Here is a 117,926-nt window from a genome sequence, read left to right on the forward strand (position 1 = left end):
TCAAGCACACCGGACTCATGAGAGCAGGCAGGGGGATGAAACTTTTGATGTCTATAACAGTAAATTAATTTACAGAAGTCAATGCACTGCTGGATCTTGGCCACCCCACAGTTGGTTCCCCGGGGTTGTTTACTATACGTTACCGTGCTGGTCACTGTAGGTTGGGGAAAGGTGGGGGCCCAGGTATGACCTGCCACTTACGTGAGGCATAGACGGAAATCGAACTCAGGCCGCTGCATTCACAACAAAACCATGCGAACCACATTGTCACCACTCCTTTACTTGACCAGGTGATATCCTGCTGAGGTTGTGGGTAGACAAAGGGAAACCAACTATATTCTTCCCCAATTGTGGCTTAATAACCCTGGAATATATGGTGGCAAGGCCAGGATTTGGATCAAAGAGCCCTGGACCTGCCTTTGGATGTACTTGCATGATCAGTACTGGAGAAACAAACTGCAGGGCAGTGTTGCCCACCGCACGCGCTGATGAGAATGTATCCACATTAGGTAATTGTCAAGTATATATCGCCCAAGGACCATCAACTGCTGGATAAAGCCCTTCCCCACTTCATTGCCAACTCTAATGGCAATCTCACTGCTCTTTCCTTTTGGGTGTTCCAACTGCCACTTAAGCACCAGTCTGGTCCATACATAATTTGTGAGCAGTCATCTCATCTCACAACTGTTAAGTTTATAATCGTTCAGTACCGCAGTCCCTCCATTAAGTGAGTTTAAGGGGTTTTCGGTAAACGTTTCACCTCCCATAGGACCCTCATGGTTTAAAAATGTTTTATTAACGATATGCATGCTGTTATGCGCGGGGGTGCCAATTTCGGCCAAAACGCTCGTAAATGGGCTGAGCATGCCTCGGCAAATCAGCGATGCCCATTTGAGGATTCAGACCTCGACTGGCTTTATTTTACATATTCTGTTTTGGCAGTGGAAACAGCTCTCTTGCACTCATATAATTCCTATATTCGATAAAGTTATTTCAGTTAACAGTAATTTTAGTCAATGGATTAAAACCCTTAACCGAGGGACAACTGTACACTTTCAAGTTTTTCACATCGTCTGTATTTCTGATAAACGTCATTGCTTGGTAGAAATGGACATTCCACACTGTCAAGTCAAACAAGCACAAAGGAACGCGAGCGTGCAATTTGATAGTTTATTGTCGAAGATTTCACGAGACAACAGGCTGACCCCGCCCCATCCCCTGATCAGTGCATGCCACACCGCCAGGAGAAGTGGCAGGCGGTATCATCTCTTTTAATCCTCCTCCTCCTCATCCGCGCCACCAGAGCCACCCTGGCCCTTCTTCATGTTCTTTCTCTTGACGCGGCCGGGACGGCCGCCACCGTACGGCGAGCGCAGGGAGAAGTCGATGTGCTTCTGCGAGTCCAGGCGCACCATGTATGACGGGATGTTCACAACCTGCTTGCGCACACTGTGGTGGTGGTGGGGCACGGTCAATGGCACAGACAACATGGGGTGAGAAATGCCGGTTGTTGTGCAACACCGAAAATTCAAGCGACAGTCGTGTCAAAAAGAATTAGGGGGGGGGCAATGTTGCTTCGTTGAGGATTGCTGCTGGGTAGAAAGGTAAAAAAATATTTTACCCAACATGTTTTAGGCAAATAGCCACAAGTCTGAGCTGTCCAATAGGTGGTGGTAAATCATAGCAGGTTGCTGACCTAATTTTAATCTTTTTACTTCATATTCTGGCAGTCAGGGCTTTGGAACAATGAGTCTGAATGGTCGTCTATACTGGATGACTCTGACCAAAGACATTTTAATAATGATTATCCTGGACTGATTGTTCAGGGTGAGTTGCATAAACACTTTAAGTTCTTGTTTTCTGTTGCTTTACTTTAAAAATAACAAACTGAAGGGTTTTGCGCAACAGGCAAAATGTTTACGGTGGCTTGTGAAGATAACTTAATAAGGAGTTGCTTGGCCAATATATTTCAATACTGTTTAACACGTAGGCTTTCTCGCGACCCATATCATCCATAATAGGTTTTTTGAGTTAGATCGCGTAGATATATGGGTCATAAAAACCCGCCACCATCCGACACAGCCAACCAGTAAGGGTTGTCACGTAAATTGGCATGTTCTGTTTACGTGACAACCCTTACTAGTTGGCTGTGTCGGGTGGTGGCGGGTTTTAACGACATTTATATATTTACGCGATCTAACCCAAAAACTTCTATTATGGATATTTAAATACTTAAAAACTCAGCTCAAAATCAAGGAGCTTTCACATCAGAAATGCAGCCAGACTGTCTCGGGCTGATCAACAAGGAGTTTGAATCTTGGTAAGTGAAAGACATTAAAATGTCCAGTCAAGTGAATCAATACAATATAACAATTTAGTGATGCCACTCATTTTAAATCGTCAATGACAAATAATAAAACTTGCACCTTGAGACACATCCTCACAAGCTAATTGGCGTTGGGGTGCATTTTTCTTTGAGCATGCATTATCAGATTTGGTAACAAATACTCACTCCACGGCGGTGTCATTGCCCTGCCTCCTTGTCAAAGCGGGCCACGAGGCTTCGCGAAAAACGCGCAAGGTATACGACATGCGTCGAATTGACCTTGCCGAACTTGTCATCGTCACAGGTGGGCCCCGTCCCCTCACCGGATGTGGCGCTGGCGAATGAGCACGCGGGCGTGGTGGATCGACTTGGCCAGGCCCAGCTTGAACACCTGCGTCTGCAGCCGACGCTCGAGGAAGTCCTCGATCTTCAGGCCGAGCACGTAATCGAGCTTCATCTTGGACTCGTCCAGCACTCCGATGCGCACGAGGCGACGCAGCAGGGCGTTACCTGTGATTGTCGCGGGTGCAACACAAGGTGGAATTATATTGAGCCTAAATGCAGCCGTATCTCAAAGATTCTGTACAGAAAGGGTAGGTAGATATTGTATTACGTAGAGGCAGGAGGGCAGACCACACACATTAGGATCAACATTTGGCAAGACAGCAGAGTCCAGAACGTTAAAAGCTCTGAATGCACCACCAATAAGCGGGTGTCTCACGTGAATGGTGGGTGATGTGCATATCCGTTAGTGACCCTGTCAGATGGGGAAATCCTACACTTCTATGGCAGAGATCAGTGTCTCCATAGGACACCTATTGCTCAGCACTCGTAATTAACCAAAATATACAACCATGAGTCCAAGAGACCCAGCATGATGTCTTTGGATCAGAGCACTATAAAAGGACTACTTTAGGACTGCTTACTAGAATTAGACTCCGCTCCAGGGAAATGGGGGTGACTAAATTTGCTCCCATACCACTGCATCTGATGTAAGCAACTTAACCACAAATGGTGTTTTAAACGATAACCAAAGTTGTCAAAATACCATTTTTGTTAGGTCCTCACCAATCAAACATTACACATCCAAATCTTTAATTAAACGGGGGGGGGGGGGGGGGGGAGCTGGAACTTTGAGGAACCCCCAATGTAGAAGGGGACGTCGTTTTAGGGTCCACGGGGAGGGGGGGGGGGCGGGGGGGCTCACCCTCGAACAGGCGCCTCGGGTCCTTCTCGTCGAGCGTGAGCAGGTCGCGGGCGGCCTTGCGGATCTTGGCCAGCGTGAACTTGACACGCCACACCTCGCGCTTGTTCCTCAGCCCATACTCGCCTGTGCACACACGTAGGCAATGCATTAAGGGGATTAAAGCGCCTCTGAAGTCTCTTCTCCACAACCCATCGTGCCCAGTCTTATCAGAATTGAAGATGCTCAGCAGCGCTGAGCCTGAAGATAATGCTTGGATCGGTGACCGCCTCGCACAAACACGTTTATCGCCGACCATCGCGTAGAAGTATGCTGTAGTAATTTGCTGACCGGCCCATACTGGACATCTGTGAAAAAGAGCTTCTTAGCTCATCGGATTCCTACAGCCTAAATAAAGACTATGATGGTCAAATAAAGCCCACAATATGCATGGCAAAGCCCTCATCCAGCAGTGGATGAACAAAACCGCTGTACATCGACTAAAAGGCATGTGTTTTTTTCTCAACATTTTGCACTAACGGTGGTTGATACGAATCGCGAGACACTGGGAGTTGAGGCGAAGAAACGTGAGAAAATGTGCAAGAGACAAGACGATACTCGACATGTATCACGGCGGCCTTGCCGCTTGCTTACCGATGAGCTTAAGCTCCTGGTCCAAGCGAGACTTCTCGAATGGACGGCGAGGAGTGACGTACGTCTTACTGCACACCCACGACTTGGCCACCGGCATTGTGGCTCAAGTTCTGGAAAAGAACAAAATAAACAGCGCGTTGTTGAAGTCGTGAGATACGTAAACATGCATGTGCAGCACTGTATATGCAATCCTGCCCCCTGGAACATTGACACATACGCAAAACGAAAGCGACTGGAAAAACATTAACCCATGCTGTTTTAAGAGACGTTATTACAACATTGCTGCCGTGAAATTGACGGCCCCGGGGTTACACAGTTGAGATTCGCTCAAGGTACGCTAAAGTTGTCGCGTTTAGTGGGGCTACTGGTCACTAGGGGTTAGCATCCCCATAAAGCATGGCTTAACAGCAACCACCTTTAGAACATGCGGTCTTAATGCATCGACTGCAGCCGTGTCGAATGATTTCACAACGCCGAGACAAAAATTGCAGCTCGCGATTAAAAAAACTGTACTAAGTGCCGGTCGAATCAGTTACTCTCCTGTAATAATCTAAATGCGACTAGAATCAAGTCACGAAGTACACGTGGAAGGGCCTTGAGAATATTGTAATAAAACGCGTCCCCCAAAATAAAGTTTTCTTAAACAGTCTACTCATTAATCTCGATATGTAATGTCTACACAATTATTGTTGGTAATATCCCACTCGGCTCAAAGCTCAGCGAGTAACAAAAAACCCTTGCAGCGTTTAAATTACTATTTATATCGCCCGGCAACATAACGTCGTAACACAATAGTTATTTTAGGCATTTTATAACGAATTAAAATAACATTCACACAATCTCGAAAGCCACGTGTCCCGCGCAAGGCCTAAAAAGCCTTAGGCCTACCCGCCTCTACACTCTCAAACAGGCAAACACCAACAAACCCTCTAAAACCCGCAAACCAACACACTCTGGCGGCTCTCTTATTCGGCCGGCGACTTTTGCTCTTACACTAACAAGCGTTCGAACGTGAATTTTGTTTAAAAATTGCGATTATCACGAACGTCCAACGCGAGCCGCAAAAAGCCGCCCGCAGCCTCACCGAGACACCCGCAGAGAAAGGAGTCACTTCCGGCGACGCACCGATTATATCGCTCCGCCACCGCCCCACCCCCCCACCACTCGAAAGGGGCGGGACCGCATCACCGCCTCGTCTAACGTTGCCATGGGTACAAGGGGGGCGGGGTGCGGAATCGTCTACGTCCGCCGCCAAGAAATAATCCGATACAACATTCGCAATGCGGTTATCTAGTATGAGACTATCGTTCTCAAATTGGGGGGGGGAAGTGATACTTAATTGACCCATTTTTCTATTAGCACATAACGCTGTTTGAAATTGTTCTTGCAGTGGTTATTGTCGGGGGCGGGGCTTATCTTGAACCCGTTCCGGTTGAAAGGTCACAGAGGAGGAGTAGAGTACAGTGCGGTGCACTGTAAGTGTGGCAGCGTGCGTCTGTGAGTCGTAAGGAAGTTTGATTTCATAGCTGTCAACCCATTCGTGTTTGACCACGTCTTCTTGTTCAGGGGATCTTAAAGGTGCATTGAAAAATGATGATACTCCGACTGATGCTCCTGCTGTTGTGGAGTGACCCATGCAGCCAGATATGGCTGCAGGGTTTTGGTGTTACATGTTGTTTATGTCGTTTATTGTGAAAATTCCGTCACAGTTCGGTTTGGCGGGGGGTTTAAAGTCATTATGCCCGTGCATTATGCAGGATTAGCAGCATCCTACGCATTTCACAAGTAGTACTAATCGCATATCTGCATTTCCCATAAATATGCTAAATTCCTCTTGATATGCAAATTATTTTGTCAAGGCACCCTTCCCCCCTCGATTCTAACTTAAATAGTCGCTCCAAGCCTGGAGTGTGTCATTCATACTCTGTCTTTTCGACAGACATGTTCTTCACCTGAGGACGGCTGCTTGCGTTGTGGCCGAAACGTGAGAATTATTTTATAATGTTTTATTTTTATTATTTCCATTCTACGTGACTTTACCGAAAGAACCAAGAAGAGGGAAACGCAATGTTTGTCTATTTGTGTTTCTTGTGATGGGGACTTTGTAGGATTAACTTTGAGGTTAATAAGAGATTCATAAGGTCTTAATTGGTCTGTAATAAGGAAGGCATTGATAAGGGGTTGACAGGTTTGTCGTATGGCCAATGTAGATGCAGAACAACGACTACATGCTCACATTCAGGTGGTCAAGCTCAGATACCCGGTTCAGAAACAGTGGTATTTCCTTCGTATTTGTTGTGTGTTGTCCCCACCCCTTCCCCCACTCCCGCATCTCCGATTAGCACAGTTGGTCACGTAGGGTGCGAAAGAAGTTCAACACACAGTACGTTTACTTTTAAGCACCGTGAATTATACCAACGCAAAGCATCTGCTGTGTTCCTGTGAACGTTGTATGCTTCGAGGGTTTGCTGGCTTCTGGCTGGTGGAACTGAGTTCCGTGTCGCATTTTGCACAGGGGGATGAGTGAGGAATCCCGGTGGCATGGATGGCGTCGTGAAGCAGCGGTGAAGTACGGTGCTTGAGGACTGAACATATGAACGCACCTCGTGGGTCAGTGACCACTTAACAACCTCCAACGCCGCTAGTTTCATCTCACTGCCAGCGCTCGTTAACGAACGGTGGTTGGCGCGCTGTGCCATAAACCCAACTCGCCCGAGTTATATTCCTGCTAACGATAACAGTGGCCAGGGATATCGGAAACCAGTCACTTTCGTGGTGCAGAACGAAACGAGTTTTGAATCGAACAGGGAGCACTATTTGTAATATTGAATTATTTCTGGGTGAATTGTCACAATACTTTTTTTTTACTTAATTTCAAGTGTCACTCTTAAAGCCAGGGCATTGTTGCTGAGAGTTTTTCTCATCGAAAATTATCAATTTAGTTTAATATATACGACGTAAAGTTAGCAATATAATACCGTTTGGAAGTAGCCAGAAAAACAGTAATAAAATATTGACAATCATAAGTCAAGGAAAGCTCAGATGTCTAGATTACAACACCTTTAAGGGATGTTGAAGCATGGCATGCAGATGTTTGCGCATTTTAAATGCTCGTGTGATGGCAATGCTGAATTTTTGTGAAACGTTTTCTCCTTCTACTTTATGATATTACAGCAGAGCCTTGAATTTGGAGAAACTTAACAACGATGAAGAAGTTTCACAATCCAAGGGTAATCGTCTACCTTGAACCAAACCCAAGAAATGTTTTTCATTTCTTTTGCTTTCTTGGCTTTTTCTTTTCAAATTTTCAACTTCCTTTTCTTCCCCCACGAACATCCGTAGCTCTCTCCATTGTGACTCCACTAGGCTGCTCTTCTGCTCATTTTTAATGTTCTTTGTTTTCATAAATGTGATTCTGATATTACTCTGTCACCATATCTTGCCCTGTGTCATGCATTTGCCTTTTTTATTTGAAGTTTTTTGTATCAATGTATCCCGGCTACAGCCACATCACACAGAGGTTCAGCAACCCACATTTGTTGAATGATGTCCCTTTGTCCCACTTCCTCTGATTCCTCAATGCATATACTAACAACCTTACATATCCAAAGAAAAAGCCTTAGCAAATGCAATACAAATATACTTAAACAAAATGAAAGTAATCGATGATGTGTTGGCAATAAACTTTAGTCACTTTTACCAAGTTTTAATCACCTGAACAATATTGAATCATTGCAGAAGCTGCACACCTTGACAAAGCTGCTCAAACACTTTGCTTTGGTGATTTGCTGCTCTGTTGGTGATTGAGACATTTCGCCAAAAATCAGTCAAGATGCTGCATTCGAAGATACATTCATCAGATCCTATTGTGATATACCACATGCAATTCTAGCCTTGAAGCGTCCGTCACCTCTAACCGATCTATCTACATTACTGAGCCCACACGCATCTACTGAGCTTAAATTGGCTTGAAAAGTATGGATCACCTTCAAATGCCAGAAGTTGTTTGGTTCGTTTGTGGAATTCTGCTCCGCTGTGGTCATCAATTGACACATTGAAAAACATGACAGCAGGGGGCGCTGTAACTTTTTGAATGACCGTCTCCATACACTGCGGACTACATTTTAATTTGACCATTTCTATTACAACGTGACTGGCCACTCTTTCCATCGGTCCGTTAATTAAGATTTGCTAAAGCTGCCATACCTTTCCAGAATGTACAGTTCTTTTGTCAATCCACTGTTGGATGAGGCCCCACCCCCCTCCACCATACCTGTGCAGGTCGTGGGGGATTCTTTTGCCAACTGCACCACGCTGGTCAGTGTGGGTTGGTAATTTTGGGGACCATAGATCTGGCAATATAGTACAGTACAATAATTTATTTCGCTGAATTGCCCTCCTTTGTGCACATTTCTTTAGAACTGCTTTTTGTGTTTAGTTGTCCTTCCCTGCAGTTCCGATTATCACGGTTGGCTACGTACTGTGTGAAAGAAGTTCAACATGCATACACCCAGCTCTGCATCCTACAGCACTTTTTTTATACTAGCTGGTCTCCAATCCGAGCACAATCCAGACTCAAACCTGCTTAATCTCCGAGATCTGAGGAGATCGAGCACATTCCGTGTGAATTGACCATAAACTATACCCCTTCATCATTACAAATGGACAGATGTACATAGCAAAAACGTTGGAGTTTTTTTACATTAGAACAGAATGCTTGTAAAACACATTGTAAATGTTTATTCCAAGCATCGGCGTGCGAGTGTGAGTGGCCTCGGCGCTTGTGTCTGTGTTGCCCCTAACTCGGCCCCTGTCCCTATCAGATGAGGACGCCTTGCAAGCTTCGACTGACTCCGCCGCCACCACCATGGACACTATCGTCTTCCGCAGTGACCTGGTTCTCTCAGACATCCACCTGTTCATGCCCAGCAGTAGGAGACTCATGGTGCGGCTGAACGCCGTCGGACAGCCTGGTCAGTGTGGCAGCAGTGGCGGTGGTGGTTGTGATGGTGGCGTTGGGATTTTGAGGTGGTGGAGGAGGAGGCTATGGTATGTGTGTTGTTATTAGTGTCGCACACAGCATCGTACAACTTGTGTGACAGAGTACCAATCCAGTAATATTTAACCATCGCTCGTTCTCACATTTGGAAACGAATTGTTGCAGTATTCACTCACATAGCGCGCGTTCGCGTATTCACACATTGAATAATTCGCTTGGCAGTTTATGTGTCCAAGTACAAGATTCTGTGGGACACTGCCCATGAAGATGGCTGCTTCCCACCACCGACATCAAGCATCTGCTCAGAGGACAGCGCCACCATTCCCTCCAAAGCGTGTGAAGAGTGGCGAAGCGAGACGCCCAGTGGTGCCAGCGACGCCAGTGGCCTTCTGGACGAGGACGGAGACCTACTGGTTGCCCGGAAGCCCCGTGACTCGGCCAGTGTTGTTGGCGAAAGGGCTGGCAGTGCCAACGAGCGGCCGCTGAGTCACCCTGTGCTGTTGAGCCAGGCGGAACGCTGGACAGACGAGGAGGCGGATGAGGAGGATGATGAGGAGGGGCAGACTGCCAGTGATACGCTGCTAATAGGTATGGTCCCAAAGATCGTTAGACGTCACAGCCATGGCAAGTGTTACCGTTATTGGCAGCATCCTTAGCTTAATATAAAATTTGAGAATCACCCATGCCTGAAATGTATTATACACCGTCACAACTGATTGTGAATGATACAATAATAGCCAACGGTCTTCTTCCCCATACGAAAATTTAATGAAAATATATCTTCCAAGAATTCGGGACCAATTTTTATAATGTCTCCTTAAATCCTGCTGAAAAACATTGGTTCATAAGGCCCATTGAATTATACATGGTGTACCAGACCCTCGGATATTTATTGTTTTATTTAGCATGACTCGGTTAAAGTACACTTTAATCACTGTTTTCATTGCTCTTGATATGTTTTCATTTTGCTACACAGAACACACGATGGGAACATGTCTGGATGATGTTGGAAAGCAGGTACATACTTCTCACGAAAATTATCCTGCGAACTTTATCTGCTCCCCCATTTTTAGCCACGGGGACATAAATGCCACATTGTGTCTCAAATTAATTTATCAAGTTAACTTTATCTTCAACGGTAAACACAATAACAAAGACACGATGACAAAGAGGGTAACAACGGTGATTCCTCCATTCTCAGTAAATATTCTGATTTCTGACTAAGATTCTGAGTTGGACAATAATGTGCGAGTCGCTCTTGTTCCCCCCCACCCCCTGTCCCCTCACCACCTGCCCGGCCTTTGCCCTGCAGGTATGGCGCGGCGCCTTCCTGCTCGGCGATTACCTCCTCCAGCACCGGCGTGAGTTCTGCGGGGTTACGGCACTCGAGTTGGGCGCGGGCACCGGCGCCACCAGCATTGTGGCCGCCACATTCGCCCGCACCGTCTACTGCACAGGTCCGGGTTTCCCCGCCGCGCCGCACCGCACCGCACGGCCACGCTGGAACCCGCGTGGCGTCTGACCGTCCGTAAGATGACGGATCGTCCAGGGGAGTGCTGGTGGCCATGATGAATGAATGACGGTTATTGGTCGTTTAAAGGTGCACTGATACACACGTGCGAGAATCTGTTCCTTCCAAATGACCTGCGCACGTAATGCTATTGTCATGTTAAGGGTGATCGGATTTACAAATCTGCACGAACAAAACGGAGAAAGTTACAAAAAATACAAACGAGTTGTTACTTGGCTGACAATTACGGTCTTGTGATTTGTGTTTAGAGAGTCTGCATGTGTTCCATATGGCCCATATGCACACTGTGGTCAATGAGGTGGTGCCTGCATAATGTAGTACAGCAAGTAGGTTTATATTAGTTTATCTTCGTCAAATTAGTTCAGAGTGTTTACACTTGTGTGTGTATATATACGAGTGGATTTTCACTCGGCACATTAAATATACTCAGCAGGGAACTGGCCAAATAACCCAATGTATGCCTCCTAAAAAGTATCTTGAAATCTCTATAAAACTTTCCCGGATAAAGATTAAAAATTTTACTGTATATATATGTAAAATGCAATATAAGAATGTTAATTACAATTGTGCATGAGCACATTCGCCCCAACATCAGCATTTATATTTAACTAACTATAATTGTGTGCATATGTGCAGCACACGTATACACTTTCTTGCCAAATGTGCCTGTCAATCTCTGATTGCATACGTTTACAATCAATCTCCGTGTTCATCTAGATGTTGGTGATGATCTCTTGGACAATTGCCAACGGAATGTAAATGCAAACAAGCATTTGTACATGCGCCCTGGTAAGCACATTCAATGTGTGTGTGTATGTACGTATGGGGAGTGGTAGTGTAGCAGTTAGTGCACTGTGCTACGAACTTGGCTACCCGAATTCGAATCCTGCTCACGGCCACCAACACCAGTGAGGATTATCTGAACCGGTCCTGGGCCTTCCCTAGGTCGACTCAGCCTCAAATGCGTTTCTGGTGCGGAGTGTAAACATCGCCACTCAGGAGACAAAGGTGACCGGGAATGGTGCTGGCCACCCACCCCCTTGTGTGCCGTGTGGGCCTTCATAAGTGCTCTCTAACAGTACTTGCCCTAAAACTATTAAGGCTTGACAGGGAATCTTTGTGTGTTTACACACGCATATATACACACGTGTTTACATATGTATATAAATACATACAAAGACAAAGTATATATATATACACACACCTAGTTTAACACGTAGGCTTTCGCGACCAATATTATCCATAAGAGGTTTTTTTTTGGGTGAGATCACGTAAATATAAATGTGTCGTTAAACCCGCCACCACCCGACCACCTGTTAAGTGTGTATATATATATATATACACCTAACCTGGCACATTTATTGTGCAGCATTGGGATCTTTGTTTTGTGTGTGTCTGTCTGTGTGTTTGTGTGTCCATCCTTATTTAAAATCATAGATGGAGAAGAGGGAGGAGAGGTGAAAGTTAGGACACTGGACTGGCTCAAAAATGACTTTTGTACAGGTAAGTGAAGTTTCATATATATTTTTTTATTATTTAAACAGCCGTTTAAAAATAGTTCGTTGTCAAAAAATGTATTTCCCTTGCAAAGGCATAATAAGGCAATTCAGTAATGGTACTTGCAGTTTTGTAGACACACTTCATCAGTTTATCACCGCACCCAAACAAGAGCTGGCCTGTGTGCTGTCTGTTGGTTGTCTGGATCCATAATTGGCATTTCCACATTTCTATGGTGAAGGCAGTTCTCGATCGGTCTTCAACAGTTGTCGAGCTTCCAAAACAGAGTGCTTTAACCTCACCAGGTCATGTTCATTTAATCAACCTTGGATGAATTGCGATGGCGATAAAGATGATGAAGCTGATTTGACTCTTGCTGGGACTTGAACTTGGGTTTGGAGCCCTTCTACTCCACAAACTAATATACATCCAGACATTGAAAAAACATTGCAACAACACAAAATAGCAAAAGGTAAGATTTTGAGAACAAAATGAAAACCTGCAATTCTCAACGTGGCTTGTCTCAAGCGCCATGTACATCTGAAGCTCTGCGTACATCTGTCATCTTGCAGACTCTGAGTGCCGCTTTTCCTGGACAGAGGAAGAGGTGGCACATCTGCACGACAACGCCACCGTGCTTCTCGCGGCCGACGGTAAATACATTTTTATCATCGGGCCACTTTGTAGAATAAAAATTCACGGCGATTACAGCGCAGGCACATTAGGGGAGCCGCAGTTCTATTAAAAAACCTCGGCATTGTGTTCATCACTTGCCTCATTTAGCCAAGCAAGTAAAAAGTCAGGAATATTCCTGTTCAAACGAGTGTTGGGGAGTTATCACTCACTGGTGGTCCTTGAACTAGTGGTGGAAACTCCACATTATTGTAGTGGAGGATGGTTTATCCATTGTTTTCCTTCTACAAATTGGTGATTATTTTATTGACACTGAAGGAAATGATGAACCCATTGGATCCACAAATAGGATATAAACTCGCCACCTTCCAATAAAGAGTGGAGCACTTTGACCATAATGCCACCTCCGAGCAGTGGTCTTCCAAGTTCCACCGCGCGTATTGGAATGTCTTCCCTCAAGCTTTCACCGGCACGCATTACCGCAGGCATCTTCGAGAGATGGTGCGATCTTCAGGAGATGAAGCGATGCCCGCAGCAGTGCGCGACGAAAGCTTGAGAGAAGAAATGCTTAACACGCGGACTAACCTAGAAGACCACACTTGGATTACAAGTGGCTGTGAAAACTTACGTACCATAATGCCACTTCCTCAGACATGTTATATCAGGATACTTGTACTAATACACTGCACAGTATATATATTTTCATCCGTTGATTAATTGCATGATTGTGCCTGTGTGTAGTTTGCTATGACGATGAGCTCACTGATGGGCTGTTTCGAACTGTCTTCCGCATCATGAACAACCTTCGCAGCACCAGCTCCCTCTACATCGCCATAGAGAAACGGTAATGACAATTTTGATTTAAAGCTTTTGTGACTGCAGGGATTCATATTCTTGGTTCTTTCGGTAAAGTCACGTAGAAGGGAAATAATAAAATTACATAAATATAAAACAATACAAATTATCACGACGTTTTGACTGCAACACAAGCAATCATCAGGTGTGAAATCCACAGCAAGAAAATTTGAAAAAAGTGTCGGAAAAAAAAAGCCTCTTTTTTCAAATTTTCTACTATAAAGCAGCGTTAATGATGATGGTCGTGTGGTGTTTTCAGTCGATGCTTGTACTTGATTGCCAAAAGAGTTCTTAAAGTTATATTGGAATTGTCAAGTAAGAGGCAACTGTTAATATGTATGTATCTTGAAATTATGTTACACCATACGTAGCCAACCGTGCTAATCGAAGGTGCGGGGGAAGGACAACAAACTAAACACAAAAAGCAGTTCTTAAGAAATTAGTTTTCAATCTTGCTTAAAAGTGCATAGCTCCAGTGGCTTCCTAATACTGGAAAGAAGAGCATTCCAGACGGCCACAGCGCACGATGCGGTGACTGTCTTTGTCCGATGTTTAGCCAAAAGCCGCTGCTGCGAGGATGATTAAGAGTTTGCGTGATGGCTCATGCTCCTTGTTATCACACTCCAAATGACAAACACATGGACACTAAAGTAATGGGAGTTTTATTGTGGACCTGACGTCAAGAATCGTTTTCGCGCCACACAGCTACAATTTCACATTGCGTGCGCTGGCTGTGACCTGCGACGCGTACGACCACTTCCGCACGTGCCTCGCTGGGCTTGCCGACATGGAGGGCGAGCGCAGGGTGTTCACCGTGGAGTCGGTGTCTACGGACTTCGCGCAGTCCATCCTGTACGACCGCGTGGAGCAGCTGGTGAGGGCGCATCCCTTGGCAATTCATACACCAAGGAGGGCGTGGCTTCTCCATGTGCCCGCAGTGGCACAAGGCATAAGCGTACTAAGGAGAAGCTGAGGCACTCATGTAGTCCAAGGGGCACTGGATATGTGAAGAAAATATGGGTGCATGAAATATCAACTAAAATGAAAATACTTTCAGAAAAAGCTAATTTACATCAACGTCCAATGAATCTCTCTCATCTACATCTCTTTTGTCTCATCTCACTGCACTTTTTGCCAACAATTCTCTTATCTCACTACATCCACTGTATATCAGTTCCACTTATACGGCAACCTCAGTGAACATTTCTAAATGATACTAAGACATCTGGTGTCAATTTGAAGAGTGATTGTCTGTAATCCTGTAATACATGTCCTCTTTACGGAATAAATATCTTTGTCACGCATGAAACCGAATGCACCATTACCATATTATCGCAGATGGAAAAGTTTGAGTACGTCTGTCACCGCGGTATATTATGATAATTTCTCCCTTATTAAGATAGGTGGAAAATAATTCATATCTGAATCCCATTCCTAATTGTTTGATACACCTGTATTCAATTGAAAAGCCACTTCTTGATTCCGTTATTGATTGTCCGCATCTTTTAAATTGTCTGAAATGTATGGCCAACATCTTGGAATTGCCCAGCGTTGGTTTCCATTATGAATGCAGAGATTCAAACAAGCCACGTTGGCAGATGGTATGTTGTTGGTAATCATTTGCTGCAAGGTCTACCTAGTCAAATGGATTTGTATGATTAACTAAAAATAGCACAACTTTACAGATGCTTTTGTGTTTATAGCTATGCGTATTATTTTTATTAAGCTCTTAAAATGTAAATAAACATAAAAATCTGTCACTTTCACACAACTTATGAATTATCCAAACAATCCCAAAGCAAGACTTGAGTCTCAGTGATGCTTTCCTAAATAATTAAAGTTCTCTTGTAAATGTACTGCTTTCATTATTTTTTATTTTGTTAACTAGTACATATGCTTTGTTTTAACAAACATTTCCTACCTATTATTCCCACATGCCCCAAGCCTCTTACATTTTTGCTAGCTTAGGTCTTACTAAGCACGCATATTGTCTCAATGGGCCCTCACCCATCCTATCGAACACCAGTAATGCTTTATCTTTGTGCTGTTTCTACAGGAGCTTTGGAAGGTCACAGCCACTGATCTTGCCCAGTCTTCTCAGCACTGACGGGCAGAGAGCAGAATTCGTCTTCGAAAATACCTCTCGCCTTACGTACATGTGCACACATCCGGAAGACTGAAAGCCTTGTGTTGTAATAACATCTGATTTTACTCTAAGTTAACAAACACAGGCATCTACAGATACTCAACATAGACAGGGATGTGAGGAATAAACATACATCCAAAAATTAAGTCCAGTATATATTGGAAATGTGAAACTTCTATCACTAGCTCAGGCCTGCCAAAGGAGATTGGCACGACCCACAGCTTATTTGAGTATGGGAACACTTTGACTTCTTTAGAGAAAGATACATGTCTTCAGCCTATGTGGACGTTAACCTTTGGATTTATTTTATTCGTCTTGCTGTGATTTTAGGAAGTAAAGAAATGGGGGAAAACTGGATCATTAATAATGTTGATAATGTGTGGTGTGTTTAAGAAATTAGTATTTAAACTTTTTAAATGAGGTTTTATTTTGGAAGCATGAATATTTTAGGTTTTTGTTTTTGGAATCTTCCAGTTGAGTGTTTGCATCTTTTTTTTTCAAATCATATGGAGGATTTATGCACGACTGAATATACCTATCGTATGCTTCAACACGTTTTGTACAATGAAAAGCATTTATGCAAGACATTGTTATAAATATTAAAAGATAAATTGTCTGATTGAGTGATATGTTACACGACATTAAAGAGACAGGCTTCTGTTCATGATCACAAAAAAATGGGAAATGTAACGGTACATTTCTGTCAACCAAAAATGTATACTCGCGAATTATCTCACAATATCATTCATCTTGGTTCTTTCGGTAAAGTCACGTAGAAGGGAGATAATAAAATAATAAAAATAGAACAATAAAATAATACAATAAAATAATGTTTTATTTTTATTATTTTATTATCTCCCTTCTACGTGACTTTACCGAAAGAACCAAGAAGATGAATCCCTGCAGTCACGAAAGCTTTAAATCGAAAAATAGCATTAATGTATATTGAATCGTGAAAGCTGTGATTTTGCAATAATACAGCTTAATGGCTCTTCGTAATGCCTAACATTTGTTTAGAGTTTGTTTAACATTTACTATCATATCTCCTAACGTGCGAGTGAGTGCGTTGATTGGGGCCCACGGCTAACAGCGCTCGCCACCGACGTTTTTGCCGTGAGTTCGTTTGCCTACGACCCACGGCTCACATCAGCGCCCGCCACCCACGTTTGCCGTGATAAGAGTTCGTTTGCCTGCGACGCACGGCTAACAATCATCGGCGCTCTCTCCGCCGATGAAATTCGCCGTGGCCCGCAATCCCACCTGGCACCCGACGACCCATGCCACCACCACCACGTGCACCACCAGCACGTACACCAGCAAAACCACCACGTGCACCAGCTGCACCAGCACCACCACCACGTGCACCAGCTGCACCACCACCACGTGCACCAGCTGCACCACCACCACGTGCACCAGCTGCACCAGCACCACGTGCACCAGCACCACCACCACGTGCACCAGCTGCACCACCACCACGTGCACCAGCTGCACCAGCACCACCACCACGTGCACCAGCTGCACCACCACCACGTGCACCAGCTGCACCACCACCACGTGCACCAGCTGCACCAGCACCACCACCACGTGCACCAGCTGCACCAGCTGCACCACCACCACGTGCACCAGCTGCACCACCACCACGTGCACCAGCTGCACCAGCACCACCACCACGTGCACCAGCTGCACCAGCACCACCACCACGTGCACCAGCTGCACCACCACCACGTGCACCAGCTGCACCAGCACCACCACCACGTGTACCAGCTGCACCAGCACCACCACCACGTGCACCAGCTGCACCAGCACCACCACCACGTGCACCAGCACCAGCACCACGTGCACCAGCTGCACCAGCACCACAAACACGCGCGCCACCACCACGTGCGCCAGCACCACCAGCACCACCACCACGTGCACCAGCTGCACCAGCACCACGTGCGCCACCACCACCACGTGCCCGCCAGCGCCTCTAGTGGGCCGCCCTTCTTGCCCGCCCGCTCGCCCGCCCGCTCGCCACCGGCAAACCCGAGCCCTTGAACGGCGGCAATCTGGCGAAACGAGAATATTCTCAACCGCGATGTCGCCACAGTCGCACTCTTCTTGAATTGTTCTTCAGCCTCCGCCGTATATATTTAAAACATTTTTCTTTACCAACAAATCTTTGAAGCCACCGCCGTGGTGGGACAAGCGGCTGACGGCTGCCGCCGCCGCCGCCGCCGCCTGCCGGGATAGGCGCGCCCCAGGGCGGCCGAGCTTCTAGGCGAGGGGCGGTGTGCCCGACGCCTGGGCCTAGCGGCTCGACCTTGGGTCCGTGAAGTTGGCGTTCTTGAAGCACATCGCAGTCTGATTTCTGTTGAAAGGGTTGGCTGTGGGGCTGAGGAGGTCGGGGCTGAGGAGGAGGGGGTTGGTTTTGGGAGAATTCCACGGAATCTACGTTGAACATGGGCGTGAGGAAAGACGTGAGGATCCTGCTGCTGGGAGAACGTGAGTTCGTGAAATGTTGGCCAGAGTGGTCGATGGGGCCTTTTTGTGTTTGTTATGTCAGTGTCGTCTGATCTCTGCGTTTGGTTGAGTGTTTTAAAACGAACATATTTACTGCGTCTATCAAGGTAATTTTTTACATGTCCTCGTCCTTAATCCCCCACTCGTTTGTTGAGTTATGAGGTTAGAACGCCGAGAGCGGCGTTTTTTGTGATGATGGAGAGTTGTATGGACGGAGCGGCGGTGTGACATTGATGCATTGAGGAGGTCGAAGGTGGCTTCCTAAATGACGCAAGTCCTCACAGAGTGATGGGTGAAGATGTTGACGGGTTTGAATGTGGAATCATTGTTGTTTGTCCTTCCAACGATCAGTACGGTGCGAAAAAAGGTCAACGTGCCTACATCGTTACCCCCACCACCACCACTGTTGAGCGATTATTGACGAGGTTAAATTGGGGATTTCGTAATCATCACCGTTTCTTGTTGGGGAGTGGTAAAGATGTGTGATGAGATGATTCACAGTTACATACGTGTCAACCCATACAGTTTACCCCGTATTCTTGTACTGGTAAATTTAGTTTTCAGGTCCATACGGCGTACATCCGTTTCAATAGGGCAATGTTTAGTTTTCGTCTATTTGTGTTTCCCCCTTGTGATGGGACTTTTTAGGATGAACGTTGATATTTATAAGGGCAATAATGTCTGAATTGGTCTGTAATTAGTTGAGGGCACTGATAATGAGGTTTTGACATGTTTGTGGTTATCCCATTGTGAGGAGAGGCTATTGGTGGATTTCTTGTTGATGAGTTGTCAAGATGTTTGACGGTGATGTTGAAGATGAATTCCTAGATAATCTCGTACTTTCGTTCATTTGGTTGGTAGCGGTGGTGTGTAAATTAGTTCAAGTTGTGAGTTATGACAAGAAGTTCAAGTTGAGTCAGAAGCTGACGAATGCTATACGTTGTGTTGCTTTAGTTGTCTAATCTGCATTTTGAAGAGTGATGCAAATGTATTTATTTTCGCCAGAATGTGGATTCCTAATGTCTCGTTACATGGTGATGTTGGGTGACCGTTCAGGTTGGAGGTGATGGTTTAATCCAGATTCTTTTTAGTAAAAAAATATCACGTTGGATGATGAATTTGCCAGGCAAATCGTCATTTACTAGTTCAGTAATCCCAGCTTCGTGTTGAATAGTGATATTGAAAAGTGTTTAATTGGATGAGGCTTAAGGTGGCTGTTGATCAGCCTGGCTTTTTGAACCAGCCTATAATATGTACAGAGAGTTATGACAAATCATCCAGGATACACCAGATCCCTTCCGTTCCCAGAAACTAAGTAGAATCGAGACCTTAAACAGTGCTTGGATGGACCGACCAACCCAACGTGTAACACGGGTTGTTGTTTGCTGCGGAGCTGAATGAGGACAGCAGAGAATAGTGCAGCAACATCTTTTGTTTTACCGACCTTCTCTGCTCCCACATCTATCTATCCTCGTCCTTCACCAACCCATATTGACCAGCACGGTGAGGTAGGGCTCAATAACCCCCACAACCTGCAGAGGTGGGGAGGCCCTTGTAGATTAACAAAGAGGGACTTGTGCTTGTTCATGTGCGTGTTTAGAGTGGTGAACCAACAAGGCTGAAAGCCCTGCTTCCCATTGAGGAGCGGCGATGTTGAGTGATGGTTAATTGATTGATAATGCTGGTGCCTTGAATGACTGGAGAGTGTTGTACAGAGCTGGGATCACTCTTGTCGTACCAGGGTCGACACGAACGATGACACACGTGCACTTTGGGCTGTCCATGCCATGTCCGCTGTACTATCTCCGGTCGTGTTCCATTGTATGTACAGTATTTCAAACAAACTTGAGCCGGATAATGTCACACTGGTCGATATGCCGACTTCTCTTTACGGTGATATTGCAGTCGCCCACAGGGAGACAGCTTTGCAGTTAAGATCTAAATTTGGATGGTGATGTTGCCATACAATTACTTGCTCTTTTGAATTACGTGACAGCATCGTGAACCTTCGTGTGATGACAGGTGAAACACGTTATTACAGTATGAAAAATGCCATTTGCTTGACCAGAAAACCCCGAGTCTCAAGACTTTTTTTCAGATGGGACCTGCATTTGGACGGTTGAACAATTTCACAACACGTGTGTTTGGCATGTGGGAGGAATCGGATTATGTCAAAGCTTCACCAAAAATTTAAGTTCAAGAATTGTTTTCTCTTACGCCAGATCTTGCCGCCTCCAAGCCTTTAGTTAGACTTTAGCCTCTGAACTTCTGCATTCATCTAAATGAGGACCACCCCCCTCTCTTCTAGCCAAAGGCCATTGCAGTATACAGTATTCCAGGCGTCAATGTGGGTTTGAATCACCATTATCTTATGTTCTGGTGGTACTGTTACAAAGTTATTGTTGTCGCCTCCGTGGTTTTTATTTCTGTTTTCTGTCACCTTTCCGATTCCCTATGAACGCCTCGTCAAAACCGACCCCTGTGCACCGATGCCCCAGCCAAGGTGGGGAAGACCTCCTTGATTATGACTCTTGTCAGCGAGGAGTTCCCAGAAGAGGTGAGACCTCAATTGACGGGTGGGGTTTAATTGCCACCGCTTAAGCTCGCACAGTGCTTTGCTCAAGGTCATAAGATAACACTTGTTGTTGTAGTTCACGCGATAAAACTTAAACTATTTATATGTCTCCTGTTACATAACATTACTCATGTTACTGCCGCTAGGGTGAATCAACCTACTTTGAAGTCTTTGTTTAACATGGTTACACATTCTTTGCATGCGGTTGTGTTTAGGAGTTTATGTACTGCACAATGTACAGTGGTTGGTACTTTAATTGGATTTATTGGGTTACGATGCATCTGTGCTGTATTTTGTGGATTTTTTTACGACAATGCTACTCCAAGGAAAATAATGGATGAGCAATTTATGAACGACCTGATCTATGAACGTCCTCTGGTCTAACACTGTTTGTCTCTGGTGTGGACCAATCGGTTTCAAAGACAATGCACATACTGTCAGAACATGTTTTTTTGTTTGCATGTTCACCACAAGTATATGTGGTTAATGCAGACATGATTCCTTGCAAGGGTTTCAGTTTGATGTTTTAACATCTTAACACCTGTTTTTATTGCCAGAAAGGGGAAAACCCTATTATCATGTTTTAACAGTGTGTACTGATATTTAGTGTGAATCATTTGGAGAGGTGAAATAGTTTGTAAATTAGTTATCGGTTAAAATGTTTATTTCAAAAAGAGTATGCAGATTTTCTCTAGTTGTAGAATGCAGTCTTCGGTTAATGAGTTGCAATTTTCCAAGCACACACTGTGTGGCTGAATTGACCCATTCAGTAGAGACCTCTGTCCAGGATCTATTATATTGGCTACTTTAGTGTTGACAAAGTCTACTTTATCTTGTGCAATAAGAATAAGTGAAAACCGTAGAAATTCTAATGTGCTCGTTTATTAATTATGATAAAATTTGTATCTTAGTGACGAGTCATACTTAATCATGACTTTAACTATATTCCTGTAGAGAGACTAATTTAGACCATAGAATGTGGAATTGCCAACACTGGCTCAGGACGGCCAATGGAGATGATTGCCATATAATGCTCTCTTAAGTATTGAGACAGTCCTTTGTGCAGTATATGAATATTGGTTGCCATGAGTACGCATCGAGAGGTGGGCCAGTATCAAGGCTTAATTTCAGTTCGGTCTGTCTGGGTTGGTGAGCCAGAATATATTTCTGCACCCAACACACCATATCCAGTTTCCCTCTTGCTATGGCTGTGGCTACTAGTCCCGTGCCTACTCGACTTTACCAGCGATCCAGAAAATGTTTCACATGCCTACTCAGTTTACCCACGACCCCGAAAATATTCAGCTGGAAATTATGCCCTGGCTGGTGCTGTGTGTCGTACGTGATCACGTGTTGCGCAGGTGCCTCATCGAGCGGAGGAGATCACCATACCAGCAGACGTCACGCCGGAAAAGGTCCCTACGCACATTGTGGACTACTCGGGTATGACGTAGTTAATCGGCGGAACGTTTTGCACACAGCAAAGAGAAAAAGGCTGAGGGACGGAAGATGAGAAGGATGGAAAGGAAAAGTGGAAGATGGTGAAATATGAGGAAAGAATGGAATAGGAAACGGTGGAAAATGTGACAGGCAGAGAGGGAGTATGCGAGTGTGAAAGAGGGAGAGCATGTACTGTAACCTTGAAACAGAATCAATGTTTATTGTGCAGATTGATGATAGCATCAATTAGTAAAATGGTGTTGGCCACAAATTGACACGCGTTTGACGTTTACTCTTTACAGACATCGAACAGACCGATGAAGAACTACAGGAGGAGATTCTCCGGGTGAGTGTATTTTTTTTAACTTGCAAGGGAAACCTGTATAAAGCCAGATTCAATATATACGTGCACATTGGCTGACACACTTGTCTTCTAGACCTGGGAAATAAGCTCACAAATGAAATGTGTCCTCCTGCTGCAAAGTCATTGAGTAGCCATCAAGCTGTTCCCATGTTTCCTGACACATTTCTATTACTTTCTATAAATATTTGTTCAATGTCGCACTCCCACACTTTAACTTGGAAAGGGCGGGCAGTGCATTTATTAAATGGGGTGTGGCCAAAAACTGTACTGAATTACATCGTGCACACCGGGGGGTCACAGAGACCTCGCTAAGTTGTACACCGTAAAGTGCTGACAATTGTACCCATAGGCAGCAGAACAGGATTTTTTTTGTCACAGTTCCTTTTTTTCTATTTCAGCAAATTTTTGGTTAAATATAATCTGGTCAAGGGGGTTTCTTTAGTAAAACACAAAGAAATAACTAACCCCTTGGCTTCTGTGTCATCTAGATTAGCATGTCCTAGTGGGATTTGTAAAAAAAAAAAGTCAATTGTTGCTTTTATCACATACATTTCGAGGGTTAAAACATTTTTTTACGTTTGTGAGTCTGCTGCTAAAAATGTTGTTGCTGTTTAATGAGCAAATCGCATTAAGTACTTTATTTAGGCAGATTAGACTCCAACTTACTGCTGCATTAATCTCACCAAGCTGTGGCCTTTTCCCAAGATTAAATAAAACATTGGCAAAGTGCTTCTTTTTAAACATGATATTGAACCGCTGGGTGAAATAACATTCTAGCAATGCAGACCGTAAATATGGAAGTGCTCGCTCCTCATCTGCCTTCAGCACAGGTTTATTTTTAGCAACTGAATTGAGTTGAATCTTGATTTGAAGCGTTCGTGACTGCAGGAATCCATACTCTTTGGTTCTTTCGGTAAAGTCACGTAGGTATTTTATTTTTCTACCTCCGTGACTTTACCGAAAGAACCAAAGAGTATGAATTGAGTTGATTGCCTCTCTCCGCTTCTAGGCTCACGTGGTGTGCGTGGTCTATGCAGTGGACGACCAGGATTCCATTGAGAAGGTGAATGCCAGCTGTGGAAATTGTGCTAATAATATAGATTTTTTTATTATTATTATTAACTTGGTTAAACTGTGCTTCAACGAGATGTACGCCCGTTACCCTTACCAATTAGCCATGAGCTGCAAAATCCGTGAACATGTTTTTTTGTCTTTCTGGCACAAATCTTCCACTGAAAGCTCCATCATGTGAATACTCAACGTAAAATTTGAAAATTCTAAACAATGAGAAAAATACATGCATATTTGCCTACTATGTATAGTTGTTTAAAATTTTAAAATAAAAGCAAGTTGTGGCTGTGAGTTAGTTGTTGTATGCAAGTGCAAAGAGACGCGTTGTTGAGTTGTAACTTGAATGTAGTGATGGAGTCGAGTGTGCATATTGCTTCAGGGAGGTTCTTCAAGAGATGTGGTGCTGCAAATGAGAAAGATCTGTCCCCCCCGTGGTTTTGTGTTTGGTTTATGGTGGTTGGAGGAACAAAGTGATCTGTTATCAATAAATAACGATGGTTCACTCACAACCAATTTCTTTGTCCCCAACAGAGTAAGGTTATATTTGTCTACGGCAACCGTATAATCATTGCACTGTTATGCATCTAAAATTAGTGTTTGCAATGGTAAAGTTAAAGAAACTTGAGCTGCCTCGAGAGTGGAACGATGCCTGACTCAAGTGACTTCATAAGTAGTTGGGTGATGTGGACGCTTATTTTGAATCGAGGCAACGTTTATTTTTAAACTAAACACTTTATTGTGTTATTTATATTCCATGGATAGGTATGCAGCAATTAGTACTGTTGTGTGTTGTGCGCATCAACTACAAAAATAGTTGCGATTCAGACTCTGTGGGGAATCTGCAGACCTCGGTTTCTTCCACAAGACTACTGAAAAATCTCTGTGTTGCAGATCACGAGCAAGTGGGTGCCGCTGATAATCGAAACCGTCGGCAAAGATGGAAGGTACCCACCACTGCATTAGGGCCACATCTTTATTGACTCTTCGTTGAGCCTTAATTTTATAAAACCATGAACAGATTTAATCACCTTGCTATCCACTTTGAGGGCGCAACGTGAGATCGGGGCGGTTTGCAATCGATAGGTTGCGAGTTCAAATCATCCTAAGCAGGCCGCTAAGATAATTACCAATTTGTAGGGAAGTCAACAGAATTCGTGCTATGGATAAACTGGTCCTTGGAAAAGGAATATGGAATTTCCACCACTGGCTCAGGACTGTAAACTTGTTGATGAGTGCAGCATCATTCTCGGTGAAGTGGATTTTTTTTTACTTTTGTTGATTTCTTTTTTAAACTTGCAATTTTAGTGACTGGCCAATGTTTTGCTTTTTGTAGACTGCTCATGTGAGGTATGTCTCGTGTTGATGGGAGTTTTTCGCATTGCCTGGTCCTGTTAACACAGTCGGAGGTTCGTGCTACAGGTCATGGGTCAGTGGGTGGTTTGTGATGGTGTTTCTGTTTTGGTGGTGCCAAGTGTTGGTAGTGTTTAAATGTTGGTAGGAGGTCAGTGTTGTGGATGTGTGTTGGTGTGCATATGTTGGTTTGTGATGATGTTGATACATTGGTAGAAGGTTTTTATGTGGAGGTATGATGAGGGTGCCACGTGCATGCAGGATACCCATAATCCTCGTGGGAAACAAGACGGACTTGGTGGAGCAGAGCTCAATGGAGGCCATTCTTCCCATCATGAACCAGTACTCCGACATTGAAGCATGTGTGGAGGTACGGACCGCCATCCTTTACCTGGGTTCTTCAGCTGGTGGTCTGCTGTGGGCCAGATGTGAACTGGGAAGGCTTTTAGATACAGATTAGTGAGATGAAAGAAAAGCAAACACGAACTAGAGATGGGCGAGTTGTAGGCGTGATGTTGGTAGTTACATGTTTGAACGTTAAGACGTCACGACACCGTGTGACGCCATAATATTCGTACACGTAACATAAGACGTCATGTGGCTCACTACACGTGCATCAATCGCATGTACACGAATCAATGTTTTCCCATCTGTCAAATTTGCATGTAATCGGTTCACATCTCCTGGCAGGCACTTAAGGCTTGACCGGTCACCACATGGTTGAAAAACAAATTCAATTTAAATAAAATCACGTCTCTAAAGCTCGATTATCCATCGAATTGCAAGAAGAAGTGGTGAAATGTTAAACTAATTTCTTTAAATAACTACTTTTTGTGTTGAGTTTTTTGTCCTTTCCTCACACCTCTGATTAGCACGGTTGGCTATATACGGTGCGAAAGAAGTTCAACATGCATACGTACACATACGTCACACCTCTTAATCGTGACGCCCTAGTCAAGCCGAGCACATGCGTTGACTGACAGCCGACCGACCGCCTGGTGCGTGTTGCAGTGTTCGGCACGGGTGCTGCGCAACATCTCGGAGGTTTTCTACTATGCCCAGAAGGCGGTGCTGCATCCCACGGGGCCCCTCTACTCGCCGGAGGAGAAACAGGTCCAGTGCCGCGCCCACTCAAATATCCGAGCTCCCCACACCCACAGATCCACGCTCTGCAACACTAGATGCACCTTTGCAGTCGAGATATAATAATTCATCATTCACAATCCTTTTCCAATTCACTGCTCCTCACCCCGTGTCAGACATGGGAGCTATTTGACCATAGTTCGTCGCACTGGTCGATGTGGATCGGTGAAAGATTGGTGCCCAGAATCGGTGAAGATATTATGTTAGACATCACCGGGAATCAGTCTCATATTGCCAGGTTCAAAGGAGAGTGCACGAAAACCACTGAACTGCTGCTCAACAGTGCTACCAAATACCCCCACACAAATTGCACACCCCTGTTACTTGCATAATATGTGAACACTGGGTGTTTTTTTGTATTATTTGTCACTTATTTTTATAGCGCAGTTGTGGAAAATTCAATATAGGGGCCTCTTGTTTGATTTTCAATGGAAAGTTTATTACATTTCATTTTTTGTTCGTTTAAATTTGTGGTTTCAGACTTTCGCCAATGATAGTACATTTGTACTATTGGCATTTTGGCTCAGATTGGAGGACATTTCAAGTTCAGATCCACCTACATACTGTCAGGCCAAACATGGCGTTGCTGAGCAAAACTGAAGTGACATCAGCTCTCCTTTAGCAGTCTGTCTTAGTCTCCACACTGCTGCTTCTTCATATGAGCTCAAGAGTGAACAGTTTTCTTTGAGCTTACCCACCTCTTAAAACCAATGCCTGCAATGTGGTCAGTTATTTCTGATTTGGCACGGACCATAAACCCTTGAAAACCAGGTTTAAATATCAACATCTAACCCAGTCTCTCAGCGGTGCTGGTTGAGTGTTATTGGCACTGTCATTACACATCCAGCTATTCATTTGTATGCTCTTATTTTTTAATCTCTTGTAGTCTGTGACCACTGCGACAAATCTGGCTTTTGCTCTTGCTACCTCAATGCTTTGCCATCCCTATGTTGCTATGGTCAATTGTTTGTTAACAAAGTTAAAAGTGTTTTGTTAGTTGCGATGGTTTGTGAATGATGTGTGTGTGCATCTGCAGCTGAGGCCGGGGTGTGTGAAGGCTCTCACCCGAATCTTCAGGATCTCGGATCAGGACAACGATGGGCTGCTCAATGACACGGAGATCAACTACTTCCAGGTCAGAGGGCATTGCTGTGTCCAGCACATAGGTCGGCACATGAAATTAACTCCTTTAAGTAACAGTTAGTAGTTGCACATTTAAAAGGCCGTTTCTTAATTCCTAAAAATGAGGTTAAAGACATTCCTTTGCCGGTTAAGAAAAGTGGGCTGGAGTAGGACGTCACTCGAAGGAACGATGGCATTGGGTGACAGAGTTGCAGCTACGAAGCAACAAAATCAGTTGGTATGTAGGTGCTCGGTGGATTGTTATATCACTCGACCACGGGAGATGGTGTACACTTGTGTAATCCTTCATCTGGCAGTGGATTGATAATGGCTGATGATTATATGAATCAAGCGGTGATTCCTGGCTCACTTGCTGCTGTGCTTCACTTGTGCTACGTTACGCGCTTGCAGAAAACCTGCTACAAGTCGCCCCTGGCTCCCCATACGCTGGAGGACGTCAAGAACGTGGTGAGGAAGAACACGACCAACGGCGTGCTGGCTGGCGCCCTCACCTTGGAAGGTGAGGCGTCCCCCGTTTGTTCTTAGCAATCGCTCACCAGCGCACCCCTCACCATCTTAACAATAACATTCCTTTATTGGTGCTCTCATTCAGCAAATGTTTAAAACGCCGCACCTTGTACCAGTTTGGTTCTTGTGTCTCTGCTTATGTGTTTATGTCTGTGTGTGTAAAGTCTATAAGCACTCCAAAATAACTACCTGAGTTTGATTTTAGGCCACAAATATCATGATTGTAGAATTGTTTCTGCGTATAGTTTTTGGCTTACATGAGGTCAGTTCAGTCATAAATGAGTGATTAATCAGCATTATGATTAAATTCAGCATGGAACCGGTGCTGGTGTGATCTCATTAATGTACCATAATGACTTTAGTAATAGTTCAGAATCGGAATCTTTATTTATCCTGGTGGAATCTGATAAGCTATGAAGCTCTTTTTCACAGATGTCTAGTAGTTGTTTGCTACCAGCATGTTATGACTCATTTGGTCGAGCATCACGGATCCCAGTCGTTCGACCACGAGATCAGATCCCAGCCAGTCTACTGGGCCTCAATGTCATCATCACCATCGTCTTATGCAAACACTACTCCCCACCATAGAAATTATGCCTTTCATCGCTGGTTCAGGATCATCAATGATTAAGAGCACCATCCAGCACTCCTTCAAGCAAGAGACCAATTTTACTTTCGAACAGCACTTGCCCTAACAGTCTTATCGGAGCTACAAATAGAGCGGGGGGACCGTTGTGTTTTTGTGCGGTTATTGCGAACGTGAATGATTCACTGCTCCCTGCCTCTCGTGTCCGGTTCCGTGTCGCATGCCGCTCACCGCCAGGCTTCCTGTTCCTGCACACGCTGTTTGTGCAGCGCGGGCGGCACGAGACGACATGGACGGCGTTGCGCCGCTTCGGCTACGACGAGGGCCTGGATCTCACTGATGAGTACCTCTACCCGTCGTGAGTGGCCTGCTGAGCCCACTGCCGCCGGGGTGCCGGGGTGGGAGGGGGGGGGGTAGGGCGGGTGAGGGTGGCGCTAAAAGTCGCTTTTGCAGAAATCTCGTCGAAAATTGTTTATATTTAAGCCGAGGTCTTCAACCTAGATTTTATGGTGGGCTGCAACAAGAACTGGCATGTGCTGGTGGGCTACGTGACGTCATGTAATGTAATGTTTGCGCATGTGACCATTAATCAGTGCATCTTGTTACCAGCTCTCTTTCCTGTTTATCTCGCTTCCCTCTCACTCATCTTAATTTCTCTATAGTTCGGCGTGCCATAACTCTCAGCAGGCCACTCCAAGTGCCTTCTGGCCTAGGGGCTGCCTGTTGAAAAACCCTCGTTTAAAGACACAATCCAAGAAAAACCCTAACCTACTCACTCCTTAAATATGAACGAAAGCCATGTATCCTGGGATGTCCAACACAAGCGTTGTTAATTATCAAAACAGTTTAAAGGCATGGCCAAGCACCCTGCCCCTGCCATCGCATTATAGTGGCAAGACTGCAGTTATGTTGCGTTAAAATGGACGTCACATTGACGTCACGGTGAATTAATCGTGTATGGTCTGGCGTCCTCTTTGACCTCCCGCAGGCTCAAGGTTCCTTCCGACTGCACGACCGAGCTCAACCACCACGCCTACAACTTTCTGCAGAGGATCTTTGAAAAACATGACCTGGTACGAATGGCACTCCACTGCCTGCCTCCCACGTGGCCTCTGCATATAGTCTGCATACGTGCGTGCCTATTGAATATCCATCGCTTGGGCAGGCTGTGCTGTGAGAGCGTGATTTACTCGCAGTTGCAAGTTCTGTGAGTTTGTCGATTGTGGGGGTCAACTCGGCCAATCTTGCCACTGTAGTTGATCAAATTCATCATGCACACAGTTGAATTAAAGACATTTTTAAAGTGATTACTTTCTGTCGTTCGGTGGTAGACAGGTTGTTAGTGGATTGGAAACTGTCAATATTTTCTCGTTTAACTTCATGGTTTTTTGTTTGTTGTATTTATTTCCTGCCCGGTGTGTACGTTGAAAGGACCGCGACGGGCGCTGAGCCTGGAGGAGCTGAAGGAGCTGTTCGGAGTGTTTCCCTACATGCCCTGGGGGCCCGACGTCAATCACACGGTGCTCACCAACGAGCGAGGATGGATCACCCAGCAGGGATACCTCGCGCAGTGGACGTGAGTGCCCGGCCCTCCTGGGGTGGGCCAATTAATCAATAAATTCGTTGATCGATCATCTCATTAAAAAAAACTACAACAAGGATGGTGAGGGAGTCATTTTGCAGGATCAAGCGCTGTACTATCAACCTGGTTTGCCCAAGTTTGAATGCCGCCTATGACTAACATCAGTGGCAAGTGATATCTGAGCCAGTGCTGCCACCCCTCCCTTTTACACAACCCGCACTGACTATTGCATGGTCTCGCAAACACCCATAACCCAGAACGGTATGGAGAGGTCTTCATTCAGTAGTGGTTTGACCAAGGATTTATTTTCCTGCAAAGAAGTTGAATCCACACCCTAACATGCACAGCTTAACGATGCATGGGCTTGAGGTTACTGAACAAAGACCCTTCAAGTGTGACCTGCAAACACATTTAATGTCCACAACGCGCGTGATAATGCATTTCCCCGTTAGAGATGCATTTAGCATGAATTTTGTACGTCTTAAATGACTATCATACATTACATTACCCTCGGAGAATGTCAGGCAAAGGTTTCCAGCTTGTTTCTTATCAAATACAGATTTCCACAGGGAAATCTAAAGCAGAAGAGAATGCATACTCTTTGGTTATTTTGGTAAAGTCACGTAGCTAGAAAAAAAAATTCAGATTTTACCGAAAGAACCAAAGAGTATGGATTCCTGCAGTCACGAAAGCTTCAAATCAAGACCAGAAGATAATGCTTCATTGTGTACTTTCGACAACAGCAGCCTAATTAGAATACACAACTACATGCATTGAAAAACAGAATTACAAAACGTGGTGATTTTGTCGAGGCTAAGAGGCAGGGCTGGAAAGTGGGATCGGTGTGACATTAGAGTTATCTCGTTCTGTCCTCCCCTCGTCATCGCGTTGTTTCGCGTGCAGGCTCACGGCGTACCTAGACGTGCACCGATGCCTCGAGTACCTGGGACACTTGGGGTACCCGCTCCTCGCCGACCAGCCCTCCCAGGCCTCGGCAATCACAGGTGACACGACTCTTAACCGTCAACCACAATCCATCAACTTTTCTTAACATTTACAGTTAACACCTTATAACCCTTCCTTGACCATTAATCCTCGGAACTTATCGATGAATTGTCACGATTCGGCTAAAGAATTGTTCATTGATTGTCTCGGTTTTATCGTTTATTTTTTACGTTTCTCGATCTTTCTGCCTCGTTTGTACAATTGTGTCGTCTCCCTTAACATTAGCATCTTATTGAGATATACTTTTCACGTGTAAATTATTATTTTTTACGCAAGAAACGATTTTAATCGACGAGCAGATAAATCGTCACATCCCTAACTTACAGGTGACACTTCACCTGCGCAACTCACACTCTTAGCGCTTACAACGTTAAACTCTACACGCCGCACTCTCATCCCTTAAACATGGCCATTAAGTAGGATCTTCGAAGTCAGGTGGTGTGGACTGTGTTGTGCGTGCGTGACCCTGACAAATTAGAGGCAGTGATGTGTTCGAAGTGTTTGGTGGTGGTGGCGGCCTCAGCACAATGTACGCATGTAGGTATGTTGAATTTCTTTCGCACCGTACGTAGCCAACCGTGCTAATCGGAGGTACGCGGTGGGAAGGACAACAAACTAAATACAAACGCAGTTCTAGAGAAATGAGGTTTCAATGTACATTTGAAAGTGGATAGCTCCAGTGGCTTCCTGATATCGGAAGGAAGAGCGTTTTAGTCGGCCGCAGAAGCACGTCTGAGCGCGCGATGCAGAGTATGTATGTTGAAATTTTTTTGCACCGTACTTAGAAAGCCGTGCTTATCGGAGCAGTGGCCGTCTTTGTTTGACGGTTAGCCAAAAGCCGCCACTGCGAGGGTTGATCGGAGGTTGCGTGATGAATTCGCCGAGATGACCCGTCCGCCTCGTCGCGCTCGCACTGCAGTGACGCGAGACAAGAAGCTGGATCTGACGAAGAAGCAAACGCAGCGGAACGCGTTCCTGTGCAACGTTTTCGGCGTGCGAGGAGCTGGAAAGAGTGCGTTCCTGCAAGCCTTCCTGGGGAAGAACCTGTCCGTAAGTATTCGTCGATCTGTAAACGTTTCACGATGATTTAAGTCATAGGAATGTAAAGGAAACATTTAGTTTGGTCGTTTTTTTCACCACGGAATTCTTCGTCTACTAATAGTCCCCCACTTGGCATGCAACGATCCACCAATTTATTGGTGGAATTTTTTTGTTTTATGCTAGCGATACGTGCAATGAAGTGTGCCTGTAAGAATCTGTTATTTGATATGTATGTGAATTATATGTCTATTAAGAATAGCGTAGCGAACAACATTTAACCAGAATGGTAAACACGAGACAAAAAATTATCAAGTCTTAAAATTAATCGTGACCCTAAGTTGTGACATGGTGTAGCTGTTTGTGTGAATCGCTGCAGGGCTTGTATGTATGTGTGTTGAACTTCTTTCACACCACCGTACATAGCCAACCATGCTAATCAGAGGTACGGGAGAAGTACAGCAAAATCGAACACAAAAAGCAGCTTAATCCCCATGCCCAGCTGAGCAGAGCGTTGGGCACCATTCTTCTGCAATGGTAGTGCTGACCCAATGGGCAGAATGTCAATTTTTCTAAGGCGAGCACCACAGTCTCACATCACAGGGCGATCACCGTTGGATGTCCCGCGTTAGCGTGTGCAAAAAACTCAGTCGGCGAATCCTGCCTTTGTCGTTCAGAGGCAGAAGCGCATCCGGGAGGAGCACCGGTCGCTGTACGCCATCAACGCCCTCTCCATCTACGGACACGACAAGTACCTGCTGGTGGGTGTGACTCGCTCAGCCTCGTTTCAATCGTCGTCTGTCCGCTGCCCCTGATTTTTCCGCAATGATGGGGCGTGATGATATCATCGGTTGCTTTTCATCTTCTTTCACGTGGTCGATGTAGATGCAGAGCAGCGGCTACAATTTCACATTCGGGTGGTCAAGCGAGATAACCGCGTTGGGAGCAGCGGAGTGTATCACTGTGATGTCTCCTTCGTATTTTTGGATCGGGCATTGCGATATTGTTTGGTCTGTTCCGGATGACCACAGTCGCAGACGGGAGAGTTTTTTTAAATCTTCCATTTGTGCATCAGGTATTTGCATCTGCCATGGTTTGTGCGGATGCAATTTAGGGTGGACCATGTGCTTTGTGGAAGATCAAATCCAGGGATCTTCTGCTTTTCATAAACTGCCCTGAAACGTTCACAACAAACCCGAACTCAATTTCTATCAAATTTGGCATTTTAATTAAACCGAAGTCGATTTAAAGAAATCCGTAGTAAATGCTATTGATGCCACCATATCTTATCATCACTTGCTTCTGCTCGGTGTCGTAAAAGCGATAGCCAATTGGCAAGGTCAGCAAAACAAGCTAAATATATTTGACTTGGTCCTATATCTTCCTGTCTACTCATACGGTCTGTCTCCTTGTCTGGCTGTGCCCATCTCTCTTTCTACCTCTCTGTTCCTGTTTACCCATTTCCCTATCTGACCAGAGGGGAATGGGTGGCACGGTGGCAAGATGTTAACTACCTCGCCCGGTATACAGGAGGTCGTGGGTTTGTTCCCGACCCTGACGCCTGTATATTTGGATCAATACGTAGGCTTTCATGACCAATATCATCAATAACCGAGGTTTTTTGGGTTAGATCGCTATCTAACCCATTTGTCTCCTTGGTTGCGTGGATTTTTTGCCGAGTCTTCCAGTTTTTCCTTCCACATTTTAGAATCAATGTGCGTTTAGAGTGTTTGGCTGCTATAAATTTATCATTTGTGATCAGGTCGCATTAGTTTTAGTTATCTGCCTGTGCGCCCCGTCTCAATGTCATCCTGTGTTCTGTGCTGTGCTTCCTGCCGCCACCGCTCAGATGCATGAAATCGACACGGACTCGGAGTTCCTGGCATCGGGCGACGTGCGCTGCGATGTCGCCTGCCTCCTCTACAATGTGGACGACCCCCACTCCTTCGAGTACTGTGCTCGCATCTTCAAGGTTGCCCGCACCGCATGAGCCGTGTCAGCCAGCGACGTGGCCGAGCATGTTTTCCTGTTCGCCGCTTGTTGCAGACGTTTCGTGGTTAAGAGGGCCAGCGGGCCTGTGCCCCTGGTTGATGCACTGCGGGTGTGTTTAGTTTACATACACCGCCATCTGCTTCGCGGTGGACGAGAAAAAGATCCCGCGACGTTCATCACGGTGGCGACTAGTGTTCGCGGGCGCCACCATCCACAAATTTAAGCAAATTTGGAAGTTTACTCCCAAATTACTTATCTAGGTAGCAAAAAAAACCGTGTCAGAATCATGAATATTTATTAACACTGGAGGAATACTATGAGCTATAAAACAGTTTTTAACATGTCCAGTCACATTGCCCCCTACTGGCAAACTATACTTGTCTGTGAAACTTGACTGCCTTTATGATATCCTTGCGCTATTGAGAACGGCACAAATACCAGATGTACCAAATTGAAATGAGTAAACCAGAACGCCACTTTCGTCTGACGCTTTTGACGATGCGTTCAGTGAAACTGTGCCCATCTTAAACGTCTCCGTGAAGCTCAATTTGGGAATCTGTTAACATTGTGGTGAATGTAGCGCCTCTCTTGGCTACCGGGATCCCTTTATCCCATAACGTACAGCATACAGACTGCGAAAACACTCCTTTATAACGCTCCCCATTTAATGAATGTCATCGTGAGCATAAAAATGTCATTAAATTCGATGAAGTGATTCACCTTTCTGTTCCTACTGTTTGGCACTTGCCTTCCGACTCGGCTCGCACGCTCACCGCCTTCTTCCTCACCTGCCCGTACGCACACGCACACACACGCACTCGCACACCCACCGTGGTCAGCAACACTTCCTGGACAGCCGCGTGCCGTGCGTGGTGGTGGCTACAAAGTCGGACCTCGGCGCCGTCAAGCAGCTGCACGGGCTGAGCCCCGCCGAGTTCTGCCGCAAGCACCGGCTGCCGCTGCCGGCGCCCTTCACGCCCGGCGTCGGTGACGCCGAAACACCGTGCCGCGACATCTTCCTCAAGCTGCTCACGGTCGCCATCTACCCGTGCGTAGCGTCTGGCTAGCTTGTTGGCATCGTGACTCTGTGGGGGGGAAAGGGGAGGGGGAGTTGGAGGGTGGAGGTGTGGCTTGACAGCACTTTAATTAGCATGTTTAGCCTACGCTCTGTGTGAAAGAAGTTCAACATATGTACATACAGCACTGTGGAGGCAGTGAAGGTTGGTGGGTCATGCAAATGTTGGGAAGTTCTCTTACTGTGGGTGTCATGAGAATGTGGTATGGAAAACGTGCGGACTAATATTATCTGTCCATTCTCTACGGGAGACAGTGTCACTCCCCTCACTTGTGTGGGTTTCCTCCGGGTGCTTTAATTTTTTTGCTGCATGTAAACACTCATTAATTGGCTTGATAACACCTTATATGTAGAGGGTCGCAGAGCTTTGGGGTGGGGAGGTGGGGAGGAAATGGCGCGCCGTCTCACTACCTCTCGGTGGCTCCTCGTGCCTCTGAGTCATTTACTCAATTCGAGAGCGAGCGAATACCGTGCGCATTACAAATTGGTGCAGCGGAGGTCTGTGGTCATGGTGTTTTGGTAGTTATTTTAAAAAATCACGTTTGCTAGGTGAACATTATTCATTGCTATTAACGTTGACCATGAGTGTGTGAACTGTCCACTAGTGGGGAGACATGAGAAGCCTAACGTACTTACGTTTTGATTGTATTAAGTTTTTATTGTAACAAGAACGCAGGCCCGTTTCAACACTCCAACGTACTTATTTTTAATTCACTAACGTGTTGATAAAACCTGTTATAAACTAAACTGCAAAGGTACTTTTTTTTCCTGAGAAGGAATTGAAGATGGTAAATATCGTACTCTATTTACGGTTTTGGTTATGTTGATGCCCCTAGGCCTTTAATGCAAAGGCGGTGACGTGGTGGCGAGATGTTATCTTCCTCACCTGGTATGCAGGAGGTCGTGGGTTCGATCCCGACCCTGACTCCTGTATATTTAGAGTTCGCAAGTTCTCCCCGTGGTCACGTGAATTTTTCTGCAGGTCCTCTTGTTTTTCTCTCCACATTGAGAAATTTGCAATTGGATTATTTGGCTGCGACTATAAATTCCCACATTTGATAAGCTACATCGATGAGCTATCACGTGGGGCCAGGTCTCCTCTGAAAAAGAGCTCATCGCTCAGTGGGCTTCTTGTGTTTATTTAGTTCACTTAGTTGAGTGTGAGAAAACAGTGGGAACTCGAGTAAAGTCAGTAGGTGACAAGTTACTGTGCTGTGTGAGGAGAGAAAATCGCTGTCCTGTAATGTAGAAACTGCACCGTTAAAGTGAGAGCAGACGGCCAAGAGTGAACACAGAGTAATACAATCCGGAGATAGAATCTTGCGAACAGCAACCGTGATCGTAGTTGTAGCAGAGAGAGACGGAGAATATGGATGAACGCTGGGATAGAGGTTTCAGTGAATTAGTAAATAGTTGTCCACTCGATAGACAGCTGTACACAGGATTCCGTCTGACTGACCCGGGAATGTTTGTGGAGCTCTATCAAACATTTAACAAAAGTCCAGATCTGACATCACGATTCCGAATTTCGTCTTCAAACGTGCGTCAATGGGTGGTGTGGTGTTTGGGGAAAGCACTGCGATGTGGTGTTGATGACCCAGGTTTTGAGTTGTGAGCATGCTGCATAAGACAAGTGGCCGTTTGGTATCTGAACATGGTGTGGGTCACCATCACCCCTGGGTGGTGGTGCAGCGGTGCAGCGGTGCGTCAGGATGAACCGAATTTGCCCCGACACACCACAAGGTTAATCAACGGTCTCTTGACTTTTTTAAACTTACTTTCTTACTTCCTGTGATTCCGTAAAGCGGTCGTGCGTTCCTTATCAATGTTTTTACTGTTTTGCTTTGGTTAAAACTGGGTGTTCATGTTTTCATGGTTCTGGATCAGAATGACACTTGGTTTAACACCTTGACAGCTGCCCAAGAATTTCGACATTTCCCCTGAAGCCAACAACTTTTTCCTCCTCTTCTTTGTGTGGGAGCGTGTGCATTTTTGTCTTTTGGTTTTGTCGTTGTGTCTTCCTGCAGCCACTCCCAGTTAGACTGCCTGTGTAACTGCAACAAGTGTACACTCTGCGTGTGTCAAAACCTGCTGGGCTCAGCCCTGCTGCGAGGCCTCCGAAGCCGCCTCCTCGCCTCCCTGCGCTCCAGGTCCTCCCTGCACCTGCCCGCTCTACTCGCCCTTCTCTCGCTCTCCCTCCTCCTCCATGCGCACGCACGGCCGCTGCGTCCGTGACGCTGCTGCCCTCCTCCTTCTCGTGCCCCCCCCCTTCACCCAACCAAATCTTCGCGGTCGCCCCTCACGAAGTAATTAGGCCGTGTGCGCAATTGAGCGATTAAAACTAAACTATTTCAATAAAAACTTTTTATTTTACCAGGAAAGGCCAACTGAGCGATATGGCTCTTTTTCAGAAGTGACCTGGCCACAATTTTATAGCGCAACGAAGTGGCTTATCACGTGGGAATTTAGCGTGGCCAAATATTCTAAACGCATTTACATAAACGAGGAGGGAAAAACTGGAGGGCCCAGAGAAGCATGCAAACTCCATATATACGTGTTGGGGTCGGGATCGAACCCACGATCTGTATACCAGGCGAGGTCGTTATCATCTTGCCACCGTAGTGCCTTAAACTCGAATCTTTGTGTCACGATAGATGTTTTGAACGATAGGTTGTGTAAATCGATTTTTTTAGTGGTTCATGAAATGCATATGAAAGTTACATGCTACTATACCTATTGGCTATTAAAATGAACACGACAGAGAGAGACTAACGGTGTAAGTGAGATTTAAAAATAAATGTTATTGAATAGAATTGTGACCCTCAAAGTTTAACAATTCGTGTATCATCGGCGAGTGAGGCGCTGAATTGTTACGTGCCTTGGAGGGACATAACGTCGCCTTAGTTAAAATAGAATGTTATGCTCGCTTTACGTGTACTGAATTATCCACGTAAAAATCGATGGTTTCCAATTCACATCCTGTATGTTTGTGGTTTTTCCACAACTATAGAATTAGATTGATACTACTATTGCGCTGTAGATTCATACCACTGCACACACAATATTTATACCGCTATATATTCCACATATTTAGCAAGAGAAAACATTTGTTATTTTTGAGAAGGGCATTGTGAATCTGATTTGTGACAATTCGTAGAATTGTGGAGGGGTGCAGTGTTACATCCCTAACTTCTCATCACTGCCTCTTATCTCAATTTCTCATCAGCATCCTTGTCCCATTTTCTTCTTAATCTCACACTCTGTGATTATTAACGAGTTCTGTTTATCTGACGATGTCATTCAGCGCTTCCGTAGTGTGTCCTCTATCAAATTCCTGCTCAAATGTAGTCAAGAAGAATCACGTGACAGTCGATCTCTATAATGCCTCTATAATACTTTTAACACTTTAATTGTTTTTCTGTTAACCCATTCCCCACCCTCCCCCCACCCTAAACCTCTCGGATATTCCACTGAGCCTCATTTATGTCTGCCAAACATTCAATGTCCTGCCCATATTGGTGATGACGTTGCTGGGACGCGGATGTGAAAAAATACTTCTGTGGCGAACGTGGGGTGCGGTGATCACAAGCGAGAGTGCTCTCGCTCAGCCGTGCAAACGGCTGTAAACGTGGAGTGAGTGTATCGACCGCGTTGCTTAGGGGACCGAAGGCCTCATTGGAGCACTGAGACCGAACCTGAAGTCTGGGTTCTTCAAATCCAGCTCTCTCTCAATTATTGCTAATGCAACTTGTTGCGTCGAGCGAGTTTGATGGTTCCAGCGTGGTCACCCAACTCTGCATGTGTTTTTTTAAACGTAAGCCTATTCTGGAGTACACTGGTAGTACACTGGGAGTGGAATAGTGTAAACAGGAAGGCTTCTTCGCAATTCTGGCTGATCGACTGATGAAGCTGGTTGTTGAAATCACCAGCGAAACGTCGTACTCGATATGTAAATGTTCTGGGTTTACTCTCCAACACACCAGTGTGCTGAAGTAGTAACTAATTGGCACATTTTGTTTGTCACAACTTACTAATTAACTGTGTCGGGGGGTGGCGGATTTAACGATACGTTTATATTTACGCGATCTAACCTAAAAAACCTTTATTATCGTTTCATGGTGTATCTGCCGTGTCCATTGAGCAATACGACAAAGTGAGTTCATGTGCATGATTACGTCACTGCACATAGATCTGTGTTCATGTATGAATGCTGAAAGTTTGTGGAAACCAAAATAAGATAAAGGTAGAAAAAAACAGGCAACAGTTACTCTGCAGTTGTGTTAAATTGGTCCCATGTTTTTTAGATTTCTCCACTTGACCACTTTATAAACATGGTTGCGAGTGCTTCGGCTATCACCTATCTGCCACTGTTTATTCTTTTCTTTGCCCTTTGTGTCCCCTCTCCTCCGTGTGTCATCAGGCCACTCGTCTCTGCGCATTTCCTCTGGGTTGCTCTCTGCCTCTTTCTGTTGCACATCGCTTCGCTCTGTCGTTAAGTGCGAACCGCGCAGAAACCCTCAGCGGCTGTTCTTTGCTCCCCATTCCCCGCGCCCTCCATCGTCGCCGACCCGACGGGCGGCAGGTGTTACGCGTGGAAGGATTTTGGTTCTTATCAGACGTAGACTGGCGGCTGGAGATCTTCTGCGGATCAGTAGATGGACGTAGCTCTGGTTTGTCACGAGGGTTGAGCGTCGTGCATTTTGTTCTCGAACACGGCGAGTTCTCTGTCAATGCTTGGTCATTATCTGTGGATGAACCCTTTTTTTTTCCACCTGTAAAGCTTACCACATGTTGCCTGGAGCCAGCTTAATGTTGCTTGGCAACCTATGGACTTGAGCAACCAATGTTATTTTCACACACCGGGCAAAAACCTCATTGAAATTAATTGGCCGTGTGCATTGATAGGAAAATTATATACCAACGATGATTACAAAGTTTTGACCTGGTTGCTGAGGGCCATAAGGCAGCAGAAGGCAGCAGAATCTACTGAAGAGTTGTTGGAAATATTAACAACGCTTGTTGACAGAGCTGTGGTTCCAGTCTCTCCGTGCTTTGTGATCTGAACGCAGCCCGGCCCATCAACAACAAGATGACCATATTAATTTGCAGTTAACTTGAATAAAAATGTCACATTTAATGAATGAACACCCCCATCATGTTACGATAAAATCGTTGATTAACACTGAGGGCTAAATTAAGGCATGCCACTGTTCGGGGAGAGACCGGGCTTATCGTGTTATTGGAATCACCTTTGTGGGTTGCTGGACCTTTCCAAACCCACCCCTTGGCCACCGCCTCTCCCGTACCTACCCTGACCCCCTTCCTACCTTGCCCCTCGCCCCTCCCCAAACTAAAACGCCCGAGCTGACCCGGTCGTCTCGCCGTGTGGTGCGCGCCGTCACGCCGCCAAGGTTGTGGGATTGTCTGGAGGAGCTGGGAGTGATAGTCCTGTCCAGCGGGGAGCGGCGAGGCCCCCCGCACCAGGTGCACGCTGTCGCGCTAGGCGAAGGGAGCGCCTTCTTGGGAGTGTCACTCCCTCGAAGGTAACCCTCGCCCCCCCCGTTCGTCAACCCCCCCCCCCCCCCCCCAAGCCTCACCTTTCACACCAACCACAGCCCATTTCCTCACTTCTCTTCTCCTACACCCCCGATCACACCGCCTGCCACATTGTCTCAGGCACGGCAAGGGGGGTTGGTGTCTCTTGAGCACGTTTGTCAGTTGGATGATCACTGAATTAATTAATTGAGTTGAAATTTAACTGCTGCTGCAGACTAATCACTGGATCCACTGTGTGCGTGCAGAGAGGTGGGATAGTGGTAGAGGTCTCGGTGATCTGGGCTCAATTACTTGCCATAATTCTCAACCTGAACTTTGCTCGGTTGGCCTTAGATTGACTCCGCTTCACGTGAGTACCTCGAATTATGGTGGTATGGTGACTGCCCGTATGCCAAACATTCATGAACGAAATTGATCAAACATCCAGAGTCTTGAGGCTTTCCTGGCCAAATAAAGGGCATTGCTTATTATGATTATTGTTCCTGTTTAACTATGATAGACAAAGACCGTGGTATTGGTACTACTATCTCTTCAATCCATGCTAGCATAAACATGCTCACGAAGAACAGTTGTCCTGGTAGTCTAAACAGCTAAAGAGGCACATTTTTACATTTAAAGAGAGTGCCAGGCATTATCAATGAGACGCTTGCAGCTTTTGTGTGTGCTTGCACTTTAATGTTTCACCGTTTTTCACGTTTTCTGCTTTGCACTTTGATGTTCCACCGATTTCCGCTTTGTTTTCTTGCTTGCGTTGCCGCTTCTTATTTAATGTCTGCGAGGTTTGTTAAATTTATTTTTTAAATTATTGGAAATAACAGTCTATTGTTGCTCAGCTAAATTTATTGAGCACGTGTGTGTGTGTGTGTGTGCAGGGTTGGACTAACTAATAATGAGTCTGTGGACAGTTAGAAGGGTACTTTAACTATTAGGCCCCATCCATGTGGAGGTCCTGCTCTGCATTTTGTGTCAAGCATCAGACCCTTCCTGTGCTGAAGCCTCCCCAGTGCCTTTGTGTTTCCTTATATTTAGAAGCAAGCAATAAGTCGCATCTCAGTCACTCGTGATTCTCCAAAAAATTGGTTCTGCACTTAATTTGTCTATATTCCACCTGGTGGCAGCACGGATTGGAAAGTGTTGTAGCCGAAGCTGTTTAACAAAGGTCACTTGGAATAGATCTCATAGGTAGCTCTTTGGTATCCACTTCCCCGGGCCATTTTCTTAACAGAAAATGTTGCTCTGCTCAGGGATAGATAAGACGAGATTAAAGTAAGCAAAATATATAGCCAGAATTAGCTACTCTGTTTTATGGTCTGCCTTGTGTCCTGGTTTCTGGCCCAGCACAGCAATGGTCTGCTTGCAACTAGTCATGGAAAAAGGTCACGCCCATAAGCTAATCTGTAGGCGTGCACATCTGGATGCCTGTTTGTGACGCAGGCATTGGCGGGAGTGCGAGGCGCGGGGCTCGTCCGTGTGGCTTCGCGCCAGCATCGGGGCCGCCATGATCGCGCTGCTCGGCCTGGGTGTTTACCGCGCGCTCGTGCGGACGCAGCGGTGACCAGCGAGCGCCGTGAACACCGCCGGGCCCCCCCCCCTCCCTCCACCACACCCCCACCACCGTGGACCCACTGCGGTCGTAGTTCCGCGAGACGGGACCAGAGGCACCTTGGAGGGAGTCTGGACGTGCATCGCCCCATGTCCTGGAGACCTCGTAACCGACGTTACTACACTTACGCTGATGGGAAGTGGGGAGGGGGGGATGCACAAAACGACCCCCAGCATGAGTGCGACAACGACGACAACGACAGCAAGAAGTGCCTGTGCTTCACGAACCCATCGAGAGAGCGGTGTCCAAGGGAACAAGCTTAGCTCAGTGGCCCTCTTGGTAAAGTTGGTCACCGTTGTCGGCGGGTAATGGAAGTTTAAACGACCTAATAGGTTTTCTTTATTGCCTGACGTGCTCGTCCCCATCGATTTGTATATTCAGTGATGAGCACGGGGACTTGAGAAAATGCCAAGAGGTTTGGAAGTGGTCTGACCTACAAGGTGCATGACTGAATGTTGCCCATATCGCACAGGAAATCCGTAAAGAGTGAGTGCCTCGATTGTTGAACCCTCTGGTGTCCAGCGAACGAGCATGCTAAATGAACTTTAAACAAACGTTACATTTTTCTTCCGTACATTTTCATTTTAAACATTACTCTGGAAATCCCTTGTGTTATTTTTATTGTAAAATGCATTTCTCTATTTTGCCATAAGTGGTCTCTCCTCACTTGATGTGGCATATATTGCACTGTACTGGAAGTGCTTTAAGACATCGTTACTGATTATGCTTTTTAGTGACGCCACACCGTGAAAAATGAAACGTCCCTCGACTCGAGTAGCTTACGATTATATCATGTTGTGTTCGAGGAACACGTCTGTGCGCTTTTAGAACGACGAAGGCTTCCGTTGGAGAGCTGCGATGAAGACAGATGATGAAGACAGATGCTGCAGGCAGTCAGGCAGGTGGTTGCTAGCAGTGGAGAATTGTTTACGTTTGCTGGTAGTGCACTAATGGTCAAAGCATATTTTATTTGAAGATGCCAAAGTCACTTTTTAAGCTATTTATGTTCACAACAGGGGAGTGCATTTCTTCAAATAACTTTAAAACCACACCACTGATGGGATGTTGATTTGTGTTTGCGTGCCAGACAATTGTAATTGGCATGGGTGAAAATAATAATCGGGTTGCTTGGCACATAATCATTTTTAGTTTAGCATTTTCTTCACTTGAAAGGAATAGTCTGTAACAGCAATAATCCACCTGATACCTCAGCACACCAGTGTTGTCTCATTGTGTACACAAGGCACCACTGAGAAGAGGGGTGGTTCTGTCAGGTACTGCGCAGCTTTACCCCGCTACAGAGTCGCGCAGGGCGATTTGGAAGTATGGCAAAACCACAACTAAGATGAAATCGAGGCTGGAATTGAAGGTAAATGTGCTTTGTCACGCGTTGGGCTCCACGGAGTACCGATTTGACAACTGCTGAGTGAGCGATTCATTCTTGAGTTTGAGCAGCTGATGCGCTCGCTCTTGCTTGCCATGCTCACGTGGTTGGCCAAAATATGATTAATTGTGAGTGCAATGGCCCCACCCTATGGTCGGCCACGATAATTTATTTTGAATACAAACGATGTCCTACATTGTAATGTTTGGTGTGTTGGCCGAGCAAACCAACTAAATATCGAGTAACTTCATTTTACTCAGCCGCAGGTGATTTATTTGAAACACTAATCACGTGTATTTATACTTTTTTTCAACCAACTATACACCGCTTCTGTTTTACGCGCACATTTCACAACCAGATACACCTTTGAAAGAGTGAGGCCATGCCAGGCATGTAGATATATATCGGTGGTGGCTGTAAAATATTTATCGGTAGCGCTATCGGCTCGCACTCACAAAGGTGCGAGTTCAAATTCTGGTTGGAGCTTGGCTCGGCCCATCATTATCCATCCAGGGTCGATAAAAGAGTACCACTGTGGGGAGGTCAACAGTGGTTGTCCTATGGATAGACTCGCCCCCACCATAGGAACGTGGAATTCCCACCACTGACTCAGGGCTGTAAATGAGAGGTGAGCACCACCTCAGTGCTCATTTGAGCAAGAATCACTTTGACTTTGATCACTGGTGACTCAAATATCTACCTAAAAATTTAAGTCCAGTGTTTGGTCTTTTTATGTTGAAGGGTGTTGTTCTAATCACTTCACAGTTATTTGTGGACTTCCCACACAAGCGTGACGCACATTTTTCATTTTATATTTCTCTGCGAAGAAAAGAAAAGTTTCACCTCAGTAATGTATCTGCATTTATTTGAGTATTTCTTGAAATATGTATGCTGTAAGATATTCTCACAGATTTTGGTGTGTATTGTTTTTGTCTGGAAAGCCGTCACAACACATCAATAAAAATATATATGTAAACAAATCAATAGTAGATATTTTTTTCATTTTTTGTGCAGTACATCTTTTTTTATCCAGGACAAAGAGCACTATAACGAATCGGCGTTCTACTGGGTCACGCTAAGCGAGGTCGGTCTGTATATATAGAGTACGGGTGGGGTCTCACCGCCTGTGTATTTGGAGTTGGCGTGTTTCTCTTCCCGTGGTCGCGTGGTTTTTTTCCGGTCCTCCGCTATTTCCCTCCACATTTAGAAACACGCATTTATATTATTTTGCTGCTGTAAATATCAACATGATACGACACTTTGTTCAGCTATCATTTGTGTCCAGGTCGCTTCTGAAAAATAAGTTAATAGTTCAGTGGGCTTTGCCTGGTAGGATAAAACATTGTTACGTTTTATTTGTACAGTATATTTTTAAGTAATATGTTTTTTTTATACTTTGCACTACTGTCGTTTTTTATTATTATTGTAACATTTTGACCCGCCCCTACTGGACACAAAAATAGCTTTATAGCTCATCGGATTCATCCAGTAAAAATAAATGCAAGTACTCCTCTACTTACAAACGAGTTATGTTCCAGAAGCCCAGAAGTTGATTTGTTCAACTTTACTCCTATCGATTCCAAACATGTTTTACAGCATGTACACTAAACACGGGGAATGGCTTTAAAAGTTGTATAATCTCCTGCAGATGTAGATGCCACTGGTTCTTCATGTTCTGCAGATGTAGATGAAACTGGTTCTTCGTGTTCTGCAGATGTAGATGAAACTGGTTCTTCATGTTCTGTAGATGTAGATGAAACTGGTTCTTCATGTTCTGCAGATGTAGATGAAACTGGTTCTTCGTGTTCTGCAGATGTAGATGAAACTGGTTCTTCATGTTCTGTAGATGTAGATGCCACTGGTTCTTCATGTTCTGCAAATGTAGATGCCACTGGTTCTTTATCTTCTGCCCAGGCAGAAATGCTGGGTAATGACACCGAACAACCACCGCCATCTATTGCGCGGCGGATGAACTTACGACTCTCGTGCCCGAACATGCGAATTGACATAACGGAGCAGGTTTGTGCGTATCTCTGAAAGCTTGCAAGTCGGGTGTTCGTAAGTCGAGGAGTGGGTGGAGGGGGGCGGGGTCGGTGGGTGGAGGGGGGCGGGGTCGGTGGGCGGAGGGGGCGGAGTCGGTGGGTGGAGGGGGGCGGAGTCGGTGGAGGGGGGCGGGGTCGGTGGGTGGAGGGGGTCGAGTCGGTGGGTGGAGGGGGTCGAGTCGGTGGGTGGAGGGGGTCGAGTCGGTGGGTGGAGGGGGGCGGGGTCGGTGGGTGGAGGGGGGCGGGGTCGGTGGGTGGAGGGGGGCGGGGTCGGTGGGTGGAGGGGGTCGGTGGGTGGAGGGGGGCGGGGTCGGTGGGTGGAGGGGGGCGGGGTCGGTGGGTGGAGGGGGGCGGGGTCGGTGGGTGGAGGGGGTCGGTGGGTGGAGGGGGTCGGTGGGTGGAGGGGGTCGGTGGGTGGAGGGGGTCGGTGGGTGGAGGGGGTCGGTGGGTGGAGGGGGTCGGTGGGTGGAGGGGGGCGGGGTCGGTGGGTGGAGGGGGGCGGGGTCGGTGGGTGGAGGGGGGCGGGGTCGGTGGGTGGAGGGGGGCGGGGTCGGTGGGTGGAGGGGGGCGGGGTCGGTGGGTGGAGGGGGGCGTGTCTCTAACAGGAAGTGACGTAACTGGGTCAAAGTCCGCACGCGTTGCTGTCAGCAGGAGCGGCAACATCGTCATGGCGCTGCGCGTCCTGGTCGGAGTGAAGAGAGTCATTGACTACGCCGTCAAGGTACCGGGCGGGACTTTGACGCGGCGGCGTTTCTCCCCTCCCCCACCCCAGGCGAGAGGAGCAGTGGAGATCAAGACGAGGAGGGGGTCGGTGTCGAGGTCGAATCATGGTTGGGGGGGTCTCCGTGTGTGTGTGGGGGGAGACGCGGCTCTGCCACTTTGCCCACAAGACCGGCACGTCCCCTGACCTTCACTGCGGGCCCGGCCTGGAGAGGGAGGGCCCCGGGAGGGCCTTGACCCACAGAGGATAGCATCGGAGCCAGAGTGACCCTTGGGGTCATGATCTCAACCCCTCTCTGGAGTTGTGGCTCTTCTCCCGTCTTACCTAGGGTCCTGATCCCGCTTCTGAGGGTTGTATGGTTTGGTGTTTAGGTCCCTCTCCTATTCAGCTCCATCCCAGCTTTGGGTTTCTGGTTCCTAATATTGTCTGAAGGTCCCGGGTCTCTCCTCTGCTTTCTAGTTTCTCTAATGACCGGGGTCTGAGGGGCTTCCAAAGGTCGTAGGGGTTCCCAAGTTGACCGTCACCTGCGGGAGTTCTCAAACGTCACCAGAATCCCAAGTTTGATTCCCGCTCACGGCCACCAACACCGATGACGATTCTCTGAAACGGTCCTGGGCCTCCCCTCGATCGACTCGGCCTCAAATGGGCACCTGATGCGGTGTGTAAACATCGCCACTGGGGAGACAAAGGCGGTCGGGTGTGATGTTGGCCACCCACCCCCTCGTGTTCCGTGCCTACCTTCATAGGTGATCGAAAAAAGCACTTGCCCCAAGTCTGCAGGCTATATGGTATGTGGAAATTAGTCTTTTTGAGTGCTAGAGTGTGTGTGTGTGACTACTGTATATGTTTGTGAATGAGAGTTCAGAGAGCAAGTGTGCGTGTGTGAGGAGGGCATGCGAGTGTGTATGAGAATGCGAGAGTGAGTGTTGGAGTGCGTGCGAGTCTTGAGTGTATTAATGCGAGAGTTTCTAAATGGTTCGTGCACTATGCGAGCCAGAGCCAAACATCGGTGGCGAGTTTAATCAGCAACAACCACCACCACGAAGTGGCGGTGATGTCGCCACGACGCTTGTGCCAGGCTATGTGCACTTTAAGGCCACGTGAAGTGTCGAAGGCGGAGGTCGCGGGACAGACCCAGGTGCCATGGGTTGACTGACCGAGATCACGGGAAGATGCACCAGCTGTGCCCCCTGAGTTTTATCAGAACCTGTTCTGAGGCTCACTTAAGTCGACTCAGCCTTAAATAAGTACCTGGTGCAGGGTGGAAGCACTGATAAAACAATAAAATTAGCCCGCCGTGGTTCTGGCCACACTGATCTCTTAATAAGTGCTTACCAGCAGTAGTTGTTTCAACATTTTGTTTTAAGGCTTAACGTGCAATATGGGGTTTGTTGGCCCTATCGCTGCACAAGTGGTAAAAAAGCAAATATAATATATGGAGCTAAATGTGCCACATCACGCAATGCTGTACAAGATAGATTATTCGTTTCGACCATTTGAGTCACATCAGAAGCAACCGTTACTCGATTTCCGACATACTTCTGGGACACTTTAAAATTAATTTCATTGTGAAGTGGCGTTTTGGGAATATTATTCTCAACCAATGAGAACTGTCATACAGTAAGTTGTCCATCCATCTTGGTTAGGGATAAATGCTCATAAAATACCATGGCATTCAGATGTACTCATGCAATTTTCATCAACGCTGAGATGGTGATGATGCATTCTGTTATAAGTGCATGCAAAACCATTGACTCATTCCAGAGACGAGCAGTACCTTCTAAAATACAATTTCCTTACAAATAACATCACACATGTAGGACTGGTTATTTTAAAACTGACTGAAGTTGCGTCATTTGTATAACTGCCCATCTCTGGATCACGTTCCTGCACTTGGCACTGATAGCAACTACTGGGTGGCTGGCAAGGACAGGAGTTGCCAGGCTTAGAGGACACGGCAGGGGCAGCAACGCATACTGCATCCGCGCTTCATCCGCTGCACCTGCTGAATCGTCGATGCCATTATCTGCATTTTAATGTCGAACCTGGCTTGCTAAACTTGTCACTACCCCTGTCCATGTGGTAATGTTTCAATGAAAGTATTCACTTAATGTCTGGGAATTTACAATGTATGTTGAACTTTTTTTGCACTGTACTTAGGCAACCGTGATAATCGGTGTTAGGGATGAACAAACTAAAATTTCAGATGCTTCACCATGCACGAGTCCACCTTCATTCGTTCACTGTTGTACTTTTTTCATGCAAAGTATGTCGCCACATGTTGTCATTATCATGATGATTTGCAATTATGGATACTTGAATTGTGGTGGAGCATGAGGATTGGTGTCGGAGAGAATCTTGAATCACCTTGTTGTATTGGGCGTCTGCGTACAGATCACAGGTGCTGAGCATATGCTCTTAAGTAAATGCGACCTATTTACGGTGTGCTGTTTAAACCCTGCCTTGGGTCAGCTGCCGTTTATAAACATGAACACAAACACTGTTAACATGGTAATCCAGTGAGTGCATACCCACCTTCCCCTCTATAACTCCAATCTTACTTTCACTTGTGAGTTTACAAAAAACAACACTTCAAGTAAAAAAAATACTATTTATGGGGGGAAAAACATGAATCATTAAAGAATATTTTACAATCAGGTGCAAAGGCTAAGGGGCCATCCATTTAGTACGTACACAAAAATCTGTCAAAACTTGACCCCTGCACCCCTCCCTGTACGCACCCGTACTTTTTACACCCCCACCTGGGTATGTACGCTTGAAGCTCCCCCCCCCCCGAATCCTATCGAACGGCGGATATTTAATCCACGGAGAAACGATCAAGGATTAATCATATTAACGTGTTTAATCAAACAGATAGTCCACCGCCGGACTGTCTAACTCATTTGAAGGCCAATGTAGACAAATTATCGAGGCTTCACCCCCCCTCCCCCCTCCATGCGTAAAAATGGATGGCCCAAATGTAGCAACCCTGAAGTGGAATTGTCAGCTGTGACGTTAATCCAGCTGATGAAAATCATGACGATTGCCGCACAGTTAGTGCGACTCCTATGAAAGGTTTTGGGCTAAAGGGCCTTCACAGCTCCATCCTGCAACAGCTGTGGTGGCCATTTTCGGTTTGTCGTGATATGTTGTGCATCACGTGTTTTGAGTTGCAAAATTCAAACATTGGTGTTTAACTTATAAGTTTATTTAGCATATTTTCCACAAATCCGTTGTACTTACCACATACTACATTTGTCGGTCATTTTTAGCCATTAGTGGGCCTTGTCAATGATGAGTAGCCGATGTGGGCCCTCTATAAGCCCTGTGTGCAACCTGCTGCCACGTGCACCGCTTCTCCAGATCCGCGTGAAGCCCGACAAGACCGGCGTGGTGACAGATGGCGTGAAGCACTCCATGAACCCATTCTGCGAGATCGCCATGGAGGAGGCCGTCCGCCTCAAGGAGAAGAAATTGGCCAAGGAGATCGTGGCCGTGAGCTGTGGTCCCCAGCAGTGCCAGGTACGGAAGCCGCGATGGTGCCGCCAACCCCCACCCCACAGGCGGTCGTGACACATGCACTTTCGCAGGGAAAGCAAGTGCTGTGAATGCCGAAGCTTAAAAGCTAACAGTGGAACGGGACCCTTCCGATGCAACAGGAACAGGGCTATGGTCAGTGAGAGGGATAGTAATAATGGCGGGCTGCTGGTTGGTTAGGAGTAGGGTTATAGTAAATGAGAGAGTTAGTACTTGTCGCCGATTCGCTGGTTCATACGGATTCGGGGTAGGGCTTGCGATTTGTTGGCAAGCGTGCTGTTTGCTCGCCCTCCCCAGTGGAACATATTATCTGTTAATTTTGTGGATGCTTTTCGATTTTAGTGTTTTGTTTTTGGTGGACGAAAACCTTGGAAAAAGGTTCATGTTTTGGTGGAAATTATACATAAACTCATGCAATGTAAGGTCCGTGCTCTCGACCGGTGCAGCTCCTCTTTCCAAGCGTAATCCACTACTAAATGAAAGTCTCCTCATGCCATGGGGGATGACCATACTTCACTACCCGTCAGCGTGGATCGGTAAATGAGGGGAGGCCTGAAGGGACAGTTCAGACATCATTCGCCGCTGACGTTAGCCATAACCGTGAATGAAACTCGTTGCTGGGTTCCACTTCCGCTCCTCCGCTGCGCTCTTACCAGGCGAACTGGGTTTAATAGGCGGCGCCGGGTTGCGCGTGCGTGTTGCCCAGGAGACGATTCGCACGGCGTTGGCCATGGGCGCCGACCGGGGCATCCACGTGAACGTGTCGGGCAAAGAGTACGAGGCCATGGGGCCCCTGCAGGTCTCCAAGATCCTGGCGGCGCTCGCCAAAAAGGAGGACGTCAATCTCGTGATCCTCGGTAAACAGGTGCGTGGAGGTGGCAATGAGGCAGGATGATGGAGTGGCTCGCGTTCATTGTACCTGTGTGGCGGTCGTACAGGAGTTCGAAGTGAAACAATGCAGCGCTCTTGTATTCCGTCTGCATAGGTCGGATATATCACTTGTCAGTTGCAACCTAAAGTGATCGAATCTACGTGTTTAAAAGAATAAACGTACAGTCCTAAGTCAATTGAACTGCTGGATGAACGTTTCTCCGCACTGATGCTTGCAGCAGTCCATTGACCATACTTGACCAGTCGTTACCGATGGGAGTGATAGCAGAAATCAAACTCATTTTTCATGCACTAAACACTGCACAACTGCTCCACTCCCCATTCCCCCTCCATTGTGTTTGTTTCATAACAGTGAGTTGTGTAATGTTTAAAATGAGTGTATAATTGCACAATTTACTTTTGTCTATATTAATTAAAATCAATACCACCGGAGTTTTATTATCTCAAGTGATACCCCTAAAGTTTGGCCTCCTCAAATGGTGCCAGTTTTTGCTGTGCTCCATGGTCTAAAAATGTTGTCGTTGCTGTTGATGGAAGATCCGTGGTGGTGTTGCATAAGTTGTGTATTATGTAATATGGCCGCGGGAAGAGCTGTTATACTGGTGTTAAGTCATTTGTGTGTTTATGGAATTCAATCGCTCAAGTCGGCATAATCGTGTCTGCTCCACAGGCTATTGACGACGACTGTAATGAGACAGGTCAGATGACAGCAGCTCTGTTGGACTGGCCTCAGGTACTGCAACCTCGATGTCACGTCAGTGCTGTCTCTGAGTGCAAGTGATTAACAAAAATGTGATAACGTTAAATTATATGCATACCTACATTTGAAATTTTCCACCAAATTTTTTTCATTTATGCAATGTTATCAAACTGTTGAAACAGTAATGATGTTGGGATTTCAAGTCTTTCTGAAGAGGGAGATGAGAACAAAGGAAAGATGATAGTAACTACAGTTAGAATGTTTAATTTCTCTGGTGAATCGATGAATTGTCGTGATTCAGGGTCCCACTTTGATAAAATATATACATTTAATTTCACACTGAAGAATGCCTGCACCCTCGAGTAGCTGCAGTGGTAACGCAATACACTTGTTAAATTATGGGTGCATTACAAATGCAAATAGATGTTGTTGGTTGTTACGTACAGCTTATTATACGGTTTGATAAACACTCAATTCTGATTTGTTACACACGAGTCAATTCTTGTATCGTGAGCTTAATGAATCAGTCGTTCCACCCTCGCCGTAACCCCAGCACCTACGTTGCTCTTGCTATCTGCAGGGCACGTTTGCGTCTGAAGTCCACCTGGAGGGTGACAAGGTGAAGGTAGTACGCGAGATTGACGGTGGGCTGGAGACGATCGTGATCAACATGCCGGCGGTGATCACAGCGGACCTGAGGCTCAACGAACCGCGCTACGCCACCCTGCCCAACATCATGGTAATCTCGCTCTGGCGAAAGCGACCTGCTGAGACCTGCCATCATTATACTGCTTCTTGTCAATTTCAAATTGTAAAATAGTGAAATAGGCAGATGATTCACCGCCCCCCACCACCCACTCCACGTGATTCAATAAATTGTCGTGATTGGCGGTTGCAATTTTTAAAAAGAATCACAGTTTTGTTCACTCTTCTAAACGTAACATGAGCATGTCATTTGCGTCAATTCTATTCGATTGGATGTACTCATCTTGAGTATAACAACCACTTTTAGTCTATGAATCAATAAATCGTTATATACCTACAGTAAAACATCAAAAAAACCCATTACTTAAAAATTAGAACGTACGACTTAGCGAAGAAAATCTAGTTTTAGCTTAGGCTGTGGTTCCCGAGGATTGGAACCTCAGAACTAACGTGTACTAAATTGGCATTCAGAAGCAATCACTATGAACCACCAAGCCACCTCGTTTTTGTTTTAAAAAAATCCTTAAACGTGTCTCTGACTTTTTTCCCGTGCTCACAGAAAGCAAAAAAGAAGAAGATTGACATGGTCACCCCGAAGGATCTAGGTGTGGACGTGGCATCGCAGTTGGAAATTTTGTCCGTGGAGGACCCACCCCAGCGGCAGGCCGGCATCAAAGTGGAGACCACCGAGCAGCTGGTGGCAAAGCTGCGTGAAATCGGACGGATATGAGCGACGACGACGCCATGGTTCGTCGCACTTCACACCCCCCCACACACACCGCTGTCCCTGTATGTAACCTCTCCAACTGCAGTGGGATGTTCGTACAGTTTGGTTCGGTTACTTCACTTGACATAAGAGTGAAATGCCTTTTGAGATGGAATGGTAGTCCACGCTCATCCATTGTGTTATTTTGAAACGGGACTCGTGTCAACTTAGTGGGATTTTGTAAATGGTATGCTGAATAACCAGCACCCAGGGCCAGTAAACCAAAACTGATTCTGTCAGAGGTACATGATTTGGGAATTTTGACCTTGGCCGTGGGCCCCTTATTGTGTAGACAAGTGAGAATGGTTAAGCAATATAGGTGGCTGTTGTTGACAGAATGCCACCGCCCCCAAAAATATCACAATCTTGTGAGTAAAATACCAATCCGTTGTCTATTTGCATTTGATAAAATTGGTGCAATATTTTAGGACAATAACAGTGGTTGTCTTATGGAGATACTGGTTTTTGTGATAGGTATGTGAAATTTAAGCCACTTTTTCAGGGCCACCAATGAACTTTAATATGCTTCACATAACTTTTATTATCATTTTGAGGTGGCATGTCTCTTTTTCAAGGAATGTTACGACACATTACATGGTTGAAATGTCTTAAATACCCGTTCTTTCCTGGTTAATATTTTAAATCATTACAAGTACAATTTACTTTTGACTAGAACTTACATTAGCGATTTAATTTAACATGTCAAGCAACAATTTGTGCAGGCACTTCGCTTGGCAGGTAATAGGTCATATCACATTGTTGAATCATTGCAGTCTCATCTAGGATCTAATCTGCTGTGTCACTTCATAGCTTGAGTGTTTTTCCATCAATTGTCCAGGTCATTGATAAAATTGTGACGTTTAAATAAAAGAAAAAAATTATCATTTTAAAAATGCATTTAGTAATGTGCCTCAGATATTTTGGCTTGGATTTGTTTTTCTCTGTAAGGAATCTAAATAAATCCGTGAATGAACAGATGTCAGAACCATCTTTGCCATTGACTTGGATTTTAAAGGTGCCACGTTTTATGATTTAGTTCAGAATAAATCGTGTTATTACCATGACGTACTTTGCAGAATAATTTTCAGAATAATTTTCGAACATTTAAAATGTACGAATTAGCACATCATTTATTGGTTGTCCAATATTTATTGTATTTATGTTTGTCCCAGTCTACCTTGCTAAAGCAGTACTGTACCTCTAATGGGTCCCCACTTGGTTATAAACAGGAAGGCACTCATCAGGGGAAAAGACCCAAAAGAGTTGAATGTACTGTATATCATTCCAAATGCTTTGTCATCGTATCCTTGCCACAAATTTCCAACTAATATATTGATTTTTTTTCAGGAGCCAGTGTTGTCAATATTGCTCAACACTTAATGACCCCAGTACCCATTGGTGGGTGTTTTTTTCTGCTGTGCCCAACAGAAATGTTGAACGTTGTCCTCTGCTCGACAGAAGCGATGGCGAGTGGTTACCAACAACACGGACTGAGGACCCGATTCCCACAGCAGCTATTTGGGGCTACTGGGCCTAAAACGTGCCTTGGCTCCAGCAGACACTAACAAACCACCCACAGTGCTGTTAGTCACTTTGGTTTTTTTGTGGTCCGATGCCATTATTTGTAATCAGATGTTGTCGTTTAGACAAATAAAGTTGACGCGATAATATACCCAGCATTGGATTCGCAGTCCATATGAATCTTTATTAGCATTGAGCGCATCTACCGCACAGTTGAATCATCTAGAATGGTTTACGTTTCCCTGTTGTGCATTGATTGCCACTCATGCCTGAGATTAGTGCGCACCTAGCTTACTAATTTGCACCATTAGTTTTCCTCGCTTGGCAGTGTACAAGTTAAAATCTCTGCCAAAGTACAATCCAGTACTGTACATGAAAGCCACCAAATGGGCTGCTCTGGCATGTTTCGCTGTTCCTTTTCATTTGAGTTGAGTGTGCACATTGCTCTTGATTTGTTCGAGCATATCAAGATGACGAGACACAAAAACCATTCATCGTCAAGTTCTCTCGCGTAATCAAAAGCCGATGCTCAAAATGTTCGCTGCAGTGTTACCTTTGCCAAAATATTCCATGAATAACAAAGATCTCGCAATATTTCTTATCATCTGCAACATACGATGCAATCTATATTTAGCGTTGCCATTATGCTTGAGTTTATATTAAAATGTAACGTGTTTAAAGATCACAAATGTGTAATTTTTTAGTACTGACCAACTTGAAGCATGTAACAGCTCTCAGTAACAAATATTCGGATACCAGCACCTTTCTTGTCCAGCAAGTGATGGGAGCCTTTTAAGATGACATTGTTTTGTCAATGAAACAAAACGCTTAACCTTAGCCTTTCACATTTTTTACTGGTAGCATCTAGGCAGCATTTTTAGACAAGGGCTTAGGATGCGATGCATTTTAAGATCTGCCCTCAATCTTTTAGCCAGCAAAAAACATTATCGTGTCTGTTTCATTATATCAAAACATTTTGTCGATCGCCCATGTGTTTTCAGTTTGCTGTTTAAATGCTGCTGGAATACATTGGTTCAGACTCAATAATTTTAAAATTGAGTTTGACTGCTTTGCACCATCCTTGTCTGTTTACCACAGCATCGCATAATAAATTACGTGCAATGTCGTGGAATATTCTGAAACAAGAATGCAAGTGGATTTTCTCCTGAACAGTGCGAGGTAAAAATGTGAATGGTCATGCTGGCAAAAATCATGAGGACTTTGACAGTGATAGCCTCTGCACCACTACCAAACCTTCCAACCACCACCGCTTATCCAGTCTCTGAAGGCAAGCCAGTGACTTATTGGCCAAGTGCATTGTGTTGGTGGTGTCAGGAAAATTTCCAGTTCGGGTTGGTAGTTGCAAACACGTTCCTTCGGAGTGGGCAGGTAGGAACGTGGTTGGACAGCGCATTCGTGCACGACAGACAGACAAATAATCCCTGGTGGGCAGTGTGGAACCTGTTGTTCCTACCTGTACCATTAAGCTGGTTTACCTTATAGATCATTTGTATACGTTCATTTTGTAGAGGCTATGCTCCCAATATGAGATCCCTACTGCGGGCTGAAGACTAACAATTATTGGGAGTTAATTGGCAGCATGAGGTACAATTTAGTAGTTAGTCATTTGGTCGTCTTGTTGAATGAACGGAATTACATACAATTATCACAACATAGGGGGAAAACATACCCATCGAGGGAGCATTCTGTAAAATTGTTTGTGAGATTCATGCGTGGTTTAAACTCATTGTCATGATGTAACCCTGTTGCTGAATTGGTGTGAAGAAGCAAGATGAGAGATTGAGGATGATCTGTCGCATTCCTCCCAAAGAGCGAACTGTAACAAAGTGGAACATTTGACTTAAACGTTTTTAATGCAATCATGTACGGTGACCTTAAACACTTTAAAGTACTGTACTCAGTTTACCTCTTGAAAAGGCAGAGAGATAACCATTCGAAGTGCTTTGTGTTAGACACATATGGTTGTGAACTAGAACCTTTAGAGAATGAATACGTCAATCATACCCGTCAACCCCTTATCAGTGCCCTCACCTTATTACAGATCAATTTATAACGTATTGGTCATCCCATGCCGCTTATAAATCGTCAACCTTCATCCTACAAAGTCCCATCACAAGGGAGAAACACAATCACTACTACACACCCGTGAAATCATTAGTGCCCTCGCCTTATTACAAATTCAGAACTTATTGGTCATCCCATGCCGCTTATAAATTGTTAACGTTCAACCTACAAAGTCCCATCACAAGGGATAAACATAATCAACACTACACACCCGCAAAATCATTGGTGCCCTCGCCTTATTACAGACCAATTCAGAACTTATTGGTCATCCCATGCCGCTTGTAAATCTTCAACGTTCATCTTACAGTCCCATCACAAGGGAGAAACACAATCACTACTACACACCCGTAAAATAATCAGGTTCCCTTACCTTATTACAGACAAATTTAGAACTTATTGGTCATCCCATGCCGCTTGTAAATTGTTAACGTTCAACCTACAAATTCCCATCACAAGGGATAAACACAAATAGACAAAAACTAAATGTTTTTTTGCCCCTATTGAAACGGCTGTACGCCGTGTGGACCTGAAAACTCAATTTCCCTCGACAACAATATGGTTAAACCGTATGGCTTGACAGGTATCGATAATCCGTGGATTAAAATATAAGATAATTGAAAAAAAGATTTCAAATAATCTGCAATTAACCGGCGAAGGCGATTTAAAGACAAAAGCTCGCCTCGTGTAGGCGATTACACAACCACCGTCTTTGCTTCGTGAGGAAATTCCACACCTCGTCGACAGATGCAACCTTAAAGAAGAAGAAGAGAAGACCATCCGTAGATTGTGAGTGGTCTGTACATTATAATTAACAGTTAACGATTAGCGATCACTCGCATCGGAGGTATTTCTACCGCGATTTTTTATTTCGAACGTCCTTTTTTTTGTTAGACTGCGCAGTTATTCCAAAACTTTTGTTCGTTATCGCCAATTGCGTTTAAACTCTTTAGATACGCGCCGTTAATATCTTATTAACAAATGTAACATTTTTAATTCTCTCCCGGGCCTTGTCGCGGAGTGGACAGTGCACGCAGACGCACAGTCCGCCGAGCCGCATCACCGCCCCGGTTTGAACGCCGTTTGCTTCGTAACGCCGTCAAACGACTGATTAACGCGACCGCGAACAAGTCCCGAGTGAATTTGAGCGCTAATTCTTCACCGGCGAAATTATACGGAGCATATATATATTTAATAAAACCTCCCAAGATAAATAAACGCTGGCTTAAAAGCGCGGAACCCGGGAAAGCGAAACTAAACGCGTGCGCGGAGAAAAAATAGTCCGCGCGTTGTCGGCGAGCAGAAAAACGCGGAGCGGATTATTTGAACTGGAGCCAGAAATCCCGGACTGGAGCAAGAAATCTTAATATCCCAGGTCAAAAACAATATTTAAAAAAAACTTCTCGCTGCATTTTTCGATTTAAAGCTTTCGTTACTGCAGGGATTCATCTTTTTTTGTTCTTTCGGTAAAGTCACGTAGAAGGGAAATAATAAAAATAAAACATGATAAAATTAAAATGATCACGACGTTTCGGCCACAACACAAGCAGCCGTCCTCAGGTGAAGACACAGAGCTGTCGGAAAGACAGCGAGTCGGTCTCCGTAAACAATTTTTTTTAAACACATCCCATCAGCTTGTATACACAAACGCTCATGAAATTATGCACCCCCAGAAGGGCACAATGTGGAGAGATGGGTTACTGCGGAAAAACGGTTGCCGGTTTTTAAATCGTTTTTCATACGTCATATGTTGTATTAATTAGCATAAATAACAATTGCGTTTTCATAACACATCAAATTTGCAATAAAAAGACAAGTGTCCGAAACGCCACCTATTGTATATATCTTTCTGTTCCCTTTAAAGTCCACGGTGTTTATAATTGCACAAAACAATCAGAACAAGTTTTTGTTTGTTATAATTGTCATCTGTGTTGAACTATAAAAATGCACTTTCCTCGTCTCACGTAAACCGTCGCAAAATGCAATCCATTCCGTCGCGCGGAAACACAAACAACGAAAACTCCTACTTCTTGCTTCTTTCGATAAAGTCACAGTAGAAGCTAAATAATAAAAATAAAACAAGCAAAATAAATCATTAATTTCGCTATTTTATCACTTCCTTTCTCCGTGACTTCACCGAAAGAACAAAAGAAAACGAATCCCTGCAGTCACGAAAACTTCTCAAAAACTCCGTTCCGCTTTTTCCTTCTCACCCTCCCCCGCCGCCCCGCCCCTCCGCCCTCGTAGAGCAACGTGGGGGGGGGGGGGGGTGAGACGAGGACGACGGCGGCAGCGGCGGCAGCGACGCCAGTGGCGGGGAAGAGGAGGACGGCGAAGAAGGAGGAGGAAGAGACCCGCGCGTCGTCGTCGTCTCCCCGCCCCTCCTCACGTGGCCATATTGGCGTGTGCTGGTGGTGGTGGCGGGCGTCTCCGCTCACATGACCCCGTGTTGTGTCCGCGTGATCAACGCCGCGAGGAGGAACGCGATTCAAAAGCCCGGCCCGGGCCCGGGCCGCAGCCGCCGCGGGACGGGGCTGCCGCTAACAACAACAACAACACCGCCTCCTCTGCTGCTGCTGCCTCCTCTTATCTCGCCTGCCTCTGTGTCCTTCTCCTCCTCCTTCTTCTTCTTCCCCTCTTCCAAGCCATCTCCGCCACCCTCTTGCCGAGCTTGATGTGGCAGAGGCGCGTGGTTTGTGCGTTGAGCCCGATCTGGCACTCTTGTTTTACCGCTCGTCGCATGGCTTCCAGCTGACCTGCCTTGACGGGATTACATTTGGGCTGAGATAATTTAGCCGGTGACCTAATTTAGTTGCCGGCCTCGTTTCGTTAGTGACGTTTGAGCTTTGCTGTCTGACCCCCCCCCCCCCGCTCTCTCTCCTGTTAACCTTGCTCTGTTCAACAACAGTCTGACCCTGTAAATTCACCCTTGCCCACAGCTACTTTACCCCCTGGCTAACCTCAACCCCAAACCTTTAAGCTCTATTAATTTACCCGACTGTAAAACCCCATCCCCGTTCTTCGCCGTCCTTTAAAACGCCGAAGTTGCCCGACCCCGACTCGGGCCTTGCCCGACCCCGACTCGACTACCCGCCGGCGCCTTCTCCGAACCCGCCCCAGGGGTCACATTCGTCGCGACCCGCATCGTCACCTCGACACGGACCTCGGGAGTGCGTCCCTCTGGGCCCTCCTGCCAGCAGGGCCCAGCCCGCAGCACCGGCCTCGCCTAGACGCCCTACCCGGCACACGTGGCTGCGTGCCCGGCTTGTCTACCCCCTACCCTTACCCCCCTCTCCCGACCATAAAAACTCCTCCAACCCTCCCTTAGCCGACCCTAACCACCGGGCCCGGCTCGGCCCGGGCCCTTCTCACTCCTCTTCAAAGTTGATACTTGCCGGGACTACCGGAGCCGCATGGAGATGTTGGAGCAAGGCATGGAGGCGAGCGGGTGAGTGAGAGTGCGAGTTGGTGGGGTGCCTCCTCCCACAACGAGAGGCGAGGAGCACGTGTGTGCGTGATGACTGCGGTGTGTGGCCACACAAACCACGGGGTTTTAGGGGGAGGATGGGTGACGGCGCAATATATTATGGGCTAACGGTACAGCGTGTAGACACGCACATACACCGAGGGGTACTTGTTAGAGAGATCTTGCGTGGGTTAACTTGACAGGTTTTGGCGAATGTCAATTTTCTGAGAGTCTTATTGGTTTGAGAAATGCTCGACTCGCCTGTAATCAAATATTAAACCATTGCGTAGATCATGGATGGCCCTTGTGCAGACTTGGTCTTCAGTATTGCTGCAGTCGTAATACCTACCTAAAGATACCCAACATAGATAAACTCCGTAAGATTAATTATCTCCATTCGCCAAAAATCTATACCAACATTTGCTCCAAAAAGATACGCTGGGGAAATATCTACACAGATTCTCTCCAGAGATATGTCGAGAAAAGTATACTGTAGTGTAGGGATAGACTACAGGCTTATCCCTGCAAATACATACGCCAGGGATATCTTACATGAACCCTATAGGTATATTATTACACACTAATTATAAACTACATGCCTACACTGTACAGTTCTACTGTGGATGTGACTAGAAAATCAACTGGAGAAAATAAACCCCATGGGTACATCTCTCTTGACTCAAGGGACAAATTACAGGGATGCCCATTGGATATGTTCTATATATACAGGGCTGTGGGAATGGACACATTTCCGGAGCCGTTTCTTGAGTGAATGCTTTGCATGAATAAACTAGGCGTAGCACGGCATCTGACATGGTCGTGAGCTTGGTTAGTGCTCGGATGGATCTTCATGTATAACAGATATCATAGGCAACAGGGCTACGTGGTGTGCAGCAGAGGGCAGTGCGGCAAAACCCACGTGAACTTATATGCTTCTACGTCTACGCTCTCCGCAATAACCAGCGTGGTGAAGAATGGTGAAATAATCCCCCCATGATCTGCATGGTGTGAGGCACTCGTTCATCATTGGATTGGCAGGGCTGTAAATGTTATGTAGATCTTCATAGGTGACATGTGTGCATTCGAGGCTATAACCGTCACGTTTTGGCCAATGGATGTAGCCACACCAAGAATCCACGACCATTATTATTTGTTTGGCAAATGCACGATTTGTCTGTAACCAAAGATTAAACATTAAACCTCTACGCAGCCTTGTGGCCTCTTTGTGCAGACTTGGTTTGCAATTGTGCTGCTCAGCTGATCAGAACACAGTGTGTTCATACATTTTATATACAAACACACACTTGGCACTGGATTACATATGAAATGTTTAACAGACTAGTCCTATCTGAGAGTCTGACTTATTGATTTCGGGCTTAGTTGATTGTTTAAAAGCCCTGTTGACCTCACTGCTTTGCTGCAATGAAGAGATGGTGATCCAGCGGCATTGTAATTACATTGATTTCTGTCTTGGCCTGGTTTTTTCCCCAAACACATGGGCAGTTTATGTAACTCGGCCTTGACTTATAATAAACCCAACTCCATCATCACAATAATCCTGACCCAAACAAGGTAGGCCCATACCCTGACTAAAGTAATTTCAATCCTGATATTATTCAGTCAATGGATCTCCGTTAAAACCACATCACATCATTCTCCCACGTGTAGTGGAGCACTTGCTGTTTTTAGGGCTTGGCGATCTAACATTTCTTCTGCCTGCATGTACCTAGTGGATTAATGATATGTGTCTTCATGAGATGTTTAAGCATAATGTTTGTTGAAGTTTATATTTGTGACTGCGTTTATTGTGTGATTTAAATAGCAGTACTGTGCTAAAAAACTACTCTTCGATAAACTCATGAATGACCTTTTTTATGTAAACGAGTGGATTCCAAATCCGTATTGCAATTTCTCATGAAAAGGGAGGCATTTCGAGGTTATAGTCATCATTGGTGACCTGCACTTGGAAATTCCTGCCGGGTTAGAGGTGGATGGCTGGCTTGGGCACTAATAAGGTGGCATTGTTAGGACATGGCAGATCTTGAGACTCCTTAATTATACCCAAAATGCAATTAGGATCCCACGAGTTGCAAGTTGAATTGTCCCCCCCATCACCAATGACTGCTTAATAAAGCACCTAACATTTTTCTTTCACGGATCAGTCAGGCCTGTCTGTGAGGGTTCATTAAAAACATAGGCATGCATCTAACCCTTAGTTTACCTAGTGGTACATTTTGCAAATGAGTTGTCCCTTGAAGGATGTCATGGTTATGACCCGTAAGTGTCACTGCTAGCTCATTACAGAAGAAGTACAGAAGTTTATTTCCCCGAGTAAAACCCATTGAGCTCAGAAGCTATTTTTCAAGGGCAACGCAAAGTGAAAAATTGCTGTGTTATTGTTGAGATTTCCAAATAATAAAATGGCTTTGTAAGAAGTTCTCTAATACAAACGGCATTGTTTTTTTGGGCCTGAATGCTGATATCAAAGTTGGTATATAATTGGTGCAGAATGGAAAACTAGAACAACAAAAAAGCCTGGTAGGCTTTGCGTGCAAACTCCGCTGACCAAGCCGCTAACCCCCTCGGTCACATCACCACAGTCCGCCGTGTTGGTCAAACTGTAGAGCCATGCCAAAAGCAACAGGAGTGTTGTTTTGGTTATGGCTTTTTCCTGACAACTCTTATCGCCCGCTTTATGCCTAGTACTTGCGGCAAGCCTATAGGACCGCCTATCCAAATCTTCGCTTAGTGGTGTCTGATGATCAATGTTTGCCGATACGGTCGGTTGTTACTTCTTAAAGAGGGGGTGAGAGGGTAGAGCTAAGCGCGGTCAAGTTGGCATGATTTGGTAGCACCTTGGATCTCGTTACATTCATCTTTTCGTAGAAGTTTTATCCAAGTTTACATAAATGTTTCCACCGAGAAGGCTTCCAGCAGAAACAGCTGCTGCAGACATATTTTTTTTATATACTTCAGAAATGTACGCTTTGACTGCACTCTCAAGTGGTAAACTTTTGCGAAATATTTTATTGGAATTCCAACTTCTGCAATGTGGCTCACTGCTTCGGTGATTTTGTTTTGCAGCGTTAGGGGATGCTGGCTGAATATGAACTGTCAGGATTGACAAATCTGGGTTCCACAGGAAGTGACCAACGTTGAATACACCCGGCCATAACTTGAAGCGTTACTCTTGCCATTATTTCTCTCCTTTTTATTATGTTTTAATTTAAATTGCCCGTATTTCTCTATAATTTCCACTGACTTGGCGCGTTGAGCTATTGGGTATGTTCGCATTACATGGCATGTAAAACAGCCGCATTGTTAAAAAAAGATACATGTTTACAAATTCGCTCAACAACGTCACAACACAAAAAACTTCGACAATAATATGACATTAAAAATAGAGATGTGACATTCGTCCTAGTTTCTGGAATACACGATTTTGTCTGGCACAACTATTACAATGTCAACGTACAGAACAGACCTGTATGGATAAAATAAACACAAAGTTTAACGAGTTTTGGGTGTCAGCATGGCATTGAATCTGTGAGATTTGAAGTCACATGACTGCGACGTCCTCCAGTCTGCAATGCAGCCCCTGGCGACTTCGATAGCGTCACATGGCACGGCTTTGGGAAGCTGCTGTTTACCACAGTACTTAAAGCGTGCATAGTTTGTCAGAAACTGTATTTTATTCATGAGTGAGTGGCGGCAGTGTTGAAACAAATGAAACGTTTAAAATTGGGTTTAAAGCGCAAGCTGTTTCTTGCTAAAGTATTCGTGTAAGTATTCGGGTTGTCATTTTTATTCCATGTGAAATCGACGGTAACTCGCTGTGGGAAAGATGTTGATGATAATTCTGGTGAGATTGTGCGGTGGTTGGTGACTTGTGGTCCATGTTTTTGCAGTCAGGACAAAAGTCACGACGGAGACGAAGGATCTTTGCAAATGCAGGAGGGTAAGGCTTCTCCTGGTTTACATTAACGTCTCTGCATGACAAAAATAATTCTGCATGCACGAAAAACGTGACTCAACTTTCCGTGCAAATCACGACGAGTGTGTTGCAGCTCAATAGTCGATTAAAGCCATGATTGAAGTGTGCAAATGTTGTGGAGGGAGGGTTGGGGGTTTGTAATTCCCACGAGACTGCTGTAGTCCCTAAATGTTCAGGGGGAGTGAGCACATGCAACGACACTACTCGTTCTGTTGGTGGCAAGAGGTGGTGATCCATCATTACCTGGCACAGTAGGGGCATAGGTGGTGCATCGGCCAGTCATCTCAGCCAGTCATCTCAGCCAACCCATGGCACCTGGGTCTGTCTCGTGACCTGCCAGTGGGCGACACTTCACATGGCCTTAAAGGGCACATACCCAGGCAAAAGCGGCGTTGTGACGTCACCGCCACTTAGTGGCGAATGGCGCCGGTTGTTGTTGTTATTGGTGGTGCATCATCTGATGGGCGTGTGCGTGAACGAGCGCAGGAGACGGATCGGGCGCCGACGATCATACGGCTGTGGCGATCGCGAGTGTGCAGCAGGCCACTGCGTTCAACGACCCCAGTATACAGTACCAGTTCCGCACTGAGAGCAGCGATGGCCAGGTGAGGAGCGGACAGCCCGTCGGGCGACATCCACGCGTGCACTCTGCGTCTTTAGTTGTGTACAGGTGCAGCCCTTTGATCCATCCACTGCTGGATGAGGGCCTCCCCACCGCTTACGGGGCATGGGAGTTAATTTGACCGTACTTCACCAAGCTAATCAGTGCGGATTAGTGAAGGTGAGCAGCAAAGACTGAGAGTTTCGATGGACAATATCACAATGGATGTTGCTGCAGTGCTCTCTGCTGCTCGGAACTTAACAGCAATGCAGTCACCTATGAGCGCCTGGAGTTTTGAGTCATACAACGTAAAAATGTCATCTGACGCTAATTTTTTACTTCACTTTATACCCGTGGTAGTGGTGGTGGTGAATTTGAATGTTTCGTGTTAATAGTAGTTTTGGTCTTGTTTCCAGAAATATACAATAGTCATGTTTTACATGAAGGAGAGTAAACCAATTTTGTTGAACCGCTTTTGCACAACCTGTTAATATAAAGCCAATTCATTTTTCAAAACTTTGAAAATGATAGCCAATCACATTGGTCAATGATGTTGCAGTCAATAATTAACATTTCTTACTTAAAACACTAAGCAACCAGAAGTGTGAAAGACGAACCAAGCGTTATGAAGTATCAAATGAAACGTGAAAGCATTTTTAAACCCAAGTAGTTTGCTGCCGTTCGCCGTATCACACGTAACAATTTGCGTTGGCGCTTTTCCGCTTTGATGTTCGCAGGTGACGTACCGGGTGGTACAGGTAGACAGCCAAGGGGAGGGCCAGACGACGGTAAGTTGGCTCTTGCAGGGCAGAGCTGAGACACGCACACACATGGTGGAGTGAATCTCATGCCGTTGATTATAGGGGCCGCTTTGTTCGGAAGCATTTCCATGTGTGTGTGTGTGTATACACTTGAGCAATTTTAACATTTGCAAAGGGATTACAAGGGGCGTGTCGATTCACCTGTTGAGGACTGGCTTATCAGGGATTAGTGATTCTACGGATGTCGCAAAGTGATGCATTTTAATGGTTACTTTGTTGTACATAGGGACAAGATAGGTAATTGTTATGATAACAGTTCAATATAAGCATAACGGATATTAAGAAAGCAAAAATAGTATGAAGCAATAATGGCATAAATGAAACTACATTAAAAGTAATTAGGTTATTATTAACCGCAATTTACAAAAGGAGTATCTTTCTTCAGTCAACCTTATAGTGGAACTCCAGCTGTAATTTAATATGTAATCCGTTTATATCTACTTATAAAACCAAAGTCTGTGTGTGTGTGTTGTAATGGATGTAGCACAGTTGTGGGTGTGTGTGCACGTGTAATAGATGTGTGGCTTTGTACACTGCATGGGTTGAAATCCTGTGCAGGTAAATTTACACGCGTTCGCATGTGTGTGTAAGTAGTCTTGGAATGCGGTCGCATTTAGATACCAGCATTGGTAAATTTTTTTGTGTGCGTACGTAACATGTGGGCGCGTGTGTATTCGTGTGGATCCATTGAAAGCTACCTGCCCCTTCGTGCGAGGCGTTGTCATAACAGTTGTGCCCTGTCTCGTTGCAGGCCGTGATCCAGAGTCCCTTCGGTGGAGCCGGCAGCCCAGCCTCCGATGGTATCGTACACTTGGCTTTTCCATTGTCGTGAGACGTTACTTGGTCACGCTTCCCCGTATCAACATGGTCATGTTAACATTGTGCCCTTGTTTAGGAAGTGCATTAAGAGTGCAGTCCTGTATCAGGTCACTGTCTGATGAAGGCCTCTTCATGTGGCATCTGTCACAGGGGTTTTTTAAAATGCTTAACCAAGCTGGTCAGTGTGGGTTTGATGAATTGAGGGCCAAGACCATCATTTCAGATGACTCTCTCGTCACTTATGTTAGCTGACAGAATGAGGAACACACGGATAAGAGAACAAAATGGGAAGTGGACATTGAAAAGTAAGTTGACTTGGGCAGTTTACATCACTTCGGGTAGGATGATGGCCGATGGACGAGATTGGTTATAGAGTGCAAGCCAAAAGAGAGTGTAGGCCTTAGAGGAGAACCACCGTGGAGAGGCATCGATGAGATCAGCTCATGTGCAGGAGCGAGATGGATTTTGGTCATCACAGGACCGCGAGGAATTGCGACGCCGTGGGGAGGCCTTCAACCAGCAATGGATCGATCATTTTATTGGATGTTGGATGATTTGAGAAGAGTGCCATGAAGGCTGTTTATGCTTTGTTTAACAAACCTTGTTTCTGTTTAAGGCCAATTCTACGTGATGATGGCACCGCAGGATGTTCTGCAGGGAGGGGCTCAAAGACCCATCGCTCCCCGTACTCACCCATACACCCCGTACGAGTCTCACTTCTCACATATGCGCACATCAGGCACCCCACACTTGTGGCTTTTACGTACATGTTCTCTAGACATGTATCTTCTTGTGCATTATTACAGTTTTTTTTAGAGAATCCCTCAAATAGAAAATGACACTCCTGAAGCTACAAAAATGTATTTGCGTGCAAAGCAATGCTGACTTGTTATCTGATCTCCACGCCGCACAGAAACATCACGCGTTGGGCAGTCCCAGTTTTCTGCTGCACAATAACTCCTGTAGCATTGACTTGTGCATTGCAGAATATATTTTTTTACTTTTTACATAGATTTATATTTTTAAAACATAAAAAAACTATATAAATGGGTAATTTTCTTTATGAAAATAATGGAGCTTTATTATGAAAACAGGCAAAAAATTGTACTACGATATTTATTTTACCAGGAAAAGGCCCACTGAGCTACATAGCTCTTTTTTAGCAGCAACCTGGCCACAAATCATAGCCCAATGAAGTGGCTCATTACATGGAAATTTATAGCAGCCAAATACTCTAAACGCATATTTCTAAATGTGGAGGGAAAACCCGGAGGACCTGGACAAAAATCCACGCCACCACTGGGAGAGAGACATACAAACTATAAATTTACAGGCGTCAGGCTCGGGATCGAACCCACAACCTCCTACATACCAGGCAAGGAAGTTAACATCTCGCCACCACTGCGTCCCAGATATACCGGGGGCATCCTACTCCTGGTTTAGTCCAGTATTTAGGGGATGCACCATCATGATGTGTACATATAAGTGCCGTCGCTGCGAGCGGAGCCCTGCTTTATATTCGCCTATTGATGGACTTTACTGATTGTGGATTGCTTCACTTTCAGGAAGCTCGAGGGGCCACGCACACCCAGGGATGAGCGGCGGCGAGCGCAACACAACGAAGGTGCCCCCCGTCCCACCTCGCTGCAACCAGGCATCACAACAGCCTTCCTTTTCCTCCACCACCCACTCATTCACCCAACCAATCGGCCAGCGACCATAGCAGTCAGAAACCAGATGATTCACCATAAAACCAGGCTGCTTGTCCCTGATCCAGTTATATATTTAAAGAACATATAGTTCTTTACTGCTTTCTGGTGATCCACTACTGAACGAAGGACTCCCCACACACCGTGTCAGTCTTTGGGGTTGTTTGACCATACATCACCATACTGGTACATGTGCGAAAGCATAGTTTGCTGCTGAGGCAGACTGTTTTAAAAGGTTTGAAATGGGTGTTGCTCAAGGGTTATAAAGACGTGGCCGGGGCTAGTGATGTTAATGTGAGAAATTAGCATGTAATCTGTAAGATCTTACATGCTAATTTCTCACATTAACATAAAGAAGTGGCCGGGGCTAGTGATGTTAATGTGAGAAATTAGCATGTAGCTGTAAGATCTTACATGCTAATTTCTCACATTAACATCACTAGCCCCGGCCACTTCTTCATGACCCTTGGGCTACACCCATTTCAAACCTTTTAAAACAGTCTGCCTCAGCAGCAGACCATGCTTTCCCACCTGATGACGGACGCTTGTGTTGCGCCCGAAACGTTGTGATTTATTTTATTTCCTATCTACGTGACTTTACCGAAAGAACCAAAGAGTATGGATTCCTGCAGTCACGAAAGCCTCAAATCAAGATTGGTCCATGTGGGTTCGCAAACACGGGATACATTCAGCTGTTGATGTTAGCCATAAGCCGGGAATTAAACTCTGGTCGCTTTGTTCATAGTGCAGTGCGCTGACCGCTGTGTTACTATGCCAACCCCATTTTTGCGCAATTTAAGAATGATATTTATAATTGTGCATTGGTTAAAGCATTGATAAGTAATGTTTGTATCCTACAATCGATGTTCACCTTTGTAGAGCACAGCTTGTATTCCACAGTGTTGGTGTATGACTAATAGTCTTCAAGATTGCAATCATCATGTGTGCAGATGAGAAAGTGATTTATTCTGATTCTGTCTGCCTTGCAAGCTCTGATATGGGCTCAAGTAAAAACCTGTACTTACAAATGTTTTTGTTCAATAAATGGCTGTTGGGCTAAGAGCATCAGACTGTTTTAGAATGTAGGATTTGCATCGGGTGTGGGAAATCGAACCCATTTTCTCAATGGTCATGGCTCCCTGTTTCTATGCAGGCAATCTGAGTTTTCTGACCAACTCGGCAACTGGAGTTGAGAATATTCACATCACTTACATTCTGCGAACGTCCAATATTTCATTTGTTTGTCTTTTTACAGTGGAGAGGCGAAGAAGAGACAAAATTAATAACTGGATCGTAGAACTTTCCAAGTACATCCCTGATTGCGCCAATGACCACACGAAGTCCGTACAGGTGAATTTCCAAACCCGCACCGTCTTTCATTCCCATTTTATCCTTCCATTACAAACAGCGGCGCGCTCACAATACCAGTAGCATAATGGGAGGTTTTGCAACGTGCCTGTAAAATTGTGCGATTGGTGGGACTTTTTACCCCAGCAAACGTAATGAATGCTCAGGCAAGTGCGAATTGGAGAGCCGATCGCCGTGACTGATATCCGGCTACGCTACGTGCAAACCCACAGAGCAAGGGTGGAGTCCTGTCAAAGGCGTGCGAGTACATACAAGAGCTGCGGCAGACGAACCAGCGCATGGAGGAGGAGCTCAAGGAGGCTGAGAGGACTCAGTTGGAGCACGAGCTGCTGATGCAACAGGTTGGGCAGAAGTTTGCGCATAGAGCTGCTGCATGCATGGGGGTGTGTCTGTGTGCGTGCGTATGTGGGGAGTGGTAGTGTAGCGGTTAGTGCGCTGTGCTACGAACCTGGCGACCCGAATTCGACTCCCGCTTGCGGCCAACACCAGTGACGATTATTTGAACTGGTCCTGTGCCTTCCCTAGGTCGACTCATTCTTAAATGAGTACCTCATGCGGAGTGTAAACATCGCCACTAGGGAGACAAAGGCGGCCGGGTGCGGTGCTGGCCACCCACCCCACCTTGTGTGCCATGCTGGCTTTCATAGGTGCTCGTTAACAGCACTTGCCCCAACAGTCTGTTAAGGCTTTACAGGGGAATCTTTGTCTTTTTTTGTCTTCGTGCACATTTGAGCATCAGCACGAGAGAGGCAAAGGTGGAGGGGTGTATGCTGTGTTGCTCGTCCCACCCATAGCCTTATGCGTGGCACCAGCCTCATTCGAGGTGTGCAGAGAGCACTTGCACAAAGAAATCTGACCTTGCTGAAAGGGAGGATTTTTGGTGTTCTGTTAATCTAATTTTTATGATGGCCCACTCTGATTGTGATAGGTCATTGTCATGATTTATTAATGTGTAATTATAATTTATCATAAAGATCGTCAATTTTGTTTGCATTTATTATCTATAACTCCGTTTTAAATGATCCAATCACAGCACATTTCTCACACCACTTCTCGATCGCGAGCAAGTGAATACTACTTGCTTGGTGTCCGTCTTCTTCACAAGAGGGATGAGGAATCCCCAATGGCGTATCGCACAGACGAATGACGCCCTGATTGTTGCGTGTGTTCAGTTCGAGGAGCTGAAGAATGAGAGCGCCTTGCTACGAACTCAGCTGCAGCAGCACGGCATCGAGGTGGTGGGCTCTGTGCCAGGGCAGTGATGCCCACAGCCAGCCCAGCCTGCGGTCCATCCAGTCGCATCCCGTGGGCCTGCCCTGCGGAAGCAGCATAGGAGAAAGCGCAAGCTGCCCCCTGAATTGTTCGACAGCTCAAGGGGAAGACTTTCTTTCTTGCGCCACTTGTCCTCTAACTCAGGCGAGGGCTCTTTGGGCCTTGCTGTTGGACGACGAATGTCCAGAACGTCCCAACACCATTCTTCCTCTGCATCGTCGTATTCTGCCATGCTGCGACGCAATTTAACGTGGATATCCTTAAAACGTTTTTATGAGTTCTTTTATTTTCAAAGATTTCATTTAAAGATGTGAAGGGTTCAGCGGATGGTGGTGGTTCAGAGACGCAAGCATTTGTTGGGGCAATCCTGTGCACTGACGGTGATGGGTGGAGGCTGGTAATTATATAATGAAATTTTTTAAAGTAGCCTGTATTTTTTGCTTTATTGTGGAATATTTTAAGTCCATATCTGTTTAAGATGTGTTTATTTTTTCTTTTATATTGTAAAAGTAGTTTCCAGTCACGCTTGGAATTATTAATGACCTTTCACACTCGTACATTAATTTCATTTTCTCCGTTGAATATAATATGTAGTCTCGTCTTACTTCAGGTTTATTTACGAGATTAGCCCAGTTGGCTACGTACGGTGCGAAATAAGTTCGACATACATAACACATGTGCATTTCGCACTTTGTATTAACTGAGCGTGGTTGTGTACAAAGGATTGACAAATGCCTTTTTTCCTTCTGAAGGATGTATGCTTGCATGCCCTGCGTTTGCTAAAACAAATTACACTTATTCCATGTTCAATTAGCATTGCTTTAATAAAATAAAAAATATATAATACTTTTTGAACATGTTCTTGTGTCTAAATTGATTTCTGTAGCTCACACCCCCCATGTGAGTTAATTTAAGAGGCACCGACACAATCCACAAGGGCAGGCCATGCTCGCCCTGCTTTAGCCCAAATCTCAAAATGAAAAAATAAATTGTTGTGCTGTAAAAATCCCCATTTCAAAACATTTGTTTGTCAAAGTCTGCCTTCCGAACACGATCGCGAGACTCGCCACGTGGTTGAATAAAAGCGTTCAGCAGTACTGGATTACATTTATGACTTCTTGGTGTTGACATTTTATGTAACGTGACTTTCTATCAGTGTTACTTTGTAAATATGCTTTACGTGGGCGGAAGCAGATCATGGGTGATTGCATTCCGAGTGATATGAATGCTTGTGCAGGAGGTCAACACCATTTCCAAAAATCTGAATCTTTTCTCGGAAACCATTTTCCCATAAGAGACGTGTCATGTCAACAAGGGGCTACTCTTGCCCAATCATTGTCTTACGCCATTGTGGGCTCTGAACATCATTGCGTCCTAATCATCTAGTATCTGCAACTATTGGCTTTTGAGTCAATCCACCGTTGGCCATTCTAAACCCTTGTGTAATGCCGGTATATCCCGTCATTCGGGGAATCAAGGGAGCGAGCTTGCTGGGAGGTGCCAGGAGTGGGGTACAGACAGGACGGGGGGAAGGCCTCGCTAGGGACCTAAAAGGGCAGCGTGGGGACAGTAAAGGGTCGTATTTCTGGGTAACGCTTGGTAGGTCGGGTCACGTCGGGTTGAAATCTTCAATAGCCTCGCGTGTAGAGGGTTACACAGCGATAAATACGTCTACACCAATTATAGAAGCCGTCCCGTAAGGGAATTGTTAATACACGAATCGCCTCAACTCAAGTAGTGTGTGTCTTTATTTGAAGCGCTACACTTGTATAGAACTGATCATCGTGAGCCACATCTATCAGTGCTAGGTTTGCCACCTTTTCCACTAGCCAAAACCAGACGTGTATCATTCAGCCCAGGTCTGTCAAAACTGCGGTGTACTGTCATTCGGTTTGCCACAATACTACCAGGTCTTAAAACAAAGCAATTTCTGCCATCCAAACACATCAAGTTCAAGTTAATTTATTAGGTATAGCCCTGTGAGCCATTCGGCTTTTGAATCGGGTGCAACCGCAACAAACAAAAAAACAAAAACATGAACAAAAAACATCTTAAAGTGAATATGTGACTAAGTGCAAACAGAAAATCCAAGAAAAGACAGCAAAATATTGCAGAAAAAAACACCGTACACCAATGCTGTGTGCAAAAATCCCAGTGGGATGCAAGTCAAACAACAACAACAACAACCATAAGACAACTTAGATTAAGGCCATCAGTCTAACTCTGTACTACAACAAATAAACATGGCTAAACCAATACACTATATACCAGTTCCTGGACTGTGCAGGTCAAACGCTTACAGGTGGCAACTAACACATTCCTACGGAGGGAGCTGGTAGGAACGTTGGGTTGCTCGGTCAATGGCCAGGGTCAACGGCGGCGTGGTGTTTTCCGCAAATATGGGCGACTGAGGGCGGGCACAAGCCGGCGTGAGTAGGTTAAACGTTGAGTTTTATAAGGGCACCACGGGGTGACCAGCCCCTCCCCACCCAGCCCCACCCCCCACCCAGCCCCACCCAGCCCCTTTCCACCCAGTCCCTCGCTAACCCAGCCCCACCCCTCCCATTTTTGGATGCACGACGGACGGACACAATAATCCCCTGTGGGCTGGTGGAACCAGGTGGTTCCTACCAGTATAATCGAGGCTTCTGTCTCCAGCACCCACAGAAAGCAGGCTTTTCCAGATACATTTTGCTCAACTGTTGGTAATGAGTTTGCAACTTCAGCGGTGATGAAATATGCCACAGTCAACTGTGTCTATGAGCGAAAGTTTAACGACTTGCCAAGCTGGGAATGCGGTGAGGTGCAAACCATCGGACGAATATCACTGATGACTATCCAATACAACATGTGTACTTGAGTGGAACAAGCGGATTCCACTCAGCTACCACCCCGGATCCCGTGGTATAGCTAACAATAGCAATACTTATGTAGCTTGTTGCTGTTTTCAAACGCCACGTGAATTATAAGGACTTTTATAATCGTCTGGTGACATCACTCCTGTGAAGTCTCCTATGACTGCACAAAAAACATTACATTTGGAACCACACTTTGGCCAAGTTTTAGTTCTGAAACAAATATTGCTTTGACTGTCATGCAGCAGTCTCGTAATAGAGTGTACAGCAAAGTATGACCCCAGTTTGACACGTAGGCTTTCGCGACCAATGTTATTAATAATAAACGTTTTGGGCTAATTCTAGATTTGAAGCTTTCGTGATTGCAAGGATTCATACTCTTAGTTCTTTCGGTAAAATTAAAATTAATAAAAATAAAATAAGAATAAAATATTTTATTTTTATTTTATTTTTTATTAGTTTTTGGGCTAGATCGCGTTATTTGTAAATGTGTCATAATCCTCCACCACCCGACACGGCCAATCAGTAAAAAAGTGTCACGTTGACAAAAGACAAATAGTTCACTACTTTAGTCCACCAGTGTATTGAAGAGTAAATCCACGACATTTACAAAAAAATATTTGAGTACGATGTTTCGCTGGTAATTACATCCAGCATCATCGGGCAATTTGCCAAAATCGTGAAGCCCTCACTTGACCCCTCCTGGGTAAAGAATAAATAAGTCACTTAGAGGATGTTTTTAATTGGGATAAGTCCTATAAAATAAATCTATTTCACAGCCATTCTCTGACAAGTGGGGTACTCTGCACAGATTTCCTCAGGGGTTATATTTCTCATGACATTATTGATATGACAATTGTAATATATTGGGAAAATAGGTACACGCGTGGAGGCCTAACGCACATCAGATAGCCTGGGACACAGCTTAGGTAAGAATTCACAAGATAAAGAGTTCATTTGAGTTGCCTGTTATCCAGCCCCAGACGGACGCCAATGCGCTGTCAATAAATCCAAATAATGACTCATGATCGTTGGGTTTTACGGTATATTCCTTTCCGGGAAGATAAACGAAACCGATGAAAGGTTGTGTAATCATTCACATTGACCTCAGGAACAGGCGCTCTTTTTCACGTGCAATCTAATGTTGTGTGTAAACTCTGATTGGGTAAGGGGATGGGGGTACCGCCACCCACGTGTGTTGGGGAGACAGGATAAATGGAGCGTGTGGACTTGCAAGGGACCACGACACAGGACACGAGGAAGCCACTGGCAGCTGTGCACTTTTAAATCACAGATTGAAAACGTATTTCTTTATAATTACTTTGTTTTAGGGTTTAGTTTGTTGTTCTTCCCTCGCACCTCTAATTAGCACGGTTGGCTACGTACGGTGCTAACGAAGTTCAACATTACATACATAGACATTCAGGAGGGCTTCTTCATTATTTTTTGACAGCGGCAGAAGAATGGCTCGCCAGGCACTGTGTGGACTTCTACTCATCCTCTGCGTCTCATCGCTCTTGCGGATGACCGACCAGGTATGTATTGCCTCGCTCCTTTAAACCCCGATTAAGTAACACTTAACCAATTCTTCATCTGCTCTTGCTTCATATTAAAATAAATATAGGCACACACTGTACTCTAGATTAAAAAAAAATATAATGCCAAATGCTGTACTCATTAATGGAATTGGCCAACCTCCAGTGCCTGTATGGAAAAGGAGAGACTTTTGCTGGGTGAAGGGCATCATTGAAATTGTAGGTCACTCACTACATTGTAAATTTTAACTCGTTTTTTCGAACACTCGACTATTTTAACTTGTACATATTTTTATTTTACCCACCACCTCCCCGGTACCAATATTTTGGTGTCTCAATAGGAGCTCAACTGATGAAAAATGCCACCTAATAGTGTATACGGCGGTTTGAGTCTTGAAGGTGATGCACAACACCAGTTGCCCTGTGGATCTGAACCTAGTTTTTTTTACCTCCACCCCCTAAGTCCACTCAGGATAACGTGAGTATCTGGTGCTGTGCGGTCATTAACACAAACGTGCCACTTTCTGTTTGCAAATTAGGCGAAGATTGCAGCAAAAATTACAACCGTTGGAGAGGTGGTGCTACCGGCCATGGATGTGAACACCGCGCAGCCATTGGTAACTTCTTCACCTGAACGGTCTTAATAATTCATTCATGGACTGACATCACACTGCCACAGGAAAACCTTGCGAGTTGTCATTAATCCCGAGCTCCCATTCTCTTCCCAGAAATCTCACCACTTCTCTCATCCGCCACTTTCTTACCCTGTCTGCCAAAGCCTTCATCGCATCCCTACTCGACTATTGTAACTCTCCATAAATGCGTCATTATTATCGATATTGGACAGGAACGCCAATACACTTAAATCGTTTTATCCATGCAAATGTGTGAATGAAAGCTAGGTTCGAGCCACACCAGCCTCCCATGCTCCCTGCGAGCATTCACAGACGCTTGCCAAAAGTACTTGCCCCAACATTGTGTGTAAGCTACATGGGAGATATTTGCCTTTGTATGTGTTTGCGTTTGAAAGCAGGGCTGGGCAAGGAATCGCACACGCAGACACACCCCGCTCTCGCTCTGCTGCTTCTGCTGCTCGTTCTGCAAGAAATGTGGATTTTGCTGCCGCACCTGAGCACGGGAGAATGAGGCAGGACGCTTGGAAAGTGGGGAATCTGAGAAGAAGAGCATCTGGGAAGTGTGGCTCTGTGTATACAGCAACTGTCCCCAGATGTGTCTGCAGATGACCATAATTATTGTCGCCTATGTACTTGATCAATCCACTCCTGGACGAGGGCAGTACCGGTTGGATTTTAGTATGTGGGGGCAGGGGAAGTTTAAATAGTTGTTTTGCGCAGACTGTAAACACGTAAACACACCTAATAATTTTTGGGTGTGTTGTTTACATTCTATATGAGCAATTAAAAGTGAGGTTGTTGAACATAATCGCAAAAAAATACACACATGGACCTTATGGCGGAACCCCAAAATCCCATAAGCCCCCAGCTCTCGCATAAACATTATATTATAATGTAAACAAACACTTTTCTTTTTCAACAATGGGTTTGAAGAATGGTGGCAGGTGTTGTTTTGTTAATCTATGCCTTTAAAACTGAATACTACTTACCTGGAGTACCTCTATTGAAATACACTATCGAAAAAATAATTTACACCCTCTGTCAATCATCGTGTTTCTCAGTGTGGATTTGTGAACACATTTTCTAAACAGTGCATAAAATAGTACGCGTTTTCTGTTGATATTGTAACAAGCGTTTATACAAATGTTACTCTACAGAGTAGTGGTTTGCCACTCCTCTGATACGCATCGATACGAGCGGTATGTGGGGACTATGGCTTAACCGCAAAAAAAAAAACCTATCTGCACAGATGCATACGGACAAGAGAAGTATTATCAAACTGGAGGAATTAACGGTGCAAAACATTTCATCTGTTAAATATCTGCAGGTAATAGAATTGTCATCGATCGATCCTGGCTGCAGACATTGGTAGGTCACAAATAATAATTAAGAGCAGTTTCACTGTATTATTATGCATCCCGTGATGACAAATAAAGGACTTAAGTCGTGTAGGCAGTTTGAGCAGCTTTGGATAAGACTTATGATCCTGCCCATACCCGAGCATGAAGTTGCATTTGCTTGTTCAGCTCTTCTGCACATTCGTCTTCGTTGCGCTTGGACACGACACCAGAATGATCCGCGCCAGGTGGGTCGCTGCGTTAATGTGCGCGTTGGGACAGTCACCAAAAATAAATCAATTACGATTTTTACTTCCCGGGGTCCCGCCATAAGGTTCACATAAGGTTGTTAGAATCAAAGTACTTGTGCAGATTGTAAACACACACATACCGTAGGCTATTTACGTTATGTTTATTGTAAATAACACGTTTGAATAAGCAGCAAGCAAATGTAAGTATAAAAACATAAACACAAGAAGGTATTCAGCTTATGGACACTTATGTTACAATGGGACATAAGATAATAATACTATCTCTGTTACCTGAATTCCATTGGTATGCTCATTTACCAAGGTAACATTGTCCTTGACACATTTTATATTTAGTGCATGAAGCAGACCATCTTAGAGCCATAAGTTGTACATTTAAAGTACTCTTTACATATCTGCTGCAGTTAATGTGCCACTGTACGCTATTTCATTACGTGTTATTGACATGCACCTAACTACAACATTTGTATTCTTAATAAAATGTTAAATACTGTTTCGACACTTTTATCCGTTTTCATTACAATGCCTTGTCGCTTTTGTTGAATTGTAAACAATGAAATCGTGTCGACGGTTGTCAGCCAAATCTGACCCATTTTTTATTCCTAATTTAACCAAATATTAAACCTCGATAGCTTCAAACCCAAATCCACTTTTTAGGCCCTTGCATTGTGGAAGGTGGACCTGGCCCATAACACTGGGCGACCGAGAAACATTGGTTCAACAAATGTGTCTGCAGAAAATTACTCTGGAAGTACTTATCAGTGCTCTGCTGGCAGCTGCATTCCCCTGTTTACATTTATTCTGCATTACAGGTAAAAAATAATCTGACATGAACAAAATCCATCCATTAATTCTAGATTTGAAGCTTTCGTGACTGCAAGGATTCATATTCTTAGGTTTTTTCGGTAAAGTCACGTAGGTAAAACATTAAAATTAATAAAATAATAGTAAAATAAAATAAAAATCACGACACATTGTTATGTAGGCCAGGCTTAGTCACAAACCGTACCTCTCCATAACAAAGGCTCACCCTCTTAAGCCTCACCTTACCATATGAATAAAAAGTGTGCCGTACTTGGCCCTTCCCCCCTCTCCAACCATTATATGTACGGAGTGGTAGCTCTTGCAATCTCTCATTTACTTGATACAGCTGTCGTGGCTGTGACGGTTCCACCTGAAGACAGAAGCTTGTGTTGCCTCCGAAACGTCGTGATTTTTTATTCATTTTACTTTTATTTTATTAATTTTAAGGTTTTACCTACGTGACTTTACCGAAAAAACCTAAGAATATAAAAAACCCATCCAGTTACACAATAAAACAAAGGTATTGCTATTGATGCAGTTGGTGCAAAGCCGAAAGGTCCCCATTCCATGTACCGAGTTATGATGTAACTATTGATCTATTAACATAAATGCTTATGCTCATGAAAAATGCAGTGCAGTTAACCATGCACGTGAGAATCTATTATTTTACAATTTACACACATTATAAAGATGTATGTGCACATTTCAGCTTCAGGCTAATGTAACGAATGATACTACGGATGAGAGAAAAAAAAATCAAGCAAATCTAAATATCTACTCCTCATTCGAATTGTGGCCACTCGTTCAATCTTGGGGGGAGGGCAGTCTGAATCGTTATCTACTCACTCTGGTTCAGCGATTCTCAACTGCAGTCCTCACCGACCCCCCAATGGTACATTTTTTTTTTATTAAAACAATCAGATGTTGGCAGCCTGCAGTGGCTTAAATGCATACGAACAGCAATGATTGCAATCACAAAAAGGTGGTATCGCAGAAGGGACTTGTGAACCACTGGAGTTGAGAAACACTGCTCTAGAAAACATGGCCACCGTCACCGATCCGAGCAACTGCTTTTGAGTTTGGAGATCTTTTACGGAGCCCCGACTTGGTCAGTTGGCCGCAGACTGGGGCATGCTCTCGTGCAGGTTCTGCAGGGCCAGGTCGGTCCACTTCATCTCCTGCTCCCGCACGGACTCTGTCACGTGACCGTTGTCTTGGTCAGGCTCCGGCAACTCCATCTGCATAGGCAGAACATTTCACAAACACACACACGCGCAGTACAGCGTAGGTTATAAGTCCATTCGTTACACCTCCACTTATAAATGAGTGTAAACCGTTGGCAAGATAAATTAACTTCCTTCTGTTATTTGAAATAATTCATTTATCCGAGATTCCATTGAGATGGGAATATTACATTTAGATGGAAATCAGTAGGTTTTTAAACCAGACAGAAGTTCATCAAGGAATATGAATCTCTTGCAAGGGAGACATTAACGTATCTCGTTTTGAAAGAGAGATATTCCAGTTTTATAGACTCACTAATTATTCAGTTTAGTTGTGAAAAAACATACCAAAATGGGAATGAATTAATATGCTTGTAGACAATAGTCTACTGCTGAAAATTGCATAGGTCTTTAACATCCTCTTGACTGCATTGATAGAGATACGTATTGACTCTTATCTTTTACAAACTTGAATAATGCTGTTTGTTGCCGATCCCTTGGTGTTTTGCACCTTTGAACCTGTGCTTATCAACCATTATATATATTTTAAAAAACTGCAACTTTCTGAAGCTTCAAAAATCTGTATGGTTGTGACTCGAAAATGCTCTTTGCCCGAGAGATCAACAAGGTCAAATTTGCATCTGATAACACGACAAGCCCTGCATCATACAGTCTACTGGTAACGGTACGGTACTTGTGACAGGAAGCAAGTATTGTTCCTCCCCTGAGGTGTAGCTGTGTCCGTTAAAGCCCTATCCAGCTTTGCAAGATTATGCAGGACACAGGCAGCACCACGGGGACAGAAACTGGACTACCTTCCCACCAAATGGTACAACAGGTGGGGTGAACAAAACACATTAGCCCCTCACTAAAATCCCTTGTGGGCAGAGGGGGTCCAAAAACATGCCTTGCTTAATTATAATATAATAGTGAGTCGATCCCATAATCTAACAATGCCCACATCGCCAATTAGCGGGAAATATCACTAATGTCCACCAAGCCTCCAAAGAGGTAATTTAATGGCTTAACGTCCATACACACGTGACAAATTTTACCTTGCCATACAAAAGTATATTTCTATTGGTAACAACGTATGTATCATTAATGTATTTACTCACATAATCAGACAGAGCCTATTGCTGAGGTGGATCCGAGGCAAAAACATCGAACCAGCGTGCTCGGCAAGTGTTAACCTTCGCTGCCTAATGTCCTGTCCCCACGGCTATAGCCCTTTGTTTCACACTAGTCCCCCCTCCTGATGTAAATTAGTGACACCGACCACGACAGGGAACAAAGGCACCGTGACGGTGGCGTAGCTATTGCGGGTTTGCGATGTATGTCAGGTGACACTATTAAAAACGAGATGTTCCATCAAGGAATTTTTCCTGGTGGGATATTATAATAAATACATTTTAAATAAAAGACCACTTACAGGAGTGGATGTTGTTGTGGGGGTTGCATTATTTGATTCCTTGCACCAAGGGCTCATGCTAACCATGCAATGCTACATCAGTGTGATGAACGATTGGGAACTATTTTAATCTTGCGTACGGTAATATGTTCAGGAACTATATGCCAATGTCGAGGTCTTCTAGCCATGTAAAGGCTTCAGGACAGAGTTCACTGAAGGAGCACGGATGAAAGTGGTTTACTATTTGATCCATAGTTTGTGTTGCATGGCCACAATGACACTATTGGCGGCTTGTCTGAAATTCTCCATTTATGAAGGAGATTTGTGCATCGGTCTGTTGATGATGTCCTGATGAGGGGTGATGGACATCTGTGCAAAAAGAGCTTCATTGCTCATCGGATTCCTCCAGTATAAACATTCTGATGATTCTGATGGTTCCACGACCAGTATCTTCGAGGCAGAATGTCAGAGCCAGGAGGTACGATCGGGAACTGTGCAGCTGGGGGAAGGGGATGTGGGTGCGGGGTGGACGCAGGTCACCAGGGGCACATCCACGTCCTCTTGCGGAAGGAGGTCCTCTCTCCAGTCCTCGTCCACTAGCTCCAGCAGGCGCCCGTCCCGAGCCAGCTCGCTGTCCATCCTCGCGGCTCAATCCTTCCCTGTGGATGAAACGAATGTCAAGCCTCTCGGGGGTCGCCCAACCTTTTTGATTGCTTAAACTTCGATTGGACGTCTCGGCTAAAAATTACAACTTCCTCATGAAGCTTCCAGCACGTAGAGGAAAACGTCAGACATCATGCAGAACAATACACGGTACGAAAAATAATGGCTCAGTGGGCCTTACCTGGTAAGATAAAAAGTTTTGTTTTATTTCTATATATTTTAAGTGATTAGTTTACCTTTCCAAAAAGATAAAAGTTTAATTTTATTCCTATACATTTTTCAAGTGATTTGTTTACCTTTCCTATACTTTGCACTCTGATCGTGTTTTTGTATTGTTTGTTGTAACGTTCTGGTTTGCCCTCTACTAGACATCTGTGAAAGATAATCGGATTCCTCCAGTACATCAATTGCTAGTAGTGACGATGGTAGTGGTGGTGGTAATAACCAGGTGATTGTGGTCATCTTGATGGTAGCGACAGTGATGCTAGGTTATAATACAGATTATGGTGGTAACGATGATTTTCATGATAGTGGTGATCATGACAGTGAAAATACTGATGGCCATGCGAAGACGGTGTTGCTGTTGTTGGTGATAATGGTGCGTTTATCGTAGTGACACAGCTCCGACTGTTGTACAGCAGCTGCAACTGCAGGTGGACACTTAGCGCACACGCCGTTGAGCACATACACGAAGTGTGTGTGCCGGCAGGGCGGAGGAACTGGGGCAAGGGTCACGGTAGACCTCGTGGGGAAGCCCCTTGGAACCCTCTGGTGGGTTGGAGAAGAGAGGCGCGGCTAGGACGGAGCCAAGCCGCGCGGAGGTGAATAAAAGCAGCGGAGAGCGAGAGCTCCGGGCTGCCGGTACGTCTCGTCGTCGTCAATCGCCGCCCTCGTCACCGCCGCCTTTGCCCGATCGTTACGCGGCCGAACAGCGGTTGGCTGTCCCTGTCAACGCCGTCGGTGCAACGCGGACAGAGTCGTGTCTGGGACGGGTCGTATCTGGAACAGGTCGTGTGGCAGCGTGGTCGTGAGAGAGAGGGGGCCCGAGTTGGTGGCGTGAACCTAATAAAAGAGAGACGGTGCCTCTTGCGACTACCTCGTCTCCGACTGAGTGTGTGTGCGACGCACGCCACACACACAAGCCTCGAGCAAGAGAAGAGAGAGGCACGACACTACAGTAGCAATGATGGTGAGTTTGATAATGTGACATCAATAATGATGAGGTTGGTAAGTTTACAGTGACATGATGTTGATTGGGCTGGTACTGGCCATGATGATGCTTTGGTAACTGAGGTGATGGTGGTGGTCGTAATACAGTAGTGACTGATGAACGTGCTGATAGCTATGCCATGAGCCGATTGTCCATAAAGCTGCTGATGATCTCAAATGTGATGACGGTGCTGACAACTATTTGACTGCAAAATCACTTCAAACAAAACTCCTCAGAAGCACGGCAGACAGCAGCTGCCAAGTGCTCAACGACAACATCACCCATTACTTCCAACACCATATCCCTCTTGGTGTGATCTCACCCTTTCAAACGAAGTGGAACAATTAGAGGCGGAGAAGAAAAAGCGGCTCATCTTATTTCACGTCGAATTCTACAAACATTGTAGAACATTGAAGAACTGAAGAATACCATTGGAACCTCCTTAGCCAGTAGCAAAATATGATATTTGTTTTTTTACCCTTTTATTCTGTCAACAAAAATGACACCTTTTTTACAAGGAGTCATGTTTGCATTGACCACAATACCTGCGGTCGGAGTGCAAACAAAAAACACAACTCTGATAATGTATGCACTGTCCTTGAAATTGATTGGTCCACACCTGAGACAGCTTTTCTTAGATCCTCGTCTCACATGGTGTTGGACCAGATGACGCAGGTATTGTGGTCAATGCAAACATGATTCCTCGTAAAAAAAAAGGTGTCAGTTTTGTTGCCAGATAAAAGGGTAAAAAAACAATTATCATATCTTGCTACTGGCAAAGGAGGTTCCAATGGTGTAAATGCTTATCCCGAGCTCTCATACTCTGATGGTGCATTGTCTTTGAGTTGTGCGCCTTTTGGCGTCATCTGGTCCAACACCATGTGAGACTAGGCTCTCAGAAAAGCTGTCTCGGGTGTGGACCAATCAATTTCAAGGACAGTGCATACATTATCAGAGTTGTGTTTTTTGTTTGCACTCCGACCGCAGGTATTGTGGTCAATGCAAACATGACTCCTTGTAAAAAAGGTGTCATTTTTGTTGCCAGATAAAAGGGTAAAAAAACAAATATCATATTTTGCTACTGGCAAAGGAGGTTCCAAAAACAATTATCAACTGAAGAACACTTGACAAGAAGAACTGGAGAACACTGAACAATAATAAGAAGATGCAGCTCACCTTATTTCACGTGGAATTTCAAACACGGCGAGGCAAAACGGAGGCCCTCCTTCTCCTCTCGCCGGCGTGGCTCGAATGGCTTCGGAGTTCGGTGCCTCTTTGCCCCCCCGCTGCCCAAAACCACGACGACAACGATGGTGGTGGTGTGTGGGGTGGGTGGTGTGTGGGTGGGTGGTGTGTGGATGGTGGTGGTGTGTGGGTGGGTAGATGGTGGTGTTGGTGGGTGGGTGAGATGGTGGTCTGGGGTGGGTGGGATGGTGGTGTTGGTGGGTGGGTGGATGGTCGTGTTGGTGGGTGGGTGGGTGGATGGTGGTGGGTGGGTGGGTGGGTGGATGGTGGTGGGTGTGTGGATGGTGGTGTGGGTAGATGGTGGTGTGGGTAGATGGATGGTGTTGGTTGGTGGGTGAGATGGTGGTGTGTGGATGGGGTGGATGGTGTTGGTGGTTGTTTTATTCACGCGATCGGGCTCTCGTTTTGCGATGCAAAGACGCCCCTGGGGAGCGCTCAGCAAGAGTCGCCCTCCACGCCCGCCTCTCCCAAAGCGCCCTGGAGGCGTTTTGTTCGCGCGTTGCTTTGGGGGTCGGCGGCGCGGTGAGGGAAGAGGATTTTTTTTTGTTTGAAACACGAAAAAAAGCCCTCCCCATCTTCCTCCGTCTCTCTTTTCCGCCTGGCGCGAGGAAGGTTTGAAGCCTCACCACTTGGGGGTGTGCGCGCGTGAGAGTGTTGTAGTGGTTGTTGTAGTCGTCGTGTGTGTGTGTGAGAGAGAGTGTTTGGCGTGAGAGGAGGTGGTGGCGAGCCGTACTGAGCCGCGCCGCCAACGCGATTGGGGCCTTTTAACGGCAAGTCGAGACCCGTCCCGTAACATCGAATTAATGTACTTGCTTCGCCATCCCTCCCCCCTTGTCGTTGTGTGTGTGTCTCTATGTACGTGGCCGTTGACGATTTGGTTTTTTGTTTTAGATCGACGGCGGATTTTGTTTTTAATGTCGCTCTCGATGGGGGGGGGAGGCTCCTCGTGCTTGTTGCGGGCGGGCGGCCGCGGCCGCTTATCCGCACTACGGTTTTTAAATGAGGACCTCTCCCCCCGTGCGCATCCGCGGTGCGAATTTAAATCTCGCGTGCGCGTGTGTGCTACGGTTTTCAACTCAGGACGCGTTTTTAAAATATAAATCTTATTACTAAACCTACAAAAAATGTTACATTCGTTGATAAGGCTGCGTGTATGTGAGATAGGCGACGTTTCGGACGATGACCCCCACCACCCCCCCCATCTCTCGATTGCCCCGCCGTGTGACGCTTCGGGCTCACGGCCTTCCACAGAGCCAAGACGGTAGAGGCTGCGAAACGTCGTCTCGTTAAATCCCGCAGCGATTCCCAGGCGAAAGAACGACGACGAGACCGCGCTTCTTCCCCCGCCCGAGTTGATTTCACCTCCGCATCTTTCGAAGGCCAAATCCGAGACCACCACCACCACCCTTTATCCCGCCATATCGTGACTTGTTTCGCACGACGCTTTCGTTTGGATTATTGTTGTAACGTGAGGGCTTTGCTATTGACGATTTGTGTTGGGAGTAGTTGTTATTCTCATTGGTGCCCGTCTGCAAACTGTGTGTGTTTAAATGTATTAAGTGCGGTGGTTACGACTGAACGTAATTTCTGCCATACAGTGGCGTGCATGGCGTTGTAGGTGCTCGATTTCACAGAATACCCTGGGCCAACACTCCATCCAAGGCCATACGAAGAGATATTTAGCCTGTTGTATCGCACTCTACAACATCTATATATATTCTTGGTTCTTTCGGTAAAGTAACGTAGAAGGGAAATAATACAAATATAAAACAATAAAAATTATCACGACGTTTCGACTGCAACACAAGCAATCATCATCAGGTGTGAAATCCACAGCAAGAAATTTGAAAAAATGTTCTGTGTTTTGTATATGAAAAAGAATAATTTTGCTGTGGATTTCATACCTGATGATGATTGCTTGTGTTGCAGTCGAAACGTCTTGAGAATTTTTATTGTTTTATATTTGTATTTTATTATTACCCTTCTACGTGACTTTACCGAAAGATAATTGGTTCTTTACCCTTTTATCTGGCAACAAAACTGACACCTTTTTGCAAGGAGTCATGTTTGCATAGACCGCAATACCTGCAGTCATAATACAAACAAAAGAACATAACTCTGATAATGTGCACTGTCCTTGAAGTTGATTGGTCCACACCCGAGACAGCTTTCCTTAGAGCCTAGTCTCATATGGGTTGGACCAGATGACGCCAAAAGGCGCACAACTCAAGGACAATGCACCATCAGAGTATGAGAGCTCGGGGCAAGCATCTACACTATGGGGACCTCATTTGCCAGTAAAAATATGATAATTGGTTCTTTACCCTTCTATCTGGCAACAAAACTGACACCTTTTTGCAAGGAGTCATGTTTGCATAGACCGCAATACCTGCAGTCATAATACAAACAAAAGAACATAACTCTGATAATGTGCATATTTTTACTGGCAAATGAGGTCCCCATAGTGTAGATGCTTGCCCCGAGCTCTCATACTCTGATGGTGCATTGTCCTTGAGTTGTGCGCCTTTTGGCGTCATCTGGTCCAACCCATATGAGACTAGGCTCTAAGGAAAGTTTCCTCGGGTGTTTACCGAAAGAACCAAGAATATGAATCCCTGCAGTCACGAAAGCTTCAAATCAGTGCAATGTATGCATGTGTATATATAGTGTACCACCAGTATTGTATGTAATAAGATATGTGTGTGTGTGCCATGCTAATCACGTCAACTCGCTCGCAGGCCCTGGGTCACCAACACTGCTGGAGTGAAATGGACCACGCCGTGTCAGATCATAAGTGGGGGGTTGTTTGACCATACTTCACCACGCTGGTCAGTGCGACTTGGTGAAGAAGACGTCTGTTAAGCGTTATATAACCTGAGCGGACTATACTAGCTTTATAAAACAAAATAATCGTCGTTTTTAAATGTATATACAGTGAAACCTTGGATTGCGAGCATAATTCGCCCCGGAAACGTGCTCGTAATCCAAAGCACTCGTATATCAAAGCGAATTTCCCCATAAGAAATAATTGAAACTCAGATGATTTGTTCCACAGCCCAGAAATATTCATATAAAATATAATACAAAATACTGAACCTTTTTATATTTTTTATTTAAATTTAATATAAAGTAATCAAATGTATTAATGAAATTTAATCGTGGCTGATGTGAGAGAGGATAGGAGTAAGAGGGTTATTGTGTAGGACGACTTTCACTGTCACTAACTAATGAACAGTCACTACACTTGGACACAAGTTAAAAACATGCTTTACGCACACACACACGTGGTCACAACACTATACAGTACTATAGTAAACAGTAAACGCTCACACGGATGTTGACTATACGAGTGAGGCACGCCGGCTGAGACCGAGCATGGGAGATGATTACCCACAATCCCGCATCCAGAGAGAGAAAATAACCATTGGCTCAGTTGTGATCACGTGACGCTCGGCAGACGAAGCGTATACTGTACTTACTGCTCGTATTGCAAGACATCGCTCGTTTATCAAATTATTTATTTAAAAAATTTGCTCGTCTTGCAAAACACTCGCAGACTAAGTTACTCGCAATCCAAGATTTCGCTGTATATGGTCGTTACTATTGCATTCAGCAAAAATGTCACTGCAGTGGTTTTATATCCGAGGGGTTTTTATGGGGGCTTTTTCGTAATAATTATAATGCAAAGATAGGATTAAGTCTGGCGAGTGCAGTACTTGGACGGCTGGCCACTTGGTACGAGATATAACTTTGTATTATTGGTGGAATCGCTGAATGTCAAACCCTCTGCTTTCCTCCCATTTGACTACAAACACTTAAAATTGGAATTGGCAAATTTTGCTCATCGGGTCTTTTCTAGATAAATAATTGCCATTTTATATATACATACAATGAAATCTTCCTGCCAAGTAGGAGCATTGTTCAAAACGTTCCACTCAGTTCTCTGCTCCAATGCCCTGTTCTTTTGTTCAAGTTCCTTCCACTCTGATTTTGTGATTTCCTCTTTTTATCGTAATGCCCCCTTCACCACGTAGATTGTGTCTTCTCTTTCCTTCCTGTTGGCCTTTTTCCCAACTTCCTTGTACAGCTTCCTTCAGCAAGCCATCCCCAGTGACCGTATGCCCAATTCAGGTGTTATGCCTTCTATAAAGTGTTCCTATTAGATATATGTACTCCTGAGACCACTAACACTTCCTCATTACTCGGTTACCGCCAAATTGAGATAATCTTTATGTTCGACATCCCATTTACACCTTGTATGTTTCCATTCTTCTGTATGTATGTTGAACTTCTTTCACACCATACGTAGCCAAACACACTAATCTGTTTGCTTCATGTCTTTACCGAATATAACGCGGCACTCCATGTGACAGTGTACACCGTATTTCCTTCAATTACCTGTTCATCTATCTTCGACACAGATTTGAAATAAAAAAGAGGTTTCCCTTGCTTTATGCGATAGGTGCGTTTCAAGAAAAGGGGTCGCACAGAGCAAAACCAAACAAGAGTAGCACATGCAGTACTCTCAATGTTGTTTCACGACCGACCCCATATCCACATGTGACTGAATTAAAACCATATCGTGAATTTTGGGTAGAAATTAGGTAGTCACACATACGTGAAATCGCACAAACCGAACCGATACTGCTGTTCGCATGATCTTAGTCGAGTATCCAAATATTAGAACTCTCAACAGCTTGGGCTATTGTTCATCCATATTGATATTTAGCCTACTTCAGTTTTTCTGTGATTTTCATAGCTTATGCTTTCTGTTCTTTCTTATTTCACAATACAGCGCCAGCCTCTGTTATTTTTCTTCAGAGAGCTTGTCATCAAACCTGAAAATGTTTGTCAATTTTATATATATACACTTCTGCTATATGGCAGTGGTGATGCCTTGAGGAAATATTTTCATTGATAATGGAAGGCAAGTTATACAACGAATTTATATTCAGCAATGCACGTTTTATTTTTAAGATTTTAAGAAAAAGTTCCATACCATGTGGAAAAAGGTTCCCAGCGTTCAATGGCACCCATTTCAAGAATTGTATTTCCAGGTTTATTAGGAGAGACAATTCAGTGGTTTACCAGTTATTGGTGGTTTATCAGTTATTTCGACTAATAGTTTGTCTCTGTGATTGTGGCAAATTTCCTCTTCAGGATAGGACGTACGTGTAAGCTATATCTATCAGAAAGATCGGCTTGCGTTGTGGCCGAAACGTCGTGAGAATTGTATTTTATTATGTTTATTTTTATTATTTTATTATTTCCCTTTTACGTGACTTTACCGAAAGAACCAAGAAGATCTAAACGTCACTGGGATTAATTTGTATGTAAGTGTGTGAATGAATACTTGGACCAAATATCATACGGACATTTTAGCTGTTCTAAATATCATGGATGAAGTCACATTTGCCTCGGATGGTATCTTATTAAATTTGTGTGTTGTATGCGAGTCAGACGTGAACAGTTTGTTTTAAATTGGAGGAAGAATTTTCGACGGTGAGGAGACGTCCAGATTTTCGGAGCCGACTGTCGACTGCTGCTGGGGGAAAGAGCTTGCCGTGCAGCAGGAACCGGTAAAGCTCACGGCTAGGCCTTTAACTTTATTATGTAACCTATTTGTACATGATGTTGATTATATATTAATTATTTTGGGCTGGAGTGGTGGCACAGTGGCACACATGCACCTTCACATATACATTTATGAACGCACAAATTCTACACTTACGAAGACCTGAAACACGAGACATGTACAAGGGTATATAGTGATAGATGAGAGACGTACAAAGATAAAAACATGAGATACACGAGTAGAGTGAGACGCGAGAGGAAAATGAGAGTGTTACACGAGGGGAGAGAGGTACGAGGACTCGCAAACACCAGGACAGACACGCATAGTTTTGTATTGAGTGAGGAAGTGGAAGTAATAGTGACATCAGGTGAAAACCCAGAGAAAATGTCAGGATAGGTCAGAGACTCGCCAGGGGTTAATGTAGCATGAGCCTATTACACAAGCTGTTACTTGAGGGGAGGGATAGTGGTAATTTGATGGAGGTTTATTCCCAAGTAGCATTATTTACACCAATCTGTTTATGTGCATGCAGATAAGACAAGAGGTGCATGTATTAGAAAGCTTGATTATTTAAAAACGATATATTTGTTATAAATTACTTGAATACTTACAAATAGTCGGTGCATCCTTACTCACAGCAGTACCCTTTGTGGGCGCTCACCTCGAAGGACTCATGTACAACGACGAGAACAACATGGATTCTGTTAGCCTGGCGTCCCGCGACACCAACTGGCTGCTGCTGGAGGTGTGCCGCGAGTTCCAGAGGAGCTCGTGCTCGCGCACGGCGGAGGAATGCCGCTACGCGCATCCACCACAGCACGTGAACATCTCCAACGGGCGCGTCATAGCCTGCTTTGACTTCCTCAAGGGGCGCTGCTCGCGCGAGAACTGCAAGTATCTCCATGCGCCGCCTCACCTTGCAACGCCGGCCGGTGCAGGAGGACCTCACCATTCAGCAGGTTATTCCGATTAGTTCTTAACACTTTTCAACCAAGGTTTAATGCTTTCGCTCTTGTCTGTATGTCTGTTTTTTCTGTAATTTGGGGTCATGACAATGCCCATGAAGATGATTTAATATAATTTACATTTTAGTATGAAGTGTTGCGATAACTGACTTGCCCTATATAAAACTGGCAAAATAGATAAAAGGGTTACCTGTGCCTCTTTCCAACGGAGCCACTATTCGAACCTCGATACATTATTCTGGCCTAATTGAGGGGCTTTTTAAGAGACAAAAAAAAGACACGAGGAGAAAGTTTGCACACTTTCTTTGGGTCAAAGGAAGAAGTGGGAGTGGTGATGCAGAGAGGGGATCATCAGGCATTATTGTAGCATTCGCCAAATAACTGCTCGTTCGTGAAAGTGAGGGAAAGTCAGAAAGTGTGGTTTCTTCTCAACGGCATATACCTTAGATGCAGAATTAGTTATTGAATATATTGACAAGGCTTCCCTTTATTATAATAATTGATAACAAAAAATGAAAATGTATTTTAAATATTTGCAATATTCTTTTTTCTCTTCACAGTAGGAGGCACCAAGAGGGCTCAACTCCCAATAGGAGGGAGCGGGGCTGGTCTCTTCGAAGAAGGGAGCATAAACAGTGACGTGGCACTGGCGGTCGCTGCCTCGAACCAGGCTGGCTCCCGCGACAACAACTGGCTCATGCTGGAGGTGTGCCGCGACTTCCAGAGGGGCACGTGCTCGCGCACGGAGGACGAGTGCCGCTACGCACACCCACCCAAACACGTCACCGCCCCCCACGGCCGCGTCATAGCCTGCTTCGACTTCGTCAAGGGGCGCTGCACACGCGAGAACTGCAAGTATTTTCACCCGCCCAAGCATTTCAAGATGCAGCTCGAGATCAGTGGAAAAAATCATGGGATCCAACAAAAGAATGTCACGGCGATTTCGCAAATGCAGATGACCGCTCCCTCCATGCTCGCCCCCGTGCACACGTACCCGCAGCTGAGTGCGCAACCCCAGGCTGCGTCTTCTTTGCCCTATGGGAATTACCTTGCTTCTTCGCTGACCCCGGCGGTGACCTATCCCTCGCCGGAAATCCTGGCCAAAGCGGCCGGGGTCCCTACTGCCTATGCCACGCTCGTGATGAACGCAATGCAAGCAGCTGCATCCCTGCAGCTCGGCACGCAGACCCCACTCCGCCCTGACAAGCTGGAAGTGTGCACGGAATTCTTGCGTGGCAGCTGCCCGCTGTTGAACACCAGCTGTCGGCTGGCGCACCCCCCTGACCTGAAGCTGATAGATCCAGTTGATGGTCGAGTCACTGTGTGCATGGACTTCGTCATGGCCCGTTGCATGCGCCCAAAGTGCCGATACTTCCACCCGCCGCTGCACCTGCAGGCCATGGTCAAAGCGTTGCATCATCAGGCCAACCAAGCAGCTGCTGCCGCCGCCAATGCGGCAACCCCAACTGCGGCGAAATCCCTAAAAAGACCTCACGACGCAGCTCAGAATGCAGAGGAGGAGGAGGAGGTGGTGGAGGAAGAGCAAGTGGAAGAGAGGAAGAAGCGGTTTGGGGTCGTGAATGAGTCTTCGGCTGTTGCTGCTGATGATACGGAGACTTAGAAGCAAAACAGAGAGCAGACCGTTTTTGCATTGCATAAACGTGTGCAGTTTGTACCCTTCTATTTCATACTTTAACTTTTAAGGTAAAGGAAGGGGTGATGCATTTTTCCAATAAAATCCATTCAGTTGCATTGGCACACATTGTCCTGTGTGTTGCTTTCTACGGATGAAGTAATGCAGCCATTGGAAGCGTTGAAATTGTCACATTTGTATGTGGGCTATTTTTTATTCGTACACAAAATATTGTGTCCACGTGTGGAGATATAAATTAGTAATGTTTAATGAAATTGCTAACACTGTTTCCAGTTAGTTGGACAAATGACTTCACTTAGACATATTTTTCTTGCCAAGTGCATTTAAAATAAGGACAGGTACATATTTTCCCTGGTTCTAAGTGATAATTTTAAAGTTGGTACAATGTTTTATTTGTACTTTTGTTTTCCAAAACACGAACAACTTATTCGAGCATTGGAAATCGACTTTGTCTAACCACGTGTTTTATTTCAATACGGTAATTATCCATGTTTATCATGTGAACTTGGTTATTCTGCGGAACTGTAATGTGTGAGTTCATTTGTATCGTTCATTTAAAAGTAAGCTGGTGATTGATAAATAAACATGTCAAATGAGTCAGCTGTGCTGAATTGCCAAATGCTTTCAAGCTTTACTACGCTGGCCCTTTATAGTGAAACGGCATCTGCATTTCCAACTGCACATACGCTCCGGCCCTTCTGCTGTGCATCCCCATTGACTTCAGAAGCCCAGTTCGACCAATGGAGAGTAGAGCTCATCGCATCACTCAGGTAGAGCCGGAATATCAAATTATTTAAGGAATTGATTACCGTTGATCGGTTCGGTTTTACTCTCAACTCGTCGAATAACGCAGGAGTGGTTGGGGAAAAAAGGTCATGCCTCTATTAACACGTGTGCCGCTGGATGGGAGGTGATGAAGCGAGGCTTGTCTTTTGGAGGCAGGATTTTGGGGTTTGCCACCATTTTTAAAGGCACTTGGATAATTGACTTTAAAGAAGTTGCCAAATTTGAGTCGATTAATACACTTTATTGACTAATCGTTCCAGTTCCAATGCGGATTGCGGAGGCCGTTACACACTTGTGTAGAGTCCAGGGATATGGACTTGAACTGCAACGTGTGTGGTCTTGAACTCCTGGGTGGTACCCTACTCCAAGACGGTATGGGGCAGGGAGGTTCTAGGCTGTTCTGTTTATGTTAGGGTTTTACGTGGGTCTGCCATTGTAAATTTTAAATATAAATACCCAGGCAATAGATGCTAATCAAAGTAGCCGATTGGATTAATTTCTTACTATCTGGGGAGTATTTTGACGTGCGAGGGTAAATGCTCTGGAGACAAATTTCAGGATTTCTATAGGCAAAGTGGCTTTTGGCAAAACATATTTTAGACCAAAACAGGATGCTATTTTAAGATCCGGTCAGGTGGTTTGTGAAGAGGGAGCAACTCATAATCCGAAGGTTGCAACTTCAAATCCTGGTTGTAGGATGCCAGCCCATCATCCTGGGTTCTGTAAAATAGATAACTAGTTTGTGGGGAAGTCAGCAATGGTCCCGTGGATAAACTCGCCCCCGCCACATGAATGTGGAATGTACACCACTGGCTCAGGGCTGTAAATAGATTAGCACCGCCTCAATAATTTGTGCAGGAAAGCGTGAAGGTTTTTTTTGTATAAAATTTCTGAAGAAACTTTTAAAGGCCTTTGGATTTTGAGCCATGATGAGTCTAAAGGTCAGACTCATCATACACGTGTGTCCATGACGAACTTGATGAGAATTTGTGCTTGTGCACCGCTACTAAATGAATGCACTGAGATGTGGACCACGTGGAAGGAAGAGATGGTGACGGAAAAAGGAATTGTGCTGAGGTTATGGAGCTGGAATAAATTGGTTCGGAATAATAAAGTGAAAGGAAAATACTGGATCTTGGTTTGACACTTTTATAGGACGTTGTATGATGATAAAAAAAATGTTACTTCACGAGGATTATGCCAGGTCACATGGAACGGACACAAATATTTGATTTTTGTATCTGCATTTAGGCAAATTCTTTATTGTAATTGGGAATTAAAGTCGTGGGAGTTTAAGTTTGATATAAAAACACAAACTATCCCACTTATTGAACGGCTTGTAATTTAATTAAAAACATCTTTAAAACGTAGATGCTGTAAACTTAGTGATATGTTCAGAGTACTTGGTTCAGTGTGGTTTAACATGATCTAACATTACTGTACAGTACCACGATTAGCACTGTTGGCTACGTACGGTGCGAAAGAAGTTCAACGCACGACACTTTAGTCCCTCAAGAGGTTGTTTCAACCTTTAATTGAAACTATTTGGAGCGCTAACACACAGTAGTAATGTGGCATTGATATTTCTCTGCCATTTATTCTCTTGCGTGAGGTGTCACCCAATTGTTAGCACAGTGCAAGCACCGAGGCGGAAACTGCACATAAATTACAGAATACAGTACTTAAGTGCTTTTTGAGGAAGTCTATGGGCACAAGTGTACTTTGCAAAGCGCTTTTTTGTTTTATAACTTCACCGCAGTGACGTTAATTCTCTTAAATATGTTTCGTCGTTTTAATGAAACGACGTCAGAACGATTTTTTTGGCGCCAAAACGCAACGGTCGCTGCGCGCGCCCCCCCCCCCTCGCGCCCATGACGCGAGGGGGGTGGGGGTGCGCGGGAGCCAACGCCGCGCTCCCATTGGTGGATCGACGAGCGAGGCCACGCCCACTCCCCCAAAATCTATATAAACACGAGCATTTGGCGGGCTCGGCTCACTTCGCGCCACTTCGCGGCTCGACTCATCGGCGATCGTCGCTTCAGCTGCAGCAACAGCGGGGCCCGGGCCAGCGAGACAAAAGAAAACCTAAGCCATGTCTGGACGAGGCAAGACCGGTGGCAAAGCCCGCGCCAAGGCCAAGTCGCGTTCTTCCCGCGCCGGGCTGCAGTTCCCCGTGGGTCGCGTTCACCGCCTTCTGCGCAAGGGCAATTACGCGGAGCGGGTGGGTGCCGGCGCGCCCGTGTACCTGGCCGCGGTGCTCGAGTACCTCTCGGCCGAGATCCTCGAGTTGGCGGGAAACGCCGCCCGCGACAACAAGAAGTCGAGGATCATCCCCCGACACCTGCAGCTCGCCATCCGCAACGACGAGGAGCTCAACAAGCTGCTGGGCGGCGTGACCATAGCGCAGGGCGGCGTGCTGCCCAACATCCAGGCCGTGCTGCTGCCCAAGAAGACGGGCCAGGCGGCGAGCAGCGGCAGCGGCGGCAAGGCCGGCAAGAAGTCGTCGCAGTCGCAGGAGTACTGAGCGCGTTTTTCCTCCATGCGCATGCCTCCCCCCCCTCCTCCTCCTCTTCTTCTACTTACACCTCTATGACCGCCTCCATTCTTCTACGACCGACGACCTCTTCTGCCGTCTTCATCTACGACAACGCAGCCCGACTGTGCACGGCTCCGTCGCCGCCACCACCACATGGACTGGGCAGCGTGGTGGGATGATGTGAGCAGAGAAGACCCCGTGGTCCCAGCCCCTGGCACCGTTCACCTGCGAGCTTCGGGGGGGGGGGGGGGTGGGTTGGTTGATGGTCGACATCGTGGGGGGCTGGTGATGCTCTGGTATTTGGGTAAACGATGGGAAATCTGCTTTTAAGGGTGGGAGGTTGTATGAATTAACGATGCTGACGAAGCCCAGGAGATATCGGGATTAGTGGCGTTAATTATAAGTTGGTGATGTTAAGAGTTAATTGCTGTGCCCCCCCTTTCCCCCACGTGCCGTGCTTGTGTGTACGTACCGCTTGGGTTTCAACAGCAGTAACTGTGCTTGCTTTGGTTGATTTTGTTTTCAATTGTGACGATTGTTCTGCGTTTCAACGTGACAATAACCCCCGGGTGGGTTGACCGCTCGGGTAGTCCAACATGGGGAAGGGGGAGACGCAGTTACTATGGGAAAATGGCGTGCGCCTAACACGGCGGGCAAGATGTCGCCACGCTTTAAAAGCAAAGGGGGGTTTGTGTGTGTGGGGGGGATTGCCTACATGGCGGGGCTTAACGATGGTAAAAGATTAAACCAATTTCTCGGGTGTGCACAGTTTTGTTATCGTTGCTGATGGGTACATTGCAGTGTAGGCTCGCGTGAGCGGCTGCTAAGCGAGACCCGTGTTGTCTTTTTGAGCAAAGCGGAACGCGATTGGTTGGTGGAGTGGATGTGAGCCGAGGTGGTTGTGAGGTTGGTTGATGCGGTTGTTCATTGAGCCAGACAATCGCCTAACCCTGTGCCGAAAGGGGGGCCCCCAGCACCCATCCCACGTGTTGCCTTCACCAAAGGCTGTTCGTTCCATCTCTTTAATTCGCCACTCTCCCACGTGTCTGCTCCCCCTCCCCCCGAGGTACACCCAATAGTTTTCTAGAAAGTAGCCTGAGTAATCGGTTTAGCAATGCGATGGCTTTTGGGGCTCACATCGGCGGGACGGATATTTAGTTTAATGGAGCCGCTGGTTCTTGAGTTGGAAGTTGAGCGCTATTTCTCCAGCCTCTTCACCTTCAAAACAATTTGGATGTAACCTCAACCCACACCGCCTCCCGAAGCTATTTGTTAAGATGTGTTCGCTTGTGGGGGGCATAGACCGGACTCCTGTTCATAATGTAGGTTTCTAGAACGTTTGTGGCCACGTGGGTTGGGGGATGGGAGAGTTTGTGGCGTTGTCGGGCCTTAGGAGGCTACGAGATTTGGGTGGGGGGGGGGGTTCACGTGTACCAGTCCACACACCAGCATGAATTCTGAGCTTGTCGACAGCAACAACTTTGTTGCTATTGGTCCAGGCAATGTTGGCGTTGTGCTTTGCTGCTGTCTTTTTCTTTCACACAACTGGTATTTTTAACCACAGTTCCAAGTTTTTCTGAACGTTTTTGAGCGTTGGTGTCTATATTTACATCTGGTTTTTATAATTACGTTTTAGTTGATATTCGAAATAAAAACATTTGAAGCATAATCTGCTTTTGCATTGAACCTTGATTTTTTTTGTCCAATTGTGTTCTACATCAAACTGGCATATGGTCAAGTGAAAAAGCAGGTAACCCTGACCTTTAGTCCTCTGGGATTCAAGTAGTGGGAAATGCGATGCTGCAGAGTTCTGATAGGAAAGACTTAAGTTTTTTTTTTTTCCAGTGGTGGCTGCGGTGCGTGCAGGTGTTATGCTCCGTTCTTGGAAGCTGCTGTGGTAAGCTGGTATGTTTCCAAGTGTTAAGTTTGTGGTGGCTTTTGCAAGGGCAGACCTGTGTTTACATGCAAAATCTGGAGCCCTAAGTCAATAGTGTATGATGAAAACTGCCCTTCGGCAATCCTGGGTGTCTAAAGTATGTCACTGGGTGCAGTACTGCAATCGATGGGACAAATAAAAGATTGAAAAACATCCAGGGCAGTGGATGTGTATTTATAATTCACTTACATGACACAAATCACAACGTGCCACAATGGACTTTTAAATCCTGTTGTGTACTATATTCTTTGGGTCTTTCGGTAAAGGCACATGGATAGAAAAAAACAAAAGTAAAACATGAAAATAAAGTATAAAATAAAAAAATATATTTTTTAATTCACTTTATTTTCATTTATAATTTTTTCTATCTACGTGACTAACGAAAAGACCCGAAGAATATAAATTCCTGCAGTCAGGAAAGCTTTGCGTCAAGATTTTTTGTACTTTGCAGCGGAATAAATCTTGTCATGAAGCGTGGTAGACAATCCTAATTCCATTGGCTTTTTGAAAGCAAGTTCTTTTAAAATTGCGTGACTAACTGAACAGTTTTTCAGCCCGAGGTTTTCACTAACATTTGTGAAAAAATACCTTCATAGCCTAGCAGTGGCTTAAAGATTCAATGTTCATGAGTCGGTATTACTGTAAACATAAATATATTAACAGTTGAATGTCGTTGTGTTTTCAAAATCCCAGTTTTTACAGGTTAAAGGTGAACTTTTTAGGTTGCATCGAAATAATTCCTGCAGAGCCGTTTTCAAACGAAACCACTTTAATATGCAATTCATTAGGATTTCCTAAAGTGAATAAAGCAAGATATTTTAAGGCACGCTTAATACATTTGAATGTTAATATAGGTGATAAACTCCACATTAAAATGTTTAAAAAAATTTGAATGCCACATTTCAATACAAGCAAAAGTTGTGCTTGAATGCATGGAAACTTCTAAATAGTTAATTGAAACAAAGGTACATGACATTCAGATAATATATACAACAGGCATCTAGCGCCACCTAGTTTGTGCACTCGCCAAATCATGAACAGGGTCGTACGGATGTCTTTGTGACCCACAATTAATTTACAGCTAACGTGTTTCCTTTGCATATTAATTTGTTTTAAATATATCTTACTTTAAAATATTAAGTTTTAGAGAATTAAATTGCGGTCACGACATCTGGATCACCCTATGCAATGTGTACGTGGCATAGTAGAATGTTGGCTTGAGTATTAGATTATAGTCCATGCTGATTAGATTGGACTTGTGCAAATATTTTTTATAGGAACGACTTAAAAATAAATCCCAAAGCAAAACTAACACTTGGGCAACTTCACACGCAGAAGATTATGAACAACAGCACCATTAAATGAAAGCACCATCACTAAAGTGCCAAAATCGTGAATATTTTGACTTCAGTAGTCTTTACAGTTAATACATTTTTTGTAACATTAAAAAATTATTGTATTTAACTGCCAACACATTTAAATAGTGGATATTTGGTAGGACGTATTTCACACCGCAACATAAAGCTGTTACAGTTGGCTAAGCTTTCGTTCCACTTCCAGGAGGCAGGGCTGCAGCTCGCTGTTGATGGTGCACACAATCTCGAACCTGGAATGGGGAAAAAATGGGATCACGTCTTAACATTCCCACACTTGCAATTAATCGAATGACTAATCCAATATGCAGGCACTTCTCTTTTGAGATTAATTATACGGTGTTGTTAATCACCTCTTCCGTAAACGGGTATATCCTTCCCTCTCGTAGGTGCTTTTGCTCAGCGCAGACATGCACTGCATGGTGAGCGTTCGGAAGCAGCGCTGCTTGACTGCGTTGTGGGCAACGTTATCCCAGTCGGGAAGAGCTGCGACAGTGGAGCAAGCCAGAAGGGAGTATTCCAGCATGGCCTCGTGAAACTGACTCTGAAGCAGAATCTTCCCTTGCTCCTGGCATGTGGTCTGTCAATAAATCCAAAGCTTCCTTCAGAAAAAAATATAAAATACCTCATGCACACCTCTGATTAACCCGTTCTCAAGAATTGTGAGCTGATGGTTTGTCTAGTCACGAATGCATTAGTTTTTTCACACAATTTGTCAAAATTCATGCTTTAATAAACTTTAGTTTGATTGACATGTGATGGAGACTGCTTGTGGGGCATGTAACATTGTGATGTTCGTTTGCATAATTTAGGCCTATTGGAGTGATCTAGTTTTGCTTTAATGAGATTTAACAAAAAAATAATAAAACTGTGCGTTGATGAGTTGTTCATGATGGAAGCTGGTGATGTTAGTCATATAACTTTCAAGGACAAAGCTCACTCTGAAAGCCTGAAGGTGAGAGATTACTCTTCTGTAGCAGAAGGAATCACGGTGGGACCCAGACCGTGAGCTGGGGAAAGATTTGTAGATGGTTTTCTTCAGGCTCTCAAGATTTTCTATCAGAGGGGTCACATCTGGCGTTGGGATGAGGCTCCTCAGTTCCTGCAAATGAGATGTCAAGGCATTGCTGGTTTGTCGTGGCTTAAGAGTGCCATCACTAACACTCAAGGGTGATTGTTGACATTGCAAGCATACAGCTGATAACTACTATGAGTGCTAATCTTGATTTTAAGCTTTCGTGACTGCAGGAATCCATAATATTGGTTCTTTTGGTAAAGTCACGTAGGTATAAAATAAATCACGACGTTTTAAAAGTCTGCCTCAGCAGCAGGCCATGCTTTCCCACCTGATGACGGACGCTTGTGTTGCACCCGAAACGTCGTGATTTATTTGATTTTATATCTACGTGACTTTACCAAAAGAACCAAAGAGTACTATGAGTGCTGTTCTGATGTTCGCAAAACTGTTTAAGCATGTGGACTTGTAAAGTCGTGAGCAAAAGGAGTTAAGCTCACGTTTGACAAACAGATAACTTTTGACAACGGAAATCGGTGCAGGTTTTTACAAACTTGGTTACGATTGAACTATTTAAAATTTTAGAAGGTAAGGCCCACTGAGCGATACAGCAATGACTCGAAGCGACCTGACCACATGATAACAGCCTTATGTAGAATTTAATAGCCAAATACTCGAGTCTGGTTACACCAGACGGTTCCTCTAGGGGACAGTACATCAAGCAAGTTGCAAACTGTCCTTGCATGCGTGGAATTTCCCCCAACATTTTCGATGTTTCCTCACTAAAGACACAACAAAAACAACAAAAATCACTTTCCATAAAATTCCAAGCAACATCCAATCAAAGTGTTTCAAATCAATGAGGGCTTATCTGGATTGAGATTTTCAGTCACGGGAGAAATGCCACCGCTTCGCCGTGTCACACTCACCCCTTCTCGGTCCGGGTGTCTTTCGAGAAATGTGCCAATGAGTGACACCAGCTGATCCCTGCTCAGCGCAGCCAGTATTGTCTGCAGCTGCGGTCGCTCCGTCACCTCCTCGGTGCTGGGAATCCTCTTTTTCTTGATCGTCAGGCCTGCAAAAACTTTAGAATTCAAACACTCGCACAACTGCGCACAGTCTTGCAGACAACAGAAAACTCATCTGTTTTTAAATCCTTTATATTAAGTTCGCTTGCTTGCGTGCTTGCTTACGACCGTGCAAATCTTTCGGTCGTTTTTTTACCCACTTCCCGTGATCCAATCGAGCTGACATTTTCCACACAGACTCGTTGTGCGTGACAATTAATTTTCGTGAAAAAAAAAATTCCAAAATTTTACACTGTTTAGGGAAAAAAATTAAATATTTAATTACCAATTGCTTAATGCTGGCAGACAATCATCTGACCCATAGGTGGCAGCCATCTCAAGCCAGAGGACGAGAGGACGCTAGCCGCCACGCATATAAAGGATTTATAGTGAAAAACTTTGTTTTTACGGGTACATTTTTATTCTTTCAGCTGCTGCACAAGATTCTGACACGCATGCACGGCCGATGCCAACAAAGGTGAGGATGGGGTTTTGGTCGGTCACCTGTTGTTGCAGAGCACCTGCAAGGGGTCTCGTCAGCAATGAAGGGCTTCTTTTGAGAAAGGACGGGTCTCTTCCGCTGGGAGGAAAAGGGAGGTGTCTCATACAAGACGCCCTGGTCTGTTTCTGCATACAGGCAATACAAAAAACAGTGGGTTGGTTGACTTTGTATGGTTTCTGTACGACGGTCTAAAGCAGTGTTCTTGATTGCAAGGCCCGCGGGCCATTTGCTGACCCCTGTTGTCCTTCAGTGCGGCCCCTGACAATACACAAATGTGACAAAAGAACCCTGGTGTCCTTGAGTAATTTTGCTGGAGCAGTCAACACCTGATGACGGTTGCTTGTGTTGCTTCCGAAACGTCATGATTAATTGTATTTGTTTTTCATTTTAATGAATTTAATATTTTTTACCTACGTGACTTTACCGAAAAAACCCAAGAGTATGGATCCTTGCAGTCACGAAAACTTCAAATCTAGAACCCCCCCCCCCCATTGTTCTGTCAAACCCCAATGGTTTAAAATGTGTGGCGGCTCTCAAACTGATTATGTATTATTGGCAAAAGTGGCTTCCGCTCTGCAATTTAGTGAAGAACATTGCTCTGAAGAGTAATTAGCACTTTTGGACATGGTACACCATGGTACTACTCTGAACGCCTTGGCACTGATTATAATGCGCTAAGCGCAGTTTACCTGAGTTTGGAACGCACACCACGGGCTCGTCTGCTGGTTTACAGGGGGTAGTCTTTGACCGACGTCGCCGATTTAGTGAGTTAGGCGTCATAGGAGATCCCGTTGGGTCCAGAAGGTCTTCATATAAGCGTCTTTGCGTCTCTGAAATGGACCACGCAAAACACAACTTCAGGCTTATTAAGAGTATAAGAGTATAAGCACATACAAAATGTGTGTATATAGATGCACAAATACAACCATTTTGTCAGCTCAACATACAACCGAATTGCTAAATGAGATGTGGGGGCACGGGGACGAGACGAGGTTGATGGGGGACATGGACACTGGGCACAAATCGTTATCTTTATTTAGACTGGAGGAATCCGATGAGCTATTAAGCTCTTTTTCAGAGACGTCCAGTAGCAGCGGGTCATAAAATTTACAACGAACCAAACAATACAAAACATGTGGGACAAATAAACCAGAGAAACCAGATGGACAAGCAGATGAATGAGATGCATATGATCATGGAAACGAGGACAATGCAATGGTAACAATGGGGAGCGAGAGGGGAGAGGCGAGGTGTGGGAGACAAGGGGATAAGGAAACAAATAGGACAAGGAGAGAAAGGGGATGAGGAGACACTGGGGGATGAGGAGACACCGGGGGATGAGGAGACACCGGGGGATGAGGAGACACTGGGGGATGAGGAGACACTGGGGGATGAGGAGACACTGGGGGATGAGGAGACACCGGGGGATGAGGAGACACCGGGGGATGAGGAGACACTGGGGGATGAGGAGACACCGGGGGATGAGGAGACACCGGGGGATGAGGATACACTGGGGGATGAGGAGACACCGGGGGATGAGGAGACACCGGGGGATGAGACATTGGGGGATGAGGAGACACCGGGGGATGAGGAGACATTGGGGGATGAGGAGACACCGGGGGATGAGGAGACACCGGGGGATGAGGAGACACTGGGGGATGAGGAGACACCGGGGGATGAGGAGACACCGGGGGATGAGGAGACACCGGGGGATGAGGAGACCACCGGGGGATGAGGAGACACCGGGGGATGAGGAGACACCGGGGGATGAGGAGACACCGGGGGATGAGGAGACACCGGGGGATGAGGAGACATTGGGGGATGAGGAGACACCGGGGGATGAGGAGACATTGGGGTGATGCGGAGACACCAGGGATGAGGAGACACCGGGGGATGAGGAGGAGACCTGGGGGATGAGGAGACACCGGGGGATGAGGGAGACACTGGGGGATGCAAGGAGACCACCGGGGGATGAGGAGACACTGGGAATGAGGGAGACACCGGGGGGAATGAGGAGGACACTGGGGGATGAGGCGACAACTGTGGGGATGAGGAGACACTTGGGTGAGGATGAACACCGGGGATGGAGACATTGGGGGATGAGGAGACACCGGGGGATTGAGGGAGACACCGGGGGATGACGGAGGCCACTGGGGGATGACGGAAGACACCGGGGGATGAGGGACATTGGGGATGAGAAGACACCGGGGGATGAGGAGACACCGGGGGATGAGGAGACACTGGGGGATAAGGGAGACACCGGGGGATGAGGAGACACTGGGGGATGAGAGACACCGGGGGATGAGGAGACACTGGGGGATGAGGAGACACCGGGGGATGAGGAGACACTGGGGGATGAGGAGACACCGGGGGATGAGGAGACACCGGGGGATGAGGAGACACCGGGGGATGAGGAGACACTGGGGGATGAGGAGACACTGGGGGATGAGGAGACACTGGGGGATGAGGAGACACTGGGGGATGAGGAGACACTGGGGGATGAGGAGACACTGGGGGATGAAGAGACACTGGGGGATGAGGAGACACTGGGGGATGAAGAGACACTGGGGGATGAGGAGACACTGGGGGATGAAGAGACACTGGGGGATGAGGAGACACTGGGGGATGAAGAGACACTGGGGGATGAGGAGACACTGGGGGATGAGGAGACACTGGGGGATGAGGAGACACCGGGGGATGAGGAGACACCGGGGGATGAGGAGACACCGGGGGATGAGGAGACACCGGGGGATGAGGAGACACTGGGGGATGAAGAGACACTGGGGGATGAGGAGACACTGGGGGATGAGGAGACACTGGGGGATGAGGAGACACTGGGGGATGAGGAGACACTGGGGGATGAGGAGACACTGGGGGATGAGGAGACACTGGGGGATGAGGAGACACTGAGGGATGAGGAGACACTGGGGGATGAGGAGACACTGGGGGATGAGGAGACACCGGGGGATGAGGAGACACCGGGGGATGAGGAGACACTGGGGGATGAGGAGACACTGGGGGATGAGGAGACACTGGGGGATGAGGAGACACTGAGGGATGAGGAGACACTGGGGGATGATGAGACACTGGGGGATGAAGAGACACCGGATTATGATGAGACACTGGGGGATGATGATGAGACTAATAGGATGATGACAAGACGAGGCATTATGAGATGATTAGGAGGTGACACCTTGGATCTGAGGGTTGGAAATGTCGCTCAGCGCCTGACGTCCGGACGCCGCTGCCATCGCGAACCTCCCTCCTCCGCGTATTAGAAACGTGGATATTTAAAACATGCAAATCAATAATCGCGGCCTCTCGGAGGCTTTGTGTTACTTTAACAAGCAAAAACAAAAACTAACGTCTGACCTCGTAACGTTGTTTAATCCTCTCAGATAATAAATACACTTTCGTAGCCGGTTCTCAAAACCACTCGGATATTATGAATAAATACACGCGGTATAATTTACACGGCGGTGTTACTTAGTTTGATTGTTAATGTCACGTTTGTTGTTGTTGTTTGGGGGTTTATCGCCGAGTCGAAGCGCGGGAAATCCATGTTCGCGCGCGCGCCGGGTTCGCGCCACCCTCCGCGCGCTCCCATTGGACGACTCGGACGTTGGCTCCGCCCACACGGCGCGGTCCGAATACCCCCCACCACACCCCCCACCATACCCCCCACCAAACCCCTCCCACCAAACCCCCCCACCATACCCCCCACCATACCCCCCACCATACCCCCCACCACACCCCCCACCACACCCCCCACCACACCCCCCACCATACCCCCCACCATGCCCCCCCCACACCCCTCCCACCAAACGCCCCCACCATACCCCCCACCATACCCCACACCATACCCCCCCAACACACCCCCCACCATACCCCTCCCACCAAACCCCCCTACCAAACCCCCCACCACACCCCCCACCACACCCCCCAACCACACCCCCCACCACACCCCCCACCATACCCTCCACCATGCCCCCCCCCACACCCCTCCCACCAAACGCCCCCACCATACCCCCCACCATACCCCCCACCATATCCCTCCCACCAAACCCCCCCACCACACCTCCCACCATATCCCCCACCACACCCCTCCCACCAAGCCCCCCCACCATACCCCCCACCACACCCCCCACACACCAAACACCATACCCCCCACCACACCCCCCCCCACCACACCCCTACCATACCCCCACCACACCCCCCCACCACACCCCTCCCACCAAACCCCCCCAAATCCCCCCCACCATACCCCCCAACACACCCCCACCATACCCCCACCATACCCGTCCCACAAAAACCCCCCCACCATACCCCCCACCACACCCCTCCCACCAAACACTCCACCATACCCCCCCCATACCCTCCACCACACCCCCCCTCCATACCGCCCCCCACCACACCCCCCCACCATACCCCCCACCAAATCCCTCCCACCATACCACCCCACCAAATCCCCCCCACCAAACCCCCCCACCATACCGCCCCACACCACACCCCCCCACGATACCCCCCACCAAATACCCCCCCCACCACACCCCTCCCACCAAATCCCCCCACTATACGCCCCACCAAACCCCACCACCACACCCCTCCCACCAAACCTCTCCCACCATACCGCCCCCCCAGCACACCCCCCCCCCACCATACCCCCCACCATACCCCCCTCCACACCCCCTCACCATACCCCCCACCAAACCCCCCACCACACTCCTCCCACCAAACCCTTCTACCATACCGCCCCCCACCACACCCCATTACCATACCCCCCACCATACCCCTCCCATCAAACCCCTCCCACCAAACCCCCCACCATACCCCCCACCACACCCCCCACCACACCCCCCACCATACCACCCACCACACCCCTCCCACCAAACCCCCCCACCATACCGCCCCCCACCACACCCCCCCTCCACCAAACCCCCCCACCATACCCCCTCACCAAATCCCCCACAAAATCCCCCCCACCATACCCCCCCCAAAATTCCGCCCCTCACCACACCCCCCAACACCATACCCCCACCAAATCCCCCCCACCAACCCCTCCCCTCCACAATACCACCCCACACCACACGCCGCCTGCCACCATACCCCCCATCAAATACCTCCCCACCATACCGCCCACCACACCCCTCCCACCAAACCCCCCACTATACCCCCCACCAAATCCCCACCACCATACCCCCCACCACCCCACGCCACTTATTTGTTTTCAAGAATCATAATATTTATATGCTTTCGTTCCTTCGGTAAAGTCACGTTGATAGAACATTTAAATGAAATGAAAAGCAAAAAAACCCAGGACGTTTCGATCGCAACACAAGCGGTCTTCATCAGAATATTTATTTAACACTGCAGGAATCCGATGAGCTATAAAGCCGTTTGTATTCACAGATGTCAAAGTGCCACACCGGCGCAGCGGAGGGATGCCACTAAATTGATTTTGTTATATGCGTGCGGAGACAATGGACTGACAATGGGAAAGGAGTACAATATTGGTCCAGCCCGCAACCTGGTGGGGGTATGTATATGGGATGATGGGTTGAGTTGATCCATAAATTGGCTTTTAAACTCGCACGCATGGAGAGCCGAGTGAATTGTGTCAACGCGAATTGTTCGTCAGTTCACATCACGACCAGCGTGTGCTCTTGAAGTTAGACGCAGTGTTGTGCACGGTCATTTATCAGTTGACCTCTGGATGAAAGAATCCCTTCCACGCCGTGTCGGTCATGAGTGTTTGGCAATGATACAACTTCACGATGCTGGTCCATGCAGATTGGTGAACGGGACTAAACCCGGGACCGGCTCAGATATCTCTTGCCACTGATATTATAGACAAATAGCATTGGTTTATGAAGCCAATAAGCTAATGGGAAAAATATGCTTTATTTGTAGGGTATGTGGAGACGATATACTTTTCTTAGTACTGCAAGTGTATGCACCAGACCATTAAGAAAGCTATATTGAATTTATCCACTTGGGGGCAGTGTGGCTGCATGAGATGGTTCGCTTACACGGTTGTTAAAAATGCGTATTTGCATGATGTTGAAAAACGAAATAAACCTATTTAATCGTTGCTATGTATGGATGCTCATACTGTAATACGAATAATAAACGTCTTTGAGTCTCAAGACATTTTTCAGGAAGGTCCCTACACAATAGGATGCTTTTGACAATTGCATTAATGCGTCTTACGACACATGTGAGGTAACCGGAGTACCTGCAGAAAGCTCAGACATACACACATGCAGTAGTTTCTATGAAGCAGCACTGCATACACTGTTACGGTACAGTTTCCCCATAATTTGTATTATTGCATAGGAGACTTGGCTTCATGTGGTCTCACCTAATTGTAATAACATTTCACCCATCAATTAACCCTTCCCAATGAAGGAGACACCAGCATTACATTTATGTTGTGGATTTTTTTTATTATCACGAATTTAAATAAATGCTTTCTCAGGAAGGTGGCTGAGACCTGACTTCAATGCACAAATACAGTGTAGTCGAGAAGGCATGGCAGGTATTTGGTTTTCCCATTATAAGGTGACCCAGAGATGAAAATACTGGCATTGGATTATTATATTCACCTCAGAAAATATTCGAATGTTACATATGCATGGGTTTTATCTCGTTAATATGGTTTACTCCCACATGCCAAACACTCACTGTATTTATTTAAAATGCTAATCATCCGAATATTGGACCCTCCTAAAGAGTCTTGAGTCTAATTTGAGGATGTTCTGGCTAAAGAAAGGGCATTATTGGTACAAAATGCAGCAAACCACGGCGAGCACCGATGAGATTATTTAAAAGAGAGGGAGAGCATGCGTACATAATTTAGTTACTGTACTTATTTTTTTTGATACGTGGATGTTTTTATTAAATAAAAAACTGCATGCGTATTCTGATGATCATTGTTGCTATCCAATGTTCGTTTGAAGTTTGGCATTTTTGGACGATGGCCAGATCACCCTGAATACGCCCGATTTCAGAAGCTAAGCGTGCTTGAACATATACTTTGATGTGTTACCATCAATTAATTATTAGTATTAAAGGCAAGACCGTGGGCTGTATGGACAGCAGAGGGCAGTGCACGAATAATACATTTTTGTACTGTACTTCTATTCTCCAACATCTATGCTCCCCACCTTCACCCCAAACCCTTACTGACCAGCGTGGTGATCAAATAATACTCACGACCCGCACGCTGTGGGGAGGCCCTCGTTAAAGGGGTCAAATTTCCATCCACACAATTTTTTGATGATAATAATGATGATAACTTCTCAAGCAGTCTCCTGAAACCACCATTAACGGGGACCCTGCTGACCTCTGGCCACTATAAAGCCCGTGGCTTGCACGAGACAATGACTAACGAGCCCGCCGCATTGTGAGCGCGTCATTTTTGTTTTGTTCAACCGTCTTATTTATTTCTTCGCGTCTCACCGCAGGGAGCGAATTTCTGCTGTCGACGGCACTCGCACGCAGAACGGCCCGGGGAGGCCACGCGCGCACCACGCGGTGTCGGTAATGCCCGATTGGCTCTCGTCGAGGCAGCTGTTTTTAAACACAACAAATTCTCAAGTGTTTGATTGTTTTTGTTCTCAGTGCTGGATTTTGTACCACGCATGTTTGTGTTCTTGCGTTTTGTTGTAGGTCTCGCTTGCAGAAGATGGTTTCTGTGACAATGCGTTCTCTGTCTCTCTCCTGGTTTTAAATAAATGTATTGAATTTCATTGTGTCAGAATGCATATTTGATGTTTCATGTGACTTTCCTGGGATGGATCAATTTCTATGACCACCCTGTAAAGATTCACTGAGCATCGTCATGCCTGTCCAAACTCAAGAACAAGGTATGGCCAGATTTGAAGTGATGTGTGTAGTCTATGCTTGAAGAAGCAGCATTTTCATTGTAATGTAAAATTGTGCTCTAAATGTACATGAATTGGAAACTGCCTCCATGCATTTTATCTAGCAAAATCTGTTGCAGTTTTAAATTCGAATTCAAACTGGTCACAACAGTCACATGCAATTGATGGGAATTCACTTCATTGTCCTTAACCAGCATTTGCAATGGATACATGCGCGCCATATCGCTAGTGTTTAAAAAAAATCTGATGCTATATACAGCATCAGATCATGTTAAAATTGAGTATTCTGAGTAATAATACCGGCACGCAGTGAATTGTCCTTTTGCATGGTGCCACAGGGTCTTTTACATCCTCATGTCGGGAGTTTGCATCACATGCTATTTCGCTGCAGAAATTTTTGTTTCATAGTGTATAATTCCTCTTCTGTGTTTTTTATTCATGTATGTATGTATGTACAATATATAAGCATATAAATAAGATGCAATGCTATGGTCTTTGTGAAAATGAAGTCACACTGCACTATTAAATAACCTGTCAAATCCACAATAGATTTCTGGAATCTAGTCATTTGCCAATTTGGCATAAAGTTGGTAAACAGTTGAACTGATTATGTGTCAAATGCAGTGGTCCTTAACCTTTACTGTTTTTTATAAGTTAATAAATACATTGCTTTTATGAAACAAAGTAGTCGTACTTATGTGCCCGTGCTCAATTTGTGTTTTGATGATTTACCTTCTAAACAAAAAGTGGCATGTCTCGCACCCCCAGAAAGGGCATCCCCCACCCCCAGGGGGTGCTTGCACCCCAAGTTAAGAACCACTGGTCTAATGTATGTATTTTTGTCATTATGTATATATGGTACTACAGCAAAAACCAAACAAACTGCCTCTACGTGTTACATAATGATGAGCCCATTGTTCATTCCCACAAGCCTCTCCCACACGTTTTGTGTATCCTCTATATTACAGCAGCTAAAGACACATGTATGTTTAGCTCTTTAACATAGTCACTTTGTCTTATATAAAACATATATTGTAATTAACTATACTGTACAAATACATTGTATAGGAATATTATTATACAAATATGATAATGTCCTCATCATATCATGGTGCATTTCACGATATTAGACGATCGTACCATCGCGAGATTATTGTGGGAAAGAGAGACCGCAGGGGCTGGAGGATGAAAGTGGAGGTCTTGTGTAATCCTTTAAGTCATAGCCGTGTGAACGGGTCGGAGAAAGTTTCCGACTCACGGGCTGTGACGAGGTCAGAGAAAGTGGTGTCAGGTAGGAGTTACCCATTAAACTCTTTTTAAAAAAAAGAGGGGGAAAAAAACACAAAACTTGTTTTCTCTTCTCGATTTCATCTCCGCGGGAGAGAGCTGGCATATAATTAGTCGGCCAAGCCGCCCGGCTGCCACCCAGCTGTGCCCGCCACTCGTAATTTTGGATGTAGCCATTACACGGTCATTTCCCCTCGCCCAGGAAGGGGCATTTTCGTCTAAATTGGCCCACAGAGCGAGCGGCAATAACAGGGTGTGAAAGCATGGCTGTGGCTGAAAAGGAGAAAGGGGTCCAGAGGGTGGAGGCATGCTGGGAGATGAATTTAATCTTTCACAGTGTGGATGTCGGTGGGGTAGGGGGTGGTGGTTGGCAGTGGGGCTGCTTTGGTTTGGGATGCGTGCAGTAGGGGGAGGGGGTCTAAGGGAGTGAGAGTGGGGGGGGGGGGATTAAAGTGGTTTAGATTGGCCTGCTGTACAGGAAAATATCTATCAAGTAATACACGTCTGAATGACATACATTCATATACAGGGAAAAAAGTCAAACAAATTGTATTGCACGTTTATTGGGTGCATATGTGCAGCGCAGCCCATCTTTAGCAACACTATATAACAAGGGAGCTCTGTGCAACAGCTTGGAACGTTTCTCCTGCTACTTACGATCTCAAATATGCGTCTCTGGTTTGGATGTTGGAGCCTGTAACATTGCCACTGAATTGTAAGAATTCTAAACATGATCTGGTGTGACTATGAAATTGACAGCAACCCACATTTATGGTTTGCACTTACTGTACAACAATTTTTATTCATTTTCTAATTCTGACTTTTGTGTCTTAGCGTGCTGGATTTCTGCCTCATGCTAGCGCTAAACGCTTCCTGCATACCATCCTATGCGGCGATACCGCGTGGCTAAATCTCCCCTTTTCACTATCGTGTATTGTGGGAAATAAAAAATCGTGATTTTGTAAAAGTACATTTGCCAGAAATGTCAATGTTCACATGTCACAACTAGAGATCAAGAACTTGGAGATGCACGGTTCTAAGTGTTCCATGATGAAGAAGTAAATCTAATAGTTGTACATAATCCGTGCACGAGGGGGATCGGGATATATGATCCTTGACTGAATATATGTTTCATGGAAAGGTTAACAATTAAACAATGGAGCACCACTTTGTTTTTCCTTTTAGGGGGGCAGAGTACAGCCGGGTGACTCCATGGCAGTCACAGTTGTGGGTATGCATAGCCAACCGTGATAATCGGAGTTGTTGTGTAGGGTGGCACTAAGTGATATTTTGTCTTGTTCTACACTTCTAGACTTTTTTGTTAATCCAGCTGATAGGCGCTCACTCCCATCGGCTGTTGAGATGGTCAGCTTGGGATAGAACACATACATCTCTTTGGCTGGCCAGCTACAAGTTAAAGTGTTTCATCCTTGGGGACAATCGTGGGCGATGGCCGGTGAAGATCCACATCGCCTACCGGGGCGGTCGGGGCGGGGGGTGAGAGAGAGATGCGAGCTCGTCTATTCTGTACCCCGCCGCTTAATTAGGAGATCGGAGCACGAGTGGCCGGGCGCGCGGCGTTTTGGGAGTCCTCAGACCGATTCGCCTCCTCCTCCACCACCACCATCACCACTCCCAAAACCCCCCACCGACCACCATCACCATTCTTAGCGGGTGACCCCTGGCACGGACGGGGCCAAGAAAAATACAGTACGGAATCAAATAGAGAACAAAGTGGAGACTGCGGTGGCATTGTCGCCGTGCGCGTGAAGAGGCATTAAGGCGGCCGTAACTCTGGGCAGCAGCAGCAGCGCTGGGACGCCCTGTCGGGAAGGGGTTGGGGTGGGGGTGGGTTTAGGTCGCTCAAGGAGAGCTGCAAAGAAGAAGAAGCAAAGAGAATTGCTCCTCTCCTATTTTATTTTGATGGTGGTAGGGGGCGCGGGGAGGGGATTTGGTGGTGGGGGGGTTTGGGATGGGAGTGAACATAAAAAAAAATCCTCACGCAAACACAAAAGGATGCTTTGTGGCTGCGCCGGTTTAAGCCTGCTTCTCTTGCTGTGGCCTGTCATTGTTTCTACGGAAGAGCGGGCTGGGTGGCGGGGGGGGGGAGGCCAGGGATGTGTTCACGACTCTCCGCGGAGGTGGAATTGCCGAGCTCCTCATTGATGGCCAATGAAGCATGAGGCAGCCGCCGCCGCCGCCGCATTCAGACGCCCTCTGCACCGCCACCACGCACGGCACTCGTGGGCAGAGTACGGCGGCCCCACCGCCCGCCACACCGGACCCACGCTCCCCCCCCCACCACTCCTATCTACCCCACACCCTCCTCCTCCCATCTCATCTCTGCCCCAGCCCCCTGCTCCTCCCCGCACCAATTTATTTGCAGTTGCCCCCATCGGCTGTCTCGCGAGCACAGCCTCCCCCACCCACTGATCTGCCCTAATTATTTCCGTGTAACATTATCACACTACTTACGCTTTCATTTGCATCGCTGCTGAGTGTAGGGCATTGTGTCGGCCCAGTGTTATGTCTCTCGTCATATAGACACGCGCACAACCACACAAAACTACGTGAAAGAAATATGCTCAACTGAATTTGTGAAAATTACTAACATGTGCATATGTGAATGCATTTATTACAAGTCTCTTTTTGTAACAGATAATTAAGCTTGCTGAGCTCTTGGTTAAAAGAAAGGGCATACGGTAAAGAAAGGAAATCTATTAGGTCCCTTAAAAATATCAAGATCTGGGACAGCCACAATGAATCATGACCGCGAAACTTTTCTGTAACCTTTTGTTTAAAGCTTTAACACTGACACAGGAGTCGTCTTCTCTCGGAAGTTACATCATTGGCCCTTTTGCATTCACTTTACAGCAGATTGCGCTCTTCGGGAAGAACATGCCCTGCAGATATTGTCGGCTGTCTGCGTGAATTCATCCATCAAATTTGTTGCAGGCTGGCTCCTTGTCAAAACGCTAGCTGCTGGGTTAACGCAGTGGTTCGGAAAGCAGAGCCAGGTATGTGCAACGTTTGGAGGCAGTGTGGTTCATATTGAGGTAACTGACGACCCATCTCTGGTTTCTGTCCCAACTTTAGAGAAGGCTGGGGGGGGGGGGACCTGGAAAATAAGAGCTGAAGAGCGGCGCATTTATACATTGATGAATCACCTCATTCAAGAGTAAAACTGCTGTGTAGTTCTCTAAGGGTTGAAATAGTGTTCTCTTTTGAATGACGACAGTTCTTTGGCCAGAGCTGCCGTCATTGGCAAGTTTCCTAAGAAGCCACGATGACCGTGAGTCAGAATCGCAGCGACACGCGGTGTGGACGACGCGATTGGTGAAATTTGGTGTGGTTGTGGTGAGGGCAGTTGGAACTCGGCACGCATTTCACATTTTTCACTAGAGGTCACCTCAGTTTTCTCAGCCAGTTTCTCTTCCTTCTCATCGCCTTGTTCTAATTTCTGCATATATTTTTTTGTTTTAGCCTCGGGGGTTTTTAGTCAGTTCCCCCCCTACAATTTACTGTACATTACTGTACTGGTTGTCACTTGTTGATCCAGGCAACCCTTGAAATTGAGACTTGCGGTCTCAATGGGTTGTTACCTGGTAAAATAAAGTTCCACGACTACCAATACGTGGTTTTCCCAGAATTCCACGTTAGGTTTCCACAGGGAAATATTGTCTGTCCAAATGCATTCTCAGAGGAGGCTTTAAAAAATACCAAAAAGGCATTTAGTAATTGTAGTGCTCCTTTGTTGCTGCAAAAAAAAGACGTTACTGCCGATGATGGAGTGCCAGGTAATACGAGAAATGTAATGTGTTTTTCGTACAAATTATCCTCCCACATGTCGAACGTTCATCCGTTGTACACTAGGCTGCACTAACAAAAAATACGTGGACAAAAAGTGTTCTACATAATTGAAATTCAATATTTTGGGCCTCACGTTGTTCCGTAACATTGGGCCACCCAATGGCATTTGTTAAAGAGGCCGTAGTTTTCTAATGAGATTCAGTGAAGTTAAACCAAAAGGTTTCCCCTTCCATTAAAACATTTAACGGTGGCGTAGGTATGGAGTGGAGGCTGTCTAACTGCACTGAGGCCTATAGGCCATAAAGGCCCAAGTGCTGGGCAACACAGAGTGGGAGATAGGGCGGTGGGCAGTGGGGAGATTTATTTGCGCGAGGGCCCATGCCAAATGGTATGGAAGGTCCATTGACTAAGGGATTAAAAGTTATTTTTCATACCAGCTGTTAAACAAAATCCCCAGTTTCAAAATATTTTTTCTTTTTACTCTCAAAAGGATGTGTGTCGATTAAAATGGAAATATTTACCGCCATTTTGTATGCACACAATTATTTACTAAAGAGTGTTATCGCTTTCCCCACAGCAGCCTCCTATTTTTCACCTTACTCACCCAGGAAAAAACTCGCTGAGTCTCGTTTTCACGAGACTCTTGCATTGGAATATTTGGCCATTTCCACTAATGGGTGTTTGGCACTTGCGAGGAAACCGGAGGACCTAGAGAAAACCCACGAATATGAGGGGTAACACTTAGAGCTCGACACAGATTCTATAATCGATATCTGTACTTTTCCATATTATTGCCATTTCGAAGCCCAAGCATACAACATCCATGATCCCAGACAGTCTCCCATGCGGTTACTATCTGGCCAAGATTCACCTGCAAGATCTGACAAGATCGGGGCGCATTTAGTGGACATCTGATCGTAGGCAAATTCGACCGAATGAAGACGCACCAACTCTCGATCATTAACCTATGGCAACTTGGGGCAGCAGCAACTGGGGTACGATCGGCACCGCCGGACGGAGCGGAGAGCTCTATCTTGCCCACCCACTCTGCTCGCCGGCGCAGCGCGGATGCCCCCGCCACCTTCCAGCCCCTCCCCCCCCCCCGTGTGTGAAATCGCGGGGGGCTTCGTGCTGTGCGCACGAGGCCTCCTACCAGGACTGGAAAGCGGAGGCTTTGGCAGCCTCCCGGTGGGAAAATCTGCGCTAGGATCATGGGACAATTAGCCTTTTTTATTGTGCGGAGGGAGGGGGTGATGGGTGGGTGGCTTTCCCCCTCCCCACCCTTCCATAATTTGGTTCTTTTTCACCGAAATTTACGAGTTATACGATAAGGATTACAAAAAAAAAAAATCTGCGTGTAGCTGACAGCCCGCGGTGTGGAGCAACTTAATCATAAACTGGCGAGACGCCGTGGAATTTGCATGCAAAGTGAGGGCCCAGCGAGAGCCCCTGTCAATGGCCACACCCTGCTGTGCCAGTGCCACTCTGAGCAGCTGAAACACAGTAAAAAAAAATCAAAAGCAGACACTGGCCAAAAGAGAATTAAAACTTAAATCACAAGGGGCAGACCACCACCGACTGACGGGTACCAAACCTGCAGGGCTTAAGCGCTGTAGGTGAGTAGAAGTGTTATAAACGGATGAGGCACAATCGGAGGCATTGTGGTTAAGAGTAAGATACGGCCCATGAGTTAAAATAATAATAAAAAACTGAAAAGAAACGAAGAGCCAAATCCTCAAAGTCCTTTGCAGCCTCACAGATTAAGGCTTGTCGCATTTCTCGGACACTTGAACTGATAGCATTTCAGTCCCGACACAATGGCTCGCAGCCCCTGGAGTGATTGGCCGTTTCTCGGAGGGCTACGCCCAGTATTGTAGCTCACGCTGCAAAAATGTCTCCAAATTGCTGAGAGGTGCAATTGAAAAACGCCCTCCGGCACAAAAACCGTTATGATTTTGGGATAAGGCGAGGAGTGGGCGTCCGTGCGCCTTCTTGCGCCAACGTTCCGCCGTGGAAGGGAGGGGACAAGACTGCCCGAGGGCTCTTGAGCGCGCTGCCTCCGTGTCCCAGATTAGCGCGATGGCAGCTGAAATCCCAGCAGCGCATGCCGCTAATGCCTCCCCAACTTGCAGCTTTTCGACTGTCGAAAAAAGTTTGTTGCCATAATTTAACCTGAACGTCAAACTCAGCTGGAACATTTATTGAATAGTCACCGTGGACGATTAATGTCAACTCTGTGTTAAAATAACACTCTGTGTAAATAAAGCTTACATTTTTATTTTGTTTCATTCTGTGTTTTTTTTTTTACTTTCAGAGCTTGAGTTTAAACATTTGTGCGCAAGCCAGGAAGGAAAGAAAGCACCGGCTTGGAATGGATTTACGAATTTCCAACCTAAAACCATGGCTTAAAATAAAAAAACCCACCAAAAGCACAAGACAAGAATTGCACGGGCAATGTTTTTTTTTGTCCAGAGTATTTCGTGCAGAGAAGCTCTGAAACATTGCGCTGTTTTCGCGGCTCGTCGCCTGGGACCCTGGCCGGTGCCGGTCCCCACGTGCCCCGGGGTGGCAGGGCCCTCCCGGTCGCACCGCCGTGGCCTCCGCTCGCCGGGGCCGCGTTGGCCACACAAAGGAGGTGATTGAGGCGCCGAGGGGGCCCCAGGGCCGCTCTTCGTATGCCTCGCCATGCCGCGGTCGGCTTTGTACTGAAATTTGTTACTAACGGAGGGGGGGCGCTGGGGGGGATTAGGGCCGAAACAACTGGGCTCTCTCACTCGCACGCTCTTTCTGTCCTTCTCGCCTGGCCCACCCCACCTTCTCAGCCTAGCAACCCAGAAAAGAGGTTCCCCAACTTATTTTTTTTCTTCCACACCCCCCCCCCCCAGCCTCCCCAATTCTCCCTCTCTTTAAACAGATCAAAACTATTGCATTTTGTGAGGACAACTTTTAGAGGATTTCAGCATAATCTGCTCTTATAATATGCCACAGTGTAAAGCTCTGTGCATCTCGAAACGGTTTGGATAACGAACTGTCATTCTTGACGTGTGTGTCTGCTTTTAGCTTTTCGGTTTTTTGTTTAATTAGACCTGGTTTGCATATTATATTATTGGTGCACAAATGTTAATAGTATGATTGGCTATATTTGATTGCCACTAAATGTAGGATGGTTAACTAAAAAATACCTTTAGGATATCATTGCCAATTTTTATTTACACGTTTCACAAATTGTGTGACGAATTGAATATATACTTTCTTCAAAAAATCCATCAGTCTGCAGAGCATCACATCATGTCAGAAAATTACCCAGAAGTCGAGACATGACCACTTCAGAGACTTCTGCAGGCTTCTCTCACCTAATTCTAGATGGCAATACATTTTGCTCAGTAAAGAGTGGTTTTGCTCCATTGTTGTCTGATATATTTTCAACTTTGATGTGTCAATTTCAAAATGTTTATCTGTAAATCGTCTTAGAATGTCCCAATTTTCTCAGGGCTCCAGAGTGCAAGTCGGTCAATCTTTATGTTCTCTCTAGCCTCTAAAGATGGGACATTGGCTAAAGCGTCAGTTTAGTATGTATATTTTTTTGGTTTAA

The 117,926-nt window shown here is 45.8% G+C and overlaps 10 protein-coding genes across 26 annotated transcripts; 7 read left to right on the forward strand and 3 right to left on the reverse strand.

Annotated features, from left to right (window-relative positions):
- Positions 1–1,156: 1,156 nt before the first annotated feature.
- Positions 1,157–4,356, reverse strand: RPS9 (ribosomal protein S9). The gene is made up of 4 exons (XM_061560508.1): positions 4,164–4,356; positions 3,534–3,656; positions 2,650–2,836; positions 1,157–1,449 (listed from the first exon to the last, which is right to left on the reverse strand). The coding sequence occupies exons 1-4, from the start codon at positions 4,258–4,260 to the stop codon at positions 1,272–1,274; spliced, it is 585 nt and encodes a 194-aa protein (XP_061416492.1). The 5' UTR covers positions 4,261–4,356; the 3' UTR covers positions 1,157–1,271.
- Positions 4,357–5,585: 1,229 nt separating this feature from the next.
- METTL22 (methyltransferase 22, Kin17 lysine) lies at positions 5,586–16,435 on the forward strand. Of its 11 annotated transcripts, XM_061560512.1 has the most exons (14): positions 5,640–5,741; positions 6,103–6,147; positions 6,679–6,773; positions 7,338–7,393; positions 8,987–9,136; positions 9,385–9,750; positions 10,139–10,179; positions 10,475–10,619; positions 11,411–11,482; positions 12,131–12,196; positions 12,763–12,843; positions 13,565–13,667; positions 14,384–14,552; positions 15,735–16,435. In XM_061560512.1, exons 3-14 carry the CDS (start codon positions 6,757–6,759, stop codon positions 15,783–15,785), a joined length of 1,317 nt encoding a protein of 438 aa, XP_061416496.1. In that variant the 5' UTR covers positions 5,640–5,741; positions 6,103–6,147; positions 6,679–6,756; the 3' UTR covers positions 15,786–16,435. The 11 variants fall into 11 exon arrangements, with proteins under 11 accessions (XP_061416500.1, XP_061416494.1, XP_061416493.1 ...); XM_061560516.1 differs by lacking the exon at positions 6,103–6,147 and having other exon boundaries at positions 5,586–5,660; positions 7,341–7,393; XM_061560510.1 differs by lacking the exon at positions 6,103–6,147 and having other exon boundaries at positions 5,588–5,660.
- A 1,367-nt stretch (positions 16,436–17,802) lies between these two features.
- Positions 17,803–42,468, forward strand: LOC133347845 (mitochondrial Rho GTPase 1-like). The gene is given in 22 exon segments (XM_061560520.1): positions 17,803–18,308; positions 20,825–20,883; positions 22,263–22,344; positions 22,644–22,687; positions 23,715–23,768; positions 24,668–24,720; positions 25,388–25,496; positions 26,138–26,239; positions 27,306–27,404; positions 27,803–27,911; positions 28,743–28,863; positions 29,494–29,578; positions 29,937–29,946; positions 29,949–30,081; positions 30,991–31,091; positions 32,012–32,142; positions 32,808–32,891; positions 33,980–34,102; positions 34,962–35,170; positions 37,225–37,347; positions 40,609–40,740; positions 42,188–42,468. Coding segments are annotated over 22 exon segments (2,127 nt in total). The 5' UTR covers positions 17,803–18,265; the 3' UTR covers positions 42,309–42,468.
- A 3,907-nt stretch (positions 42,469–46,375) lies between these two features.
- On the forward strand, positions 46,376–54,779 carry ETFB (electron transfer flavoprotein subunit beta). 2 transcript variants are annotated; one of them, XM_061560521.1, is made up of 7 exons: positions 46,376–46,503; positions 49,867–50,025; positions 50,747–50,905; positions 51,602–51,664; positions 52,212–52,370; positions 52,896–53,083; positions 54,531–54,779. In XM_061560521.1, the coding sequence occupies exons 1-6, from the start codon at positions 46,450–46,452 to the stop codon at positions 53,064–53,066; spliced, it is 765 nt and encodes a 254-aa protein (XP_061416505.1). In that variant the 5' UTR covers positions 46,376–46,449; the 3' UTR covers positions 53,067–53,083; positions 54,531–54,779. The 2 variants fall into 2 exon arrangements, with proteins under 2 accessions (XP_061416505.1, XP_061416506.1); XM_061560522.1 differs by having other exon boundaries at positions 54,561–54,779.
- A 4,224-nt stretch (positions 54,780–59,003) lies between these two features.
- LOC133347848 (upstream stimulatory factor 2-like) lies at positions 59,004–71,610 on the forward strand. Of its 2 annotated transcripts, XM_061560524.1 has the most exons (11): positions 59,004–60,153; positions 63,256–63,453; positions 64,080–64,129; positions 64,652–64,770; positions 65,504–65,554; positions 66,339–66,387; positions 67,023–67,110; positions 67,972–68,030; positions 69,371–69,465; positions 69,696–69,824; positions 70,656–71,610. In XM_061560524.1, exons 3-11 carry the CDS (start codon positions 64,120–64,122, stop codon positions 70,743–70,745), a joined length of 690 nt encoding a protein of 229 aa, XP_061416508.1. In that variant the 5' UTR covers positions 59,004–60,153; positions 63,256–63,453; positions 64,080–64,119; the 3' UTR covers positions 70,746–71,610. The 2 variants fall into 2 exon arrangements, with proteins under 2 accessions (XP_061416508.1, XP_061416507.1); XM_061560523.1 differs by lacking the exon at positions 63,256–63,453 and having other exon boundaries at positions 59,005–60,153.
- A 3,198-nt stretch (positions 71,611–74,808) lies between these two features.
- LOC133347850 (hepcidin-like) lies at positions 74,809–77,879 on the forward strand. Of its 2 annotated transcripts, none has more exons than XM_061560528.1 (3): positions 74,809–75,145; positions 75,685–75,762; positions 76,176–77,879. In XM_061560528.1, exons 1-3 carry the CDS (start codon positions 75,074–75,076, stop codon positions 76,275–76,277), a joined length of 252 nt encoding a protein of 83 aa, XP_061416512.1. In that variant the 5' UTR covers positions 74,809–75,073; the 3' UTR covers positions 76,278–77,879. The 2 variants fall into 2 exon arrangements, with proteins under 2 accessions (XP_061416512.1, XP_061416513.1); XM_061560529.1 differs by having other exon boundaries at positions 74,816–75,145; positions 76,179–77,879.
- On the reverse strand, positions 77,739–84,271 carry ANAPC13 (anaphase promoting complex subunit 13). The gene is made up of 3 exons (XM_061560530.1): positions 83,874–84,271; positions 81,365–81,483; positions 77,739–79,428 (listed from the first exon to the last, which is right to left on the reverse strand). The coding sequence occupies exons 2-3, from the start codon at positions 81,461–81,463 to the stop codon at positions 79,300–79,302; spliced, it is 228 nt and encodes a 75-aa protein (XP_061416514.1). The 5' UTR covers positions 81,464–81,483; positions 83,874–84,271; the 3' UTR covers positions 77,739–79,299.
- Positions 84,272–84,393: 122 nt separating this feature from the next.
- Positions 84,394–92,733, forward strand: LOC133347849 (muscleblind-like protein 2a). Of its 3 annotated transcripts, none has more exons than XM_061560527.1 (4): positions 84,394–84,554; positions 89,403–89,521; positions 90,159–90,476; positions 91,043–92,733. In XM_061560527.1, the coding sequence occupies exons 3-4, from the start codon at positions 90,191–90,193 to the stop codon at positions 92,101–92,103; spliced, it is 1,347 nt and encodes a 448-aa protein (XP_061416511.1). In that variant the 5' UTR covers positions 84,394–84,554; positions 89,403–89,521; positions 90,159–90,190; the 3' UTR covers positions 92,104–92,733. The 3 variants fall into 3 exon arrangements, with proteins under 3 accessions (XP_061416511.1, XP_061416509.1, XP_061416510.1); XM_061560525.1 differs by having other exon boundaries at positions 84,395–84,554; positions 90,156–90,476; XM_061560526.1 differs by having other exon boundaries at positions 84,457–84,577; positions 90,156–90,476.
- Positions 92,734–94,922: 2,189 nt separating this feature from the next.
- LOC133347852 (histone H2A-like) lies at positions 94,923–97,127 on the forward strand. The gene has a single exon (XM_061560531.1). It carries the CDS (start codon positions 95,015–95,017, stop codon positions 95,444–95,446), a length of 432 nt encoding a protein of 143 aa, XP_061416515.1. The 5' UTR covers positions 94,923–95,014; the 3' UTR covers positions 95,447–97,127.
- A 1,095-nt stretch (positions 97,128–98,222) lies between these two features.
- On the reverse strand, positions 98,223–104,978 carry LOC133347414 (uncharacterized). Of its 2 annotated transcripts, none has more exons than XR_009755708.1 (7): positions 104,545–104,978; positions 102,041–102,181; positions 101,354–101,476; positions 100,712–100,857; positions 99,708–99,869; positions 99,121–99,369; positions 98,223–99,000 (listed from the first exon to the last, which is right to left on the reverse strand). XR_009755708.1 is itself a non-coding variant. In XM_061559660.1 (7 exons), the coding sequence occupies exons 1-7, from the start codon at positions 104,600–104,602 to the stop codon at positions 98,922–98,924; spliced, it is 936 nt and encodes a 311-aa protein (XP_061415644.1). In that variant the 5' UTR covers positions 104,603–104,978; the 3' UTR covers positions 98,223–98,921. The 2 variants fall into 2 exon arrangements, 1 of the variants encoding a protein (XP_061415644.1); XM_061559660.1 differs by having other exon boundaries at positions 99,121–99,347.
- Positions 104,979–117,926: the final 12,948 nt, after the last annotated feature.

This window comes from Lethenteron reissneri, chromosome 26 (genome assembly GCF_015708825.2).
Source record: "Lethenteron reissneri isolate LAM-NWPU_2019-01 chromosome 26, ASM1570882v1, whole genome shotgun sequence".
NCBI classification, from domain to species: domain Eukaryota; kingdom Metazoa; phylum Chordata; class Hyperoartia; order Petromyzontiformes; family Petromyzontidae; genus Lethenteron; species Lethenteron reissneri.

What these genes read in the sequence shown, in the direction of transcription:
- LOC133347852 (XM_061560531.1), top strand. Translation starts at nt 95,015, where the DNA reads ATGTCTGGACGAGGCAAGACCGGTGGCAAAGCCCGCGCCAAGGCCAAG.
- ANAPC13 (XM_061560530.1), bottom strand. Translation starts at nt 81,463, where the DNA reads ATGGACAGCGAGCTGGCTCGGGACGGGCGCCTGCTGGAGCTAGTGGAC. An exon ending in AGGACGTGGATGTGCCCCTG is followed by an intron (nt 79,429 to 81,364) that starts GTGACCTGCGTC and finishes CTGCCTATGCAG; the next exon opens with ATGGAGTTGCCGGAGCCTGA.
- LOC133347849 (XM_061560527.1), top strand. Translation starts at nt 90,191, where the DNA reads ATGTACAACGACGAGAACAACATGGATTCTGTTAGCCTGGCGTCCCGC. An exon ending in AGGACCTCACCATTCAGCAG is followed by an intron (nt 90,477 to 91,042) that starts GTTATTCCGATT and finishes TTCTCTTCACAG; the next exon opens with TAGGAGGCACCAAGAGGGCT.
- RPS9 (XM_061560508.1), bottom strand. Translation starts at nt 4,260, where the DNA reads ATGCCGGTGGCCAAGTCGTGGGTGTGCAGTAAGACGTACGTCACTCCT. An exon ending in CCCGAGGCGCCTGTTCGAGG is followed by an intron (nt 2,837 to 3,533) that starts GTGAGCCCCCCC and finishes CGACAATCACAG; the next exon opens with GTAACGCCCTGCTGCGTCGC. An exon ending in ATTCGCCAGCGCCACATCCG is followed by an intron (nt 1,450 to 2,649) that starts GTGAGGGGACGG and finishes CCACCACCACAG; the next exon opens with TGTGCGCAAGCAGGTTGTGA.
- LOC133347414 (XM_061559660.1), bottom strand. Translation starts at nt 104,602, where the DNA reads ATGGCAGCGGCGTCCGGACGTCAGGCGCTGAGCGACATTTCCAACCCT. An exon ending in TTCCAACCCTCAGATCCAAG is followed by an intron (nt 102,182 to 104,544) that starts GTGTCACCTCCT and finishes GGTCCATTTCAG; the next exon opens with AGACGCAAAGACGCTTATAT. An exon ending in GACACCCGGACCGAGAAGGG is followed by an intron (nt 99,870 to 100,711) that starts GTGAGTGTGACA and finishes TCTCATTTGCAG; the next exon opens with GAACTGAGGAGCCTCATCCC.
- METTL22 (XM_061560510.1), top strand. An exon ending in CGTGCTTCTCGCGGCCGACG is followed by an intron (nt 12,844 to 13,564) that starts GTAAATACATTT and finishes GCCTGTGTGTAG; the next exon opens with TTTGCTATGACGATGAGCTC. An exon ending in ACGACCGCGTGGAGCAGCTG is followed by an intron (nt 14,553 to 15,734) that starts GTGAGGGCGCAT and finishes CTGTTTCTACAG; the next exon opens with GAGCTTTGGAAGGTCACAGC.
- LOC133347848 (XM_061560523.1), top strand. Translation starts at nt 60,119, where the DNA reads ATGGAGATGTTGGAGCAAGGCATGGAGGCGAGCGG. An exon ending in CGTACTCACCCATACACCCC is followed by an intron (nt 67,111 to 67,971) that starts GTACGAGTCTCA and finishes CTTCACTTTCAG; the next exon opens with GAAGCTCGAGGGGCCACGCA. An exon ending in ACGAGCTGCTGATGCAACAG is followed by an intron (nt 69,825 to 70,655) that starts GTTGGGCAGAAG and finishes GCGTGTGTTCAG; the next exon opens with TTCGAGGAGCTGAAGAATGA.
- ETFB (XM_061560521.1), top strand. Translation starts at nt 46,450, where the DNA reads ATGGCGCTGCGCGTCCTGGTCGGAGTGAAGAGAGTCATTGACTACGCC. An exon ending in TCATTGACTACGCCGTCAAG is followed by an intron (nt 46,504 to 49,866) that starts GTACCGGGCGGG and finishes CCGCTTCTCCAG; the next exon opens with ATCCGCGTGAAGCCCGACAA. An exon ending in GTGGTCCCCAGCAGTGCCAG is followed by an intron (nt 50,026 to 50,746) that starts GTACGGAAGCCG and finishes CGTGTTGCCCAG; the next exon opens with GAGACGATTCGCACGGCGTT.
- LOC133347850 (XM_061560528.1), top strand. Translation starts at nt 75,074, where the DNA reads ATGGCTCGCCAGGCACTGTGTGGACTTCTACTCATCCTCTGCGTCTCA. An exon ending in TCTTGCGGATGACCGACCAG is followed by an intron (nt 75,146 to 75,684) that starts GTATGTATTGCC and finishes TTTGCAAATTAG; the next exon opens with GCGAAGATTGCAGCAAAAAT. An exon ending in TGAACACCGCGCAGCCATTG is followed by an intron (nt 75,763 to 76,175) that starts GTAACTTCTTCA and finishes TGCGTTTGAAAG; the next exon opens with CAGGGCTGGGCAAGGAATCG.